Here is a 144,179-nt window from a genome sequence, read left to right on the forward strand (position 1 = left end):
ACCTTTGTCTGATTTTGGTATCCGGGTGATGGTGGCCTCATAGAATTAATTTGGGAGTGTTCCTTCCTCTGCTATTTTTTTGGAAGGGTTTGAGAAGGATAAGTGTTAGCTCTTCTCTAGATGTTTGATAGAATTCACCTGTGAAGCCATCTGGTCCTGGACTTTTGTTTGTTGGAAGATTTTTAATTGCAGTTTCAATTTCATTACTTGTGATAGGTCTGTTTATATTGTCTAATTCTTCCTGGTTCAGTCTTGAAAAATTGTACCTTTCCAAGAATTTGTCCATTTCTTCGTGGTTGTCCATTTTATTGACATATAGTTGTTTGTAGTAATCTCTTATAATCCTTTGTATTTCTGCAGTGTCAGTTGTGATTCCTCCTTTTTCATTTCTAATTTTATTGATTTGCGTCCTCTCGCTTTTTTTCTTGATGAGTCTGGCTAAAGATTTATCAATTTTATTTTCTCCAAGAGCCAGCTTTTAGTTTTATTGATCTTTGCTATTGTTTTCTTCATTTCTATTTCATTTATTTCTGCTCTGATCTTTTTGATTTCTTTCCTTCTACTAACTTTGGGTTTTCTTTGTTCTTCCTTCTCTAGTTCCTTTAGGTGTAAGGTTAGATTGTTTATTTGAGATTTTTCTTGTTTCTTGAGGTGAGATTGAATTGCTATAAACTTCCCTCTTAGAACTGCTTTTTCTGCATCCCATAGGTTTTGGGTTGTCATGTTTTCCTTGTCATTTGTTTGTATGTATTTTTTGATTTCTTCAGTGATCTCTTGGTTATTTAGTAGTGCAGTGTTTAGCCTCCATGTGTTTGTGTTTTTTGCATGTTTTGTGTTTTTTCTGTAATTGATTTCTAATCTCATAGCATTGTGGTCAGAAAAGATGCTTGGTACGATTTCAATTTTCTTAAATTCTGAGGCTTGATTTTTGACCCAAGATGTGATCTATCCTGGAGAATGTTCCATGTGCACTTGAGAAGAAAGAGTATTCTTCCACTTTCGGGTGCAATGTCCTATAAATGTCAACTAAGTCTGTGTGGCCTATTGTGTCATTTAAAGCTTATGTTTCCATATTTATTTTCTGTTTGGATGATCTGCTCATTGGGGAAAGTGGGGTGTTAAAGTCCCCTACTATTATTGTGTTACTTTCGATTTCCCCTTTTATAGTTGTTAGCATTTGCCTTATGTATTGAGGTGCTCCTATGTTGGATGCATATATATTTATAATTGTTGTATCTTCTTTTTGGATTGATCCCTTGATCATTATGTAGTGACCTTCCTTATCTGTTGTAACAGTCTTTATTTTAAAGTCTATTTTATCTGATACAAGTATTGCTACTCCAGCTTTCTTTTGATTTCCATTTTCGTGGAATATCTTTTTCCATCCCCTCACTTTCAGTCTGTATGTGTCCCTAGGTCTGAAGTGGGTCTCTCATAGACAGCATTTATATGGGTCTTGTTTTTGTATCCATTCAGCCAGTCTATGTCTTTTGGTTGGAGCATTTAATCCTTTTACATTCAAGCTTATTATTGATATTTATGTTCCTATTACCATTTTCTGAATTGTTTTTGGTTTGTTTTTGAGGGTCTTTTTCTTCTTTTGTGTTTCCCACTTAGAGCAGATCCTTTAGCAGTTGTGGTAAAGGTGGTTTGGTGGTACTGAATTCTCTTATCTTTTGCTTGTCTGTAAAGCTTTTGATTTCTCTGTCAAATCTGAATGAGATCCTTGCTGGGTAGAGTAATCTTGGTTGTAGGTTTTTCTCTTTCATCACTTTAAGTATATCCTGCCACTCCCTTCTGGCTTGCAGAGTTTCCAGTGAAAAATCAGCTGATAACCTTATGGGGATTCCTTTGTATGTTATTTATTGCTTTTCCCTTGCTGCTTTTAATATTTTTTCTTTGAAGTTAATTTTTGTTCGTTTAATTAATATGTGTCTTGGTATGTTTTTCCTCAGGTTTATCCTGTATGGGACTCTCTGTCCTTCCTGGACTTGGGTGACTCTTTCCTTTCCCATGTTAGTGAGGTTTTCCACTATAATCTCTTCGACTATTTTCTCAGACCCTTTCTTTTTCTCTTCTTCTTCTGGGACCCCTATAATTCGAATGTTGGTGCATTTAGTGTTGTCCCAGAGGAATCTTCAATTCTTTTCATTCTTCTTTCTTTATTCTGCTCCTTGGCAGTTATTTCTACCTTTCTGTCTTCCAGCTCACTTATTCATTCTTCTGCCTCAGTTATTCTGTTATTGATTCCTTCTAGTTATTTTTCATTTCAGTTATTGTGTTGTTCATCTCTGTTTGTTCTTTAGTTCTTTTAGATCTTTGTTAAACATTTCTTGTATTTTTCTCTGTGTGCCTCCATTCTATTTCTGAGATTCTGGATCATCCTTACTCTCATTACTCTGAATTCTTTTTCAGGTAGGTTGCCTATTTCCTCTTCATTTATGTGGTCTTATAGGTTTTTACCTTGCTCCTTCATCTGTGACATATTTTTTGGTTGTCTCGTTTTTTTTTTTTGGATGGGTGGGATTGTGTTCCTGTATTACTGGTTGTTTGGCCGGAGGCTTCCAGCACTGGAGTTGGTAGGCTCTTGGCTAGAGCTGGGTCTTGGTGCTGAGATGAGGACCTCCGGGGCACCTCACTCTGATGAATATTCCCTGGGGTCTGAGGTTCTCTGTTAGTCCAGTGATTCGGGCTCAGAGCTCCCACTGCAGGAGCTCAGGCCCGACCCCCAGCTTGTGACCCAAGATCCTGCAAGCTGAGCAGGGCGGGGGAAAAAAAAAGAAAAAAAAAAAAAGGAAAAAAAGGAGCAGAACAATAACAAAGAGTAAAAAATAAAATAAGATTAGAAGACTAACAGATACGTTAGAAAAAATAAAAATGTAGAGGAAACAACAACCAGAAGGTAAAACAGAACCACAATAGCAAAAAAGAGGAAAAAAAGAAAAAGCCGGAAAAGGCCCTGGCTGTGGGTGGCGGGGCTTAGGCAGGGACGGGGTTAGGTGGTTGGCAGGGCCTTTGTTTAGGACCCACAGGGCCGGAAAAGGCCGTGGGGGGTGGGACTTAGGCTCACTGCAGCAGGAGGGTCCCAGGAGTGCCTCTGGCCTTGGAGGGTCGAGGACCAGGTCTGGGGCCCTAGCAGGCTCCCTAGACTTGAGTGGGCCAGGGAAATGCTAGGTGCCTTCACCCTGATCCTCTGATCCTGCAGGGCCCCCCCCCAGTCTGCCTCTCTTCTTCTCCCCTTGCTTCCCTCCTATGCCCCTAGGAGCCATACGTCCTGGAGGGGGCCTCAGTGGGTAGAGGACCCAGTCTGGGAACCCAGCAGGCTTCCTGGGGCCCGATTGGGCAGGGGAAATGCTGGGCATGCTCCCCCCGATCCTCCGAGCCCCTGAGGGTCCCCCCAGGTGAGGGAACCCCTCCCCTCTCCCAGCCATCACTCAGGGACGCTGGTCTTGTCCACCCTCCATTTCTCCTCCCCCCTCACTCCCCACCACATCCTACCCAGTTGCTCGGGGGTTCCACCTGTCTCATTGGGCGTCAGGGTCCCCCACCAGCATCTGACAGGTGCCCTAGTTGTCGCTACCATTTATTGAGAAATATTTACCAGATTCTGTCCCAGGTACTTTAGTCATCTCAATGTTTAAAAAAAATAATAATGGAATATAGGTAGTAATAGCTCAATTTTATGGGTGAGACCACTAAGGAGTACACTGCCTATGTCATGTGGAAAATGACAGAGTTAGGAGTGGTATCACTGGACACATATTGGACAGTTGTACTTTATATTTTAGTCAGTGTGGACATTTGTTCTTTCACGGACCCTTCTGCTTGTTGTACATGCAGAACCCAGAACTCTGTGACTCTTAATGCTACCCTCTCAACAAACATTCTTCTCTCCCTCCTTCCCACCCTACCTTCCTTCCTTCCTTCCTTCCTTTTTCAACATTTATTATTAAGTGTCTGTTATGGGCCAGGCTCTGTGCCAGGTACTGGAAATACCGTGGTGATGCAGGTTAAATTCTTGTTCTTTAAATTCTTGTTTTCACTGTGTATAAGGTACTATGCAGTGAGTGCATGGAGAATACAAGTATAAATAAGCAAGTTCTGTTTCCAAGGAAATCACAGTCAAGTGGGGAGACAACACGTAAACCCTATAAAACATGATAGCAAGTGAAATGGTGGAGCTATTTGGAGAGTGTCATAAAATCACTTGCGAATCATTTTGGGGTAGTGTGGGTGCACCTTGGAAGAGAAGACAACATGAACAAAGGTGATGGAGGGAGAACCAGCAAGAAGAGCACACTGCAAGCAGTTTATTGAAAACCGGTTAATGATGTAATGGACAAGGATGGAGTGGAACTCAGAGATCTAGTGTAGAAGACTTGGGATGCCATGGCAAAGAGTCTTGGACACATTTCAGCAGGGAAGTGATGTGGTTAGAAAGATCATCCTTGGAGGATATGTAGAGGGGAGATTTGAAGACTATGAGACGGAGGTAGGGAGACAAGTTTGGAGGCTGTGGCAGTACTCCAGGTGAAAGACTAAAAACTTGAACCAGAGTAGTAAGAGCAGAGAAGGAAGTAGAAAGGGGAGACTGGAGAACCATTTTAAAGGTAGAATCACAGACCTTGGTAAATGATTAGATGTGGAAATGACTGAGACAAAGGCAGCTTTCAGAGAAGACTAATTCCTCATTAGAGCATCTTGTAGAGAAGAGAGTGTTTTTTACATGATCATCTGTGTTGAGGACCTTTTGCCAATCTCTACTGTTAGCTCTCACCTTCCTGAGAGTCTGAAGCAGCCCAGCCTATTAACAAAAACAGAACAAGTTCCTCCAAATACACAAATCCACCTCCAAAGCCACTGATGAATAAGGGAGACTTTATCTTTCCTTTTGCTTGTTTATTGTTGTTTCTTTTATATCTCTTACATTTATTCAGTGCTCATGATTTCTCCAGTGATGGTTTTCAGAAATTTACATGAATTAACTGATTTCTTCTGAGCATAACCCTGTGAAGTAGGTGATGGTGTATTTCCATTTTTACAGCTGAAGCAACCGAGGCACAAAGTGATTAGGTGATTTGCATGAGACCCCCTGGTTAGTAGTGGCAGTTGGGCCTTGAACTCAGGCTTTCCACTTTCAGAACTAATCATTACGGTCATTTATAAATGGAATCATTTTCTTAATTTCTTCTTCAGATTGTTCATTGCTGGTGTATAGAAACACAGCTGATTTTTGTTTGTTGATCTTGTACCCTGAAACCTTGCTGAATTTGTTGATTAGCTCTAGCAATTTTTTCATGGATTCTTGTGGGCTGCTGCTCTAGAATTTTGTTAAGATATTTTTTCTTTCCAAATTCCACTGCTGTTGACTTAATCTAGAATATGCAAGACCGTAAAAAACTATCTTTTGCCTTTAAAAAATGCTGCATAAAATTTACCTTTAATTATTTTACTTCTTATGTTGTCTGGCTTAGAGCTTTTGTATATTAAAAGAGAAAAAACTCAAAAATGAAGAAAATCTTTAGTAACATTTTTCAAGTGCTTAAGGAAATAATGTTAAAAGCAAATGATAAGATCATCAATTAAGACCACCAAAAGCTTCTGTGGATTGATTTGTTTTGGTTGGAGAATTAAATGTAGTTAAAGCAATCTCAGTTACTATGATCAAATGACCCTCATCCAGTTAAGTAATTTAGGTAGCCCCATCATCCTGGCAAATTGTGGCTGCTCAAGTCTGTTCCTGATTTGATAGAAATGTGGCTGTTTAACTTCCTTTCATATTAAAAAATAAAAGAAGAAGAAACTTGTTCCTCTCTCCTTTGCTAATTTATGGTGCCTTGAAAGTTAGAGTTGACTCCGTTTCCCAAACAGGTCTTCTGCCCTGTCCCAATTCTGTTTTGAGTTTTACAGTTAATTTTCTTTCATTTTTATCATTCGCTCTTAAGATATGTTGAATTTCACTGGCTGTTAATGTAAGATGCTGAAAGCACATTCTTTTCCCACCATTTTAGTGTCTGAGCTAGACCAGGGCTTCTTGCTATTGCATCCTTGACCTTGGCCCCTTGGTTATGATGAATGGACACCAAACGGAGCCTATCATAGCATCTCAGGACACAAAGAGACCTTGGAGGTCATTTTCTGGTGAGAAATTGTAATCCTCACTCCATACTCCTAGTTTCAGGATTTCAATGCATCTTGTAAATGTTGACTCATGGTGCAGTTCTTATTATCAGTGTCAAAATAGAAAAATGGAGACATTCACATCCAAGTTAACAGAGAGGAATAAATAACAACTAATTACTTATCTTCAGAGACAGTGTTCTGGCTCCTAGATTCTCAAAGACAGAGGGAAGAAAAAAGCATAAAGCACAAATCACAGTTAGGGAGAAGGCTTAGGAATCTGGCATCATATCTTTTCTAAAGATATATCACTGAATTCACGACCATTTGATCTCATGTCCAGTGCACTAAGTTCCCTCTGATAACATCTTGGTTTAGCCCTTTATCCATGAACTCGTACATAGAAGAAGCCAAGTTGCAATGTCCTAACATCCCTTACAGATTTGTACTGACACTGTGGCCTGTGACTCCTCCAGTATTTCACATGTATTTTGTATTAGCTTATGATTACCTCTGCAGTTTCATTTCTTTATACTTAATAAACTTTAATATTTAAAAAAAATATTTTATTGAAGTATAGTTCATCTACAATGTTGTTAATCTTTGCTGTACAGCAAAGTGACTCTGTTATATATATATTTTTTCATAGTCTTTTCCATTATGGTTTATCATAGGATATCGAATATAGTTCCTTATGCTGTACAGTAGGACGTTGTTGTTTATCCATTCTGTATATAATAGTTTGCATCTGCTAATCCCTAACTCCCAATCCCTCCCTCCCCCACCCCTCCACCCGCTTGGCAACCACAAGTCTGTTCTCTATGTGGGTCTGTTTCTGTTTCGTAGATAAGTTCATTTGTGTCATATTTTAAATTCCACGTATAAGTGATATCATATGGTATTTATCTTTCTCTTTCTGAGTTACTTCACTTAGTATGATAATCTCTAGGTCCACCTGCAAATGGCATTATTTCATTCTTTTTATGGCTGAGTAATATTCCATTGTGTATATGTGCCACATCTTCTTTATCCATTCATCTGTCGATGGACATTTAGGTTGTTTCCATGTCTTGGCTATTGTGAATAGTGCTGCTATGAACATAGGGGTGCATGTATCTTGTTGAATTATAGTTTTGTCTGGGTATATGCCCGGGAGTGGGATTGCTGAATCATATGATAACTCTATTTTTAGTTTTTTAAGAAACCTCCGTACCGTTTTCCATAGTGGCTGCACCAATTTGCATTCCCACCGACAATATAGGAGGGTTCCCTTTTCTCCACATCCCCTCTAGCATTTGTTATTTGTAGACGTTTTAGTGATGGCCATTCTGATCGGTGTGAGGTGGTACCTCATTGTAGTTTTGATTTTCATTTCTCTGATAATTAGTGATGTTGAGCATCTTTTCGTGAATTCACACCAATTTTAAGGAGCTGCCTCTTGGGTGTGGTTCTCCATAGTATGACTGTATGTGGAAACATGCACTTTGGAAGCTAATGACACTGCACTCAGAGAATTTGGGGCTGAAAGTTTTATTTTTTCAAGAAAAAGGAGAAATAAAACAAAATTTGTAGTTGAAATAGTCTTTGTTACTTTAGAAAGAGAGAGACAGAGACATAATGCTAGTCTAACTAGTATCTGGTTGGTTAAAATGGAAGCATTTCCTTGGGATTTGGGAAAGAAAAAGACTAATTGGTAATTGTGATGGTTAATTTTGTGTGTCAACTTGGCCAGGCTACGGTACCCAGATATTTGGTCAACCAGTGGTCTGGATGTTGCTGTGAATATATGTTTTAGATGAGATTAGTATTTAAATCAGTAGACTTTGAGTAAAGCAGATTACCCTCCATAATGTGGGCAGACCTCACCCAATCAGCTGAAGGTCTTTAGAGAAAAATGACTGACCTTCCCCAAGGAAGAGGGACTTCTGCCAGCAGACTACCTTTGAACTTGAGCTGCCACATTAACTCTTCTTTGGGTTTCTGGCCTGCCTGCTCTGCAGTGTTTGGACTTGCCAGCCCGCACGTTCATGTGAGCCAATTCTTGAAGTCTCTGTCTATATCTGTATCTATATCTCCATATACATATATACATGTATAAATATTCATACACACATATCCTATTGGTTCTGTTTCCCTTAAGACCCCTAATACAGTAACTAGGTCTAAAATGACATCTCTCATCACCTTGTGTGATTTTCTTTTCGTAACTCTTGTTTTAAAACATTTGACATGTTCAGCAGGCCCTCACACCATTTCGAGCTAGGAGAGCAGGGTGATCACCACACCATATAGGAAAATTTTTTCCCTGCTGGATTATAGAGGAACTATGAGCTGCATCGCTGAAAGTTTCCCCTTCCTGCCAGAAGTCAGCATGGAGAAGCAGGGGAAAAAAATGAAGATGAGAATTCTACTTGCAGTCCAACTACAGGAGCTTCCAGTTTGAGAGGGGCTATGGCAGAGCAATGACTGGCCCCAAGTCAGTAGCTGAGCCCTCTGTTATTCAACGTTTCTGAATGAACACCAGCTCCTGCTAAAGCAAGGATGCCTCCAGAGGCCAGGTGTAGCGTCTCTGTTTTCCTTCTCCGTTAGCTGTCTTGCCAGCCTCTCTCGTACATGGGGTCTGCCCCATGCTCTTTGTCTCCCCGCCCTGAACTTCCCTTTATTCTGTTATGGTCCTGCTAAAAGACTGGAGATAATGTAATCAAAACATTTATCAAACACTTACTGTATGTCAGCTTCTGTTCTAAGTGCTTTATATGTCTTAGGCCATTAAATCCTTATATGACCCCCTATGAGAAAGGTACTATTATTGTCCCAATTTTACAGAACTTTAGAAACTTTAGGAATTTGAATAAGTTCCCTGAGGTCATGTATGTAATGGCAGAACATACGTTTGAACCAAAGTAGTCTGAGTCTAGAGCTTAGGTGGTTCAGGTCTACATATGACAATTAATGTTGAGGTATGAATAAAAGATACTAGCTTATGAGTTGTCCCCTGAAATCTTATCCAGATTTTATGATGATGTGCAGGGGATAAGTTACATGGGATTTCCAGATAGAATGAGACCAGGGAATGTATCCAAGAGGGACTCAGGTCTTTCACAATAACCCTCCAAAGTATCTTCCTTTACTCTTTCCACTATTTTTTTTTTTGAAATAAGTGATTTCTTTCATCTGCTGCATAACAACTCTTTCTAGCTTCCGAATTGCTTACAGCAAATCTAGGATTTCAGAATTAGGAATGCCAACAAAAAATCGGCACTTGACATCTGCCTCTACAAGGACTAAGTCACTAGCCACTGCAGCCATTGACCTGCAGCACACCCTGAATGGAGTTCAGGGTGGAGATTAGGAATGAGGCACTCTGTGCTGTGGGAAAAAAAATGGCAGAACAAGCCTTCAGATAGTTAGATATTTTCAGGAGAAGATTTTATGAGCCCAATTCTTAACATCTCTTCATATCTGGAAAAGCACTGAAATCATTAATGGTGACATCTGTGCCTCATGACTAACAGCAAGCCTCTGCTAAAATGTGCGCTTGACTGCACATACCCCCTTTACTAAAATCATATACTGACCTCTCCCCTACATCTGCGGAGCAGTTTCTCAGGGCTGTCTGAAATGCTGTCTCCCGGGCTACAGTCCTCATTTTGCCCCCAAATAAAACTTAACTCACAACACTCACATGGTACCTTTTTTTTTTTTTTTTTTTTTTTTTTTCCAGTAGACAGGAAGCATTTTATTGCTAGATAGATAACAGTTTGCTAGCAGTCATCTAGAGTGTTTCTGTGGTTTCTGTCGGCCCTCTTGGACTCACAGAAGAAAGCAGAGACTTAACTTGTCAGTTACCCGGGAAGCACACTGAGGTTGGAAGAGATTTATCCTGAATTTAATAATGCCCAGCCCTCATATTGCAAAGGAGACCTCTGAAGCTAGAGAGGTGAGGTAATGTGCTTAGCAGCACGTTACTGCTGATATTTAAACGTAATCCTAAAGGTTGAATGGGAATTAATAAAGTGGAGAAAAGTAGAGAGAAGGTTCCAGGGAGGAGCAAGGAGATGGGGTGTGAAAGCACCTGGAGCTGGAGGTACGGTGAGTTTTGGGGATGGCACAGAAGGCAGGGGCAAGAAGATGATACACTGGTACGTGATGACACGATACTTTACTCTGAAAATTCAAGGCAGCTGCTGAAGGATTTTGAGCGATACCTTTGGGGAAGACTAGTCTAGCGACAATTTGGAAAATGGATTAATGGCAGGACAAGGTGAGATAAGAGAACATAGTTGATGTCAATTTGTCTGTTTGATATCCCTTCCCCACTGTTTTGGTATATTGTCTTTTTGTCTGAGATTTTCTCCTTTCATAATGCTTTTTGGTGAAACTTGCATTTACCATCCTTTGCCCCTTCTCTTGAGTCAGAAAGATGCATGCATTTCCTAGGCACGTGCAGTGCTGGCATTACATCCTTCCTTGGGTGCTTTGATCTGTCGAAGAATAGACATCTGATTCAAGTAAGGCCAATCAGATTCTGGGGTTAGATTTTTAAATATGCTATGGAAGACAGAAGTATGTTTTTCTTTTGGGGTTCCTAAACAGAAGTGATATTTGGGTATGCTATTGGCCATTATATTAGTTTCCTAGAGTTGCCATAAGAAAGTCCCACAAACTGGGTGTCTTTTTAAAAAAAATTTTTATTGGACTATAGTTGATTAACAATGTTGCATTAATTTCAGGTGTACAGCAAAGTGATTCAGTTATATATATATATATATTATGTGTATATATATATATATTCTTTTTGAGATTCTTTTCCATTATAGGTTATTACAAGATATTGAGTAGAGTTCCCTGTGCTGTAAGTAGGTCCTTGTTGATTATCTATCTAACCTGGGTGTCTTGTAACAAAAGAAATGTATTTCCTCACAGATCTGGAAGGTAGAAGTCTAAAATCAAGCTGTCGGCGGGTCTGTGTTGTCTCTGAAGGCTCTAGGGGAGGATCAGGCAGTCCTAGCTTTCCTCAGTGTGTAGGTGCAGCTTTCCATCTCAGCCTCCGCTGTCCCACAGCCGTCTTACTGTGTGTCTCTGGGCCCAAATGTCCCTCTTTTTATAAGGACATCAGTCACTGACTTAAGGCCCACCCTAATCTAGTATGACCTCACCTAACTTGACGACATTGTCAGTGATCCTATTTCCAGCTAAGGTCACGTTCAGAGGTTCCAGGTGGATATGAGTTTTGTGTAGTGGTAGGTGGAGGCAGGGCACTGTTCAGCTCAGTGCAGCCGTACTCCCTGCTGCCTGGGCAGACCTGCTGCCGTAGGACAGAGAAGTCCACAGCCCTCGGTGAAACAGAGATGACAGGTGGAGTGAATATTAGCAGGAAAGGAGCCCTAGTTTCTGGTCTCTAAGTGCCCTGTAGTTGTACTGGGTCCCACGGTTACTCTTGATTTTAGGGGCCACCTGACCTTTCCTTCCTTCCAGAAAATTTCCTCACTCCACCTTTTTTTTTTTTAAAGGTAAAGCTATTTTAATTTTATTTATTTATTTATGGCTGTGTTGGGTCTTCATTTCTGTGCAAGGGCTTTCTCTAGTTGCGGCAAGTGGGGGCCACTCTTCATCGCGGTGCGCGGGCCTCTCACTATCGCGGCCTCTCCTGTTGCGGAGCACAGGCTCCAGACGCGCAGGCTCAGTAGTTGTGGCTCACGGGCTTAGCTGCTCCGCGGCATGTGGGATCTTCCCAGACCAGGGCTCGAACCCGTGTCCCCTGCATTGGCAGGCAGATTCTCAACCACTGCGCCACCAGGGAAGCCCCTCACTCCACCTTTTGTTTGTTTGTTTGTTTGTTTTTGCACTTGGGCCAGATTGAATTAGGTTTCTATACCTTCCTACTAAAACGTTGCTGATAAATACAGAAATTATTGCAGCATTCCAGGCAGAGAGAGAAGCAGATCCGAGCCTTGGCAGTGAAGGAGGAATTCAGAAGGTGGGGCTTGCATTCTGTTTAAATGTTAGGATTAAAGGAGAGGAGTTAGTCTGTAACGATCCTTGAGATGATCGGGTAGGCCACTCTCTGAAAAAGAGAAGAAGTACGAAAATGCATGAAATTTGCCCTTTGCAAGCTTTTCTAGACTACTATTATTTATAAGCCTTCTGCTGACTTTGCTTTCTTTTTTTTTTTAAACATCTTTATTGAAGTATAATTGCTTTACAACGGTGTGTTAGTTTCTGCTTTATAACAGAGTGAATGACTTTGCTTTCTTGAAGGCAAGGAACATATTCATTTTTGTATCTGCATTGCTTAATATAATATACTGGGCACGTGGTGGGTGTGCCCTAATGTTTATTCCATTAAGTATAAAGATTGAGAGCTTGAAAGGCAAAATCTCTCTCTCCAGCCAGTAGAACATATGACGCATGTTCTCCGGCCTGAACATGTTTGTATCAAATCTCAGTGCCCTGTAGTGGCCCCATTGTGTGTAGAGGTTTGCGGGCCAGAGGTCACTGGAATCGTATTCATATGACAGTCACCAAACCATTGGAAGGAGAAAGAAAAAAATAAATTCATAGTGTCATCAGTGGGGAGGCTGAACATATTTTAAATGTGGTAACATAAAGTGAAAGATATGTTCTTCTCAGCCGCATAGCACAGGGAGATCAGCTCGGTGCTTTGTGACCACCCAGAGGGGTGGGATAGGGAGGGTGGGAGGGAGACACAAGAGGGAAGGGATATAAGGATATATGTATATGTATAGCTGATTCACTTTGTTATAAAGCAGAAACTAGCACACCATTGTAAAGCAATTATACTCCAATAAAGATGTTAAAAAAAAAAAAAAAAGATTTTGGGACAAACAGTTTAAGTATTTTGATTCCCCCTGCCCTCATTTCTTTCTTTAAGGTGTACAATGATACAAACTCCTTGAGGCAAAAATCAAGTTTTACAGCTGCTGATAGCAACTCGTATCCCCATTACATATGATAGGGGCTCAAGAAATGCTTGCTGAAAATACCTGTTTGGAAGTTATGGTAATATGGGGAAGAGGCTGAGGTATCTCTTTAGTGAGGAATCAATAATATATGAGTATAGGGCTTAAATGTTTACATTTCAGTCTGAACATCTCAGAAAGTACATTTGGAACTCATAAAACCCTGAGAGACAGTTTGGAACAAATGCATGTAATGATAAACAAATATATTTGTGGTGACTTGATCAGCAAATTGAAATGTTGTGGTTTTATTTGTATTTCTTGAGGGTGGTGGTAGAATTGCAGATGGACACTACGACCTTTTTATTGACTCGTGAAGTCAGTGACTGCATTTGGCAGTCTGAAGAACAGATTTTTGGATTTAAACCTCCACTCACAGTGCAAGGAAGTGTGCTTGCTATTTGTTTTTGCACAACATGCATGTAAAGGATTAAAAACAAAGTATCAGTAGGCCAACAGATGAATTACTATTTCCATTTGATTTGGCCATAAAGAAAATAAAATAGCTGTAGGACATAAAATCCAGCAGTTGTTTCACTGAATCTGACAACCATTTATACTTTGTGAAAAATCATGTGAGGTGAAATTTAAACTCGTGCCTGTATCATATTGCCTTCTTTGAACGCATCATCTTGCAATTACTTGTCCCTTCTTTAAGCCAGAAAGCATGTTTATGAAAGCCAAATATATGTGTGTGTGTGTGTGTATATATATATATATGTGTATATATATATATATATATATATATATATATATATATATATATATATATATATATATATATATATATAAAATATATATTTAAGTACACTTTTTTGGAATATCATGCATCTAACAGGATTTGAGAGCCTAAATATTTCATGTGGTTAATTCCATAAGCTTGCTTTGAGTAATACCCCACTCTCACCCTACCTTTTCAACATCTTTCACAGGCCTTAGCTTTTTTTCCTTCTCATTTTTTCTAGCATATGAGAGTTTAAACTTTTTGTTGAGTTTTTTTAATCATTTCCTTAATGTTACAAATAATGAGCTAAGTAAGATAAGGAATTCTGTGTGCAGCACTTTTGAAGACAAAGTGACTTCTTGCAACAAAATCACTCAAGTGCTGCCAGTTACATAAGTGACTCTCAGGGAGTCTGGCATTTAATGAGAGACATTAGCTTTCCAGGCCAATAAGTACCATTTAAAGAAAGCACTGTAGTGATTTGCCATGCAATAAAGGAGAGTAATGCCTTGTAGTTATACAGTTCCTTTCTTCCAAAGAACTTATAAATGCTTTTACATAGATCATTTCCTTTGTCCTAAAAACAGTTCCTGGATAGTGTTCTGTATTAATATTGTTCCCTAGGTGCCCCAAGTAATTCATTCAGTGAGTGATTATTTGAACTCCTACTATGTGCCAGGCTGTTACTGGGTTTACAGAGCAGTATAAAGCTTCATGCATATCTCTGGGTAGCAATCTTTTGAGCAGAGAGATCTGAGCAATTATTAGAACAGAGAATGTGGCTAAGAGCTATAATAGGGGTAGATGCAAATGCCATGGTATCTCAGAGAACAGAGTAATGAACTCTGGAGAAGAGGCTCTAAAGCTTTTAGAGAAGAGCAAGGTTGAACAAGGTTTCAACAATACAACAAAATAAGCATGGAAATCTCTCCTCTCCAACTTATTTTCCAGGTGGAGACATTCTGTATGCTCAGGTTACTGCCAGAGCTGTGAAAAATGGCTTAGTGGGTGGGGGAAATTTGGGGAGGAAGACCGGAGAGTATCAGAAAAACTTGAGGACCTTTGAGGAAAAAATTAAACACATGTCCCAGAGATTCTGCTGTCCTCTACACTCCCTTTTGTGAGCCGTTGTTAATGATGGGACTGTGCGCCAGTTAGTTCATTCATGCTGTGCAGGAACATATCGATAGCTTCCGCGCTCGGGAGCTATTTCGTCAATTGGAAGAATGAGCTTTATATGAAGTATATTATTTATGAAATCCTATTCCTAAATTATTTGCTCTGTCAAGCATATCTATTATGAATGGCAAATCCAAGGAAAACCCAAATCCGAAGAAAAGATATTATGTAAGTGAAAAAGAGGCTATTTGTTCTTTCTTAGCTGAGCAGTAAATATTGCTAAGTGGAGTGGACCTGCTTCCTCCGCCATGGCGAGGGAGCTAGCTGCTGGTTTTACTTATCTTCCCTGAAGACAGAACCGGTTGGCTGTGCAATTGATTGGACCCAGTCAGTAAGCATTTAAGAACTATGAGAGAAGCTGTTGAGGGAAGTTATGGATTTTCTGTCGTTTCTGTGACAGCTCCGGCCTGGGAGAAATCTTTCTTAGAGATGAGGGATGATATAGTGGGAAGGTCCCTGGGTGAGCAGTCAGAAAACCTAGATGCTGAAACCCGGCTCTGAAGCTAGATGCCCCTGTCATTTAACCATTCAGTGGTTCATTTTCTTCACCTATAAAATGGTTTGGATTAAATGATACCTCAGTTCCTTCCAGCTGTGATATTTTATAATTATGCAGTTATATTTATGAATGATATGAACCTTTTCACAAGCCTTTTGCGTTGGAATATTCCTTTGCTAGTGGAGTTCCCTCTGTTTGTTAACATGTTTCCCCCTCCCGACTTCCTCTGCCTGGGAAATTACTGTACATCCTTCAAGGCTCAGGGACAAATTAAAGAACTGATATATTTTTAGTGCCATCTGTGTGTCAGGTATGGCAATAAATAGGGTGACCAGATGTTCAGGTTTTTGTCTCTTGCCCTGGTATAATTTTTAATAGTACCTTCTCATACTTTCAGAAGTGTCCTGGTTTACATACTGATTTATGTGAGGATAAAGTTTTTACAGTGTTGCTTAATTTACTCCTCACAGCAGTTCTGTAGGGTGGAGATTATCACCCCCTCTTTCCACATGAGAAGAACTATAATTTAGAGAACGTTAAGGAATGTATGCAAAGCCTCACTGCTTATAAGTGGTAGAGTAATTCTGTCCTGGTGTTCTGACTTTGGATGTTTTTACTGCACCTTGATACCCAGATCATGTCATTTTTTTTAGAAAACCATTGCAGACTCTGCTTTCGCCTGGAGAGCTCTAAGTTTGTTTTTACTGCTGAAAAATCACATGGTATACATAAACATGTATATGTCGGATCACATGGTATACATAAACATGGTATACATAAACATGTACATGTCGGATGCTTCTCTCAATTGACTCTGTCCTGTCCTGAAAACAAAGGCCCTGTCTTATTTATTACTGAGACAGGCTGGGACCTGGGACCTGGAACCCTTTGCTGCAGTGCTTGCACCTAGGTGCAAGACAAACGTCTCCTCGAACAACAAAATACAAAGAAACTATGAGGGACTAAAAGTAACTGTGTGCATGCACAGTTGGGGCAAATTATGGGCAACAAGATACAAAAAAGACCAAAAACCCAGCTGCCACTTCTGAAGAGCTGGGAGCGAAACTAGGGTACTATGCATGATCCCTTCACATAGCACCACCAAGGGGGTGGGCAGACCACCTAAGCTACCCCTCCGGCCTGACCCCTGGACATACCCCTGCCCTCACCCCAGATAAGGAACCCGCTTGTTCCCCCGCCTCAGGAAGTGAGCAGGGGAAACTGTTACTTGTTTTCGCTCCCCACTGCTGCAGCAGGGGCCACAATTAAGCCTTGCCTGAATTTCTTGTCTGGCTTCTTATCTATTTCTATTGATTAAGGAAGGCCGAGAACCCTGGTCAGCGACATTAGCACATCAGCAGTGTTTAGCCCACTTTGCCTGCATCCGTGTTTGTATGCACCCGTGCTGTATTTATTAGAGCTCTTGCTGACAGGGGATCAGAGGACCCCCCTTTCCAGTTTGGGCTCCCCAGTGTGTTAGCTTCTGTGACTTTGAGCAAGTTTTGCTTTTTCTGAGCCAGACCCTACTAACTTTCAGCGGTTGCGAGGACCAAGGCGGGTAATGTCTGATAATAAAAAAGAACTAACATTTTACAGAGTGCTCCTCTTTGTGCAGCACCACACTAAATCCTTTAGAAGATGATCTCATCTCGTCTTCAAGAGAGCGTCTGTGTCAGAGACTCTGTTAGATCTAAAAATGCTAATTACCCTACCTGTAGTTACAAAACTAGGAAGAAGCAGATGAAGGCAGGCTTAAAACCCGCATATCTGCAGATGCCTTTTCATCTGGGAATTCAGGGTCCAAAGACAAGGTAGTAGAAATAGCTGAAGGAATCTTGGGGATTCTCAGCTCAAGGGTCTGAATGTTAAGTGTTAGGGCTGTATTTTACATTCTGCTGGAATCCAGCAGCTGTTTCAGTCCCTCCATTTAGGGGCACTGCTCTCTGAAACTGCCTGCATTGCAGCAGTGGAAGGCTGGTGTCTAAGTGGGGCTCAGGAGGCCTCTTCCTGACTATGCCCTTGGGTCCTGTTGCATAGCTGGGGACAGTATTGTATATGGTTAGAGCCTATGCTTTGGAATAGTAACCAATAATAATGCTCTCTTTAGGAAGTTTTTGCAGACACTTACCCCAAATTGCATAAATATAAGTTAACGTATTTCCTGGGCTTGCATCAATCTTCCTCTTAGAAGTAAATATAAAAAGTTAAACTTGAGCAGAACAACAATAAAGAAGAAAAATCTTTGGTTGGAATAATAGTATTATTATAAAGAGAAATGCTGCTTTATCCAAACCTACTTGAATGGCGAGGTTCTGCTGAGATCACTCAGGGGCATACAGCATTTGCACAGTGCTTTGTGTGAGGGTAGGTACTGAAAAAGAATTTATTAAAAGAAAATAAATCAATGAGTGCCAGTGATTGAGATAGTTTTAGGTTACTTCGTTCAGTAACATTTGCGTCTTCTGGGGGAAAATGCCTTTATTCTGGGATTCTTAATATGAGGTCCATAAATCATCACAATTTTGTAGATGAGTTTTATAAAGCTCAGAAACTTTCTGCACATTTGCCAAATTGTGCATATAATCCTTTTTGCAGGAAACGAGTTCATAATTTTTATCTGATTCTCAAAGGCATTCTGCCCTCATATTAACTTTACCTGCTTTCTAATATCACTCTAAAGATACTATTTGGGCGTTAGAGGCAGACAAGCAAAGGTCTTTCTTACACCTCTTAAGTCCTACTTGAGTTGGCATCTGTCTGCTTACCTACATCTAAGAGAGTTTCTTTGTTCTGCAATGAATGCTGTGACTACAGTCCTCAATGAAAACAATACAGTAATCTGATTTCTGTAGGCTGGCCTGTGCCGTTCTCTTGATACTTGGCTTCACCTCAAAGATACTCTAAAATCATTTGAAATGTCATTGCTACAGCCCTAAAAAGTTTTTCTAGGTATTTTCTCTTTTAACCATGTACTAAACTTTAGCTCTGTGGTCAGTCTCACCGTAGATAAAATGGGATGTGTAGGTTGGTTGCTCATGAATAAATTGTCTCCTCACAGCTAGAATTAGTCCCCTTAGCAAGAGGTATGCTGGGCTTAGTTGAGTAAAATTTGAAAGCTGCTGGATTTTAGATAATAGAGTTTTTCATCTCTACCATTGAGCACTTTCAACAGCAATACCATTCTGATGGTGAGTCTTACAAAAATATAAGCAGTTCTCATAAAGAAAGAGAAAAATTAATGTCTGATTATTTCATCTATGTTAACGTAAAAAAAGAGTCTATTTTTCTGTTCACTTTGGAGTTAAATAGAAAGTATTAAGAAAAAGACTTGGTAGCATATTTTTATCCTGTTTCAATCATTAATTTTTTAGTCTAAATATTTCTCTCGATGTGATCAGAGGATTGTTTATAATTTTTAAGCCACTTCAGAATGGTATCAGGATTAATTAATATGGTTTATATATCAAATTGCTTTTGAAATATTCAAGCTTTGTCTCAGCTTTTCCCCCCGCTGCGTGCATGAGAAATTGTAAGAGTGTCAGAACAGTTGGCATTGATTTGTTCTTTCTTGAATTCAGTTAAGCTTATCACAAACTGTGTCATGGCCAGAGCTTAACATGTTGTTCCTCTTCCAGAAAACCATTTGCCAAAGACAACACAGTTTGGATGGTGGGAAAACTCTGGAGCATTCACATTTAACCTAGACTTCTCCCCCTAATACCCAAGTTTGGAGCCGAAGGAAACACGTTGCTAAATCAGCATCCCTGACTTCAGCCTTTCCCTCTTCTGAAAACCACAAAAGCAGAAGCAGCCATTATTGGATCCTTGACCTGGAGTTTTCTGCTCTGAGCCCATTTGCAGCTGTCAGTTAATAATTCGAAACAACACATGAGGGTGAAGGGTGCCTGGATGGATAACTACGAATGCTATAAAAAAAAAAAAAAAAAAAAAAAAAGAAAGAAAACCTATAATGTTGCCTGAGAGGTGTAGCCTAGATCTTTGGCCTCTTTCATCTTCATCTCGTTGGGTAATTAGCACACTGACCCTGTGCAGACTGGAAGCATAGGAAAACATTTTGAAAAGTGCAGAGGAAGAAGTAGGATTAAGACAAACATTTATATAACCAGGAAAAATGACCCAGGAAAGACGGGAAATCTGGTGACACTCTGTTTACCCACAGCAATGTTAAAATAGTTTGCAAGTGAAACAAAGCAGAGCCCCTTGAATAAATCACTAAGAAAGTAGAAGGATAGACCAACAGCCAAGAGCACGTCACGAGCTATCCGTGTGATATGATTCTCTCCTATTAGCCGGGCAGACGGCTTTCCTTTGAATATTGCTTTCTCCTTTCCCCAGTTAATCCTGTCATGGAATCACGTGAAGCTGTGGGCTGCTGTGAATGGGGACTGGAAGTGGGTGAAAATAGCTTAGGTTATTAGGAAAGGGGAGAGTATCAGGATGTTTGGGTACCGGGTCCTAATCAACACCCGGACATCAGTCTAAATCAGAGACAGTTTTATAAACCTTGAATATGTGAAAACAAACAAACAAACAAACCCAGAAAAACCCTAAAAACCTGCATAGCTATTTCATGAGGGGCAAAAATCTCACTCGTTTTTTTCCGGATCACGTGCCCTATGAGAAGATTTGCTCTTTCAAGGTTAGCATGCTTGGGCCTGGTCTCCATCAAAAGCTGGAAGTGTAGAAGCTATCAGCAAGTCAACTGAACTTTCTTAACTTGTATGTGAGTGGCTTTGGTTTAGCGCCAGGTAGTTTATCTACAGGGAAAGATAAGCTTTTTTTTGCAAACAGGTCTCAAGTTTGCTGGTCTGACTGCTGGCCAGCCAGATGCTGAGAGCCCTAACCTGGCATCATGAGGGATGCCTGCTGATACAGAACTGCCCACGCCTGCTCTCAGAGTCCTGTGACAAGTCTCTGGAATGATTTATGTGGGCCTTGCACTCATGCATCCATTTATGAATAGAATTGCTCCAGGTGTGGGTGAGTGAGACAGAGAAGCACCCAAGAGTTCCTTGCCCTCAAGAAGCCTATCTTCTATTTGAGAAGTCAAAAGTTCGAATCATATGAATCGAGGAAGTGCAAAGTAAAAAAGGCTATGTCAAAGGACAAGTAAGCATTTTAAAAACAAGTGCTCTGAATTCAGGGCTGACAGAGATCAGACAGGCTCAAATAATCAGGAAAGTTTTTGTGAAAAACGGGCCCACCAGACTACCTCTCACTTATGTAGCGCTTTATGGCAACAGGTGGATTTTACATACATCATCTCTTATTTGAGTGTCATGTTGTTATTGCCATTTTAAAGCTGAGGACACTGAGGCCTAGGGAAATGAAATGCTGGTTAATTTGTACACAGGTAGAGAAGAGCCCTCACACCTTGGTTTTCCACGTCCAGTCCAGGACCATCTGCTACTCTGTGGCTTCCTTGACCAATAAGTACTATAGTTAATCCTAATTTTTCTCAGATTCTAATATCTGAGAATTTGCCTACTTGCTAAAATTTATCTGGTATCCCCAAATCAGTACTTGCGGCACTTTTGCAGTCACTTACGGGCATGGGCAGAGCAGTGAAAGATCTGACCCGCCCTACGCATGCACATTCCCAGCTGAGGCCAAACAAGGCCAAGCTCTGCCTTTCTTGCTTCAGCTCTCAGACTGTAAACAAGCATCCTTTTCACGGTCTACTTAGTGCCATGTTTTTCACATTTTCGTTGGTGATTTTTCTCTTTAAAATGGCCCTCAAGCACAACGTCGAGGTGCTGTCCAGTGCTCCTGGACACAAGAAGGCCGTGATGTACCTTATGGAGAAAGCATGTGTGTTTTCTCGCTTCATTCAGGCAGGGGTTACCTAGTGTTGTTGGCCGTGAGTTCCATGCTGATGAATCAGCGATATAGATTCAATAAGGTATCTTTCAGCAGAGACACACAGCACACAAGGTTAAGTATTGATGAGTTGACAAAAGTGGTGTGACCTGAGGCTCACAGGAACCTAAATCCTGTATTTCTTCTCAGAGCAATGGTTCAGGATTTGCTAGTTCAGTATTCATGGTGATTTTGGAGAACGTAACTACTGCAAATAATGAGAACGAACTGTGCTTCGATAGAGTAAAGAGAGGGTGGGAGGATGTTGCCGGCAAGGAGAAGAGCACGGACAGAAGAACAGAGTTGGGGGAATTCGTGGTTGTATAACAGAGACTAGAGAATTCTAATTGGCATCAAGACTGAAGAGCAATTGCAGTAGGTAAGGTCTAGATGTCAGATTTGGGGGGAGGGCGGGCAGGATGTCCAGCTGATGAATTTGGACTTAATCTTAGAAATGGATTTGGAGCAGGGATGTTATCAATGCCTCTTTGGGAGAAGAGTATCTGGCTGGGTTGTGCGGGAGGAACTGGGCTGGGAAAAATGGCAGCAAGGAGAGTTCTCCCCAGGCACTTGTGTCAGTGGCCAGGGGTTCATTGGTGGGACAGGAAACCAGTCCTCTCCAGGTCTTGATGGTTGATGTTGAAGGCACCGAGTGAAGAGGAAGCTTAGAAGGGTGAAGGCATTTCACAGAGCTGGAGGAGGTTCAGGGAGAAAATTCAGAACAACTGGGAAAGCAGTTTCAGAAAGATCCTTCGCTGAGTGAGGAGCCAGTGTGAATTTTGGAGTCTCTGTGTGGTGTGGTTGTGCTCCTTGGTGTGTGTGAAAACAGGCTTCTGAGAAGAGCAGGCAACCCCAGGAGTCGTCATGGAGACTGCTCAAAACAATTCCAAATACGTGTATTCAGTTTCAGGAGCTGGCTCATCTGGATCCTGGTGTAATTTAACAGTTAGAGTGTATTTCTAAGGCAAGAAGAATGGGACTATTCTTTGTTAGGCTTGTTGCCTTTTCTTAGGACTATTATTTGAAGTTCATTGTTTTCCCTTTGGATTCAGATCTTGTATCGGCACACACACACACTCACACACATGCACACGTAGACAGTGTCCTATGGCACTCAGTGAACCATGAGAGTACAGTACATCACTGGTACAAAACAGATCTGTGGTTGCTTTGGAACAACCGTGGGCAATGCCTGACGTATCAAGAGTGGCAGCTTCAGATTTCCGAGGCGTGCTACCCTGAAATAATCTCTTAATATTTATCTTGTCATATTTCCGTTAAGATTGACTCTCAAAAATAAGTGGGATGAAACTATTAGTGAGTCACCGAGGCTTTATTTTTTAATAGACCTGGATGTGTGTGCTTTTCTGAGTTTTTAACTTCAGAAGAATTAGGCATCAAGATAAGTTAACGTGACGCTCATGCTTTTCCTCTGCAACTGATGGTTTTTCAGCCTCGTCAAGGAACCTCAAACTGCTGATATAAAAATAGGCCTCTCATGGAGAATTGAGTTTTGACCTATCAAGTAGGATTCTCAAACTTGTATTCAGTTTCCTCTGGGAAGCCTCTTCTTCGGCCATTTAGAATCAATCTATTCCTGCCTTAAACTTTCTCAGCACTTGCCTGCATTTGACATGTGTTTGAAAGTTTGATCCTCGGTCTAGGCATACAGTTGCTATGGTGACTCCCTGGGCTGACTGGGTGTGTCATAGGTAAGTAAATTAAGGATGTCTTTGTGTGGACCTAAAGTTATGTGAATGTTTTTGGCGGAATTGAGAACTGTAAACTAATCGCTGAAGAACCTCTCCATTTCCATTTCCCTCCCCTTCCCCTGTTCTTCCCTTTCAAAGAGTGAACTTCCATTCCTGTCATCCTGGGAGACTTAAGAGTCTGCACATTCCTTTATAATCTTTGGAACTTCCCTCTCATATATTTAGGTCTTTGGACTGTAATGACTCCCAACCATGATGCTTTGCCTAGGCTGAAAGAACTCCCTGCAAAAGTTTATCAGTTGATATGATTTCCTATTATTTCAAAGAAGTAGACATTATTTGACAAAGTATATCTTTGTTACAAAGAAGAAAACAGGAAACATTCATTCTCACCTACCTGTGGCCTCAAATGATGGTTCTGATAGTGAGTTACTTCTAAGGGGGCAAGTTCTTGGTGGGTTCATGGAAGAGAAAAGTTTTGACCTGTGCCTTGAAAAATTTAGTAGAAATTGAATAAATTGAGGAGAGGAGGAGGGTGTTATAGAAAGTTGAGAGTGTGAGAATATGAAGAGGGGAATATATGTGGTGTATTCTTAGCCAGTAGAGTTGACCAGTCTGGCTGGAGTTTTACAGGGAATAGTTGAAACAATCTGACCCATAGCAGATCTCAGTGGGCGTTATTGAATGAGTGAATGGTCATTTAGACAGGCAACATTGGTTCAAATTGTGAAGACTGTTGAATTTCAGTCTAGGGAATATGGACCTAATTCTGTGATGAATGGGGTGTACTTATTTCCTGAAATACTGAAAATGAGGTGAGCTATGTCCTCCTGTGCCCTCTTGTATTCTGTATTTTGTTCTGCCTGTGTAGTTGGTGAGAGAGAGAGAGACAGACAGAAACAGTAAACTAAAAAGAGATAAATACTTATTTTAGTGAAAATTAGAATTTATTAGTGATATTACAAAAACTTCTTATTTGCATTTAGTCCATGTTACTGTAATTGCTAAACTGGGGGTGGGAGGGATAAGACAGCTCAATAAACAAAAGCCCCCAAGCTTCCAAATTGTTATTCTTATAGAAATAGGTTGACTTTTTAAAATTTATTTTACTTTATTTTATTATTTATTTTTTTAACATCTTTATTGGAGTATAATTGCTTTACAATGGTGTGTTATTTTCTGCTTTATAACAAAGTGAATCAGCTATACATATACACATATCCCCATATCTCCTCCCTGATTTTTTTTTTTTAACAGCTCACATATATAGAATAAAATAATGGACCTGGGAGTGAGCCATATAGAAAAGGTTGAATGAAAAAAAGGTAAAGAATAAAATAATTAGCATTATATACCTAAATATACTTCTGAGCAGAGGTTTCCGATATTGTGTAGATGAAACAAAATTTCACATAGACTCAGGAGCAAGAAAATGTAATGTTAGAGTTCTGTAACCAAATTTATTTGAGTGCTATCCTTCCTGATGCTGAAAAACATCTAGCAACTTGGAAGTAAATTCAGTCAGATTTATGTATTGATATTTCTCGGTCTAACCAGGCTTGTATTTCATTTATCTTCCTGGCTTAGTCTCTCTTTATCTTTCTTCCCTGGGTTAATTCTGTCATCCTCAATCCCTGTTGGAACCATTGGAATGTCTCCAATCCTGCCTTAATTAGAACCAAGGTCATCTTTTGCCTAATCTCTTGCAGAACCATACTCTTTCCCTACCAACATCTCATAAAATCCAGGCCTAGTCACTCTTCTCTCTTCCTTCACAGAATGAAGTTGATACTCTCTGGCACTGCATTCACTGCAATCCTCATCCGATGGAGGAAAGAGCCGTGTCTCCCCCATCGCTCCTTCATAGCTTGGAAGTCAAGATGCTTATTTCTTTTGTCTCTTGCCTTGACCTGGCAGCCTCTTTTCTCCTGTAGTCCTGACGTTTCTCCTTGTTGTCTGTTTTATACCAGGTCTCTGTGTTGTCAACTCCAATCTACTCTCAGGGCCTTGCTTTTGGATTACTAAGCAATCTTGCAACCTCCGGCTAGAAAGTCCAAGATCACAGTGATGGCAGGGGTGTTTTCTTCTGAGGCCTTTCTCCTTGGCTTGCAGACGACCACCTTGTTTCTGTGTCTTCACATGGTCTTCCCTCCATGAGTATTCCTGGTGTCTCTTGGTGTGTCTAAAAATTTCCTCTTCTTGTAAGAAAACGAGTCAGCTTATATTAGAATCTACCCTGATGGCCTCATCTTTATCACCTCTTTAAAGGTCTATCAAATACAAATACAGTCACATTCTAAGGTATTGGGGTTAGGGCTTCAACATGTGAATTTTGAGGGAATGTAATTTCAGTCCATAAGTTTGTTTTCAGGCTGCTTGACCCAAGATGGTAACCTATCTTTAATTAACCTGTTCTTAGCAGCTTAGTAAGAAAGGCTATATTCCTTCCATTGAAAATAATTTTCAGTGGGTATCTTTATAAAGGGTCCACGCACTAAGTTAGATAACTTCCAGTTGCATTAAAGGATTATATTTCAATTAGTTGATGCTGTTATCACACACCAAAGATTAACCTAGGATGTATGATTATAGAAGATTTTCCCTTTCTTCCAAAGAAACTGATTATTGTTAAAAAAAAAAAAAAAAATCACCAGATTTACTTAATTCTGTGATATAGTACAGCAAATCCTTTTTTCCAAAAAACAAATAAAATTAACGAGAAACCAGTTGGAACAATATTTATGCTTTAAAATGTTCACATGAGTCACCTGATATAAAGTAAGAAGTAATTTTATAGATGATTTTTAAAAGTTAGGTTGAAATTGGAAAAAATCCAGAAGTCACTGTGGGAGGGGGCAGTATTTTTATATGTGTTTACATTTTCCATAAAACAAACCCTGAGATTCTGGATCAAAGGGGCCTTTATATGATGACTCTTACTTAGGCCAGCGAAGGACAGAGCTGCCGTTTGACTTTGAAAACAGCCTGAAATCCAACTTTTCCTTTCTGGGTTCGATAAAGGGCCTCAGAAGGGGAGGGGACCCACCAGAAGTCACTAATGGTAGGAAACATTCTAACGAGAGCCACACGGACCAAGGAACATTTTCATTAGACAGCGCGTGACTTGAAAGCAGCAACCATTTCATAGCTCTTTTTCGTTCTCCCCAGCTACCATCCTCTCCTCTCTCCCCACAAAATGCACATTTTGAAGTTTATTCACTGTCCCGATTTTACCTTTATATTAAAAAAAAAATCATGACTGTTTTAAATTGTATTTTTGCGAAGACGTTATTTGACGTAGTACAGGTTTTCCCATTGCCGAGTTCAGGAAATAGAACCTAAATGGCGAAAGCCGTGGGTCATTTTTCTCCAACAGAGCTCTCACTGTTCCCACTTGCCTTCTGGGCGAAAGGCAACGTCCTGTAGGACCGAGGCCTGGGGAATGGGTGTTCGATTCAGTGCAGCCACGTCTTCCTCCCTCGACGCAGAAAAAAGAGGAACTTAGTATGATTTTGCCTTTTATATCGTAAATGTTAACTGGAGACCTAAAATAACAGAAGCTGCTGAGGTTATATTGTTATATTATTTGCAGTTAGAACAGACAAGGCCATTAAGCAACATTTGTATGAAACCATCTTCCAAGCCCTGTCACAGAAAATCCACACTCTTCCCTCCTGACCCTCTTGTTTCCTGTTTGCGCTTCTAGGGACCAGCAGATGAAACTCACCACGGAACAGAAAGGACCATTCCTGTCATCCGTTTCAGAATCCAATAGGAAAGAGTGCTTTTCTTGCTTTCCATTTTTTTTTTTTTTCTTTTTCCCTCTCTTGTGGTTTTGGCTTTTCAAAAAACAAAACAAAACAAAAAAAACTCAGTTTTCAACAGATCCAAGAGGTTCAGATGAGATGTTCTTTTCTGTCAAGCAGGATCCTGAAACCTTTTGAGGTTTCTCAAGGACTTGTCTCTCTAAGCTGAAAAGTCTGTTCTCTTTCTTCGCTGTTGCCAGAAAAGTAATTAGGCCATTTTTCTAATTATAGTAATCTTCCCCAAATGGCATATAACTTCAAATCCAAATACCATGTAAGTTGGCCAACAACATTCGACCATGAAGCACTTCACCAAGACAGTTGGAACGTAGGAGCTGCACTTCGTGGTGAGGAAGAATGTGTACTTTGTCCCAGTTACAGCTGGGTTTTCTTTCTCAGTGTCTCGCCCAAGAGGTTCCACTACATTAAAGAACACGGGTGGCAATTGCTCCTGTCAATGGCATTTGGTGAAGAGTTGTGTCTGTGGCAGGTAAATAAATGTTTATTTGCGGTAAAAACTGAACAAGATTTAATTGTCCTTATGCTGTTATGTTGATGAATAATCTCTACAGATAGGAAGGGTGAGGTTCCCTGTGTCACATGATGCAGAACTAGATTTTTCTTGCCCTAAGAAGAATCCTCTTTTCTATGATGCTGACCAAGGGGAAGTTAGGTCCTGCCGGTAAATTTTGTGGTCCAAAATATGCTTACAGCTACCTTCTCTTGTTTCATTTGTCAAAACAAACAAACAAAACAAAAAACTTTTTCAAATGATATAGACTTTATTTTATTTATTGATTGGAGTATAATTGCTTTACAATGTTTGTTAGTTTCTGCTGTACAATGAAGTGAATCAGCTATATGTACACCTATATCCCCTCCCTCTCGGACCTCCCTCTCCTCCCCCATCCCACCCATCTAGGTCATCACAGAGCATTGAGCTGAGCTCCCTGTGCTATACAACAGGTTCCCACTAGCTCTCTGTTTTACACATGGTAGTGTATTTATGTCAAACCTAATCTCCCGATTCATCTCACCCTCCCCTTCCCCGCCTGTGTCCACACATCCGTTCTCTACATCTGCGTTTCTATTCCTGCCCTGCAGATAGGTTCATCTACACCATTTTTCTAGATTCCACATAGATATTTGGTTTCACTGCTTACCCACTCCCTGGCCTTAATGGAAGGGGTTTCTGGATTGGGATAAGGGTACTAGGGAGAAGTCTCTAAAAAATGGAACTGGGCATTAAAATAAAGAAGAGTAACTGAGGGTGGATTCCTCCAGGAAATGATGGAGTTACAGTGATTGAAAATGGAAGGATAAAATTGCATAGGGATTTAAAACCAAAAATGGGGTCAGCATTCAAGAGCACAGTAGGGGTGTGTCATAGTTACTGAATGGTGTGTGAATGACGCTTAACTTCGGGGTGCAAACCAAGACCACTTTATTTCTGTAAAACTGTGCCGTCAAACCATCATACCCCGGGTGTTTGTGGGGAGGAGAAAATGCATGAAGTGGGAATTTCCAAGGGTCAGGCCTTTCGAATCATTGCATTCCAATTTCCTAGTGGCTATATTTCATTTGCAAAAAAATGCAAATTCTGAGTTATTTTCCTGGAAATTTAGTAGGTCTGAGGTGGGGCCCTGGAATCTGCATTTTTGCAAGCTTCTTAGGCGGTTCTGATGAGGTGGCTCTTGAACAATGCTATAATTAGTTATTACCTAACACTACTAGTTGTTGCATATTTTTAGTTGGTTATTAGCCAACACTGTTGCTCTGGGAATTTTACGGGACCTAGGCTGGCAGATTAGCTCAGAACACTGACAGCACAATTTGGAGCCAGTGCAACTGAGGGGATTCAAACAAGTGAATAATACCTTGTAGGCAAGAAGTGTGGTCATACTCCAGGGGCATGAATTAGAAAAAAAATTTTTTTCCCTAAAAGCTATTCAGGGTGGAGTGATGACCTGCTAAAGTGAAAATTAGGTTGTTGAAAGCCAAGCCACGGATTATTTTAAAGGGGGTGGTTATTTAGATTTTGAGTAGGTAATAGTAAAGGGAAGTGGAGCTATAAATGTTTTTTAGGGGATGGATATAAAAATGTACATTTGAGAAAAGGATAACATTTCAGTTAGGGAAGGCCTTAAGCCTCGTTGTGCAGGGATGTTAGGAAAATATTAGAATGAGTACTTGCCATTTCTGAAAGAAAGAGGACATGTTTTGAACACAAAATCTCTATTACTTATTAATTCTGTGGCGCGTCACCACACTATACACATTTCTTAGGCCATTGTTTGGATTCTGGTGTGTGCTCCTTGTGACTTCAGGGTAATTTCTCTTCTGGATTCTTTACCTGAAGTACCTTAAAAAGCCAAACAGGATAAGAATGCTCTTGTTAGTGAACCATGGAGTCTCTAAATTTCTTGCTTGTGTAGCGTAAAAATACAGGCAAAGGAAATCTTGGATTTATTTAAATTTGAAATAGCTTTTGCATAAAAAATAACTCCCTAACCAACATTTCTTGTAATCTATTTGTGCGGTGAGATGTAGTAAGTTCCTCTGTGATAGAAACTTTTCATGAAGATTCCTTCGTTGGCAATACTTTTATGTTCAGAAACACCCGTGTGAGAAGCAAATTTTTAAAAGGGGCATATAACCTCATAATAAAAATACTACTGAATCCTGGGGACCTACTTCTTCCAGTAGTCTCCCAATTCCCTGCTTATCAAAGCCTCATTAATCATCAGAATACTCCAGCGAGGCTGGTGGTTTTTTTTTTTTTTTAAATAGCATAACTGTATTTTGTAAAGGGTCAAAAGAATATTTGAATCTAAAAATATTTCAGTCTTGTATTTTTGGAAAATCTACTTCAGCTCTACTGTCTTCATCCCTAAATTACCACCAAGGGCACTAAGGCAGTATTGCAGGCTGAGTAATGGCCACCCAGAGATATCAGGTCCCAATTCCCAGACCCTGTGAGTGTTACTTTATAAGAAAAAGAGATTTTGGCAGAGGTGATTACAGATCTTGAGATGGAATGATTGTTCTGGATTATCCAGGTGGGTCCTAATTCCAGTCACCAGTGTCTTTATAAGAGAGGCAGAGGGAGATTTGATCCACGCAGAAGAGGAGGCAATGTGACCACTGAGGCAGAGATTGGAGTGATATGACCACAAGTCAAGGAATGCTAGCAGCCACGAGAAACTGAAAGAGGCAAGGAACAGATTCTCTCTTAGGGCTTCCTGTGGGAGTGCAGCCCTGTGGACACTTAGATTTTGGCTTAGTGAAATTGATTTTGGACTTCTGATCTTCCAAACTGTGAAAGAATACATTTCTGTCATTTTAGGATTTCAAGTTTGTGGTAATTCGGTACGGCAGCCCTAGGAATCTAATTCGGGCAGTGAATTTTCTTCTTCTGACTTATACTCTGGTTTGTAACACAACAATCATACAAGAAGCTTCTTAAGAAATTTAGATGTCTGCGCCTTAACACAGATCCAGGGACACAGAATTTCTAGGCATGGGATCCAAGGATATATGTCTTTAACAAACTGCCTAGGTGATTCTGATGTGATTCTGATGGTTTGATAAACATTTCACTAGGATGTTGTATTAGTTTCCTTTTGGGGCTGTAAAAACTTACCACAGATTTTATTGCCTAAAGCAACACAAATTTATTCTCTTGTGATTCTGGAGGTCATTTTCACTGTGCTAAGGTCAAGGTTTCAGCAGGGCTGGTTCCTTCTGGACGTTCTAGGGAAGGAAAGCGTTGCCTTGCTTTTTTCAGCTTCTAATGGCTATCTGTATTCTCCATCCTCAAAGTGCATCACTCCAGCCTCTGCTTGTGTCGTCACAATACCTTCTCAGACTCTCACTTTTGTGTCTCTCCTATAAGGACCACTTCGATTGCATTGGTCCCACCCAGATAATCCTGGATAATCTTCATTTTAAGATCCTTATATTGATTGCATCTGCAAAGGCCCTTTTGCCACATAAAATAACATTCATGGGTGCCTGGGATTAGGATGTAGATATATTTGGGGGGCCATCATTCAATTTAACGAAGACCCCATGATAACATCTCATGTAGAAACCATGGATGTAAATGAGGTTGAACAACAGATTGTCATACTTAATTCATTATGTATTCACTTCCCTTTTTTGTGCTTATTTTTTCAAATAAAGCCATTTGGAGTCAAAACATTTACATATGGCCACTATTAAATTCTTTGACACTTGGGTGGCAGATAACAAAGCATTGAAAGCATTCAAAGCTGCTGATTTCACAAGGGAATCATATCATTAAAATGTTACAAATTAGTTTAAATGCCCAGGCAAGGGGGTAGTCAGATGGAGAGATTTTGATTTCTGTCAAATTTTCATCATCCCCTTCCCCAACCACTCCCAAATAAACATACCTTCTAAGTAAAACCACGATTTTTGCTCTGCAAATGCAGGTTTGAGCCATTCTCAATAAAAATTCACATAAATAAAATTCCTATGCAAACCTGCATTGCTATGCAGGTGTGATTGTAAGACAAGCTCTCCTGGGCCCTTTCCAGTCAGCGTATTGACAATGCATTCTCTAAGCCCTCCTTTGTAGAACTCAGAGCTGCATCTTTTGTACCTTGTATATAGTGATAATATAGAATTCCAGATTCGAAGTGAGTGTTAATTAAAGCTAAAGAATAAGAGTATATTCTTAAAAATATGACAAATAGGGACTTCCCTGGGTGGCACAGTGGTTAAGAATCCGCCTGCCAATGCAGGGGACACTGGTTCGAGCCCTGGTCCGGGAAGATCCCACATGATGCAGAGCAACTAAGCCCGTGCGCCACAACTACTGAGCCTGTGCTCTAGAGCCTGCGAGCCACAACTACTGAAGCCCACGCACCTAGAGCCCGTGCTCCACAGCAAGAGAAGGCACCGCAATGAGAAGCCCATGCACCGCAATGAAGAGCAGCCCCTGCTCGCCGCAACTAGAGAAAGCCGGCGCACAGCAACGAAGACCCAACACAGCCAAAAATAAATAAATAAAAATAAATAAATAAATAAAAATATGACAAGTATATTTATCTAAGATGAGTGATTTATTGACAAATCCACACATTTTTTTAAACCTGTTTAATTATCTCATTCTTTTTTAAATTCGATTGAAGTATAGTTGATTTACAATGTTGTGTTAGTGTACAGCAAAGTGATTCAGTTATGTATATACATACTTATATATATATTCTTTTTCAGATTCTTTTCCCTTATAGTTTATTACAAAATATCAAATATAGTTCTCTGTGCTATACAGTAGGTCCTTGTTGTTAATCTGTTTTATACATAGTCGTGTGTATATGCTAATCCAAAACTCCTAATTTATCCCTCCCCCTCTGCTTTCCCCTTTGGTAACCATAAATTTGTTTTCTATGTCTGTGAGTCTGTTTCTGTTTTGTAAATAAGTTCATTTGTATCATTTTTTTAGATTCCACGTACGTGGTATCATATGATATTTGTCTTTCTCTGACTTACTTCACTTGTTTGATAATCTCTAGGTCCATCCATGTTGCTGCAAATGCATTATTTCATTCTTTTTTATGGCTGAGTAATATTCCGTGTGTGTGTGTGTGTGTGTGTGTGTGTGTGTGTATATGTATACCACATCTTCTTTATCCATTCATCTGTCGATGGACAATTAGGTTGTTTCCATGTCTTGGCTATTGTAAATAGTGCTGCTATGAACATTGGTGTGCATGTGTCTTTTTGAATTAGAGTATTCTTCGGATATATGCCATAATTGTCGCATTCTTATTGTTGCTGCTTTGCTTAAGCCCTTCCCACTGCATTTCAGGATGACTGCATCACTGACTGATCCCCAACACACATTTTTCTCTGTTCTTTTCCTTTGTGCCTCTCTTCCTCCATCCAGTTACTCCCCGCTTCTACTGCCAGTACTGTTTTTTAATAAATTTATTTTATTTATTTAGTTTTGGTTGCACTGGGTCTTCATTGCTGTGCGTGGACTTTCTCTAGTTGTGGCGAGTGGGGGCTACTCTTCATTGCGGTGCGTGGGCTTCGCATTGCAGTGGCCTCTCTTGCTGCGGAGCACGGGCTCTAGACGCGCAGGTTTCAGTAGCTGTGGCACACAGGCTCAGTAGCTGTGGCTCGTGGCTATAGAGTACAGGCTCGGTAGTTGTGGCGCACGGGCTTAGTTGCTCCGCGGCATGTGGGATCTTCCCAGACCAGGGCTCAAACCTGTGTCCCCTGCATTGGCAGGCGGATTCTTAACCACTGTGCCACCAGGGAAGCCCGCCAGTACTGTCTTGTAAGCCCAAAGATCTGATCCTGTCCCTCTCCTACTTAAAATCCTTTTAAGAGTTGTCTACAAGATAAAAGTTAAAACTAGATACGCTATTTGAGGATATGGCATTGAAGCATTCAATATTCTTAGCCTATTATTTCATTTTTATTCTCTCCTATACACTTTTATACACCTTGTGTTCTGGTCCATTTTTTTTCTTTTTCTTAAGGAGTTACATTAGTTTTGAGAGGTGTTCTGGGAGAAAGTGTTCTGTGATGAAATAAATTTGGAAAAATACTGTATTTTTCACATTTTACTGGGAACTTCAAAATGCACATTAGTGTATTAAGTGATCTTAGAAGTCACAGAGTAAAGACAATTGTTACGTTTTTTGTAAATTTTTATTGAACTAAGCATAAATATTCTAAAGTGCATAGACCTTACGTGTACAGGTCTGTGAATTTTTGCAAAGTGATCACAATTTGGGTAGTATAGACTCTATCCAAATAAAAATAGAGACGATTTCCTGAACTCCAGAGTCCTTTTCATGCCCATCACAATATTCAGGCTTCTGTCACCATGGATGAGTTCTGCTTGTTTTCAAACTTTGTATAACTGGTATCGTAGAGTATGTTTTCTTCTGTGTCTGTTGTCTTTTGCTCAAAGGTATAGTTATGACCTTCATTCATGTTCTCACATAATTTGTTGTATTGCTCTAGGCCAGGGGCTGGCAAAGTACTGCCTGCAGACCTAATCATGTCCACCATCTGTTTTGTACAGCCTGTGAACTAAGAATGATTTTGATGTTTTTTAAGGGCTGTGTGTGTGTGTGTGTGTGTGTGTGTGTGTGTATGAATATGCAATGGAAAGCATATATGGCCTGCAAAGACAAAAACACTTGTTTTCTGGCCCTTTACAGAAAAAACTTTGCCAATTCCTGCTCTGTGATATTCCACTGTACGAAAATATAATTTACTTATCTGTTCTACTATTTATGGGCATTTGAATTATTTCCTGGTTTTGGACATGACAAATAGTGTTGCTATGAACATTCTTGTACACGTCTTTTGGTGAACACGTGTCCATATTTTGGTTAGGTGTGGAACTGCTGGAACATAAAGTGCGTGGGTTTTTTTTGGTTTTGTTTTTTTTGAGATAACTGCTAAAAAGTTTTTCACAGTGATCATACCAATTAAAATTCCCTCATCAGTGTATGAGAATTCCAGTTGCCTCACAGTCTCAACACTTGATATTGATGGATTTTAAAAATTTTAGTTCTTTTACTGTATGTGTAGTGGTGTCTCGTGAGTTTAATTTGCTTTTCCCTGATGAGGTATAACAACTTTCATGTGCTGATTGAACAGTTGGATAGCCTTTCTGTGAAGAATCCTATTGCTTTGCTTATTTTTTAAAAATAAAAATAGTTTTTTCTTTTATTGATTTATATAACTTCTTTATATATTCTGCATACAAATCCTCTGTCAGATGTATACATTGTAGATACCTTCTAGGCTCTTTGGTTTGCATTTTTACTTATTTATGGTGTCTTATGATGGATAGAAGTTCGTAACTTTAATGAAGTCCAATTTTTCAAATCTACTTTATAGTTAATGCTTATTGTTTACTGTTTAGAAACATCTTTGTCTACCCTCCAAAACATTGAAAAGTGTTCTTCTGTGTTATCTTCCACAGTCCCTATTGTTTAATGTTTTGCACTTAGTTTACAATCCATCTGAAAATTATTTTTATGTTTGGTGTGAGATAGGGCTAAAGGTTTATTTTTTCCATGTGAATATCCAGTTGGTATTCTTGGTAATCCTAAGGCTGCAGAACCCTGGTTACTACAGGATCTGTGTTCTAGCAACAATCTTGGGGAAGCCAAATCCCCATCCCAGGGTTTAGAGCCTCAGGAGACTGTTGCTGGGGGATACACACACTAGCAACGTGGCCTGGCTGCCTTAGAACAACAGACTGTACTCTAGCTCCCTTCCCAAAGCGTGTGGCTTTGGAAACAAGGCCAAGTTAATCCAAGTGAGACGTAGGCTGGGCCCAACTTCAGGAGAGAATCTCAGAGACCCTGGTTCCAATGCTATTGGCTAAGGACAGCAGTTAAAGTTCGAAGTCCAGAGGACCTGCCTTACCTTCTGCTATCCTGGTTGTTCAATAAAAAAAAAAACTACCTTCATTTGTTGAAATATTTATCTTTTCTCCCACTGCATTGCAGTGGTATCTTTAACACAGATCTACTGACCATATATGTATGTATGGGTCTGTTTCTGAATTTTCTTTTTTTTCTTATTGGAGTATTGCTTTTCAATGTTTTGTTAGTTTCTGCTGTACAATGAAGTGAATCAGCTATATGTATATATATATATCCCCTCCCTCTTGGACCTCCTTCTCCCCCACCCCCGATCCTGCCCATCTAGGTCATCACAGAGCACTGAGCTGAGCTCCCTGGTCTACACAGCAGGTTCCCACTAGCTATCTATTTTACACATGGTAGTGTATATGTGTGAATCCTAATCTCCCAATTCATCCCACGCTCCTTTTCCCCCCTGTGTCCACATGTCCATTCTCTACGACTGCATCTCTATTCTTGCCCTGCAGATAGGTTCATCTGTACCATTTTTCTAGATTCCACATATATGCATTATTATACGATATTTGCTTTTCTCTTTCTGACTTACTTCACTCTGTATGGCACTCTCTAGGTCCATCCACGTCTCTACAAATTACTCAATTTCGTTCCTTTTTACGGATGAGTAATATTCCATTGTATATATGTACCACATCTTCTTTATCCATTCATCTGTCGATGGACATTTAGGGTGCTTCCATGTCCTGGCTATTGTAAATAGTGCTGCAGTAAACATTGGTGTACATGTGTCCTTTTGAATTATGGCTTTCTCAGGGTATATGCCCAGTAGGGGGATTGCTGGGTCATATGGTAGTTCTATTTTTAGTTTTTTTAAAAAACCTCCATACTGATCTCCATAGTAGCTGTATAAATTTACATTCCCACCAACAGTGCAAGAGGGTTCCCTTTTCTCCACACCCTCTCCAGCATTTATTGTTTGTAGATTTTTTGATAGCAATTCTGACCTGTGTGAGGTGATACCTCATTGTAGTTTTGATTTGCATTTCTCTGATAATTAGTGATGTTGAGCATCTTTTCATGTGCCTCTTGGCCATCTGTATGTCTTCTTTGGAGAAATGTCTATTTAGGTCTTCCCATTTTTGGATTCGGTTGTTTTTTTTTTTTGATATTGAGCTCCATGAGCTGTTTGTATATTTTGGAGATGAATCCTTTGTCAGTTGCTTCATTTGCAAATATTTTATCCCATTCTGAAGGTTGTCTTTTTGTCTTGTTTATGGTTTCCTTTGCTGTGCAGAAGCTTTTAAGTTAGATTCCATTTCTTTATTTTTGTTTTTATTTTATTACTCTAGGAGATGGGTCAGAAAAGATCTTGCTGTGATTTATGTCAAAGAGTGTTCTTCCTATGTTTTCCTCTAAGAGTTTTATAGTGTCTGGTCTTACATTTAGGTCTTAAATCCATTTTGAGTTTATTTTTGTGTATGGTGTTAGGGAGTGTTCTAATTTCATTCTTCTACATGTAGCTGTCCAGTTTTTCCAGCACCACTTATTTCTCCATTGTGTCTTTTCTCCATTGTGTATTCTTGCCTCCTTTCTCATAGGTTAGGTGACCATAGGTGCATGGGTTTATCTCTGGGCTTTCTATCCTGTTCCATTGATCTATATTTCTGTTTTTTGTGCCAGTACCATAGTGTCTTGATTACTGTAGCTTCATAGTATAGTCTGAAGTCAGGGAGCCAGATTCCTCTAGCTCCACTTTTCTTTCTTAAGATTGCTTTGGCTATTCGGAGTCTTTTGTGTTTCCATACAAATTGTAAACTTTTTTATTCTAAATCTGTGAAAAATGCCATTGGTAATTTGATAGGGATTGCATTGAATCTGTAGATTGCTTTGGGTAGTATAATTATTTTCACAGTATTGATTCTTCCAATCCAAGAACATGGTATATCTCTCCATCTGTTTGTGTCATCTTTGATTTTTTCCTCTGTGTTATAGTTTTCTGAGTACAGGTCTTTTGCCTCCTTAGGTAGGTTTATTCCTAGGTATTTTATTCTTTTTGTTGCAATGGTAAATGGGACTGTTTCCTTAATTTCTCTTTCTCTTTCTCTTTCGTTGTTAGTGTATAGGAATGCAAGAGATTTCTGTGCATTAATTTTGTATCCTGCAACTTTACCAGATTCATAGATCAGCTCTAGTAGTTTTCTGGTGCCATCTTTAGGATTTTCCATGTGTAGTATCATGTCATCTGCAAACAGTGACAGTTTTACTTCTTCTTTTCCAATTTGGATTCCTTTTATTTCTTTTTCTCTCTGACTGCTGTGGTTAGGACTTCCAAAACTATATTGGCTAATAGTGGCGAGAGTGGACATTCTTGTCTTGTTCCTGATCTTAGAGGAAATGCTTTTGGTTTTACACCAGTGAGAATGATGTCTGCTGTGGGTTTGTCGTATCTGGCCTTTATTATGTTGAGGTAGGTTCCCTCCATGCCCACTTTCTGGAGAGTTTTTATCATAAATGGGTGTTGAATTTTGTCAAAAGCTTTTTCTGCATCGATTGAGGTGATCATAAGGTATTTATTCTTTAATTTGTTAATATGGTGTATCACATTGATTTTGCATGTATTGGTGAATCTTGGCATCCCTGGGATAAATCCCACTTGATCATGCTGTATGATCCTTTTAATGTGTTGTTGGATTCTGTTTGCTAGTATTTTGTTGAGGATTTTTGTGTCCACGTTCATCAGTGATATTGGCCTGTAATTTTCTTTTTTTGTGAAATTGTTGTCTGGTTTTGGTATCAGGCTGGTGGTGGCTTTGTAGAACGAGTTTGGGAGTGTTTCTCCCTCTGAGATTTTTTTGAAGAGCTTGAGAAGAATAGGTGTAAGCTGTTCTCTAAATGTTTGATGGAATTCGCCTGTGAAGCCATCCAGTCCTGGACTTTCATTTGTTGGAAGATTTTTAATTACAGTTTCAACATCATTACTTGTGATAGGTCTGTTTATATTTTCTGTTTCTTCCTGGTTTAGTCTTGGAAGGTTGTATCTTTCTATGAATTTTTCCATTTCTTCCAGGTTGTCCATTTTATTGGCATATAGTTGCTTGTAGTAGTCTCTCATGATCCTTTGTATTTCTGCAGTGTCAGTTGTAATTTCTCCTCTTTCACTTCTTTTATTTTTAAAAATATTTATTTATTTGGTTGTGTGAGGTGTTAGTTGCGGTAGGTGGGCTCCTTAGTTGCTGCTTACTGGCTCCTTAGTTGCGGCAGACGGCTCCTTAGTTGTGTCATGCGAACTCTTAGTTGCAGCATGCATGTGGGATCTAATTCCCTGACCAGGGGTCAAACCCGTGCTCCCAGCATTGGGAGCATGGAGTCTTAACCACTGTGCCACCAGGGAGTCCCTTCATTTCTAATTTTACTGATTTGAATCCTCTCCCTTTTTTTCTTGATGAGTCTGACTAAAGGTTTATCAATTTTATCTTCTCAGAGAACCAATTTTTAGTTTTATTGATCTTTGCTATTTTTTTCTTCATTTCTATTTCATTTATTTCTGCTCTGATCTTTTTGATTTCTTTCCTTCTACTAACTTTGGGTTTTTTGTTGTTGTTGTTGTTGTTGTTCTTCTATCTCTAGTTGCTTTAGGTGTAAGTTTAGATTGTTCATTTGAGATTTTTCTTGTTTCTTGAGGTGAGATTGAATTGCTATAAACTTCTTTCTTAGACCTGCTTTTGCTGCATCCCATAGGTTTTTGGTCATCGTGTTTTCATTGTCATTTTTTTCTATGTACTTTTTGATTTCCTCTTTGATTTCTTCAGTGATCTCTTGGTTATTTAGTAGCGTATTGTTTAGCCTCCATGTGTTTGTGTTTTTTACAGTTTTCTTCCTGTAAATGATTTCTAATCTCAGCGTTTTGGTCGGAGGAGATGCTTGATTTGATTTCAATTTTCTTAAATTTACCAAGGCTTGGCTTGTGACCCAAGATGTAATCTATCACGGAGAATGTTCCATGTGCACATGAGAAGAAAGTGTATTCTGCCACTTAAGGGTGGAATATCCTATAAATGTCAACTAAGTCTATGTGGTCTATTGTGTCATTTAAAGATTGTGTTTCCTTATTTATTTTCTGTCTGGATGATCTGTCCATTGGTGTAAGTGGGGTGTTAAAGTTCCCCACTATTATTATTATTTTTAAAATTTATTTATTTTTGGCTGTGTTGGGTCTTCGTTGCTGCGCAGGCTTTCTCTAGTTGCGGCAGGAGGGGGCTACTCATTCTTGCAGTGTGTGGGCTTCTCATTGCAGTGGCTTCTCTTGTTGCGGAGCATGGGCTCTAGGCATGCAGGCTCGGTAGTTGTGACACGTGGGCTTAGTTGCTCCATGGCATGTGGGATCTTCCCAGACCAGAGCTTGAACCTGTGTCCCCTGCATTGGCAGGCGGATTCTTAACCACTCTACTGCCAGGGAAGTTCCCCCCACTATTATTGTGTTACTGTCGATTTCCTCATTTATGGCTGTTAGCGTTTGCCTTATGTATTGAGGTGCTCCTGTGTTTGGTGCATAAATATTTACAATTGTTATATCTTCTTCTTGGATTGATCACTTGATCATTGTAGTGTGACCTTCCTTGTCTCTTGTAACAGTCTTTATTTTAAAGTCTATTTTTTCTGGTATGAATATTGCTACTGCAGCTTTCTTTTGATTTTCATTTGCATGGAATATCTTTTTCCATCCCCTCGCTTTCAGTCTGTATGTATCTCTAGGTCTGAAGTGGGTCTCTTGTAGACAGCATATATACGGGTCTTGTTTTTGTATCCATTTAGCCAGTCTTTCTCTTTCGGTTGGAGCTTTTAATCCATTTACATTTAAGGTAGTTATTGATATGTATGTTCCTATTACCATTTTCTTAATATTTTGGGGTTTGTTTTTGAGGATCTTTTTCTTCTCTTGTGTTTCCTGCCTAGAGAATTTCTTTTATTTAGCATTTCTTTTAAAGCTGGTTTGGTGGTGCTGAATTTTCTTAGTTTTTCCTTGTTTATAAAGCTTTTGATTTCTCCATCAAATCTGAATGATATCCTTGCTGGGTAGAGTGATCTTGGTTGTAGGTTTTTCCCTTTCATCACTTTAAATATGTCCTGCCACTCCCTTCTGGCTAGCAGAATTTCTGCTGTAAAAGCAGCTGATAACCTTATGGGGATTCCCTTGTATGTTATTTGTTGCTTTTCCCTTGCTGCTTTTAACATTTTTTTCTTTGAATTTAATTTTTGTTAGTTTAATTAATATGTGTCTTGGCGTGTTTCTCCTAGGGTTTATCCTGTATGGGTCTCTCTGTGCTTCCTGGACTTGGGTGGCAATTTCCTTTCCCATGTTAGGGAAGTTTTTGACTATAATCTCTTCAAATATTTTCTCAGACCCTTTCTCTTTCTCTTCTTCTTCTGGGACCCCTATAATTCGAATGTTGGTGTGTTTAGTGTTATCCCAGAGGTCTCTGATACTGTCCTCTTTTCTTTTCATTCTTTTTTCTGTATTCTGCTCCTCAGCAGTTATTTCCACTGTTCTGTCTTCCAGATCACTTATTCATTCTTCTGCTTCAGTTATTCTGCTGTTGATTCCTTCTAGCGTATTTTTCATTTTAGTTATTGTGTTGTTCATCATCGTTTGTTTGTTCTTTAGTTCTTCTAGGTCCTTGTTAAACATTTCTTATATTTTCTCGATCCATGCCTCCATTCTATTTCCAAGATTTTGGATCATCTTTACTGTTATTACTCTGAATTGTTTTTCAGGTAGGTTGTGTATTTCCTCGTCATTTATTTGGTCTTGTAGGTTTTTACCTTGCTTCTTCGTCTGTACCATATTTTTTTCTCACTTCATTTTTTTTTTTTTTTTTTTTTGATGTGTGGGGCTTTGTTCCTGTCTTGCTGGTTGCTTGGCCTGAGGCATCCAGCACTAAAGTTTACAGGCAGTTGGGTGGAGTCAGGTCTTAGTGCTGAGATGAGAACCTCTGGGAAAGTTCACACCAATTAATATTTGCTGGGGTCTGAGGTTCTCTGTCAATCCAGGAGTTTGGACTTGGTGCTCCCATCACAGAAGCTCAGGCCCAACCCCTTGGCGAGAGCAGAACAAGGCGTGCCTAGAGGTTCATCTTATGTGAAATAGAGCAGGTAGTCTACCTAAGGCAGGAGAAGAGAAATGTCTTTTCATTCAGTTCACCGCACTCCTGGATAAAAGTCCCTGGGTGGCCAGCTGTGTCCACGTGCCATCTATCCAGGCCCAGCTGCTGGGAGCGATGCGAGGACCTCTGAAGCATCACGGGCTGGAGAGTTGCCTGTGAGTGGCTGGCAAAGGGGTGGAGCTGGAGGCTGTTTCTGAATTTTGAATGTTATTCCTTAGGATTTTTACATCAATGTTTATCAGGGAGACTGGTCTGTAATTTTCCTTTCTTAAATGTTATGCCATTATGTTTTGGTGTCAAGGTTATGCTGCCTTCATAAAATAAGTTTCTGTTCTCTGGGAAAATTTGTGTAAGCTTTGTGTTATTTTGGTTAAATGTTTGGAAGAATTTCTTGGTGAATTCATGTGAACCTGGAGTTTTCCTTGTGGGACTATGTAAATTATAGATTCAATTTATTTAATATATTTAGGAATATTCAGAATTTCTACTTTGATATCAGTTTTGGTAAATTCTGTTGTTCAAGAAATTAGCCCATTTCATCTAAATTGTCAAATTTATTGCATAATTCATAATGTTCCCTTATCATTTATTGTTATAATATGTCAGATCTGTAGTGATGTCTCCTTTTTCATTCCTCCTATTGAGAATTTGGGCTTTTATTTTTTTCTTAAACAGTCTTACCAAGGCTGTTTTCTGGGAACTGCTTTAGCTGCATGCCACAAATTTTGATATGTGTTATTTTTATTATCGTTTACTTAAAAATATTTTCTTTTTTATACTGCTTTTTCATCGACCCATAGGTTATTAAAATTATATTGTTTATTTTCAAACTCTAGTTTATCATATGTACCTTTAATTTTTAGAGGCTTTGAGTTAGTACATTTCGTCTAAAACAGTCCTGGAATTATAGCACACTTCATTCTATTTACCACCACTTCATTCCATGTACTACTACTTTATTTTTTGCTATAATTGTCATGTAGTTTAATTAAAATTTTTTTTTTCCTGAGTGTAGGATAATAGCTTGGTGGTAGTTTTCTTTTAGCACTTTGCAAACATCATTCATTGCCTTCTGATCATTTTTACTGAAAATGCATTCGTCAGTCTTGGTGCTGTGTCCTTAAAAGAAATGTGCCTCTTCCTTTGGCTGTTTTAAATAATTTTCTTTGTTGGATGTGCCTAGATATGCTTTTCTTTGCATTTGAACTGCTTGGAGTTCATAATACTTTTTTAATTTATAGACTGATGATTTTCATCAGTTTTTGAAAATTGTCACCGAGACCTCTTTAAATACTGCTTTGGCCTATTCTAACCTTCTCCTTCTGAGACTCCAGTTATACCCATTTTAGGTCTTTTCACTTTGTTTTATATGTTCATTATGCTCTCATCTGTACTTGTCATTCTCTTTTCTCTATGTACTTTAATCTTAATATTTTTTAACTCACTATCTTCACTATTCTTATTTTCTGCTATGTCTCATCTGCCAATTTTTAGTTTTGGTTATGGTTCACTTCTAGAATTAAAGTTTTATTCCTTTTTATGAGTTCATAAAATGTCAGATTCTCCATGCTTTCCCCTTATCTTTTTGAACGTATTAATCATGGATATTTTTAAGTCTTTTGCCAATAATTCCCCTACCTGGGCCACCCATGGGTCTTTTTCTATTATTTTTTTCCTCCCAATATTTATTCACATGGTCCTCTTCCTTGGCTTCTTGTTAATATTTGAATGAATGCCAGACATTCGAATGAAAAATTATAGAAGCTCTGGATTTTGTTATCTTCTACTGGAGAGAATTTAATTTTCATCTATAAGGCAATAGAAATAAAAGAAGATTACCTTGATTCAGTTGAGTCCCAGTTTCAGTTTTGCCCTTATCTAGTAACTGGAGGTTGCTTTTTTGGGCTATGATGAAATAGCTATACCAGACTAACCTACTTCAAAAGTAGAAGCAGGGCTTCCCTGGTGGTGCAGTGGTTAGGAATCCACCTGCCAGTGCAGGGGACATGGGTTCGAGCCCTGGTCCGGGAAGATCCCACATGCCATGGAGCAACTAAGCCTGTGCACCACAGCTACTGAGCCTGTGCTCTAGATCCCAAGACCCACAACTACTGAAGCCCACGCACCTAGAGCCCATGCTCCTCAACAAGAGAAGCCACCCCAATGAGAAGCATGTGCACCGCAATGAAGAGTAGCCCCTGCTCGCCGCAAATAGACAAAGCCCGTGCACAGAAACGAAGACCCAAGCAGCCAAAAATAAATTAATTAATTAAATTAAAAAATAAAAAAGTAAAAGCAAAACAAAATGCAAACATAATGCATATAAAGCTCCTTGAAGGTACTGGAAAGCAACCTAAGCAACCAGTACCTAAGGGGCAAACCTCCTAAGTGAAAATAAGTAAATAGAGGTGAGCCCTACCTAAGCCTGCTGCTTTGTCCTTCTGGGGTATTTGCCAATTCACAGTTCAAAGCATAGAATGCAAACATAAAGCAGTGGCTTAGAACTTGTGTCTTTGTCACTAGACTGGAGAAACAAAAACAACAGTTCAGGTATAGTTCTCGTGGCTCTCAACAACAGTTCTCGTGGCTCTCTCCACGAGAGCCAGGACTTGAGAGGCCAAGATCCTGAAGAATAGGGCACCATGCAGTAGTGACCCCCAAATTCTTGGTGCAGTTTCTACCTCAAGTGATTTGCTGACTCTTCAGTGTACTGGGTAAGTTGCTGAACAAACAATCAGAAATAAGCTGCTGAGATATTAAAAAGGCAGGTAGTAACTTTGTTATAAAGCAGAAACTAACACACTTTAAAAAGTAAATAAATAAAAAGGCAAGTAGAAATTTAGACCATATGAAGAAAAATAAAGTTAAGTTAGTGTGTCTTATTAAGAGAATTTGAGTAAATTTGAGTTACAGGGTCTGTCTATAAAGAAAGGTCCTGATAAATATTCCACGATTTCTGTTGAGACCTCTAGCGACAAAGACACAGGTTCTAAGCCACTGCTTTTTGTTTGCATTCTATGCTTTGAACTGTGAATTGGCAAATGCCCCAGAAGGACAAAGCAGTAGGCTTAGGTAGGACTCACCTCTATTTACTTATTTTCACTTAGGAGATTTGCCCCTTAGGTACTGGTTGCTTAGGTTGCTTTCCAGTACCTTCAAGGAGCTTTATATGCATTATGTTTGCTTTTTGTTTTGCTTTCACTTTTTTATTTTTTAATTTAATTAATTTATTTTTGGCTGCTTGGGTCTTTGTTTCTGTGCACGGGCTTTGTCTGTTTGCGGCGAGCAGGGGCTACTCTTCATTGCGGTGCATGGGCTTCTCATTGGGGTGGCTTCTCTTGTTGAGGAGCACGGGCTCTAGGTGTGTGGGCTTCAGTAGTTGTAGCTCTTGGGCTCCAGAGCGCAGGCTCAGTAGTTGTGGCGCACAGACTTAGTTGCTCCGCGGCATGTGGGATCTTCCCGGACCAGAGCTCGAACCCGTGTCTCCTGCACTGGCAGGCGGATTCCTAACCAGGGCTCGAACTCGTGTCTCCTAAACTGGCAGGTGGATTCCTAACCACTGCACCACCAGGGAAGCCCTGCTTTTACTTTTGAAGTAGGTTAGTCTGGTACAGCTATTTCATCATAGCCTCAAAAAGCAACCTTCAGTTATTAGCTTTTTAACCCAGCATTTCTTCAACTTAGTTTTACAGTGGAAACCAATTTTTTTTTTTTTTTGTCATTGGTGAGCATTCCGCGGAAGACGCTTTAGGAGATGCTACTGCAAACGTGTCAGTGTATTCACCATTTCTCAAACACAAAAAAGTATTTCATGCTTTCATGCTATTGTACTTCTTTCACTCTGCCTAAAACAGTCTTGCCCATACTTCTTTTGCCTTCTGAAATCCTACCAAACTCTACTTCTTTCATTAAGGATTCTGTAATTTTCTGAAGCAGAATAAAAAACATCCCAAATTACATAAAATTACTTGAGTTGTAGGAGCCTGTGGAAATCGTGACCTTTTTTTTTTTTTTTAAATTTATTTATTTATTTTTGGCTGTGTTGGGTCTTCGTTTCTGTGCGAGGGCTTTCTCTAGTGGCGGCAAGCGGGGGCCACTCTTCATCGCGGTGCACGGGCCTCTCACTATCGTGGCCTCTCTTGTTGCGGAGCACAGGCTCCAGACGCACAGGCTCAGTAGTTGTGGCTCACGGGCCCAGTTACTCCGCGGCATGTGGGATCTTCCCAGACCAGGGCTCGAACCCGTGTCCCCTGCATTGGCAGGCAGATTCTCAACCACTGCGCCACGAGGGAAGCCCCTTGACCTTTTTTTTTGAAGGTGGTATGTTTTCTCTTTATGGATAGTGGGAGTCATGTAAGTGGTAATTTTTCTTTTTTTGACTACCAGCAGGAATTTCATTTGTCATAAACTTAAAAAACATGCAAAGTATCATATGGTTTGTGTTATTTGTGTCTTTCTTAAGCTTCTACTTTGGTATTTTCTCTAATTTTTGTTATGTAATTATTTACATAAATGTTCTTATAAGCTTTTTCAAATACTTTATAAAACATTACAAAATGGTATACAGCATATATAACCTTATCTAACAGTAAACAACAGCAATCAAATGGACAGTTTTCTTTTCAAGGGCATTTTAATTATGTTGAGCCCCATTTTGAATCACTCATGACTTATATTTTTTCCCCCAACTAAATTGTAACTTTATTGATGACATAAATATTCTCTTACTTAGCATATACATTTGGCAAACAAAACTTTGTTTTGGTTAATTTTGTGAGGTAGATCACAGTGGTTATGAGTAGGGCTTCTGGAGCCAGACTACCTGGATATGAATTTTCCTTCTGCCTTTTACTGCTTGAGATCTGACTTACTGAAACTCTCTTTGCCGTATTTTACTCATATTTAGAACGTCATTTGTTTGCTGTGAGGAAGAAATAAGCTAATACATGTAAAATGCTTAGAACAGTAACTGGCACATAGGAACTCTTCAATAAATATTTTTAAATTGAAGTATAGTTAATTAACAATGTTGTGTTAGTTTCAAGTGTACAGCAAAGTGATTCAGATATATATATGTGTGTATAAATATATACTTTTCCCATTATAGGTTATTACAAGATATTGAATATAGTTCCCTGTGATATCAATAAATATTACTTAGGCAATCTGAGAAAAGTGTGTCCAGTTTTTATACTCTGATGTTTGGAATGGTGACTTTTGCAAAAGCTTTTAAAGTTCTAGAAGCTGTCAAATGGCCCTATAGTAATGTTCAAATTTGTCAGCATTAAGAGATAAGTGGCAGTTTCCATAAGAAGTGAATAAAGATATATTTGTACTAAAAAATACCCCAAAAATTTTTTTTCTAAGCTTTGTGTTTTAGCTTCCTCATCCTAGTGATAACACTTTCAGAACAAGGTATGGGATTAGAAGATTACTTTGTTAATACACTATTCATCAATAGTCTATTTTCCATGATCTTGAACAGTATTATTATCTGACAGTGACAGGATTAGAAACTGATAGGGTAATACTAACTTAAGTACAGGTCATAACATATGATCTCTGTATTATTGTTGGTCATGATCACTGAGATTGTTTCAAGAAATAATATCAATACAGCGTTATGATCATGATGGGCCAGGGGAACATTCCATAGCTTACCATTTTTGTATGAGTTCCTGAGGAAAATTTGTTCCCAAAAAAGGCAAGGCAAGTAACTATCGATATTATCAACTTGGTCGTTGGGCAGCATTGTAGGATTCTGCCAGGCTAGACTGGAGGCTTCTGGAGAGTTCTGTTTTCTGTACCAGGTAAGCCTAAAGAATATTGTAGCAAAGCCAGACACTATTTTCCTTTACGCTCAGAACTGAATTTTTGGAATTTATCATCCTTACGGAAAAAAAGGACACACCTGCATCCCCATAGGAATCAAAGGCATAGTAACTGAAAGCATTTGACCATGTGCTTGGAGTGTGGCTTGTCTAGGCTGCTGGCCTGGGGTCGCCCTGAGACAGGGTGGCCTTAGCCAGTGAGAGAGAACATCAGAATCTGAAGGGAAGTGAGATGGCCTAGACACAAGAGCAGGAGGGTATCGCTTTTAGTGCTTGAATATGTACATAGATTCACCACCAGCTTTTTGAAGCTTGTTCCCACCTTTTACAGTTCTATCTTCATGTAACAACCAGCTGTCTATATGATACTTGCCAGTGATAGAAAAGACAAAAAAAAAAAAACAACAAAACAAAGCTATAGGGTTTTTAGATGATTTTTAATGCAATCCGAAGTTAAAAACAGAACCGTAGTAATACATAGCACAATAGAAAGCTTTTCTCAATGAACAAGAATTTTTGACTGTGTCATGTATTCACTTTCTCAGCAGCTCTATGAGTCTAAAGCCTGTGTGGGTTGGAGCTTCCAGGGAATAAAGAATATATAGGATCATTTGGAAGCAGAGATAGTAAAGGCAGCTAAAACCTTGTGTCCTTTTGATTTTTCTTCTGTTTCAACTTAGCCCTTAGGATAATGGTACTGCAAAAGTGGTAACAACAAATTTAGACATACCGGATAAAAAACAGAAAATAATTAGAGTAAGTTTCTCTAGGAGAGTTTTTAAACCATTGTGATTAAAAACAGAGGGATCGAGAGAGAGAGAGAGAGAGAGAGAGAGAGAGAGAGAGAGAGAGAGAGGGAGAGAGTAAGCTGTGTTTTAATAACTGAGAATTGAGTGTGAAAGAATAGCAGTGTTTATATGGGAATTGAGTTGCTTGGATTGCTTGTGTGAAGTATTAAATTGCATCCGCCCTAATTTTCCTGTATTTAATAATTTGCACTCACGTCATTCATTCATTCACTGAGTAAATAGGTGAGCACTTTCTTTCTGTGATATTACACTCTCCCAAGTCATTTAAAATCTGGTTAAACAGCTGAGAGGGAGAGGTAATGGCGGCAGGATGTGAGCGTGATCTAAGCAAATATCACACAAGGGAAGAAGTGAATTTACACTAGATAGTCAATATTTCTTTTTGGCTTAATGCAACCTAGTATTATAGGGAGGGAGCAATGATGGTAAAAAAAGTAATCCTTTTATCAGTGTGCCTTGGAGTTTAAGTTTTTACTTTTCCATCAGGAACTGAAGAAAGCTGAATTTATATAGTATAGCTTACAACTTTTAGAAAAATTCTCCTCAAGCACAAGTAACCACATCTTACATTTTTTTCTAGGGCTAGAGTTATGTGTCTGGCCTCTTGTTGGAGTTATGTGCCATATTACTAGATGCAATTTAGAAGTAACAGAAACTAGCTCTGAATCAGCTTACACAACTGGAGGAAAGGCGATTAGTCATGACAGCAATAATTAGAATTTATCAAATTATATTCATATCCTGTCCTATAACTTCTTTATCCTGATAGTCTACAAAGCACATTAAGAGAAAATTAGAGAAGAATGGTTCAATCCAACTGACATTTAGTTACTTATAAGCCATTGAACTGCTACATGCTGAACTATGTTATCTTCTCTGGTAGTTTGTAATGAATATGTTATAATGCACACAAACATTGTGTATGTGTCTTTAAATGTACACAGAAGTTTGTTCTATATGTTTCAGCATGCATGGGAATTTTCTACATTAACTTACCTTATTTCCACTGATATTAAGCAAGGAAAAAATGCAGGAAATAAGAATGCAAATCGGTCTCCCCATCTTTCCCTGCAAATTTTGAAGTATTTAATCTTTACCAATTGCCAGATACAAGGGTAGAGCTGATTTTTATTTTTCCCTCAAAGCTTTATTCAGAATCAGCTCAGAGGCAACTTACGACTTTTATTTTTTGGATGAGAAGTTCCCACAACAGTGAATTAAGTGAAGTCTGAAGGTCTTGGGTACTGAAGCCGGGTGTCCTGCTATGGGGTTGAGTTTGGTTGGTGTTTCAGAGGAAAGTCAAGCCAGTGTAACAAATCAGTTGCACCATGTTAGACTAAAAAGGGCTGTACAAATCAAGGCACACACATGAAAAGATTCAAGGAGACCAATGATGTGACTCGATTTCAATGATCAAGATAATAATTATAGAAGATGTTAGGAGAGTAACACAAAATTGACACATGATGAGGAGGGAGGTGGTAGGGTGGGAAGATGGCTGGATTCTTAAGAGGCAAACGGATGAAGAGAGACAAGACCTTCGAAAGGCTGGAATCTACTTGAAATCTTACACATAAAAACACATTTGTGGGAACAGTCTGCTGCTTGTGAATACATTTGTCAGTGAACCAAAAATGCCCTGTGGGTTAAAGCATTTCCTCACCCATCAGCAACTGAGGATAGCAAAGTACATGTTTAAAAAGGAAATTAAGTTCAGTAGCTTTTGGTATGTTTGAATGGGAACATACGTCATTTTTGCAAAGCTGCAGTGATATTCTTTAAGCTGACAGCAGATCTGACCACATTTCCTTCAGTTTCCCATAATGAATGAGCTCGTGAACTCCTTAGCCCCTGCCTGGCTTCAGACATTTCAGTGGTGTTGGCTTCTTTCAAACCTTCAGCTTGGAGGAATTCTCATTACTTTTATTTGTTTTTATTGTGAAATTTTTGATTATTTTATCCAGTGGCTCATTTTGCGGAGAGAGCAGTGAAAAAGGTTACCATTTAAACAGTTGGCCTTTTTGGATTGAATGATGCCGATCTTTAAGTCACCCAGTATTGATTGGGGTGGGAGGGAGTGTTGTAGTGAATACTCTGAGTCTTACGTGAGCTATAAGATGAATGGCTTGCAAGTCTGGCTGTGAAAAGCTCCAAAATGAAATTAAAATTTATTTATTGTCAAAAGAGGGATTGTGTCTCGAGGATGCTTTGGAATGTGCTTTTTACCTTCAGTGTAACAGTCTTCAAAGCTAATATCCATCAAGAACATACTAGTTTCTGGAAAATTCTGTTTACTTTTCTTTGGAGCTAGCTCTTGGCTTTGCAAATGGCTTTCTGTTCCTTTCATTGCACACCTGTATTCTATATTAGAATTTAATGAGTAGATGTATAGTCATTTCAAAAATTTAACAAAAATATTTCAGATCACTATTTACTATGTATGGAAGTTTTTTTTTCATTATACAACTTGAAAATATACATTTATATGGCCTTTGATAATTTTCAGCGTTTTTTGATACGTACTGTTATCATTTGTTATACAGTTTTACCACACAAATAATCATATATTAGGAAGTTATTAAAAACAAGGCATCCTATAAACACCTACTGTATACTTAGGCCTTTATATGGACTATCTTATTTAATATACATAAAAACCCAAAGAGGTGGATATTATTATTTTTACTTTATAAATGACTACATGGCATAAGGTGATTTGTTCAATGTTTTCAATACAGTAAGTTTTTGAACCAGGAGGTGAATAAAGTCCTCTCTTTCTTTGATGCCTATAAATAAAGGTTCCAATAAATAACTCATAATCTCACTACCCAATGATAAATACTGGCAGCACTTTCTTGTATATTCTATCAGATGTTTTCTAAGCTAAAATATATCTCCCACCCCACTCCCCATCCCTCACAGTTAGGGTCTCTGTTGGCAGCAGAATTCTACTCACATGGTTCTATGGAAGAGACCACAAGGAAGGGATGATTTATGTAAGTGTGGGTATGGGTACAAGGGAGGTTGAGCCACTTGGAAACTAACACTGGTGACCTATTACCACCCTAGTCTGAGAGCCTCTGGGGAGAAAAGAATGTTGTTGGAGCCCAGTGAAAGCTAGTGTCCTGGAGGACGGACTTCTCACCAGCAGCTGTAATCCAGAAGGGATGCAACCATTGCCACAAGTGCAGAGCGATAATGGAAAAAAGAAATAACCTCACCTGCATCTCTTCTTTATCTCCTTCCGTTCTAGTCTTCTGTTAGTACATCTTGTTGGCAGAACACAGCTGGAATCCAGCCTCGTAGCGGGCCCAGGTGACACAGTTCATAGGGTTAACCTCTCAGGACACAGGTGTAGGGGCTGGGAAATGCCAGCACAGGGTCTTACTGTGCATAATAATTTTCCATTTTATTAAGATTAACTTTTAAAAATGGTGTTACAGCAATTTGCCACATGGATATGCCATAATCTTTACAATGGAATATGTAGTTCATTGGTGATTTTTTTAGTTTTAAAAATGCTGTAATCCCTGTAGACACATTTTTGTACATATATTTTTTCATTTATTTAGAATAAATTCCTAGAAGAGACATTTGAGCTTGAAGGTCTACACATTTTGAGATGCAATGTAATGCAATCTAAGGTAGCTATTAAGCTCATGGACTCTTTTTTCTTTTTTAACAAAACAAGGAATTTATAAAGAACTCTTTCAACTTGATAATACCAAGAGAAATAACCCAATTAAAAATTGGGCAAAGGATTTATTTTTTTGTTGTTTTGTTTTTGTTTTTTCTGTCTTGACTTTCTTTTTTATTTTTTAAATTGGGGTATAGTCGTTTTACAATGTTGTGTTAGTTTCTACTGTACAGAGAAGTGGAGTTCCCTGTGCTATACAGCAGGTTCTCACTAGTTATCTGTTTTATACATATTAGTGTATATGTGTCAATCCCAATCTCCCAATTCATCCCACCCCCACTTTGCCCCCTTGGTGTCCGTACGTTTATTCTCTACATCTGTGTCTCTATTTCTGCCTTGCAAACTGGTTCATCTGTACCATTTTTCTAGATTCCACATATATGTGTTAATATATGATATTTGTTTTTCTCTTTCTGACTTAGTATGACAGTCTCTAGGTCCATCCACGTCTCTACAAATGAGGCAGTTTTGTTCCTTTTTATGGCTGAGTAATATTCCATTGTATATATGTACCACATCTTCTTTATCCATTCGTCTGTCGATGGACATTTAGGTTGCTTCCATGACCTGGCTATTGTAAATAGTGCTGCAATGAACATTGGGGTGCATGTGTCTTTTTGAATTATGGTTTTCTCTGGGTATATGCCCAGTAGTGGGATTGCTGGGTCATCTGGTAATTCTATTTTTAATTTTTTAAGGAACCTCCATACTGATCTCCATAGTGGCTGTATCAATTTACATTCCCACCAACAGTGCAAGAGGGTTCCCTTTTCTCCACACCCTCTCCAGCATTTGTTGTTTGTAGATTTTCTGATGATGCCCATTCTAACTGGTGTGAGGTGACACCTCATTGTAGTTTTGATTTGCATTTCTCTAATAATTAGTGATGTTGAGCAGCTTTTCATGTGCCTCTTGGCTATCTGTATGTCTTCTTTGGAGAAATGTCTGTTTAGGTCTTCCACCCATGTTTTGATTGGGTTGTTTATTTTTTTTGGTATTGAGCTGCATGAACTGTTTGTATATTTTGGAGATTAATCCCTTGTCAGTTGCTTTGTTTACAAATAAGCTCATGGACTCTTAAAGACTGATTTCCTGTGTTCAAATTCCTGTTCTGCCATTTACCAGCTGTGTGACCTTGGACAGGGAAAGTAGTCTCTCTGAGACTTAGTGTTTTCATCTTTAAAATGGGGCTAATAATCACTATTTTATAGGGTTATTTTTAGGATTAATTCGTTAACAAATGCAGAACACTTGGAATAGTGTATGACTTATAATTATAAGCACCATATAAGTATTAGCTATTATTATTTGTAAGGGTTTTAATGCATCTTGACAAACTGTTCTCTCTAAAAGTTTGTACTAGTTTACATTCCCTTAAGTGGTATCTAGGGGACCCATTTCCCCATACCGTCATCATTCCTTTTAATCTTTGCCAGTTTAATAGCCCAGACATGGCATCTCATTACCATTTAAATTTTCAGTTGAGATTTAATTTGGAGATGAATTTATTTCCTTTGATACAGAAGGGTCTTCGAAAATCATGTGAGACTTTAGGGTCATTATGAACATCAATTGTCTTGGTACTGTGATTGAACATGAGTGATGGTTAATACTGAGTTCCGGTTTAGAATATTGGCTGCAGTGTCTAATAGCTTAGTATCTATGTAAATAAGGAACACTAATGAATATTCATGAAATACTTAGCCGAGATAAATGAATGCACCACCAAAGGGGTTAAATGAATGCAAAGATTTTCCATAATGAAAGGCTGGATGCATAACAGATGTACAGTTCTAGTGTGGGATGAGCCCAGTACTGTTTCCAAACAGCCATTGTACAGCTCATGAAATCATCCTTGCACCTGCTCAAGTGGTGTGCATCTGTGCTTTGTTGGCAGTGCCACTGGCGTCAATGAAGGAGATGGAGCTAAATGTGATTGCTTTCTATCTGTAGCTGTCAGTGCATGGTGAGATACTTCTGGTGGTAATTTTATTTACAGTTTCCTCTTTAGTGACCTCATATCTCCTCTCTCATGTTACTTATGCACATGCATCACTATCACCATGTAGCAGGCTAAGCAGTTCATCTACTCTTGAAAACAGTCTGCCCGAAACTGGAAGTAGAGATTCTGGTCTAAGGTTTTATGATGAAATTTCAATGACTTTAAATGTCAGGGGGTAAGAGCTTCTGATCTGCATCAGTTACGATGTGCCAGCCTATGGTGAGGTGGTGACGGTGGAGAAGAATGGTGTTTTTCTCTGGCTGGCAATTTTGTAAAAGTTGCTGGCACAACGAGGTCACCTGATTATGATTGTGTTGATTTGCACAGTTGTGTCATACGATGTCTGAGGGAAAGGAAGCCTCTGGATGCACATTTTCATAGAAAAGACAAATTAGATAATTCTTTTATGGTTAGTTTTTTTGTGTGTTTTCTTTAAAACATCGGCCCAGCCCAAGGTCATAAAGATCTTCGCCTTTTCTCCTAGAAGTTTATAGTTCCAGCTTCAGTATTTAGGTTTATGGTCTACATCAAATTAATTATTTGTGTATGGGATGAGGTAGGGTCAAGGGTCATTTTTTCCCACATGTTTATCTAGTTATTCCAGTTTTATTTGTTGAAAAGCTTTTTTTCCCCTCCATTGACTGCCTTGCTGCCTATTGAAAACCAATTTAATCTATATGTGTGGGTATATTTCTTAAATTTCTTTTCTGTTCCATTGATCTATTTGCCCATCAAAGTGGTTTTCACAATATGGTCTACAGACCCATGGGGGTCCCCGAGAACATTTCAGAGGGTCTGTGTAGGCAAAACTATTTTCATAATATTATACTACATGATGATACTAAGATACTGTTTGCTATTTACACTGATGGTGTAAAAGCAATTGTGAGTAAAATTGCTTGTACCTTAGTATGAAAGTGGGCAGTGGTGCCAACTGTACTCATCGTCATTGTATTCCTCACTGCCACACACTTAAGAAGTCCAGAATGAAGCAAGAAAAGCTAATAAGTTTATTCAAGCTGACTCCTATGTGTCTTTTATTTATTTTTTTAATTAAAATTTTTAAAAATTTTATGTTGGAGTATAGTTGATTAACAATGTTGTGTTAGTTTCAGGTGTACAGCAAAGTGATTCAGTTATAGATGTACATGTATCTATTATTTTTCAAATTCTTTTCCCATTTAGGTTATTACAGAATATTGAGGAGAGTTCCCTGTGCTATAGTTATACAGTAGGTCCTTGTTGGTTATCTATTTTAAATATAGCAGTGTGTACATGTCAATCCCAAACTCTTAATCTGTAGATTGGGAGTCTGAGTATGTGTCTTTTTAAAATTTTCTATTTGATGAGATCGGAGGTATGCATAACACACTTCAGTTACATACCAAATGTAATTGTAATCTGATGGTTATCTAGAGCAAGGATTGGCCAACTTTTTCTGTAAAGGGCCAGAGAGTAATAGTTTCAGCTTTGCACACCAAATTCTGCAACTATTCAACTCTGGCACGATAGCGTGAAAGCAGTCATAGACAATATGGAGACAGATGAGTGTGGCAGTGTTCCTTCCAGTAAGTCTTTATATACTACAACAGATGTAAAGCTCGATTTGGCCGCTTCTGGTCATAATTTGGGGACTTCTGGTCTAGGAGAAAAACACTTGTGCAATTGTTTGATTTCCAAACTGAACTAAATTCTTTTTTTTTTCTTCCATGAAACACCATCATTACTGGAAAGAATGACTGACAAACTATGATTATTCAGATTTGAATATTTGGCAGATATTTTCTCAAAAATGAACAAAGCAAGCCTGTCATTCCAAGGAGATAAACTGACCATCTTTGTTGCCAATGATAACATTATAATTTTGCAGAATATGTATCTGACACCAGAAGCTCAATCACTTCCCAATACTTAAAGACTTTGTTGATGAGATTGATGGTGATATTAATAAACCTGATTTTTTGGATATTTTCTAATAAAATGTGTCATTGTTAGGAAAATGTGCTGAACTTGATGAATCAATATTTTCCAAATGACCTAAGCATGATATTACAAAAACATGGGTGGGTAGAAGATCCATTCAAAGTGCAAGACAGACCAATGGAGCACGAAAACTTCATTGATAATGTTTTCAGGTTCTACGTTGCAACTAACTTTAAAAAGCTACCAGTTGAGTTTTAATGTAGTTTCAAAAAAGAATATATGTAAAAATCTGAGAAGTCTGTGAAAATACTCCTCACTATTCCAGTACGTGTCAGTGTGTTGCCTGATTTTCATCTCCTTCAACCCAAGCAACATAGCAGAGTTAAATACAGAATCAGATATGAAAATCCAGCTGTGTTCAACTAAGTCAGCTATTAAAAGAGATTCTTAAAAATGTAAAACAATGCTGATTTTCTCACTGATTTTTCTTTGTTTTGGAGAATACTTGTTTTCCATAAAACTAATTTTTTAAACATGAAATTGGTTTATAATTAATGTTTTTAAATGAATTAAAAATAAAGTTTGAAAATTTCCCAGTTTTGTTGGGAATATGGTCAATATTGATAAATATGACCCATATAAACAAAAGCTCATTTGGATCCCCAATAATTTGCCAGAGCATATAGGAGTCCTAAGACCAAAATTCTTTAGAACTGCTGGTCTGGTTTTACATCAATATCCCACTGTCTTAATAACTGTAGCTCTAGAATAAGTCTTGAAGTCAGGTAGTGAGTTCTTTAATGTGATTGTTTTCAAGATTTTTTGGTCATTTTAGATCCTTTAAGTTTTCATATAATTTTAAAAATCAGCTTATCAATATCTTTTTGTTTTACTTATTTTTCCCGCTTTATTGTGATATAATTGACATACAGAACTGTAATGTACTTAAAGTGTAAAATGTGATATTTTGTTGTATTATATATTGTGAAATGATACTCACATGGAGTTAACTTCCATTGCCTCACGTAGTTACTTTTTGTTGTTGTTGAGAATGCTTAAGTTCTACTTTCTCAGTGAAGTTCAATCATATAATGTAGTATTATTAACAGTAGTAATACATTAGCTCCTCAGACCTTATTCGTCTTATAACGGAAGGTTTGTACCCTGTTACCAACCTCTCCCTATTTCCACCCCCTACTGCCCTTGGCAACCACCATTCTACTCTGTTTCTATGAGTCTGAATTTTTTTTTTTTTCCAGATTACACATATAAGTAATATGGTGCACTTATATTGTCTTTCTTTGTCTGGTTTATTTCACTTAGCATAATGTCCTTCAGGTTCATCCATGCTGTTGCAGTGACAGGATTTCCTTTTTTTTTTTTTTTTTTTCTTAAGGCGGGATAATATTTCATTGTATGTGGTTGACCCTTGAATAATGCGAGTTTGAACTGCATAGGTCCATTTATACGTGAATATTTTTCAGTAGTGAATACTACACAGGGGTAGTCACAACCCCTGTACTACACAGTCTGTGGTTGGTTGAATCTGCGAATGTGGAGGAACCGAAGATATGGAGGCCCTACTATAAATCATACACAGATTAACTCCCGTGTTGTTCAAGGGTCAACTGTATATATACCACATTTTCTTATCCATCCATCCATCACAGGACTTGTAGGTTTTTTCCATATCCTGGCTATTGTGAATAATGCTGCAGTGAACATGGGCATACAGACATCATCTGAGATAATGATTTCATTTCTTTTGGATACATACCCAGAAGTGGGATTGTTGGATCATATCGTAGTTCTGTATTTAATTTCTTGGGGAACCTCCATACTGTTTTCCATGGTGGCTATACCATTGATAGTGTACAAGTGTTTCCTTTTCTCTACATCCTTACCAACAGTTGTTATCGCCTGTCTTTTTGATAACAGACATGTGAGGTGCTATCTCATTGTTGGTTTGACTTGCATATCCCTGATGATTAGTGATGTTGAGCTCCTTTTCATGTACCTATTGGCCATTTATATGTCTTCTCTGTGAAAATGCCTATTCAAGTCCTTTGCCCATTTTAAAATCAGATTATTTGCTTTTTGGCTGTTGAGTTCTATGCATTCCTTATACATTTTGGATATTAACCCCTTTTCAGATATATTTTCAGTATTTTCTCTCATTATGTAGTTGCATTTTCATTTTATTGGTTGTTTCTTTTACTATGCAGAAGCTTTTTAGTTTGATGTAGTCCTGGGTTTTTTTTTTGTTTGTTTGTTTGTTTTGCTTTTGTTGCCTTTGCTTTTGGTGTCAAATCCAAAAAAAAATCATTGCCAAAACCAATGTCAAGGATCTTATCCTCTATGCCTTCTTCTATGAGTTTTATGATTTCAGGTCTCATGTTTAAGTCTTTGATCCATTTTGAGTTGATTTTTTATGTTTTGTGAAAATAGGGTCCAGTTTCATTCGTTCGCTTCTGTATATCTAGTTTTCCCAGCACCATTTATTGAAGAGACTATTCTTCCCCCTTGTGTATTCTTAGTGCCTTTGTAAAAGATTAATTGGAAGGGACTTCCCTGGTGGCGCATTGGTTAAGAATCTGCCTGCCAATGCAGGGGACATGGGTTTGATCCCTGGCCCGGGAAGATCCCACATGCCGCGGAGCAACTAAGCCCATGAGCCACAACTACTGAGCCTGCATGCCACAACTACTGAAGCCTGTGCGCCTAGAGCCCATGCTCCACAACAAGAGAAGCCATTGCAGTGAGAAGCCCGTGCACTGCAATGAAGAGTAGCCCCTGCTCTCCGCAACTAGAGAAAGTCCATGAGCAGCAACAAAGACCTAACACAGCCATAAATGAATGAATGAATGAATGAATGAATGTATTAAAAAAAGATTAATTGGCAGGACATACGTGGGCTTATTTCTGGGCTCTCTATTCTGTTCCATTGACCTATGTGTCTGTTTTTGTGCCAGTACCATACTGTTTGGATTACTATAGCTTTGTAATATAGTTTGAAATCAGGATACATGCTGCCTCCAGCTTTGTTCTTCTTTCTCAAGATTGCTTGGGCTATTTGAGGTCTTTTGTGGTTTTGTTCAAATTTTAGGATTTTTTTTTCTACTTATGTGAAAAATGTTATTGGAGTTTTGATAGGGATTGCAATGAATCTGTAGATTGCTTCAGGCATTGTCCACATTTTATTACTTCTTCCAATTCATGAGCATGGAATATCTTTCCATTTATTTGTGTCTTCAGTTTCTTTCATCAGTGTTTTATGGTTTTCATTGTACAGATCTTTTACCTCTTTGGTTAAATTTATTCCTAAGTATTTTATTGTTTTTGATACTATTGTGAATTGAATTGTTTTTTAAAATTTCTCTTTTTTAGTTTTTTGTCAGTGTATAGAAATGTAACTGATTTTTCCCCAAATATTTATTGAATTGTTCCAGGTGAAAGGCACTCTGCTTAGGCATGTACATGTATGTGTGCATGCTTTTTAGACCATTTTAGGTGGAAGTATTGAGGAAAATGCAAACACAAAATATTAAACATTTTTGGAGTTGACTTTCATGTTATTACTCTTCAATTCTATGTGAGCAAATAAAATCCAGATATAGGTCAGGCTCAACTAGTAGATGAAGGTGAGACTTTTTGTGTGTTAAAATATCTGGTCTAAAGGCATGCCACTTTGGCCATTTTCAGCTGGTGGTTTTCTCCTTCTTTCATATGAATAATTTTTCACTAAAGAAAATGTTTATATATGAAGGTAAAGAGCCAATGGTTAATCATAGAATTTTTTTTTTAATTTTAAGAAAAACAAGGAACCTTCACACAGTAATGACTATACTTCTTGAATAAGTACGTTATTCACTGGAGTCATGCTCTCTTTTACAATGTTCATTTTTTCAGAATTTAAAAAATAAAATTTGTATAAATTCCTAATAAAAAGATGAGCAGAAATTAATATCTACTAATAGGAAGTAGGCGAAATAATTTTGATTGGAATCCTGTATGGGCATTAACAATTATGGTGTAGTTGTAGGTTCAATGATATAGAAACACCTCTAAGCCACATTATTGAATAAAAATGTAAGTTACAGCTAGGACTGTGTGATTTCATCTATGTGAAGAGTGTGTTTATATGTACATGTATGTAGAAAAATGACTAAAATAATGTTTACCAAAATACTAATGTCTGGGTAGAGGATTTAAGGTTTTCTTTTAAAATCTTATTCTTTACACTTTTATATGGTCTTGGGATTTTCAAGGTCAGCTGTCAAATTTATAAATCTTCATTCTGAAGAAAAAATGGATAGATTTGTCAGTTTTGTCTAGTTATATCACTTGTTTTAGTTATTCATATACTGCATTACATATCACTTTGTGTTATATAATTCATATTATTTTATTCTTTATATATTTCAATTCGACATTTTTTTGTGCACCTGCTAAATGGTATAGTGGAAAGTGCATGTGTGTCGAATATTTTCTGTCTGGGTTAAAATTCAAATACGCCACTTAAAAGTGGTGTGATACTAGCCAAGTTACATATCCTCTTTCTGCCTGTTCCCTCATCTGTGAAATGTATTTCAATAAAGTCTACTTAACAGGATTATTGTCATTATCAGAGATACTATTTAGAAAGTTGCAAGCGCAGTGCCTAGTTCTTGTTGGGTATTTCAAAAGTAATATTACTTTTATTACTACTAGGATCATGCACGCAATCAGATGCCCAGTGCAGTAGTGTGCTAGGCAACAGGAATTCAAAGATAAACACTCTCTGACTCCTGCACTCTGCCCTCAAGAACTCATCAGCTAAGTGGGGAGATAGAAACATAAGCAAAGCAGATCTTACGTCATATGATTTACAGCGTGCTTGTGAGAAAAGGAATGCAAATACAACGTGTGGGCAAAAGGAAGGGGATTTCAGGCAGAGAGAAGAAGCAGTCTAAAGTTGTTTTACATGTATACTATACCTCTGTTCTCTCTCTCTCTGTCTCCTCTCTGTCATTCTTAGATTAAATGGAGTGAACTTGGTAGGAAATATTTTGGGTTTGTATAATATACTAGTGCTATTCTTCTGTGTCCTAAGTAAATGCTTCAGATTTATGGATTGTCAAGCTCTTCCCGTTATAGAGAGCTTGGGGATTTTGCATCTTGTGAAAAATTGGATAAAGTAGCTTTTAAGTTCTCCTCCAACTTTGGTGATTAATTTCTATGATTTGTTAGTAATATGGGTTTCATATCTTTATTATGCATATAATTAAGCTATAACATTCAAACAACCGAACAGTGATAAGTTTACACAAAGAAAAGGTACTGTTGCAGAGAACCAACCTTCCCCTGCCTTTGGGATGCAGTGCACGTGCTCTGTTGTCGAATGCTGTATTTTGAGTAGATTTGATAACAACCACTCTTCTTTTTCATTATCTTTTTTTTTTTACCTTGTTATTCATTTTTTAAAAAAATTTTATTGGAGTATAGTTGCTTTACAATATTGTGTTAGTTTCTACAGTATAACAAAGTGAATCAGCTACATATACACATATCCCTTCTTTTTTGTATTTCCTTCCGATAACAACCACTCTTAAGGGATCCATTGCAGTGAAGTTCAGGAGCTCATTTAAGACCATTTTACTTTCTGGCCTGTTTTTTGATTTACAAGCCAAGTGTGTCTTGTTTTCTCAACCTAATGTGGCCCTTTTCTGCCTTGTTATTTTGGATCTTGATTCAGGAAGAGTTAATGATCAGAAAAGGTGTTGAAGAAGGACTTTTTCCTGTGTCAGCACTTTTGGAGTTGACTTGATGAGCTTCCATCTAAAGTAGCACGTGGCTTCATACCAAGCCATGGGGCAGCTTATTCAAAAAGTTGTCACATGGGCTAGAAATTGTTGAGAGACTGAACATGATATTTGAAAGATTTGGATTCACGAAGTTTCTATATGAATTGGTATCTCCTGGGTGATATTGTTTCTTTGGTCTTTTGTCTCTTATTTCCCTTGTACTTACGATCTGCTGTATCCAATGATAGTACAGTGGGCTTTAATTAGACTAAGTGAGGAGAAATTTGGTTATTTTTGCTGGAGCAAGGACATGGTTAACTTCTTCTTTGTTCCCATAGTTATTACTTTTGGCTTATTTTTACCATAGGCTCACTCTGGTCCCCATATAATATAGCTAAATGGAGAAGAGGTCCTTTTCAAGTAAATTTTAAAACATGTTGAGTTATGGGATAAAGCAAAATTGGTGATGGTTGGGAAAAGGGAAAGATTTTCCCTATGGAAAATCTAACTAGATCTGCGACAAAATTCTGACCTGATAAAAAGAAGGAGGGAGAAATATTTAAAGGGAAAATGAGCCAAAACAGGAACCTTATAATTAACAAACATGAAACATAGCCTCTTGCAAGTTTTCTTTTAAGTTAAAAATTTTTTTCCTTAAATATCATTTATTTAGCATGGTGCAAGTTACCATGAGCTTTACATACTGTAACAAGTAATGGATTGTGTTTAGCTGTTAGTACAGAGCCCTCACTACAGTTGGTTATATAAACTGCAGAGTTTTTTTCTTAAAAAGAAAAAGTCTAAAGGTAGCCCAGGGACATCCACACATTCATCACTGACTTCCTCCTTTCTGCTCCACCATCCTTGGCATATAGCTTCCTTCCTTAAGACTACCTCATGGCCAAAGATGGCTGCTGTAGCCCTTGCAATCTTGCTTGTGTTCCCAGTAGAAGGAAGGAGGATGTAGCTGCACGTTTTAAAATAACAATTTTCACCATTTTATCTTCAATTTCTTCATTTTTAGGTAACACAACAAACAGAACACTTGCAGAAGGAAAGACTAATTAGCTCATAAGAGAATGTTATTTCCAGGTTTTTTGATACTCAGGGATTTCAGATTCTAATGCCTCATTCAGAGTGGATTCTTCCTCTAACAACACCCTCCAAATGACTCAGTTGTTGTTTCTAATAGTAAAGGAAAAGAAAGAAAGAATTGGAGAGGACGAGGAGGAGAAGAAAGAAAAAACAAGAATTTCCAAAATAAAATAAGCCTTAGATGTGCCTTTTTACTAAGGCATTGCTGGCAATTGAAGGTTAGGGGAAATGATTAAGTGACTGTGTCCTTCATCAGACACCCCAGGGGAGCTGATAGCTGAATAGCTATGTCTTACTTCCACCTACTTGAAACAGTGTCTTTTTGAAACAAAAAATATTGATTAGATTAATGAAATTCTGTTGTATTATGGCCAAATAGGGGATTCCTTTACCAGATGCAAAAGAAAGTGGTTTTGCTTTAATTGGCAAACTCTCCTGGCATTGTATATGCATCCCCTCCCCTGAAAATCCTGAGATTATAATTGATTAACCAATAAGACAGTTAGTAAAATATTCTCATCCTGTATGTATCTGATGTTGATTCTGATTGCCTTACGTTGATGAACCTAATGGTAGTGATTGGTCATTTTAAGTTGTTGACATAAAACGACATCGTTTTACTACATGGGGGAAATGAAATTAAAAAAGCAAAATAACTTTTAAGCTGAACTTGACTCTTCGTCTCTGGTTTACACAACCTAGTGTCCTGGGCGCTTGTGAAAAATACAAATACCCCATCTCCAGGCCAGTTTCTCTACATCAGAAATTCTGGGGGTGGACTCAGCCTCCTCATCCTCCCTAAGTGCCCCAGGTGAGGCCGCCCATCAGGCCCTACGCAGCTGGAAATTGTTAAGGGCGCTGCAATGGCCTCTCAGTTGATTGTATTCTCTGAGAAGTGGTTCCTTCAGCTTAATTTGCAGCCATCTAGCCAAGGCTTCCTATTTCTTGTCTTTCTATCCTGGTTCCTCTTCTGCTACCCAGAGAAGTCTCTGCTCCTCAAAACATATGGTGTTATTGGGAGTCTTTTATAAAACCTACTCTGCTTATCAAGTCAGTGCAAGCAGCATTTAGATGAACTGGGAAGATTAGATGGTGATGGCAAAAAAGGCCCCTCAGCTACTTCTTTCTTGATCTTCCTTCAGCAATAATGCAACGAATGATTTCTTCACATTTCAAGACATGATCCCAGGGGGGAAGTTCTCACTGGTAGCTGCTGCCAGATGAGAAGGCACTTGCACCAGGGCATTTAATAGTTCTCCTTGGCTCTCTGACCACTCTAGAGATGGGGCCAACATTTCCCTCTATTTTGACTTTGACTGTAATGATCGTTTCCTCACCAATAATTAAAACATTATATTTAGTTGTAAATATCTTTGGCTCTGGTAATGCTAGTGAGGTATTGGTCTAGGTATTTCATAATAAAAAGTATGAATTAAATATGCAAGTTGCCCATAAGGTGTTTATAGCCTAGGAAGAGAAATAAATCACACATTAGTAATTAAAACCGAAAGGAGAAGTTCAGTGATTGCAGTCAGGGGAGTACAAGCTCATAGCTATGGGGAGTTTGGGGAGGGATAAAGTTGCACTTCTAACTCGCAGCGAGGGATTGTGGAGCAGGCGATTTGCAGATCCAACCTTGAAAGTCGTCTAGATAAGGACCTCTGGAGATGGGCTTGTTGACAGAGCAAAATGACAAAGGCACAGAAGTGGCAAAGTGTGAGGGACTTTGTAGGAGGGTGGTGAGTTGTTCAGATTGGTTCCTAGAGAGTGAGGTCGGACCAAAGAGAACCTTGTCAGGTTAGGGCATTCAGACTTGCCCATTGGTTAATGGGGAGGCAGGAAAAGTGTTTATATTGGGAAGACATTCTTCAGTAAGATTATTCTGGCAGCAGGAAGTAAAACTGGCCAAAAGAGGAAGACGCTAGAAAGAACCAAGACTTATTTGAGCTGAAGATGGTCCAACTTTAGTCTTGTTTTAAAATTAAACTCACCCTGTATGTCTCCAAGATGTTTAAAATTCATGGAGCAGTCAAGGCATTAACTCTCCTGTGGAAAAATTCCATTAATGACAGAATCTGACAAGGAAACATGATTAATGATAGAGTATTTGAATTTGAAGGGTATATTCACATGATGTTTCTGCTCCTACTTTATTTTTCTATGATGCAAATAATTCTTTAAAGCTTTTTACACTCGTATGGCACTGCATTCTTGCTCTGTTTTAACAGCATACAGTTAAGATAGTCATAGCTCTCCGTAAGTCATTCGAGCCTAGGCAGGGGGGTACCAAAGGTACACAGAGAATTAACGGCTTACCTGGAAGCATCACTCAGATCTTGCAGCTCTTATAGTCTTTTTGTCTTCCCATTGTCTTCCCTTTGCCTATGCTACTGAAGTTAATACAGAGTGCTGGCTTACATCAGAAGCAGTCATTAGCTTGTATATAAATCCTTTTTCTATTCATTTAAGGAAGAGGTTTTTTCCTTGTCTATACAACCACAAGTTCTATATTTTCTTTCAGGAATCAGACTCTTCAGCTATCTTAAAATGGTAAAAGATGGTCTCAGAGGGGATGAAGGCATAGTTATCTTTGGGAATAAAAGTGTACGTTAAATTCCAATTAAAATATTGGTCAGTCATTGCATGAAAAGCGGCCGTTCTTCTGCTCCTGTGTTTCTTCCTACATTTATAAGCTCTGTGGGGTTAAACATGTCTCAAACAGTGTCTAGCATTGGCGGATTTAAATGCTGATGAGATGGTATTTGAACTGATCTTTTTCTTCCTTGCTGCGCCTAATGGATTACTAAATTTAAGTGCTCAGGGCATGGTTTTGCCCTCTTTTGTGGGTACGTGGCTCTCATTGACGTCATTGGGAGCCTTGCGTCTCTGCAGGGCAGAATTTGGCACGTCCATGTAGAATATTTTTAAACTGTAAAATTGAATTACAAAGGTATTGCATCTGCTTTTTATATAGACATTGTTTGCTTTATTAAAGAATGTTTCATAAAGCTAGCCAGTTCTGCAGGACCTACATATTTAGCTAGGCAAACTATTTTTAGAAATTACATAAAAAGGAGACTGAACTTTTAATTTAAAATCAGGGTTGTTTAGGCCTGGATTTATAGAAATCAGAATGATACGCTTATTATTAAACCATGCTTTTATTTTTAGCAGGTGTGCTGGGCAGCAAAATTTAGTTTTGTGAAAACACAAATGAAAATGGTAAGCAGAATATTAAAAAGACGCTGCTACCAACTGAAATATATTTTTTAATCTTTTCTTTTTTCTTTGAAATATAGCTGATGTACAATATTATATTAGTGTCATGTGTGCAACATAGTAATTTGACATTTATACGTATTATGAACTGATCACCACAGTCTAGTAACCATTTGTCACCATACAAAGATACTGCAATATTACAGACTGTAGTCCCTGTGCTGTATGTTACTCTTCCCCATGACTTATTTAGTTTATAACTGGAAGTTTTTACTTCTTAATCCCTTTCACCTATTTTACCCAACCTCCCATCCCCCTCCCCTCTGGCAACCACCAGTTTGTTCTCTGTATCTTTGAATCTCTCTGTGTTTTGTTTTTTAGATTCCACATATAAGTGAAATCATATAGTGTTTTTCTTTCTCTGTCTGACTTTATCACTTAGCATAGTACCCTCTAGGTCCATCCATGTCATCACAAATGGCAAGATTTCATTCTTTTTTACAGCCAAGTAATATTCCTGTCTGTGTGTTTGTATGTGTGCTTGCGTGTGTACATATGTACACACCACATCTTCTTTATTCATTCGTCTATCAGTGGACACTTAGGTTGCTTCCATATCTTGGCTATTGTAAATAATGGTGGAATGAACACAGAGGTACATTTATCTTTTCGAATTAGTGTTTTTGCTTTCTTTGGATACTCAAAAATGGAATTGCTGAATTATATAGTAGTTCTACGGGTCACCCGTGAACAAAGTGGGGGTTAGGGGCACTGACCCTCTTTGTGTAGTACTGTAATACATACTTATTGAAAAAAAATTGTGTATAAATGGACCTGCACTGGTCAAACCTGTCCTTTTCAAGGATCAACTGTATATTTAATTTTTTGAGGAACCTCCATACTCTCTTCCATAGCGTCTGCACCAGTTTACATTCCCACCAACAGTGCACAAGGGTTTCCTTTTCTCCACATCCTCTCCAACCCTTATTTGCTGTCTTTTTGACAATAGCCATTCTGACAGGAGTGAGGTGATAACTCATTATGGTTTTGAATTGCACTTCCCTGATGGTTAGAGATGCTGAGCATCTTTTCTTTGTCCGTTGGCCATCTGTATGTCTTCTTTGGAAAAATATCTATTCAGGTCCTCTACCCATTGTTTAATCAGATGGTTTGATTTTTGGATATTGAGTTGTATTAAGTTATTCATATATTTTGGATATTAACCCCTGTTGGACATATCCTTGGCAAATATCTTCTCCCATTCACTAGGCTGCCTTTTCATTTTGTTGGTAATTTCTTTTGCTATGTAAAATCTTGTTACTTTGATGCAGTCTTATTTGTACATTTTTGCTGTTGTTTCCCTTGCCTGAGGCGACAGATCCAAAAAAATATTGCTAAGATCAACGTCAAAGAGATTATTGCCTATGTTTTCTTCTAAGAGTTTTATGGTTTCAGGTCTTACATTTAAGTCTTTAATCCACTTTTAGTTTATTTTTGTATATGGTTTAAAAAGTGGTCCAGTTTCATTCTTTTGATAATAGCTGTCCAGTTTTCTCAATATTATTTATTGAAGAGATGGTCTTTTCCCCACTGTATATTTCTATAATTGACTATACATGCGTGGGTTGATTTCTGGGCTCTCTATTCTGTTCCATCCTAATTTTATGCCAGTACCACACAGTTTTGATTAGTATAGCTTAGTAGTATAGTATGAAATCAGAGAGCATGATACATCCAGCTTTGTTTGTCTTTCTTAACATTGCTTTGGCTATTCATGGTCTTTTGTGGTTCCATACAAAATTTAGGATCATTTGTTCCAGTTCTGTGAAAGATACGATTGGTATTTTAAAAGGAATTGCATAAAGCTGTAGACTGCTTTGGGTAGTATGGACATTTTAACAATATTAATTCTTTCAATACATGAGCATGGTACACGCATGCCTTGTTTTATTACACTTTGCTTTAATGCACTTCACAGTTATTGCATCTTTTGCAAATTGAAGATTTGTGACAACCAGGCACGAAGCAAGTCTATCAGCACCATTTCTCCAACAGCATTTGCTCACTTTGTGTCTCTGTGTCACTCGTAGTTCTCACAATATTTCAAACCTTTCACCAGCAAAAAAAAAGTACAACTTGCTGAAGTCTCAGATGATGGTTAGCCTTTTTCAGCAATAAAGTATTTTTTAATTAAGGTATATACATTGGTTTTATTTTGTTGTTTTTTTGTTTTTTTTACGTAACGCTGTTCCATCCTTAATAGACGACATTATAGTGTAAACGTAACTTTTACATGACCTGGGAAACCAAAAAATTATTGTGGCTTGCTTTATTACATTATTCACTTTATTGTGGTGGTGTGGAACTGAATACTCAACGTCTCTGAGGTATGCTTGTATGTATTTTTTTTTCTTCCATCTGTCTTTTTTTTTTTTAACATCTTTATTGGAGTATAATTGCTTTACAATGTTGTGTTAATTTCTGCTGTATAACAAAGTGAATCAGCTATATGTATACATATATCCCCATATCCCCTCTCTCTTGGGTCTCCCTCCCTCCCACCCTCCCCATCCCACCCCTCTAGGTGGTCACAGAGCACCGAGCTGGTCTCCCTGTGCTATGCGGCTGCTTCCCACTAGCTATCTATTTTTTTTTTTTTTAAAGAAATTCACGTTCTTTTATTTATTTATTTATGACTGTGTTGAGTCTTCGTTTCTGTGCGAGGGCTTTCTCTAGTTGCGGCAAGTGGGGACCACTCTTCATCGCGGTGCGCGGGCCTCTCACCGTCGCGGCCTCTCTTGTTGCGGAGCACAGGCTCCAGACGCGCAGGCTCAGTAATTGTGGCTCACGGGCCCAGTTGCTCCGTGGCATGTGGGATCTTCCCAGACCAGGGCTCGAACCCGTGTCCCCTGCATTGGCAGGCAGATTCTCAACCACTGCGCCACCAGGGAAGCCCTCCACTAGCTATCTATTTTACATTTGGTAGTGTATATATGTCAATGCCACTCTCTCACTTGGTCCCAGCTTACCCTTCCCCCTCCCCGTGTCCTCAAGTCCATTCTCTACGTCTGTGTCTTTATTACTGTCCTGCCCCTAGGTTCTTCAAAACCACTTTTTTTTTTTTTTTTTAGATTCCATATACATGTGTTAGCATACGGTGTTTGTTTTTCTGACTTACTTCACTCTGTATGACAGACTCTAGGTCCATCCACCTCACCACAAATAACTCAATTTCGTTTCTTTTTATGGCTGAGTAATATTCCATTGTATATATGTGCCACATCTTCTTTATCCATATCCATCTGTTGATGGACACTTAGGTTGCTTCCATGTCTGGGCTATTGTAAATAGTGCTGCAGTGAACATTGTGGTACATGTCTCTTTTTGAATTATGATTTTCTCAGGGTATATGCACAGTAGTGAGATTGCTGGGTCATATGGTAGTTCTATTTTTAGTTGTTTAAGGAACCTCCATACTATTCTCCATGGTGGCTATATCAATTTACATTCCTACCAGCAGTGCAGGAGGGTTCCCTTTTCTCCACACCCTCTCCAGCATTTATTGTTTGTACATTTTTTGATGATGGCCATTCGGACCACTGTGAGGTGATACCTCATTGTGGTTTTGATTTGCATTTCGCTAATGATTAGTGATGTTGAGCATCCTTTCATGTGTTTGTGGGCAATCTGTATATCTTCTTTGGAGAAATGTCTATTTAGGTCTTCTGCCCATTTTTGGATTGGGTTGTTTGTTTTTTGGATATTGAGCTGCATGAGCTGCTTGTATATTTAAGAGATTAATCCTTTGTCAGTTGCTGCATTTACAAATATTTTCTCCCATTCTAAGGGTTGTCGTTTCATCTTTTTTATGGTTTCCTTTGCTGTGCAAAAGCTTTTAAGTTTCATTAGGTCCCATTTGTTTTTATTTCCATTGCTCTAGGAGGTGGGTCAAAAAGGATCTTGCTGTGATATATGTCAAAGAGTGTTCTTCCTCTGTTTTCCTCTAAGAGTTTTATGGTGTCTGGACTTACATTTAGGTCTTTAATCCACTTTATTTTTATATATGGTGTTAGGGAGTGTTCTAATTTCATTCTTTTGCATGTAGCTGTCCAGTTTTCCCAGCACCATTTTTGAAGAGGCTGTCTTTTCTCCGTTGTATGTTCTTGCCTCCTTTATCAAAGATAAGGTGATCATATGTGCATGGGTTTATCTCTGGGCTTTCTATCCTGTTCCATTGTTCTATATTTCCGTTTTTGTGCCAGTGCCATACTGTCTTGATTACTGTAGCTTTGTAGTATAGTCTGAAGTCAGGGAGCCTGATTCCTCCAGCTCCCTTTTTCTTTCTCAAGATTGCTTTGGCTATTTGGGGTCTTTTGTGTTTCCATACAAATTGTGAAATTTTTTGTTCTAGTTCTGTGAAAATTGCCATTGGTAGTTTGATAGGGATTGCATTGAGTCTGTAGATTGCTTTGGGTAGTAGACTCATTTTCACAATGTTGATTCTTCCAATCCAAGAACATGGTATATCTCTCCATCTGTTTGTATCCTCTTTAATTTCTTTCATTAGTGTCTTTGAGTTTTCTGCATACAGGTCTTTTGTCTCCTTAAGTAGGTTTATTCCTTGCTATTTTATTCTTTTTGTTGCAATAGTAAATGGGAGGGTTTCCTTAATTTCTCTTTCAGATTTTTCATCATTAGTGTATAGGAATGCAAGAGACTTCTGTGCATTAATTTTGTATCCTGCTACTTTCCCATATTCATTGATTAGCTCTAGTAGTTTTCTGGTAGATCTTTAGGCTTCTCTATGTATAGTATCATCTCATCTGCAAACAATGACAATTTTACTTCTTCTTTTCTGATTTAGATTCCTTTTATTTCTTTTTCTTCTCTGATTGCCGTGGCTAAAACTTCCAAAACTATGTTAAGTAAGAGTGGTGAGAGTGGGCAACCTTGTCTTGTTCCTGATCTTAGAGGAAATGGTTTCAGTTTTTCACCATTGAGACTGATGTTGGCTGTGGGTTTGTCATATATGGCCGTAATTATGTTGAGGTAGGTTCCCTCTATGCCCACTTTCTGTAGAGTTTTTATCATAAATGGGTGTTGAATTTTGTTGAAAGCTTTTTCTGCATCTGTTGAGATGATCCTATGGTTTTTATTCTTCAGTTTGTTAATATGGTGTATCACGTTGCTTTATTTGTGTACACTGAAGAATCCTTGCATTCCTGGCATAAACCCCACTTGTTCATGGTTTATGATCCTTTTAATGTGCTGTTGGATTCTGTTTGCTAGTATTTTGTTGAGGATTTTTGCATTTATGTTCATCAGTGATATTGGCCTGTAGTTTTCTTTTTTTGTGTGACATCTTTGTCTGGGTTTGGTATCAGGGTGATGGTGGCCTCACAGAATGAGTTTGGGAGTGTTCCTCCCTTTGCTATATTTTGGAAGAGTTTGAGAAGGATAGGTGTTAGCTCTTCTCTAAATGTTTGATAGAATTCACCCACGAAGCCATCTGCTCCTGGACTTTTGTTTGTTGGAAGATTTTAAATCAATTTCAGTGCTTGTGATTGGTCTGTTCATATTATCTATTTCTTCCTGGTTCAGTCTCAGAAATTGTGCTTTTCTAAGAATTTGTCCATTTCGTCCAGGTTGTCCATTTTATTGGCATATAGTTGCTTGTAGTAATCTCTCATGATCCTTCGTATTTCTGCAGTGTCAGTTGTTACTTCTCCTTTTTCATTTCTAATTCTGTTGCTTTGAGTCTTCTCCCTTTTTTTCTTGATGAGTCTCGCTAATGGTTTATCAATTTTGTTTATCTTCTCAAAGAACCAGCTTTTAGTTTTATTGATCTTTGCTCTTGTTTCCTTCATTTCTTTTTCATTTATTTCTGATCTGATCTTTGTGATTTCTTTCCTTCTGCTAACTTTGGGTTTTTTTTTTTTTAATTGTTCTTCTTTCTCTAATTGCTTTAGGTGTAAGGTTAGGTTGTTTATTTGATATTTTTCTTGTTTCTTGAGGTAGGATTGTATTGCTATAGACTTCCCTCTTAGAACTGCTTTTGTTGCATCCCATAGGTTTTGGGTTGTCATGTTTTCATTGACATTTGTTTCTAGCTATTTTTTAATTTCCTCTTTGATTTCTTCAGTGATCTCTTCGTTATTTAGTTGCATTGTGTAGCCTCCATGTGTTTGTATTTTTTACAGATTTTTTCCTATAATTGGTATCCAGTCTCATAGCGTTGTGGTCCTAAAATATACTTGATTCGATTTCAGTTTTCTTAAATTTTCCGAGGCTTGATTTGTGACCCAAGATGTGATCTCTCCTAGAGAATGTTCCATGTGCACTTGAGAAGAAAGTGTATTCTGCCACTTTTGGGTGGAAGATTCTATAAATATCGATTAGATCTATATGGTCTTTTGTGTCATTTAAAGCTTGTGTTTCCTTATTCATTTTCATTTTGGATGATCTGTCTATTGGTGAAAGGGGGTGTTGAAGTCCCCTACTATGATTGTGTTACTGTCAGTTTCCCCTTTTATGGCTGTTAGCATTTGCCTTATGTACTGAGGTGCTCCTATGTTGGGTGCATAAATATTTACAATTGTTATATCTTCTTCTTGGATTGATCCCTTGATCATTATGTAGTGTCCTTCTTTGTCTCTTGTAATAGTCTTTATTTTGAAGTCTATTTTTTCTGATATGAGAATTGCTACTGCAGCTTTCTTTTGTTTTCCATTTGCATGGAATATCTTTTTCCATTCCCTCACTTTCAGTCTCTATGTGTCCCTAGGTCTGAAGTGGGTCTCTCGTAGACAGCATATGTATGGGTCTTGTTTTTGTATGCATTCAGCCAGTCTATGTCTTTTGGTTGGAGCATTTAATCCATTTACCTTTAAGGTAATTATTGATGTGTATATTCCTATTAGCATTTCCTTAATTGTTTTGGGTTTGTTATTGGAGGTCTCTTCCTTCTCTTGTGTTTCCTGCCTATAGATGTTCCTTTAGCAATTGTTGTAAAGCTGGTTTGGTGGTGCTGAATTCTCTTAACTTTTGCTTCTCTGTAAAGGTTTTAATTTCTCTTTCTAATCTGAATGAGATCCTTGCTGGGTAGAGTAATTTTGGTTGTAGGTTTTCCCCTCTCATCCCTTTTAATATGTCCTGCCACTCACTCCCTTCTGGCTTGCAGAGTTTCTGCTGAAAGATCAGCTGTTAACCTTATGGGGATTCCCTTGTATGTTATTTGTTGCTTTTCCCTTGCTGCTTTTGATATTTTTTCTTTGTATTTAATTTTTGATAGTTTGATTAATATGTGTCTTGGTGTGTTTCTCCTTCGATTTATCCTGTGTGGGATTCTCTGCACTTCCTGGACTTGACTATTTCCTTTCCCATATTAGGGAAGTTTTCAACTGTAATCTCTTCAAATATTTTCTCAGACCCTTTCTTTTTCTCTTCTTCTTCTGGGACCCCTATAATTCGAATGTTGTCCCAGAGGTCTCTGAGACTGTCCTCAATTCTTTTCATTCTTTTTTCTTTATTCTGCTCTGTGATAGTTATTTCCACTGTTTTATCTTCCTGGTCATTTATCCATTCTTCTGCCTCAGTTATTCTGCTATTGATTCCTTCTAGAGACTTTTTAATTTCATTTATTGTGTTGTTCATCATTGTTTGTTTGCTCTTTAGTTCTTCTAGGACCTTGTGAAACGTTTCTTGTATTTTCTCCATTCTACTTCCAAGATTTTGGATCATCTTTACTATCTTTATTCTGAATTCTTTTCAGGTAGACTGCCTGTTTCCTCTCCATTTGTTTGGTCCGGTGGTTTTTTACCTTGCTCCTTCATCTGCTGCATGTTTCTCTGTCTTCTCATTTCGCTTAACTTACTGTGTTTGGGGTCTCCTTTTCACAGGCTGCATGTTTGTAGTTCCTTTTGTTTTTGGTGTCTGTCCCTAGTGGGTTAGGTTGGTTCAGTGGCTTGTGTAGGCTTCCTCGTGTAGGGTACTGGTGCCTGTGTTCTGGTGGGTGGTGCTGGATCTTGTCTTTCTGGTGGGCAGGGCCATGTCCGGTGGTGTGTTTTGGGGTGTCTGTGAACTTAGTATGATTTTAGGCAGCCTCTCTGCTAATGGGCAGTGTTGTGTTCCTGTCTTACTAGTTGTTTGACATGGGGCATCCAGCACTGGAGCTTGCTGGCCGTTGGGTGGAGCTGGGTCTTAGTGTTGAGACGCAGATCTCTGCGAGAGCTCTCGCTGATTGATATTATGTGGGGCCGGGAGGTCTCTGGTGGTTAGTGTCCTGGAGTCGGCTCTTCCACCTCAGAGACTCAGGCCTGATACCCGGCCATAGCACCAAGGCTCTGCCCGCCACATGGCTCAGAAGAAAAGGAAGAAAAAAAAATAATAAAATAAAAAATAATAAAATAAAATAAATAAAAATAAATTAAAAAAATGGAGAAACCAAACCAATAAACAAAGGTACCAGTGATAACAACCACTGAAAGCTAAACTAAAATAAACATAAAAATCAGAAACAAATCAGTCACAGAAAGCAAACCCCAAGTCTACAGTTGCTCCCAAAGTTCACCGCATCAATTTTGGGAACATTCGTTGTCTGTTCAGGTATTCAACAATTGTAGGGTTCCTCAAGTTCATTGTGGGGTTTTAATCCACTGCTCCTGAGGCTGCACAGAGAAATTTCCCTTTCTCTTCTTTGTTCGCACAGCTCCTGGGGTTCAGCTTTGGTTTTGGCCCCCGCCTCTGCATGTAGGTCACCCTCAGGCACCTGTTCCCCACCCAGACAAGAGGGGGTTAAACAGTGGCCGATTAGGGCTCTCTTGCTCACTTAGGTCAGGGAGAGGGAGGGGTACGGTAGTCATAATTGGTATGTGGGAGGAGCCTGTGGAGGCAGAGACCAGCGTGACATTGCAACAGCCTGAGGCGCGACGTGTGTTTTCCCAGGGAAATTGTCCCTGGATCACGGGACCCTGACAGTGGCAGGCTGCACAGGCTCCCAGGAGGGGAGGTGTGGAGAGTGACCTGTGCTCGCACACAGGCTTCTTGTTGGCAGTGGCAGCAGCGTTAGCGTTTCATGCCTGTCTCTGGGATCTGAGCATCATAGCCGTGGCTTGTGCCCATCTCTGGAGCTCACTCACGCAGGTGGTACTCTGCCTTCTGTGGGTACACGGGGAAGGAATCGCCTCTCCTCGTGCACCCTGAAACAGTGGTCTCTTGCCTCTTTGTCAGGTCCAGACTTTTTCTCTGACTCCCTCCCGGCTAGCTGTGGTGCACTGGCCCCCTTCAGGCTGTGTTCACGCAGCCAACCCCAGTCCTCTCCCTAGGGTCTGACCTCTGAAGCCCGAGCCTCAGCTCCCAGCCCCCACCCACCCTGGTGGGTGAGCAGACAAGGTTGGTCTCAGGTTGGTGAGTGCTGGTCGGCACCGATCCTCTGTGCGGGAATCTCTCCACTTTGCCCTGTGCACCCCTGTTGCTGCGCTCTCCTCCGTGGCTCCAAAGCTTCCCCCACACCCACTCCCCGTCTCCGCCAGTGAAGGGGCTTCGTAGTGTGTGGAAACTTTTCCTCCTTTACAGCTCCCTCCCAGAGGTGCAGGTCCTGTCCCTATTATTTTGTCTCTGTTTTTTCTTTTTTCTTTTGCCCTACCCAGGTATGGGGGGATTTTCTTGCCTTTTGGGAAGTCTGAGGTCTTCTGCCAGCATTCAGTAGGTGTTCTGTAGGAGTTGTTCCACATGCAGATGTATATTTGATGTATTTGTGGGGAGGAAGGTGATCTCCACGTCTTACTCCTCCACCATCTTGAAGGTCTCCCCTGCTTGTTTATATTTCTATTTATTTATGTTATCCTCAGTTTCTTTCATCAGTGTCTTATAGTTTTCAGAGAACAGGGCTTTCACCTCCTTAGTTAAATTTCGTCCTAGATATTTTATTCTTTTTGATGCAGTTGTAAATGGGATTGTTTTCTTTATTTCTTTGATAGTTTATTATTAGTGTACAGAAATGCAACAGAGTTCTGTATCCTGATTTTGTATCCTACAACTTTATTGAATGCATTCATTAGTGCTAATAGGTTTTTTTTGGTGGAGTCTTTAGGGTTTCCTATATGTAATATCAGGTCATCAGCAAATAATGACAGTTTTACTTCTTCCTTTCCAGTTTGGATTCCTTTTCGCTCTCTCTCTCTCTCTCTCTCTCTCTTTTTTTTTTAATTGTCTGATTGTCCTGGCTAGGACTTCTAATACTATGTTGAATAAAAGTGTCCATAGTGGGCACCCTTCTAAGATTGTTGTAGATCTTGGAGGAGAAACTTTCAGGTTTTCACCTGAGTATTATGTTAACTGTGAATTTGTTATATTTGGCCTGTATTATGCTGAGGTATATTACTTCTATACCAACTTTGTTGAGTTTTCATCAGAAATGGGTGTTGAATTTTGTCAAATGTTTTTTCTGCATCTATTGAGATGATCATATGATTTTTATCCTTTAAACAAAGGATAACATGCTGTATCACACTGATTAATTGTGGATATTGAAACATACTTGTATTCCTGGGATAAATCCCACTTGATCATGGCGTATGATCCTTTTTATATATTGTTGAATTCAGTTTGCTAAAATTTTGTTGAAGGTTTTTGCATCTGTGTTCATCAGGGATATTGGCCTGTAATTTTCTTTTTTTGTAGTGTCTTTATCTGGTTTTGGTATTGGAATAATGCTGGCCTTGAAGAATGAGTTTGGAAGCTTACCTTCCTCTTCACTTTCCTTGGACTTGATGGAGAGGATAGGTATTAACTCTTTAAGTGTTTTGAGAGTTCACCTGTGAAGCTATCTTGTCCTGAACTTTTGTTTGTTGGAATTTTTTTGATTACTGGTTCAATTTCTTTACTAGTGATCAGTCTGTTCAAATTTTCTATTTTTTTCTGTTTCAGTCTTAGAAGATTGTATATTTATAAAAATATATCCATTTGTCCTAGGTTGCCCATTTTATTGGCATATAATTGTAGTAATCTCTTATGATCCTTTGTATTTCTGTGGTATGGGTTATAACTTCTCTTTCATTTTTTTTTTTTTTTAGTGTTTTTTTTTTTTGTTTTTTGTTTTTTTAAAATTATTTATTTATTCTTTGTTTCTGTGCGAGGGCTTTCTCTAGTTGTGGCAAGCGGGGGCCACTCTTCATCATGGTGCGCGGGCCTCTCATTATCGCGACCTCTCTTGTTGCGGAGCACAGACTCCAGACGCGCAGGCTCAGTAGTTGTGGCTCACGGGCCTAGTTGCTCCGTGGCATGTGGGATCTTCCCAGACCAGGGCTCGAACCCGTGTCCCCTGCATTGGCAGGCAGATTCTCAACCACTGCGCCACCAGGGAAGCCCCCTCTTTCATTTTTGATTCTATTTGTTTGCTCCATCTCTTTTGTTCTTGATGAATCTGGGTAAAGGTTTATCAATTTTGTTTATCTTTTCAAAGAATCAGCACTTAGTTTCAATGATCTTTTTCTGTTGTTGTTGTTTTCTTTCTTTCTGTCTCCATTTCATTTATATCCACTCTAATAGTTATTATTTCCTTCCTTCTACTAACTTTGGGCTTTTTAATAGTCCTTTTAAAAGATGTAAGATTATATTTTTTGAGATCTTTATTATTTCTTGAGGTATGCCTCTCTTGTTATGAACTTCCCTCTTAGAAGTGCTTTTGCCATGTCCTATAGATTTTGGAAATTTGTGTTTACATTTTCATTTGTCTCTAATTATTTTTTAAAAATTTCCTCTCTGATTTAGTCATTGACCTGTTGATTGTTTATAGTAGCATGTTGTTTAGCTTATACACATGTGTGTTTTTTCCAGTTTTCTTCTTGTAATTGATTTCTAATTTTGTACTGTTGTGGTTTGAATATGCTTGATGTGATTTCAGTTTTAACTATTTTGAGACTTGTTTTATGGCCTACGTGTGATCTATACTGGAGAATGTTTCATGTCTACTTGAAGAGAGTGAGTAGTATTCTGCTATTTTGGGGTCAAAAGTACTGTATATATCTATTTATTTAGTGCATCTGGTCTAATGTGTCATTTAAGGCCAATGGTTCCTTGTTGATTTTCTGTTTGGATGATCTGTCCATTGATATAAGTGGAGTGTTAAGGTCCTGTACTAATAGCATATTACTGTCAATATCTCCCTTTGCGTCTGTCGATATTTGTTTTGTGTATTTAGGTGCTCCTATGTCGGGTGCATAGATATTTACAAGTGTTATATCCTCTTGTTGGATTGGTCCCCTTATTATTACATAATTCCCTTCTTTGTCTCTTGTTACAGTCTTTGATTTAAAGTCTATTTTGTCTGAGATAAGTATTGCTACTTCAGTTTTCTTTTTGTTTGCATTTGCATGGTATATCTTTTTCCATTCCTTCATTTTGTTTGTGTGTGTCTTTAGATCTGAAGTGTCTCTTGTAGGCAGCATATGTATGCGTCTTTTTTTAAAATCTATTCAGGCACCTTACGTCTTTTGACTGGTGCATTTAGTCCATTTACATTTAAAGTAATTGTTGATAGGTATATACTTATTGCCATTTTGTTAATTGTTTTCTGGTTGTTTTTGTAGTTCTTCTCCATTCCTTTCGTTTTCTCTTGTTCTCTTCCCTTGAGATTTGATGACATTCTTTAGCGTTATGTTTATATTTCTTTCTCTTTATTTTTTGTGTATCTGTTATATGTTTTTGGTCTGTGGTTGCCATGAAATTCGTATATAAATATACCTATGTATATAGCATTCTATTTTAAGTTGATGGTTGCTTATGTTTGAGCACATTCTAAAAGCACTACATTTTTACTCCCCCCACCTAAGTTTCATGTTTTTGATGTCATATTTTACATCTTTTTATTTTGTGTATTACTTAACTAAATATTTTAGATATGGATGATTTTAATACTTTTGTCTTTTAACCTTCATACTAGCTTTTGTAGGTGGTTGGTCCACTATCTTTATTATATGTTTGCCTTTACCAGTGAAAATTTTTTTTCATAGTTTTCTTGTTTCTAGTTAAGGACTTTCTTTTCCATTTAATGAAGTCCCTTTACTATTTCTTTTAAGGCTGGTTTAGTGGTGATGAAGGCCTTTAGCTTTTGCTTTTCTGGGATCTCTTTATCTCTCCTTCAGTTCTGAATGATAACCTTAATAGTTAGAGTACTCTTGGTTGTAAGTTTTTTCCTTTCAGTACTTTGACTATACCATTCCAATTACTTCTGGCCTGTAAAGTTTCTGCTGAAAAATCAGCTGATAGCCTTATGAGGGTACTTTTTGTGCACAACTAGTTGTTTTTCTGTTGCTGCTTTTAAGATTCTCTCTTTAACTTTTGACGTTTTAATTATCATTTGTCCTGGTTCACATTGTTTGGAACTCTCTGTGCTTCTTGGACTTGGATGTCTGTTTCCTTTCTCAGGTTAGGGAAGTTTTCAGACATTATTTCTTCAAATAGGGTTTCTTTCCCTTTATCTCTTCTCCTTCTGGGACCTCTATAATGGAATGTTAGTATGCTAGATATCCCAGATACCCTTAAACTATCTTCATTTTTATGTATTCTCTTTTTTTTCTTTTGCTGTTCCAGGTGAGTTATTTCCACTGCTCTGTCTACCAAATCACTGATCTCTTCTTCTGCATCCTCTGATATGCTATTGATCCCTGCTAGTGTCTTTTTTAAAATTTCAGTTATTGTATTCTTCATTTCTGATTGGTTTCTTTTTAAAAGGTTTTGTCTCTCTGTTGAAGTTGTCACTGAGTTCATCCATTCTTCCCCCCAAGTTTGGTGAGCATTTTTATGACTATTATTTTGACTTTTTTATCTGGTCAACTGCTTATCTCCATTTCACTTAGTTTTTTTCCTGAGGTTTTGTCTAGTTTTTTCCCTGAGGTTTTGTCTTGCTCTTTCATTGGGAAGGTATTCTTTTGTATCGTCACTTTGCTTAACTCTCTGTCTTTGTTTATATATATTAGGTATATCAGCTATATTTCCTGGTCTTGAAAGAGTGGCCTTATGTAGAAGTTGTCCTATGGGGTCCAGTTGCTCAATCCCCCTGGTCACCACAGCCAGGTGCTCTAAGAGTACTTCATCTGTGAGTTGTGTGCACCCTCCAATTGTGATTGGGTCGTGACTACTGCCCTGATGGGTGGGGCTATTCCCTGGCCTACAGCATGCCTACTACAGGCGTGCTGGTAGTTAGGACCAGCCCCTTGGAGTGGGAGCTGCTTTGGAGGGGTGCCGGTGCCAGCAGAGGCTGCCCAGTGGGTGGGCTGAGGCAGAGCTACTTTGGAGCTTCTGGCCAGCTTGGGTGGTTTGGGCAGGGCTGGTCCTTAGGGGAACACTGGGGCCGGGCACACAGTGTTAGGTAGGTTGATGGAGATTGGCAGAAATGGTGCCCTCCAGCACTGGGCCAGCTAGGTGTAAGGAGAGTTAAAAAAAATAAAATAAAAGTCTCCCACTAGTGCTTCTATACCTAGAGGAAGTTCCACCAGATCCCTGCCCCTCTGGCACATACCCTAAAATTAGCCAATGATCCTTCTCCTATGACCCAGGTACTTTTCAAGCTGCTGTATCTGGAGTGGGACTCAGAGTGAGTGAGTTTATGGACAAGCCCTTTTAGAGTGGAGCCTGTTTCCCACAGCCCTCTGGCTCTCCTGGACATAACCCTGTTAGTTTTCAAAGCAAAATGTGATGGGGACTTGTCTTCCTAGTGCAGGTCCCCTGGGCTAAGGAGGTTTGGACCTCTCACTCTCCATGGGCTAACTTCACGATTGTGACATCCTTCCTGCTTGTAGGTCACCGTACTGTGGGTGTGGGTTCTGCCTGGATCACATCTCTACCCCTCCTACCCCTCTTGATGTGGCCTTTTCTTTACATCCTTAGTTGTAGAAAGTCTGTTCTTCTAGTCATCAGGTCGTTCTCAGAAACAGCTGTTCTGTATGTAGTTGCAGTTTTGGTGTGTCCATGGGAGGAGGTGAGCTCAGGATCTTCCTACTCTGCCATCTTGATCCAGATCCCTCTTTACCTCTTTTTCTTTTTCTGGTAGAATTTCATGGAGCATACTTATGACAGCAGGGTCAGGATGAAGGTACCTGAGAGAATTTTTCTCTCTGGATCCTACATCCGCAGCCACAATTTTTATTTTAAACCTCCTCTCCTATATCCCTTCTCTCCCACCTCTCTCCACTCCAGTCCAGGGGTTGGACAGATGTTTGTGGGGGCAACAGTAGATGGATAGTGAGCCCTCCCAGAGGTAGTAGTTGCCAAATGAATTAGACCCATAATACTTAATCTGTCCATGATTCGATGGTTGTCACAGTCCCTAAGGTCCTGACCGTGTCTTGGAAACTTGTTTTCTGAGCGGGAACAATGCTGACTGAGTTTTCTTGAGTTATCTGAGTTATCTTGATAGTGCAAGATCCTTGATAATGTGTCAGGACTTTCACATCCATGGGTCTGCAACACTGCATCCTGTAAGTCATTGGATGTCATCATCATTGACAGACTCATTGATGTCGTTCTAATGTTGCAAACCACAGTTCAACCCATTAGAGATGGCTTTTTTGAGGTATTGCTTTGAAATGTCCAGAAAAGAACTCACATTTAAAATCTTTGGGCTTTTGCTAGCTGTGCAGCTTTAGCTCTGTCAGCAGGTTTTCCCCCCCTGAAATAGAATAATGTTCATAATTTTAACTTTTAAGAGTATACACCTTCAGTGAAATCCAGTGACTGTCTCCTGGGGACAATTACCTACGAATTCCAACACAAAAGCCTGGGGGGGAAATTGGTACTATGAGCAAAAATACTAACAGAGGCCAAACTCAAATGCTGATAGTGATGCATTATCTTAGGCTAGATGTAGGAATTCCCCATGATTTTGTACTTTATTGTGTCAAGTCTGCTTTTTTGGAAAGCATGCCAGCAAGAGGACACTGCAGTGAGAGCCAGACATTTCTGTGATCCTGGCATGTTTGAATGTTGCTACGGTAGACATGAAAATAAACAATGACAACCTCCTGCTCCAAGTGGAAACATTTCTCCTTCCTAGCTGAAAAATTATAGAACCCAACAGGATACAGTAGGAGACATTATAATTCAGCAAGACTGGAGCACTTGGAATCACTGGGCTTATACATCATCTTGTTTTACCTCTTCCTTTTACAGATGAAGAAACGGTGAATGGGAGAAATTGAGTGATAACTACACAGCTACATAGTGACAGATTTGGGACTGAAACCAAGTTTCCCCGTTTATTATTCCAGTGTGGTTTCTTCTGCATTAGGGCTGATTAATTTTTGGAAGGTAGTTTTTGTCCCCTTTCCCCCTGCCTTTCTGCATGCTTCCCACACTCAGATTTCCAGCATCTGTCTCCGGTGGTGAGGAGATGGGGTGGTGGCACTGTTAATACTTGAACAGTCTCTCCAGTTGAGAGATCTCTCCCTCTCATGCCACCAGTTTCCCCATTCCTGCCATCAGACAACATCCTGATATGATATTTGGGTCTATCCTTCCTGGGTAGTAGCCATACTCTGGGTTTTTGAAACACACCAAATAAACACTTGCTCTGTGTTCCATCCCTTCAAAGCCTTTTTTAGGTGACATTAGAAAACCTGAAAAAAATTATGTTTTTGTTAAATACTTCAATCCATTTACTCAAAAGGTTTGATTGAGTGGACATTCCTAGGATTCTGTCAGATTGATGAAAAGAACTTTTGGGCACAGAAATCTTTTGATATAATACAAGTTACAAGTTTTCTGCTCCCTTGTAAATCAAATGTTAGCCCTGGTTCTCCTACCTTTGATTAAACAGGGAGGGACATGTCTGCTCAAGAGTGTTACAGGGTCTTAACATGAATGTCATTGGTGCATAAAAGCTGTGGAGGGACCCACAGAGGACTCCTGACCATTATAATAACTGAAGGACTTAACTCCAAAGCAGAAGTGGATTTTAGAGCCACTGAGACAAGATCAACTTATAGGTGCATTTTTTCCCTTCCTTATTGAGATGTAACTTACATAGAGTGAAGTGCACCAAATGTAAGATACAGCTTGATAAATTTCCCACGTGTAGACCTCCGTGCAACCCCTTCTCCAAGTGGAAACATTTCTCCTTCCTAACTGAAAAATTATAGAACCCAACAGGATACAGTAGGAGACATTATAATTCAGCAAGACTGGAGCACTTGGAATCACTGGGCTTATACATCATCTTGTTTTACTTCTTCCTTTTACAGATGAAGAACCCCTTTATAGGTCAAACTATAAAATATTTTCAGCCTCCCCAGTAGGCTTGCTCATGAAGATATGTGTTATAATTTTCTCATAGTCCTTTGCGACACCTCTGAAGGTTTATTTGGCCATTGGTATTGATTATCTTGGTGGCCATGTGTCTCCTCTTCCACTTCACCCTCTAAACGTAAGAATGTTTACTCATTATCAGTAATTATTAGGACAGCAGACAATGTCACCTACTCAGCAAATGAAACACTTAGCTCGGAAATTTTATAACTCACTAAACTTGGTTGGCAGTAAGAAATGGGCCTAATTCTCCTCTAAATACTGTCTTATTCACTGTGGACTTTACCTCAACATGTTTCTAATAAATCTCTTGTCTTAATCCTTTCAGGCTGTTATAACAAAATACTGTAAGTAGGTGTCTTATAAAAAACAAAGTTATCTTGACAGTTTTGGAGGCTGGAAGTCTGAGTTCAGGATTCCAGCAAGGTCAGATGAGGGCCCTTTTCTACGTCACAGACCTCTCATTGTATCCACACATGGTGGGAGAGGACTGGGGATCTCTCTAGAGTCTCTTTTATAAGGGCATCAATCCCATTCATGAGGGCCCTGTCCTTAAGACCTAATCACCTCCCAAATGCCCCACCTCCTAATACTATCACATTGGGCATTAGGATTTAACATTTGAATTTTGAGGGGAGACATGGATATTCAAACCATAACATCTCTATTCACAAATTCCTTTACAGGAATTATTTAAAATATATAGCAAATATAAGGACAATAGTAGTATTCTGATTTCAAATTTTACTTGCCTCTAAGGAACTAAAGAACTCTGTATCATATTTATTCTCAGAGTGTTTTGGATACCTAGACGGTTTGAATGGAGAGAATTTAGTTGTGGACAATTAAGGGATTTATTTAAGACCGTAAAGAAAGGACAGCCTAAACCATATGAGGTTTTTTTTTTTTTTTTTTTTTTTTTGAGAAATGAAAATATTTAAAATGTTAGAGACTGGAGGCTCATTCTTCCAGACTTTACTTGATTCTTCCAGGCTTTCTGCCTGACAATCTTCCTTTGACTTTTAAAATCTTGACCATTTCATAAGCAATGAGAGAAACACGGTTTGGCGGTTGACTACATTTAAGATCTGTGCAAGAGCCTTTAACACCTCACTACTTCTGCTCTAGATAATGACTCATCTCTTCTAGGAATTTAGCAAATATGACTTCCATTTTAATGGTTTCCTAATAAGGAAGAACTTAAACAAAAAAAGAAATAGTTATGTTTTCTGTTGAACATTTTTTCTCCTTGAAATATTGCAAAATAGCACATCAAGGTATAAACATTTGTCTGGACTTAACACGTTGCTTTGCTTTCTATCCGTGGGGATAACCCTTGCTTTCTGTCTTCTTTGCTTGAACTTTTCCCACAAAAAGGAGAACACTATCTAATCTCATATTATGCTCATTAGCTTCTGCGAGTGTTAAATAAATGAGTGGACTGTGTAAATAATGAAATGTTTTTGCTTCAGACTATTTAGATTATAAAAATTGAGCTGACTTTCTTAAAGCAATAGGCTTTTTTATAGCATAATTTAAGATTTTGAATTCTGGGCAGGATTGGTAATTCTAATAGTAAATGTCCTAATTGTATTTAAAATTTCTGCTTTTTTTTGGTAAGATGGACACTTTAGAGTATTAAATACATTTATATATACATATATAAATGGAAGGCAAAGGTGCAGTGAAGTTAGGCCATTTTCTTAAATTATTTTTACTCATGGAACACTCATATTGAAGGGTAGCAGAATATGCCACCCCAAAATATGACTCTTTGACGTAAGCATTATTTTGAGTTTTTTTATTTTGAGAAATGCAGACACAGGCGAAGCTCTGAAACAGAGTAGAAGTTACTCTTTTGTTAAGGAAATTTACCTTAGAAAGAGGGCCTGAGCCAGGAAGAAAGATACTGACATTACCAGAGATAACTCCACCTGGGAGACTTATCCTCCATGGTAGCGCAAACTTTATTTACCAAACATTTTCTCTTCTCCCTTTCCCATGAGTTACCCTCCCACCCCTTTGAAGCCCCAAACCCCTACCCCTTTTCTTAGCTCAGGATGATGTATAAGCCTCAATCATCTGGTGGCCTTTGGTGTCTCATATCGTTGAGAGGTTCTTGTACATACATACATAATTAAAATTGTTTTTTTTTTTTTCTTCTGTTAATCTGTATTATGTCAGTTTAGTTCTTAGACCACACACACAGAACCTAGAAGGGTAGAAGGGAAAATTTTCTTCCCCTACAATATTATTTGGCCTGTTGACCCCACTGTCACATCCTCACTGACTATGTCATCCAAAAGAGGGATGGTGAGTTTCCTGCTGTATTCTCAGCTGGTAGGTGTGACATGATAGAGTTGTATTCTTTTGGAGAGTCATACTTGAAAAAGCTGTTAATAGGTAAGAGAGAGACCAAGAAGGTGGGAAAGTTAAAATTCATGGCATGTGAAATAATGTGGAAGGAACTGGACATATTCAGCTCATAAAAGAAGAAAATGTAAAGATGTAAAGTTATTTTAAAATATTTAAAGGGAAAAGGGTGGTGATAACATATTAAATTATTTATGACCCCAAAGGGTAGTGGTAGAATTGCTGGATGGAGCTAAAATGTGACAGAGTTTTGACTTCATTTAGGAAGTTTGTTTCTTGTATTCAGAGCTTTCGTCTGACAGAATGGACTAATTTGAGAAACCAAGGGTTTCTAATCATAAGAAGTACTTGAACATCTGCTAGGAAGTCTGTTTGAAAGGAATGTTAGAGAAGTGAGATAATTAATCATTGGTTGGATGTTTGGCTTGAATGACTTTTCCAACCTACTGTTCTATGTTTTTATTTATAAATCTAATTCAAAAATCGACAAAAACCTGATTGCTAAGACGTGACACTTTGGCCAACTTTTCTCAACTCTCTGATAAGAGTCATTTCTTTCATATATCAGATTTCTTCCACTACTGTGACTTTGAAGTATCAGTCTTCTTTATTTCCATTAAGATATTGGATCTAGCCAGTATGAATTTAAATTTTCTTTTATTTAAAGTTTATTAATTTGAGAGAGAAGTGTACTTTTGGAGTAAAAATTTTAATTACTAATAATATTAATAAAGATCATACTTTAAAACATTACTAATGTAAGTTGAGTTTTTTTGGTGTTTTTTCTTTAAAGCCTAGTTTAGTTACTCTGTTTTAAAAGTAGAGTATATGAAGCCATGCCTTATTGCTAATAAGGAATATGACAGTGGGAATATCAGGGGTTTTGTCCTTAATTGTTGATTGCTTTGAATTTATGGTTTGGGAGAAGGGGAAAGAATGCCTCAATCCCATAGAAGAAAATCCTTTCCCAAGGTTTTCCAAAAATTAATAGTAATTTCCTAGAGAACTAGATGATGCTTTAATTTTTTTAGACTTCATGGTACAATAGAAGATTTGAGTATGAATATATGCATCTAAAAGATAATATAGGGAATAAAATTCTGTCCCTTTATATTTAAGAGTGAAAACTTTGACTACATGGAGAAGGGAAGTTCCTTTGAAAAAGAAGAGAATTAGTAAGATCAACCTTATATAACCCAGTAAATGGAAATGGAATTGTGTTAATTTATTACATTAAATACACTGGGAATCAAGATAAAATAAAATATTGTGTGTAGGAATAACAGAGAAGACTTCACATAGAAGTAGAGTTTGAAGGGGGCTAGACATTAGGTGGGAGGAGTTTTAGGCCTGTGTTATGAGTGGGGGGATGGTATAAGCAGAGATGGGAATGAATCTAGCTGTGTTGGTCCATGTTGGGGAATAATCTCAAGAAAGTGCAGATGGCATGTTGGAATCAGTGAGAAATAATATTTACCAAAAGATTAGGTTAAAAGAGAGACCAGTCTCTTAATGACAGACTTAATCATTGGGGAACAGAAGTAGGCCTTGATATATTTGGAAATAGGTATACATTATACTTCTTGAGTAGGGAATGCAGACGTTGACAGTTCTATTTAAGATTCTTTCTGAATCTTGTACATTGCCCCAGGCTGTAAAAGTTTCTGAAGTGCCACAGAAGGGACAATTTGAAATACTGGTGTATAATTGGACCCTAATAACTGGGTAACTTCCGTTGCAGATCAGATAATATCAAATTCTTTGCTTTCAACAAAATTAAAGGCGATCTAGTTGGGTAGTAAGAGGAACAAGAAGGTACAAATCCAGCACCCCTTTTAAAGGAAAAAATGGACGATTTTCATATCACGTTGAACATAAGAAGGGAAACCCAAACTAGTGAATTGGATCTGCAAGAAGATCTCAAAGTCTTCCAGAGGTACTCTCGCCCCTTCGATTCTATCCGGCTTACAATCCTGATGATTTCCTCTAGCTTTTAGGAGACAGCCTGAAGACCTGTGCCAATATTCTCTCATAGCACCTAAATAATTTTACGGAACTGTCTTCCTATATCCCATCATTTTATGTTTGCCTTCTCAGTAGCCATATATCAAGAACTGAAATATTTATTCACTGAATGAAAAAACGAGAGAAGGAAATGATACGTTTATTTCCCACATCAAATTTTAGTTACTAAACCATTTTCGTTCTTATTCTATAATGTCTTTCACTCTTTTCAAAGCTAATATTCTAGTCCATATCCTCTTTAATACTTCCTGATCTATAGGAAGGTCTCTGTTTGCCTCCTTACTTTGAACAGTTTCTTCTCCCAATCCAATCTGTATATTGTTTCCAGCTTAATATTTCTAAAGCACACTTATAATTGTATTACTTCCTTGATCAAAAACTGTCTGTTGGGACTTCCCTGGTGGTCCAGTGGTTGAGAATCCACCTTCCAATGCAGGGGATGTGGGTTTGATCCCTGGTCGAGGAACTAAGATCCCACATGCCGCGGGGCAACTAAGCCCGAGTGCAGCAACTACTGAGCCCACGCACCTCAACTAGAGAGCCCGCATGCCGCAGCTAAGACCCGACACAGCCAAAAATAAATAAAAACAAAACAAAACAACTGTCTGTTGTCCCCTGTTGCTAACGGTCTTATAACTGGGTGCATGTGCCCCAGGAGATATACAAGCACTTCCCAAGAAGTTTCCAGGCATGGATAGTTTTATGAGCATCAGTTTGTAGATTCTCAATTTTTTCAAATTGATCTGCCATCTTTGGGGGTGGGATGCAAACTGTGGATTTTCTTTTCCTATAACTTCTTTTACAACTGCCCCTTTCTCATCTGAAAAAAGAAATGCCTGCCTTACAGGTCATCCTGAATCTTACACGTTAGCTCAAGTCATGAAATTTTTGAAGTGTCGAAATAGGGGCAACTTAAAATATTGGTGATAATTGGACTCTAATAATGTCTTTTCCTTAATTAGATAATATGTAATTCCTTGCTTTAAAAAATTAAGGTGGATCCAGTAGAATTGTCAGATTATAGCTAAAAATAATTTTTGATGCTAGAGCATTGTGATTTTGGTGTATAACTCAAGAGTTCAAAGAATTGAGTGATATTTTTATAACAGAACTCCTTTTACTCTCATACTTATTTATATAATATCTTGAAGTATCTATAAAAGCAAAAAAATAGAAATAGAATTGATGCTAAATCTGCTTTTGTAATATGTGATATTCATCCATTGATGCATGAAATAAGCTTTTTTTTTTTAAAGGCCTCACCTTATTAAGGGATACATTTCAATAATATTTTTACCTTTATATTTAATCATCATTTATTAAAATTTGTAAAATATTTGTTTTGATCAATTGGGTACTGATAATCATGGTAATGATAACTTAATCTGAAATATTACTGTAAAATCACAGCCTTATAACAGGGAACAAATTAAATTCTATTTGTATATTAAATATATTTTTTCCCAGAGAAATATGGAAGCTTTATCGATAAGACTTTTGAGAATTTTAGGATAAAATTCAGTGGGAGAAAGGAATGGAAGCAGGAGTTCAAGAAAGAAAAAGAAGGCTTCCCTCGTTGCTCAATGGTTAAGAATCCGCCTGCCAATGGAGGGGATATGGGTTCGAGCCCTGGTTCGGGAAGATCCCACATGCCGCGGAGAAACTAAGCCCATGCGCCACAACTACTGAGCCTGCACTCTAGAGCCCGCGAGCCACAACTACTGAAGCCCGCACGCCTAGAGCCCGTGCTCCGCAACAAGAGAAGCCACTGCAATGAGAAGCCCACGCACCGCAATGAAGAGTAGCCCCCGCTCACCGCAACTAGAGGAAGCCTGCGCACAGCAACGAAGACCCAATCCAGCCAAAAATAAATAAGTTTTAAAAAAAGAAAGAAAAAGAAACAATGTAGAATTTCTGATTATTTAAGAAGAGTGTATGCAGATATTTTTAAGAGGATGATTGTGAATTACAGTAGACACATTAAAAGCATGATGTAACAGGGTTTTTTTTTTTAATGTCAATATTTATGATATTGCTGGAGATTACATCCTTGCCACGACGTAAACTTAAGACAAAATACTGTAAAGAAAAAATTATGCAAGGAACTATACAGTTTTTAAAAATTCCTTTGGGGGTACCTGAGCAAAGATATTTAAAGACCCTGGAATAGAACCCAAAATCTTTAGCGTGGCGGTGGCATTTCTGTCTACCTTTTCAATTTTCAGCTTTCTACTATTTTTCATCTACCTTAAATATTTCCAAACTCTCCTATTTTCTATACTTTCTATTCCTGGAAAATGTTCTACATTTTTCATTGTTTCTACATTGTCTCCATGTTGAATGGTCTTCTCTTCCCATTTTCCACTCTAAAAATCCTACCCACCTTTCAAAGTGCAGATCGAGAGCTTCTCTTCCCTAAGCTGTTCTTGGTTCTAGTCTCTGACGTTTTTTCCTTTTATCTTTTTTTAAAAAATTAATTAATTTATTTTTGGCTGCATTGGGTCTTCATTGTTGGGTCTTCGTTGCTATGTGTGGGCTTTCTCTAGTTGTGGCGAGTGGGAGCTACTCTTTGTTGTGGTGCAGGGGCTTCTCATTGCGGTGGCTTCTCATTGCAGAGCTCGGGCTCTAGGCGCACGGGCTTCAGTAGTTGTGGCACGTGGGCTCAGTAGTTGTGGCTCGTGAGCTCTAGAGCACAGGCTCAGTAGTTGTGGCGCATGGACTTCGTTGCTCCGTGGCATGTGGGATCTTCCCAGACCAGGGCTCGAACCCACGTCCCCTGCATTGGCAGGCGGATTCTCAACCACTGCACCACCAGGGAAGTCCCTCCTTTTACCTTTCCTGTGGCATTTTGACACTGCTTCTGATATTATGGCTGTTTGTCTTCACATCTTAGAGTGCTACATTTTAAGCTGTTTAAAGGTACAGCCATTCTTTTTTGGATCCCTGATGTTTCCTTTCACATAATGATTGTTCACAAGATATTTGTTACATGAATTAATGTTTTATCCATAAAAAGTTTGTTTTTTTAAAATTTATTCTAAGTGTCTGTTCAGCCCAAGTTTGGCTATTGTTACTTTACACAGCTGACCCTTGAACAGCACAGGTTCGGACTGAGTGGGTTCACTTATACATGGAGTCCTTTTTTTTTTCAGTAAATGTATTGGAAAACTTTTTTGAAATTTGCAACACTTCGAAAAAACTCACAGATTAACCGCGTAGCCTAGAAATATTTTAAAAAATTAAGAAAAAGTTAAATGTCTTAATGCCTAAAAGATATGTCGATATTAATCTATTTTATTGTTTACTTCCATAAAACGTATACAAATCTAATATAAAAAGTTAAAATTTATCAAAACTTAGGCACACAAACACTAACACAAACACTAGGCACAATTTTCAGTCGAGAGAAATGTAAACAAACATAAAAACAATATTAAATCATGACTGCATAAAATTAACTGTAGCACACACTGTACTACTGTACTAATTTCTTAGCCACTTCTAGTCGCTACTGCAATGAGCTCAAGAGTTGCAAGTATCTGCTTAAAATGTCATGTGAGGCTAATCATGTCCATGTGAGCAGTTCATCTCTTCATTGGATTGTGTATCACAGTAAAAAGTGATCTCTCGAGGTTCTAGAGTATTTTTCATCATGTTTAGTGCAATAGCGTAAACCTTGAATAACACCATGGGACCCATACAAAGTACCACTAGTTATGCTGGAGGTGTTCCCAAGAAGCAGAGAAAAGTCATGATGTTACAAGAAAAAGTTAAATTGCTTGATATGTACCGTAGATTGAGGTCTGCAGCTGTGCTTGCCCACCATTTCAAGATAAATGAATCCAGTATAAGAACCATTGTAAAAAAAAAAAAAAAAAAAAAAAAAAGGAAATTCATGAAACTGTCACTGCAGCTACACCAGCAGACATGAAAACCTAGACTTTTTGTGAAATACAATTTTGTCTCATATTGAAAATGCAGCTTTTATGTGGGTGCAGGATTGCTTTAAGAAAGGCATACCTATAGACTAATATTATTTGAGAAAAAGCAAAATCATTATATGACAATTTAAAGCAAAAGGAAGGTGAAGGATCTAAAGGTGGAGAGTTTAATGATAGCAAAGGATGGCTTGAAAATTTTAGAATGATGTTCAGCTTTAAAAATGTCAAGATAACAGGAGAAACAACTTCTGCCAACCAAGAGGCAGCAAATGAGTTCTCAGACGCCATGAAGAAAATAATTGAGGAGAAAAGATACCTGCCTGAACAGGTTGTTAATGTAGACAAAAGCGCCCTATTCTGGAAAAAAAAATACTGCAAAGGACCACTTATTAGTAAGGAAGAGAAACGAGCACTGGGAGTTAAGGCAGGAAGGGACAGGCTAACTCTACTGTTTTGTGCAGATGCATTGGGTTTATGACCAGGACTGCCCCTATCTGTAAAGCTGCTAATGCCCAAGCCTTGAACGGAAAAAATAAACACGAGGAGCTAGTCTTTTGATTGTACAAGAAGACCTGGACAACAAGACCCTTCTTCTAAATTGATTCCATCAATGCTTTGTTTCTGAAGTCAGGAAGAACCTTGCCAAGTTAAGGGACTGCCATTTAAAGATATTTTTTAGCTACTGGACAGTGCCCCCGGCCATCTAGAGCCCCATGAGTTCAATACCAAAGATGTCCAAGTGGTTACTTGCCCCCAGCACAACATCTCTAATTTAGCCTCTAGTTCAGAGGGTCATAAGGACCTTTAAGTCTAATTACACATGATATTCTATGCAAAGGATTGCCAATGGTATGGAATCCCATAGAGAGAACATTGTGAAAATCTGGAATGATTATACAATTGAAGACGCCATTGTGGTGTTATGAAAAAAACCTGAGTAAGCCATCAAGCCAGAAACAATAAATTCCTGGTGGAGAAAACTGTGTCCAGATGTTGTGCATGACTTCATAGGATTACAACAGAGCCAATCAAGGAAATCATGAAAGAGATTGTGGATATGGTAGAAAAGGTGGGAAGAGGGTGAAGGGCTTCAACATAGAGATCTTGGAGAAATTCAGTAGCTAATAAACACGACACTAGAGGAATTAACAGAAGATGATTTGATGGAAATGAGTTCTTTCAAACCAATGCCAGACGATGTGGAAGAAGATGTAGAAGAATCAGTGCCAGAAAATAAATTAACATTAGACAATCTGGCGGAAGGGCTCTGATGATTCAAGACTGCTTTTGACTTCTTTTACGACATGGATCCTTCTATGATAAGGTTACTGAAATTAAATCATAAGGTGCAATGAAGGATTGGTACCATAGAGAAACATTTTTTAGAGAAATTATAAAGCAAAAAAAAAAAAATCATCCAGAAATTATGATGTATTTCTGTAAAGTTACACTGAATGTGCCTGCCTCCCCTTGCCCTTCCTCCACCTCTGAGACAGCAGGACCAAGCCTTCCTCCTCCTCCACCTCCTCGGACTACTCAACATGTAGATGATGAGGATGAAGACCTTCGTGATGATCCACTTCCACTTAATGAATGGTAAATAATCACCTTGCCATTCAGTTAATAAACTTGCCTGTTGTGTGTATGTGAGTGTCTTCCTGTGAAAATCTAATGACTGTAAGGCAAGAACTGTATGAGATGTTCTTGGGTCGTCATTATCATTATCATCATCTTCATCACCTAAGTATTCATCCTGTAGACCATTGTGTGCTAGACCTGTATTGAAGTGAATAGCCTATCCTTGCATAGGCATAAGGTGAGTGGTATTTAATACAGAATTAGTAATGTGTTAGTTTTCTTACTGTTTTATAAGTGCTTTCAAAGAATTATATTACTGTACGGTATGCCTCTCTTGTAATTGGAGAAACTGTGTATCAGCCTATCGTCACTGGTGTTTTTTAAAAAAATGGTAACAATATTTCCAATACTGTATTATGAATATGACTGTAATACTGTATGCCATAAAATTTTTTATAACAATTTATTCATTAGTGTATAGGCTAAGCTACTGTGAAGCATTATATCTATTATACTAGGATATCATAAAACAATCATATTGCTGTCTTTTCATTATTAATGCATGAATTGAACTGTTATGCCTGTAAATAAATATAAATTTCCTTTTCACATGATCTTTTCATTTTAAAAAATAAATTATATATGATTTATAATATTAGTCTCAGGTGTACAATGTAATCAATATATTTATAGATTATATTCCATTTAAAGTTATTACAAAATAATGGCTGTATTTCCCTGTGCTGTATGATATGTCCTTGTTTCATATTTATTTTATGCATAGAAGTTTGTATCTCTTAATTATTAGTAAGGCTTCCAGTCAATGGTTATTAGTAGTTGGTAGTGGTTATTAGGCTATTAGTAGTTATGTTTTTGGTGAGTCAAGTTATATGTGATTTATCAACTCAGTGGGAGTTGGCTCCCAATCCCCAAGTTGTTCAAGGATCAACTGCGCGTTCCTTGAAATGCTAATAAAAAGTACAAACTGGTCTTTGAAATAGTGTCTATTTCGGCAATTAAAAGTATTTTTATCCTTGTATCGGTTGCAAAGGAAGCTCCAGAGGTTTAGTTTTGCACTGGGTAGTAGGGTACAGAAAATTGGAAGTCAGTATATAATCATGCCTTAACTGACAAGGTGTTGGTTAAGAATAATATATTAATAAATGACAGTTAATCAGTTGCATTGTGGTTTATATGTGATGAATCAAAAGCATCATCCACTGTTTCTCTCAAAGAACCTTGAAAGCCAAATGGGGTTATTTACCAAGGTCAGATTACCACAAGTGAATTTCTCTTTAGCACAGTTCTTCCTCATTACCTTCCAGGGATTGGTTCCAGACCCCCTCCTCCCAATACCAAAATCCACAGATGCTCAAATCCCTTATATAAAATGGCATAGTACTGTGGGGCTTCCATATCCATGGGTTTTCCATCTGTGGACATGGAGCGCCAACTGTATGTCTCACAACTGTTCACCTGTTCACACCTATTGCTCCTTCTAAGAGGTTTTCTTAAAAGTGGCATCTGCCTCAAGTTAGGTTGGTTAATTTTTTCTCTTTATCTTGCCCCTCTTCTCCTTAATCCTCCTCAAATCTGTGTCTCTTGTGTGTCTTTCTACAAAGGTCACGTGCAGGTGATTTTGAAGCTCATTTCTATAATTGTGTTTATTACTGATAATGTACTGTGCTTTTGGGTGTAGGTAACACATGCTCATTTTTATTCCTGTTTCAGTGCCTGACTATAAAGGAGGACTGTAATGCTGGGACTGTTTGGAACTGTAATAGCACATGAGGAAAGAAAGACTTCTTTTGAGTTGGGTGCAGTTTTTGAAGGACTTACTCCCACCTACCCAGAATGTAGAAATATTCTTAGGTTATCTTACAGATTACGTGAAAGTTATAAAGTAAGAAATGATTTGTATATAGGACTTAAAGAAGTAAGAATATAATTTCTTCTCTGTCCTCATCTAAGATGATGGCATGTTGAGCATTAGCTGAAATGTAGGGAAATGAAATCGTAAGTTAGTTCCTTATGACAGCAAATATGGCAACCGTTAGCTCCTCCCATCCCTGGAGGAACCGGTAGCTCCTCCCAGCCGTGCCACTCCTCTCGTCCAAGGTGGGATCGTTTTGCCCTCCCCCTGGGTCGTGGCTGACTTTGTAACTTGCTTTTACCGACAGAAGGGGGCAGAACTGAAAGTGTGCCTGTTCTGGGCTTGGGCTTAAGAATCCTGGCTCTCTCTGCTATTCTTTTGAAGCCCTCAGCCACTAGGTGAAAAATTGCAGCTAGCGTGCTGGAGAGAGTGAGATGAGGTCAGCCTCCAGCTTTTTCGGCATCTCAGCTGTGGTCGCAGGCATGTGAGTGAAGCCATCTTGGAGTCTTGAGTCCTAGGAGAGATCCAGTTGACATCACATGAAGCAGAGAAGAGGCTTTCCTTGCTGAGCCCTGCCCAAGTTACAGAACCATGAGCAAGTAAATGGTCGTTACTCTTTTAAGCTACTGAATGCTGAGGCAGTTGGTTATAACTGAATAGACAACTGAATAGATATCCGAGTATCTATAGAGATAACTGAAATAGATTGCTAGAAACTGAAACTGATGTTGAGATAGCAGCCAGAGGAACATTTTCTGCATCTAAGGAAAAATAGACACTGTATAGGGCTCAGAGTATAGAAAGTACTAGTGGAGAGATTGGGTCTCTGGACAAATGGAGAAACTGAGACTTTCATCTTTGGAGAAGGTTCTAAAACTGAGACCAGTTATCTTAACATATGGCTAATCAGTGTCTCATGTAAGTGGTACACTGAATTGAGTGGGAAAATATTTTGAGTAGGCTACTCTATGTTTGGGCATCTCTACAGATAACTTCTCTTGAGGCTCAAATGGAGAACGGCACAGATGTATTTGGCTGTCTCAAGAGTCTTCTCATCAGCACTTCATGGCCATGTGTAGCACCCTTCTTTCCTATTTTTTTTTTTTTTTTTGAGGTTAAGGGGTTGGGAAGACAAAAGAGGAGTTGATATCTAGCTGTATAGGGAGTTTTAGCTATTGTCTCTTTTTGTGAACTTTGTGTTCTGCTTTGAGTGGCCTTAGGTGAAACGATTCACTACAGTGGAAACTTACAAGGGAATCTAGTTATTTGAAATCATTCAAAACTACAGTAGGCCTTTAGGGGTTTCGGAAACCATGTTATATAGGCAACTATCTATGTACAGAGTCACTCTTGAATATATATAAAATGTGTGTCTCTCTTAAGTGGTTAAATTCCAGACATTTTCTAACATAGTTGAGTTCCTACTAATTTATTTGAAATATTATGGCCCTAAGTGCATTAAAATTGGTTCAGTTTTTGTTAATTTATTCATAAATCATTCAAAATTTATTGGTAATTGATTTTCTCCTACTTTGTCCATGTACTAGGATATTTGTGGTATAAAGATGAAGAAGTATTCCAAATTGTTTCATACACTGATATTGAGGTCTTGCTTTCTTAATTTCTTAACCAAAATAATTTTCTTCTAATTTTGTGAATCCAAACCTCATACCAAGTGGCTTAACTACATTCTTTCCATCTATTACACACTTACTGCTAACAAAGATCATATAATCTGGAAAAAATGGATTTGCACCAGATAATTCACCAGCTGTGTCTTCTGTTTTATTGATGACGCATTACTCTGTAACAAGGTCCTACTTATTCATGAAAACATTTAGACACATCTAGTGATGGGAAAAATCTAAAATAATTTAAGAGAATGCCAATTCTTTTTGTGCAGAGAGAAGGTAATACTTCACCTGGAAAGGTCTGAAAGGGAAGAAATGCCTTTAGAACTTGATGCAGTGGAATGAATCTGGATCACGGTAATGTTTAAAAAACAAAACAAGGTGCAAATGAAAATAAGATGCTATGCAGTTAGGTTGCCTCAGACATCAAAAAGCCTGTATTTCTATGTTGCGCCTGCTGATATAGAGGAGCATTCACTTGTTTGGACAAAAGTTCTAATTGATTGAGACAAGCAGTGAGGTGGATGAGGGAAGACAGTGGTTACTAGACAGTGAAGTCCCTGAGGGCAGGAGCTGTGCCATCATTGTCATCCTTTTTCCTGTTGACAGAAAGCAACTATTATATATTTTACCTTATTTGTTTCCAACACTTACAACCATCCTGCAAGACAGATGTGATTGTTCTCATTTTACCAATGATGAAACTGAGTCTCGGAGATGTAAAGTAACTTGCCCGAAGTGACATCTTAGGAATGGTGGACTTGGGATTCAAACTCAGATCTCTGTTTATGGCCTTACTTCTCAAATACCTTATGTGATTATGGAATAAAAAATGGTGAACATTCTTTAAAAGTTTATCCAGTAGAAAAAAAAGCTTTGTGACGGGAAAATTTGCAGGTTCTCCTAGGCTTTGATGAGGGGAAGAGGGAGTGCTAGAGAAATAGTAGCAATGATCATAACTGTCAAGAGTTTTCAGATTGGATGGGACCTAGCTTTGGGAACCGTGATTGGAAGAATTCCTAATCCTCGCTTATTGACGTTTTCCTGACCATTAGGTACATGTAAAGACCATTAGGTGGCATTTCAGGGAAGCAATTGAGAAAGAGGCATTTCCTTTGCTAAGAGAACAATGGTTTGGCTTATTATTTCTCATAAATGGAATTCAAGAATCACAGTATTTGGACTAGAGATAATTTGTGTGTTACAGTACATAAACTGGGTAGCTGCCTGACGCAAATGATTCTTCCTTGGTTTCAAATTCCTTCGGAATTTGCTTTTCTTCCTGATATTTTAGACACTTGTTCTGAATGGAACTAGCCATTTTTAAAACAAGTTTGCTTCCCTGTCAAGCAGTAATTGGTGCAAGTGGTCCAGTCATACATAGGATGACCATATAATTACACATAGGGTCATTTTTCCCCTGACTTTTTATTTTGAAAAATTTTAGAATTTTTCAAAAAGAATAATACAGTGAATATAATCTGTTGAATTATCTAGATTCAGTAATTTGTTAACATTTTGTGACATTTGCTCTGTATCTCTTTTTTTTTCCTTTTTAAAAAAATTATTTATTTATTTATTTATTTATTTATTTATTTATGGCTGCGTTGGATCTTCGTTTCTGTGCGAGGGCTTTCTCTAGTTGCGGCAAGTGGGGGCCACTCTTCGTCGTGGTGTGCGGGCCTCTCACTATCGCGGCCTCTCTTGTTGCGGAGCACAGGCTCCAGACGCGCAGGCTCAGTAGTTGTGGCTCACGGGCCCAGTTGCTCCGTGGCATGTGGGATCTTCTCAGACCAGGGCTCGAACCCGTGTCCCCTGCATTGGCAGGCAGACTCTCAACCACTGCGCCACCAGGGAAGCCCTGTATCTCTCTTTGATGTAGGCCTTTTTTTTTTTTCTTTCCGAATCATTTGAAAGCAAGATGTAGACATTATGACATTTTCCCATTAAATCCTTTGGTGTGTATATCACAGAGCAAAGGATATTATTCTTCTACATAAGCACGGTATTGCCATCATATCCAGTTGTTCCCACAAATGTTCTTTATAGGTGTTCCCCCACTTTCTATGATCATACATTTCATTGGGTTTTCTAGTTTCAATCTTATTTTAAAAAAATCTTTTACAACACTGACATTTTTGAAGCATCTATTATGATTGTAATAGAATGTCCCACAGTCTAGATAGTTCTAATGTTTCTTTATAATTAGCTTCAGATAAAACATTTTGGCAACAATACTGCATAAATAATGTTATGGAAATTGGGATAGTTTAGAGAGTGGAATGTGCACTATTGGTCATTATGCTGAGACAGGTATAAACTGGGCTACTTGGCCACACTAATCATAGAACCCCACCTGCAGTCAAAGTGGCTAGTCCAGATACTGGCACATCATCTAAACTGGGCCAATCGGAGTCCTCCTCTGAAATAGTTTATATTGATTGGAGGAAAGAAGGCTCTTTCAGACTGGTTGCTAAGCTCTTTGTCTGAAGTTGGGAAATATTGAAATGTAGAAAGAAAGAAAAGAGAATAAGTGAATCCCGATGGCATTCATCCTCTGGTTCCAGTTGTCTCTAAAATTATGTTCATTTCTGCTCTTAAAAAAAATTATTGAACGTTTATCATGTGCCAAGCAATTTTCTAAGGCTTTACACGTATTAAATGATGCCATTTTCCTTAAAGTTCCAGGAGATAGTTTTTATTTCTGTCCCCATTTTATAGGAGCCAAGGAAGGAAAAGCTTAATTGGCTCACCAGAGATGGCACAACTAAAAAAGGGAGGAGCCAAAATAAGAATCCATGGTACACGATCTCAATTACAGTGGTAAGATGCCATCCACTGTTTACTCTTGTACATAAACTGGTTAGCTTGGATTTCTATCATTTGCAGTCCTAGAGTCCAGGTTAATACCCATATGACCTCCAATGCTCTAGGAATTGAAGAATCAAGTCAAGTCTGAAAAGATGAGATGTGAATGGGAAAAGCCCCCTTCTTAGGCCCTGTTTTCATTTGTCTTCAGGTATGCTCTTGATTTAGCGTTTTCCAACAATTTGTTTGTAGGGACCTGCAGAGTGTTACTGTAATGAGTACATTAATAATGAAAGAATTTTGTCAAAGACAAGGTTGAAGCTTTGATAATTAGTGTTTAGTCAAACCAATTAAAATGTTTAGGACATAAATTAAGAGGACATAATCTTTCACATATTGAATCTTTCACTGTATTACCACTCTCAGAGCCAATTGTTTTAAGAGGCTTTCTTCTTAATGTGTTCGATGACTGTGTAGTCAGTTTTAAAACATAAAACAAGTTCGTATGAAGGAAGTCTTCTTGGTGACAATGACAGATGACAGGGTATTGTGAAATTTTAATGTGTAGCATGATTGGTTGCAAATTGTTTCCATGTTTGCTGAGGTAATTTGCAAATAAGAGATGAGTCAGGAGAGACCTTCAAGATGGCAGAGGAGTAAGACATGGAGATCACCTTCCTCCCCACAGATACATCAGAAATACATCTACACGTGGAACAACTCCTACAGAACACCTACTGAACGCTGGCAGAAGACCTCAGACTTCCCCAAAGGCAAGAAACTCCCCACATACCTGGGTAGGGCAAAAGAAAAAAGGAAAAACAGAGACAAAAGGGAGCTGTGAAGGAGGAAAAGTTTCCACACACTAGGAAACCCCTTCACGGGTGGAGACAGGGGGTTGGGGTGGGGGAAGCTTCGGAGCCACAGAGGAGAGCGCAGCAACAGGGGTGCGGAGGGCAAAGTGGAGAGATTCCCGCACAGAGGATCAGCGCCGACCAGCACTCACCAGCCTGAGAGGCTTCTCTGCTCACCCGCCAGGGCAGGTGGAGTCTGGGAGGTGAGGCTCGGGCTTTGGAAGTCAGATCCCAGGGAGAGGACTGGGGTTGGCTGCGTGAACACAGGCTGAAGGGGGCTAGTGTGCCACAGCTAGCTGGGAGGGAGTCTGGGAAAAAGTCTGGACCTGCTTAAGAGGCAGGAGGCCATTGTTTCGGGGTGTGCGAGGAGAGGGGATTCAGAGCATCACATAAACGAGATCCAGAGACGGGCGCGAGCCGCGGCTATCAGCGCGGACCCCAGAGACGGGCATGAGATGCTAAGGCCGCTGCTGCAACCACCAAGAATCCTGTGTGCAAGCACAGGTCACTCTCCACACCTCCCCTCCCGGGAGCCTGTGCAGCCCACCACTGCCAGGGTCCCGCGATCCAGGGACAACTTCCCCGGGAGAACACACGGCACGCCTCAGGCTGCTGCAACGTCACGCCAGCCTCTGCCGCCGCAGGTTCGCCCTGCATTCCGTACCCCTCCCTCCCCCCGGCCTGAGTGAGCCAGAGCCCCCTAATCAGCTGCTATTTTAACCCCGTCCTGTCTGGGCAGGGAACAGATGTCCTCTGGCAACCTACATGGAGAGGTGGGGCCAAATCCAAAGCTGAACCCCAGGAGCTGTGTGAACAAAGAAGAGAAAGGGAAATCTCTCCCAGCTGCCTCAGGAGCAGGGGATTAAATCTCCACAATCAACTTTATGTACCTGCATCTCTGGAATACCTGAATAGACAACGAATCAACCCAAAATTGAGGTGGTGGATTTTGGGAACAACTGTAGACTTGGGGTTTGCTTTCTGCATCTAATTTGTTTCTGGTCTTATGTTTATCTTAGCTTTGTATTTAGAGTTTATTATCATTGGTAGATTTGTTTATTGATTTGGTTGCTCTCTTCCTTTTTTTTTAATATATAGATATATGTATGTATTTTTCCTTTATCTCTTTTTGTGTGTATGTGTATGCTTCTTTGTGTCATTTTGTCTGTATAGCTTTGCTTTTACGATTTTTCCTAGGGTTCTGTCCATTTTATTGTTTTTTTTTTTTTTTTAGTATAGTTTTTAGTGCTTGTTACCATTGGTGGATTTGTTTTTTGCTTTGGTTGCTCTGTTCTTTCTTTTCTTTTTTTTTATTTTTAATTTTTGATTTTAATTATTTTATTTTTTTCTTTCTTTCTTTCTGTCTTTTTATCTTCCTTTTCTTCTGAGCTGTGTGGCTGACAGGGTCTTGGTGCTCCGGCTGGTGTCAGGCCTGTGCCACTGAGGTGGGAGAGCCGAGATCAGGACATTGGTCCACCAGAGACCTCCCGGCTCCACATAATATCAAACAGCATAAGCTCTCCCAGACATCTCCATCTCAACACTAAGACTCAGCTCCACTCAAAGACCAGCAAGCTACAGTGCTGGACACCCTATGCCAAACAACTAGTAAGACAGGAACACAACCCCACCCATTAGCAGAGAGGCTGCGCAATATCATAATAAGGTCACAGACACCCCAAAACACCCGATCAGACGTGGTCCTGCCCACGAGAAAGACAAAATCCAGCCTCATCCACCAGAACACAGGCACTAGTGCCCTCCACCAAAAAGCCTACACAACCCACTGAAGCAAACTTAGCCACTGGGGACAGACACCAAAAACAACGGGAACTACGAACGTGTAGCCTGCAAAAAGGAGACCCCAAACACAGTAAGTTAAGCAAAATGAGAAGACAGAGAAACACACAGCAGGTGAAGGAGCAAGGTAAAACCCCACCAGACCAAACAAATGAAGAGGAAGTAGGCAGTATACCTGAAAAAAAAATTCAGAGTAGTGATAGTAAAGATGATCCAAAATCTTGGAAATAGAATGGAGAAAATACAAGAAACGTTTAACAAGGACCTAGAAGAGCTAAAGAGCAAACCAACAATGATGAACAACACCATAAATGAAATTAAAAATTCTCTAGAAGGAATCAATAGCAGAATAAGTAAGGCAGAAAAACGGATAAGTGATCTGGAACATAAAATAGTGGAAATAACTATCGCAGAGCAGAATAAAGAAAAAAGACTGGAAAGAATTGAGGACAGTCTCAGAGACCTCTGGGACAACATTAAATGCACCAACATTTGAATTATAGGGGTCCCAGGAGAAGAAGAGAAAAAGAAAGGGACTGAGAAAATATTTGAAAGGATTATAGTTGAAAACTTCCTTAATATGGGAAAGGGAATAATCAAGTCCAGAAAGCACAGAGAGTTTCATAGAGGTTAAATCCAAGGAGAAACACACCAAGACACATATTAATCAAACTATCAAAAATTAAATACAAAGAAAAAATATTATAAGCAGCAAGGGAAAAACAACAAATTACATATAAGGGACTCCCCATAAGGTTAACAGCTGATGTCTCAGCAGAAACTCTGCAAGCCAGAAGGGAGTGGCAGGTCACATATAAAGTGATGAAAGGGAAAAACCTGCAACCAATGTTACTCTACACAGCAAGGATCTCATTCAGATTTGATGGAGAAATTAAAACCTTTAAAGACAAGCAAAAGTTGAGAGAATTCACAACACCAAACCAGATTTACAACAAATGCTAAAGGAACTTCTTGAGGCAGGAAACACAAGAGAAGGAAAAGACCTACGACAACAAACCCAAAACAATTAAGAAAATGGTAATAGGAACATACATATTGATAACTACCTTAAATGTAAATGGATTAAATGCTCCAACCAAAAGACGCAGACTGGCTGAATGGATACAAAAACAAGACCTGTATATATGCTGTCTAGAAGAGACCCACTTCAGACCTAGGGAGACATGCAGACTGAAAATGAGGGGGTGGAAAAAGATATTCCATGCAAATGGAAATCAAAAGAAAGGTGGAGTAGCAATTGTCATATCAGAAAAAATAGACTTTAAAATAAAGACTATTACAAGAGACAAGGACATTACATAATGATCAAGGGATCATTCCAAGAGGAAGATATAGCAATTGTAAATATTTATGCACCCAACATAGGAGCACCTCAATACGTAAGGCAAATGCTAACAGCCACAAAAGGGAAAGTGACAGTAACACAGTCATAGTAGGGAACTCTAACACCCCACTTTCACCAATGGACAGATCATCCAAAATGAAAGTAAGTAAGAAAACACAAGCTTTAAATGATACATTAAACAAGATGGACTTAATTGATATTTATAGGACATTCCATCCAAAAACAACAGAATGCACTTTCTTCTCAAGTGCTCGTGGAACATTCTCCAGGATAGATAATATCTTGGGTTCAAAATCAAGCCTTGATAGATTTAAGAAAACTGAAATTGTATCAAGTATCTTTTCCAACCACAATGCTATGAGACTAGATATCGATTACAGGAAAAAAATCTGTAAAAAATACAAACACATGGAGGCTAAACAATACACGACTAAATAACCAAGATATCACTGAAGAAATCAAACAGGAAATCAAAAATTACCTAGAAACAAATGACAATGAAAACACAATGACCCAAAACCTATGGGATGCAGCAAAAGCAGTTCTAAGAGGGAAGTTTATAGCAATACAATCCTACCTCAGAAAACAAGAAACATCTCAAACAGCCTAACCTTACACCTAAAGCAATTAGAGAAAGAAGAACAAAAAAACCCCCAAGGTTAGCAGAAGGAAAGAAATCATAAAGATCAGATCAGAAATAAATGAAAAAGAAATGAAGGAAACGATAGCAAAGATTAATAACACTAAAAGCTGGTTCTTTGAGAAGATAAACAAAATTGATAAACCATTAACCAGACTCATCAAGAAGAAAAGGGAGAACACTCAAATCAATAGAATTAGAAATGAAAAAGGAGAAGTAACAACTGACACTGCAGAAATACAAGGGATCATGAGAGACTACTACAAGCAACTATATGCCAATAAAATGGACAACCTGGAAGAAATGGACAAATTCTTAGAAAAGCACAACCTTCCAAGACTAAACCAGGAAGAAATAGAAAATATAAACAGACCCATCACAAGCACTGAAATTGAAGCTGTGATTAAAAACCTTCCAACAAACAAAAGCCCAGGACCAGATGGCTTCACAGGCGAATTCTATCAAACATTTAGAGAAGAGCTAACACCTATCCTTCTCAAACTCTTCCAAAATATAGCAGAGGGAAGAACTCTCCCAAACTCATTCTACAAGGCCACCATCACCCTGATACCAAAACCAGACAAAGACGTCATAAGGAAAGAAGACTACAGGCCAGTATCACTGATGAACATAGATGCAAAATCCTCAACAAAATACTAGCAGGCAGAATCCAACAGCACATTAAAAGGATCATACGTCATGATCAAGTGGGGTTTATCCCAGGAATTCTTCAATATACACAAATCAGTCAATGTGATACACCATATTAACAAGTTGAAGGAGAAAAACCATAGGATCATCTCAGTAGATGCAGAAAAGGCTTTTGACAAAATTCAACACCCATTTCTGATAAAAACCCTCCAGAAAGTAGACATAGGGGGAACTTAACATAATAAAGGCCATATATGACAAACCCACAGCCAGCATTGGTCTCAATGGTGAAAAACTGAAACCATTTCCACTAAGATCAGGAACAAGACAAGGTTGCCCACTCTCACCACTATTATTCAACACAGTTTTGGAAGTGTTAGCCACAGCAATCAGAGAAGAAAAAGAAAGGGAGTCCAAATTGGAAAAGAAGAAGTAAAGCTGTCACTGTTTGCAGATGACATGATACTATGCGTAGAGAATCCTAAAGATGCTACCAGAAAACTACTAGAGCTAATCAATGAATTTGGTAAAGTAGCAGGATGCAAAATTAATGCACAGAAATCTCTTGCATTCCTGTACACTTACGATGAACAATCTGACAGAGAAATTAAGGAAACACTGCCATTTACCATTGCAACAAAAAGAATAAAATACCTAGGAATAAACCTACCTAAGGAGACAAAAGACCTGTATGCATAAAACAATAAGGCACTAATGAAAGAAAGATGATACAAATAGATGGAGAGATATACCATGTTCTTGGATTGGAGGAATCAACATTGTGAAAATGACTATACTATCCAAAGCAATCTACAGATTCAGTGCAATCCTTGTGAAATTGCCAATGGCGTTTTTCACAGAACTAGAATAAAAACTTTCACGATTTGTATGGAAACACAAAAGACCCCGAATAGCCAAAGCAATCTTGAGAAAGAAAAACGGAGCTGGAGGCATCAGGCTCCCTGACTTCACACTATCCTGCAAAGTTACAGTAATCAAGACAGTATGGTATGGGTACAAAAACAGAAGTATAGATCAGTGGAACAGGATAGAAAGCCCAGAGATAAACCCACGCACCTATGGTCACCTTATTTTTGATAAAGGAGGCAAGAATATACAATGGAGAAAAGACAGCCTCTTCAATAAGTGGTGCTGGGAAAACTGGACAGCTATATGTAGAAGAATGAAATTAGAACACTCCCTAACACCATACACAAAAATAAACTCAAAATGGATTAAAGCCCTAAATGTAAGGCCAGACACTATAAAACTCTTAGAGGAAAACATTGGGAGAACACTCTATGACATAAATCACCGCAAGATCCTTTTTGACCCACCTCCTAGAGAAATGGAGATAAAAATAAACAAATGGGACCTAATGAAACGTAAAAGCTTTTGCACAGCAAAGGAAACCATAAACAAGATGAAAAGACAACCCCCAGAATGGGAGAAAATATTTGTAAACATGACAACTGACAAAGGATTAATCTCCAGAATATGCAAGCAGCTCGTGCAGCTCAATGTCCAAAACCAAACAACGCAATCCACAAATGAGCAGAAGACCTAAATAGACATTTCTCCAAAGAAGATATACAGATTGCCAAGAAACAGATGAAAGGATGCTCAACATCACTAATCATTATAGACATGCCAATCAAAACTACAATGAGGTATTACCTCACACCAGTCAGAATGGCCATCATCAAAAAATGTACAAACAATAAATGCTGGAGAGGGTGTGGAGAAAAGGGAACCCTCTCGCACTGTTGGTGGGACTGTAAATTGATACAGCCACTATGGAGAACAGTATGGAGGTTCCTTAAAAAGCTAAAAATAGAACTACCATACGCCCCAGCAGTCCCACTACCTGGCAAATACCCTGAGAAAAGCATAATTCAAAAAGAGTCACGTACCACAATGTTCATTGCAGCTCTATTTACAATAGCCAGGACACGGAAGCATCCTAAGTGTCCATCGACAGATGAATGGATAAAGAAGATGTGGCACATATATACAATGGAATATTAGCCATAAAAAGAAACGAAATTGAGTTATTTGTAGTGAGGTGGATGGACCTAGAGTCTGTCATACAGAGTGAAGTAAGTCAGAAGGGGAAAAACAAATACTGTATGCTGACACGTATATATGGAATCTAAAAAAAATGGTTTTGAAGAACCAGGGGCAAGACAGTAATAAAGACGCAGACGTAGAAAATGGACTTGAGGACACGGGGTGGGGGAAGTGTAAGCTGGGATGAAGTGAGAGAGTGGCACTGACATATATACACTACCAAATGTAAAATAGATAGCTAGTAGGAAGCAGCCGCATAGCACGGGGAGATCAGCTCTGTGCTTTGTGACCACCTAGAGGGGTGGAGTAGGGAGGGTGGGAGGGAGACGCAAGAGGCAGGAGATATAGAGATGTATGTATATGTATAGCTGATTCACTTTGTTATAAAGCAGAAATTAACACACCATTGTAAAGCAATTATACTCCCATACAGATGTTAAAAAAAAAAAAAAAAAGATGAGTCAGATCTTCCATTGGGATCATAGCAGATTAGAGTGAAAAAATCTAAAAGTTAACAGAGATGTGGTTTAACTTTGATTTGCATTGTTAACTCTTAAATATCAAATAGAATCAATTGAATTCCATTCTTGAGACCCCAGGCATAATTTTTAGATATTTATTTATTTATTTTTATTAATTAATTTGTTTATTTATTTTTGGCTGTGTTGGGTCTTCGTTTCTGTGCGAGGGCTTTCTCCAGTTGCGGCGAGCGGGGGCCACTCTTCATCGCGGTGCGCGGGCCTCTCACTATCGCGGCCTCTCCTGTTGCGGAGCACAGGCTCCAGACGCGCAGGCTCAGTAGTTGTGGCTCACGGACCCAGTTGCTCCGCGGCATGTGGGATCTTCCAGACCAGGGCTCGAACCCGTGTCCCCTGCATTGGCAGGCAGATTCTCAACCACTGCGCCACCAGGGAAGCCCGATATTTATGTTTTTTAAGATGAAACATAAAATAAGATATTATTCACAAGTATAAGTTATTATGACCATTTTTATACCAAACCATAAGTTTTGCCTGTGTAGTGAGTGACATTATGTGTCAGTTATTGTTCTGAGTTTTTTTCACACATGAATCTGAAATCAGAGTTGGAATAAGAAGATTAACGAACAGTGAGAAGGATGGGCTAAAGGAAACCATGTCTCTCTATTGATAAGCCAGCTTTCTTAAATCTTCACGAAGGGGCTGTTGTCACTGTTATTTTGCAGGAGGAAAAGCTGAGCTCTTAAGTTACTTGTTTAAGGTCAGTTAGTAGATGGTGGTCTGAGATTGGAACTCAGGTCTTTCTTGCAGCAAAGAACAAGTTCTTTCCATTATCACATGCTGGCGTTCAGGAGAGAATGAATGATGTTGAATGAATAAAAGAAAATAATCATGAGTATGTAGGCTGGGATTTGAGGTGAGCCTTGATCTACAATATTTGTCCAATGTAATAAATATGTGCTGTTTGTTTAAACATACATAAATACGTATGTTCAAGGGCTAAACAGTGTGATTTTTCCCAATTATTTAGATTCAGTGTATAATTCATTTCCTTTATAAGTAAAGACAACCGACCTTAATGCTAATGGTGATATATAAAGGTGACCTGTATTTCAGCAAATATAGATTAGACTTTAGTATATTGGTAACACCGTATTGCTGTAAAATGCTAGAGCTTAGAATGTTTTTGCACACATTTTATTCCAGATTCTCTCATTTCTAGGGGCATAGAGGAATGAAGTATTATGGTACCAGGTTATATTTTCAATTTGTAGTGGCTTTCCCCCTGATTGTAGGCTAAAATATTTCAGTCAGACTTCATTTCTTTTAGGGCTTATTTTATGGGGCCTACACTAATGTTCAAGAGTAAATTGAGTCATTTTTTATACTCATGGCACATATATATTTCTCTTACCTGTTTTTCTCTTGTAGAAACAATTTGTTGTCTTTTAATTCCATGAGAAATATACATTTATTAACCTCCACTCTCTCCCTATTATGTATATATGCAAACAGGGATTTCATCTTAAGTTAATCCCTTAAATGCTGCTATCAGAAAAGACATTTTAAACTGTCATGATAGGACCTGGTGGATGACAGGTGACTTGGAGCGAGGGTAGAGTGTGGTTCAACCATTGTTAAAAGTCTGTGTCCCTATCATTGCATTCCTGTTTCTAACTTCCATAAGCAGTTAGCAACAATAGATAAACATATGATCTATTTCTTTGCGTTGGCAAAATCACAATTCAAGAAGACATAGTTTCCTTAGTTACTTTTAAAGAACACTCTTTACGGTGCTTGATATAGTTAGATGAAACAAAATTCTCTCAAACATGTTTTTGAACTGAAATGAAAAGGCTTAAATGTTTAGTTACATAACCCTAATGAAATATTTTCTTCTGTCTGCATGGATACAGGTTATTCTGATGGGATGCAGAACCAAATGACATGTAAACGTCAAATACATTAAACATTCTGCAAGACTGTATATTTAAAAAGTCTGGATTCTCTTCCTAGTTAGTTGTGTGTGTGTATATATACATATATATACTCATACATGGTATTTTGCTTACGACTTAAGTTGTTTGTGAACCTTCTGATGCTCATTCAGGGATCCAGATCAGACACCCATGGTCCATTTATAATTGATGTAGTTCCTGTGTAATTGCTGGGTAGTATATTTTTAAGTCACTAGATTGACCCCTAAAGTTAAACACCTGTTGGATTTTGCCTCAACCCTGATTGGAGTTGGGGGGATACCTGTGTCTGTTCTGTACCTGTAGCAAGGCTCTGTGCTCCCTCTACATTGCTTCATTAGCACGAAACACAGGGCAAATTCTCAAAGTGATTCCCCATGATAGTTGTCTTTTTTGGAAAATATCTTATTAATGGCAATACGTCAAAACATGGCATTTCACGTACTGATTGACGTGCTACACCTAAGAACATGTTTGTGTTTGCTTGGGTTTTCAGGGAGGGTTCCTGTTGCTCCATAAACCTCCCTCTCCCCAACCCTGATCTCTTTCCCCTGCCAGCAAAATTGGGAGTGTTCATCTCTATTTACAGCTTTTCTGTCCCTTTATTACCTTTCTTAGAAAAACCGTTGTTATATCAGTGAATGGAAGAAATGGAATTTGCTGTTGCCGAAAAGTCATGAGGTACAGGGCTGCATTATTTCTCTCTTTCTTTAGAGTGGAAGTGCTTTTTGGTGAATCAACTGTAGCATAAATTAACTGGGCAACAACAAGAAGAATAACAACAACAAAAGCTTTAGAAATTAATTTAAAAATTATTCACAGTTCCTTTGAAAATTACCTAAATTCGTCCATACATTCATATCATAGGCTTATGTTTCATAGGAAATAACATATGAAACAGTAACTGATACATTTGTAAAGATCACAGGAAGATCTCAGACATTTTTATTCCCACAAAGGCCCATATTATCAAAAACACCAAAATCAGTTTTCTGTATAATACTGACTACCAAAAGGAGAAAAACCACATACAGCCATTGGCTATGAGTTCTCTTTACCTTTGCAAGGCAATGTATTAAAAGTTTGGAAATATGAAAGAGAACTGATATAATTACAAACTTCAGAGTGTGTTGTGTATGGTGGATTATTGGCAAACAAAGCTTGGAACCAATCTTGGACATACAAATTAATGGTACAGGGAAGCTTTGCAGACATACAACTGAAATTCCTGATGGAGCATTTCAATTTAAACTCTAGTGAATCTGGGTACTCCCACAACAAAATCTTCAGTTTTGCTTCAGTTGGAATGAATTATTAAGGAAATTTCCAATTAAAGTTGAAATGATTATGACAAGCCTGTCTCATAACTATGTGGTGAATGTCTAGACTTAGCTTTAATTGGTCTTATTTTAATGCATTTACTGTTTAATTGCTGGTGAGAATGATTTACTCTTTCTTAGAACTGAGATTAATGACAACTGGTGGCTTTACTGGCATTGCTATCAGAGAAATGACCAAAAGTCTCAAAATAGAATTGAGAAGACAGATTCTAGGCACAGAGGAATGTCAGACTAATAAAGCTTCATGAAGATTTGTTTTAAAAGTATTACTACTTCAGTGATTTTGTAATGTGCCCATTAAAACTGTTTTTAATTCTTATTTTTAAATGTATGGGGTTGAGCCCATACTATGGCATTGAATATAATTACGTTTTATAGGGTGTAGGACTGACATTTTAAAAATGGATAAAAATCCAGCATCTAGAGCTATTAATTTGAAATCATAAGCTTTCTTACAGACCCTGGCTAATAATATTTTTGGTAGAATTTTGGAAACCTATGTGAAAGAATAATATTTTGAGTATTCACTCTTGTTCAATTGCTCTAGGCCTTTAGTATACCTTTGCAGTCTATCTAATATCTGTACAAATCATGTGTGACATTGTCATTTACATATTTTCCTGTATTGGTAGATAGAAAAAAAACCTAGTATCTCTTTTGTATATTCAAGTTATTGTTCTGGTCCATGTCAGGTCAGATTTTTGTCTTAATTAGCTTTGGAAGGTAGGGGTGGTGAAGACTGCCAATCTGTTTATTGTATATTTTTCTTGGTATGTATAAGTTTATTGTTACAGTATAAATAAACATGATGAGAAGTCTCATATTTTCCAGAGAATGAAGTCCAGTAATACAGGGGAACACATTTAAGTGGGAAAAATAGAATTTATAAAATATAAGAAATTGTATCACAGCTATTTGGTATAACAGAATGAAAACTCAAGATTTCAGTGAGCAAGAACATAGGATATTACCAAAAAAAAAAAATAGTGATCTTGGTTTCTTTTGTTGTTGCTTTGTTTCTATATAGTATGTATATAGAAAAAACTATAAAACAAATATTTGTCATGTGAACAAATAGTTCTGGGGTTAGCACTGTGTACCGCTGAGGTGAAGAAATAGAAGCTAGCCAGCTCCCTGGGACTCCCAACCCCTTTATCCCTCTCCAGTCACAGACATATCTCTCTTTGACTTGACATATCCATTCTGTGGTCTTTTGTCATAAATCTAGAAGAAAGGGTATTTTAACACCTTCAGTGCATCTCTTAAGAACTACATTTTAGTTTAGCCATTTTTTTGAAAAACTCTATTTGAATGGAATTGTATACTTCTTTTTGCCTAGCTTCTGTATCTTAATATTATGTTTGCTGTAGTACATTCATTTTCATTAATGTATAGTATTTAATTATATGGATATACCACAATTTTTATGTATCCTAGTGTTGGGATACACTAGGTGTATTTCCAGCTATGAACATTTTGTACTTGTTTTCTAGGGCACATAGGTACCAGTTCCTCTAGATGTGAAATTGTTGAGTCAAAGGGAATATAAATCTTCAATTATATAATGTCAGAGAGTTTTCCAGCAGTACATGAGAGTTCCCATTGCCACATCCTTATCAATACTAGTATAATTAAACTTTAAAAATTTCTATTAGTCTGATATATATATAATGGTTGTAGAAATTTGTGTGACCCTGATTACTAATAAAATTGAGAATCATATTTTATGTTAATTTTCCATTTGAACTTTTTTTTTTTTTTTTGGTCACTTTGGCAGTTAAAACTTTTGCCCAATTTTCTACTGTATTGTTTTTAAAAATCTATGAGTTTTTATATTCTAGATAACAGTTTCTTTTTGTGTTTATATATTGCAAATATCTTTCTGTATGATTGCAGTTTTCTTTATAGTTCTTTAGATAAGCAGCTGTTCCTAATGTTATGTGGAAGAATTTGTCAATCACTTTCTTCATGGGCAATTTTGTTTGTATTTTATTTAAGAGATCTTTTGCCATTCTAAGGTCATATGGATATGTTTATTATTTTCCAAAAATTTATACTTTTACTATTTTCATTTTGGTCTTTTCCAGTTGATTTTAGTAGATTGTATGAATGAGTCTGATTTTATTTTACTCACATGGATATCCATTTTTCCCAGCACCACTTACTTAAAAAGCTGCCATGTCTTTACTGATAGTGCCACTTCTGTCATATGACTGCCCATACCAATGTGGCTTGTTTCCTAGCTGTCACTGGACTAATACCATGCTGTTTTATTTACTTGAGCCTTATAATGAGTCTTGATATCCGTTAGAGCAAGTTTTCCTAACTTGTTCTTCAAAAATGTTTTTGTTATTTCAGACCTCTTGAAATTTTGTGTGTGTGTATTTTACTTATTTATTTTAAATTTTAATTTTATTGGAATATAGTTGATTTACAATATTGTGTTAGTTTCAGGTGTACAGCAGTGATTCAGTTATATATATACATATATCCACTCTTTTTTAGATACTTTTCTCATACAGGTTATCACAGAATATTGAGTAGAGTTCCCTGTGCTATACAGTAGGTCCTTGTTGGTTATCTATCTTATACATAGTAGTGTGTGTATGTTCATCCCAAGCTCCTGATTTATCCCTCCCCCCCATATTTCCCCTTTAGTAACCATAAGTTTGTTGAGAATATCTGTAAGTCTGTTTCTGTTTTGTAAATAAGTTCATTTGCATCATTTTAAAAAACTAGATTCTCCATATGAGTGATATCATATGATATTTATCTTTCTCTGTCTGACTTACCTCACTTAGTATGATAATCTTTAGGTCCATTCATGTTGCTGCAGATGGCATTATTTCACTCTTTTTTTATGACTGAGTACTATTCCATTGTATATATGTACCACATCTTCTTTATCCATTCCTCTGTCAGTGGACATTTAGGTTGCTTCCATGTCTTGGCTATTGTAGATAGTGCTGCAGTGAACATTGGGGTGCATGCATCTTTTCAGGTTATGGTTTTCTCTGGATATATGCCCAGGAATGGGATTGCTGGATCATATGGTAGCTCTGTTTTTAGTTTCTTGAGGAACCTCCATACTGTTCTCCATAGTGGTTGTACCAATTTACATTCCCACCAACAGTGCAGGAGGGTCCCCTTTTCTCCACACCCTCTCCAACATTTATTGTTTGAGGACTTTTAGATGATGGCCATTCTGACTGGTGTGAGATGATATCTCATTGTAGTGCTGATTTGCGTTTCTCTGATAATTAGTGATGTTGAGCATCTTTTCATGTGCTTTTTGGCCATCTGTTTGTCTTCTTTGGAGAAATGTCTATTTAAATCTTCTGCCCATTGTTTGATTGGGTTGTTTGTTTTTTTGACATAGAGCTGTATGAGCTGTTTGTATATTTTGGAAATTAATCCCTTGTTGGTCACTTCATTTGCAAATATTTTCTCCCATTCTGAGGGTTGTCTTTTTGTTTTGTTTATGGTTCCCTTTGCTGTGCAGAAGTTTTTAAGTTTAATTAGGTACCATTTGTTTATTTCTGTTTTTATTTTCATTACTCTAGGAGGTGGATCAAAAAGGTGTTGCTGAGATTAATGTCAAAGAGTGTTCTGCCTATGTTTTCCTCTAAAAATTTTATAGTGTCCAGCCTTACATTAGGTCTTTGATCCATTTTGAGTTTTTTTGTGTGTATGGTGTTAGAGAATGTTCTAATTTCATCATTTTACATGTAGCTGTCCAGTCTTCCCAGCACCAGTTATTGAAGAGGCTGTCTTTTCTCCATTGTATATTCTTGTCTCTTTTGTCATAGATTAATTGATCATAGGTGTGTGGGTTTATTTCTGGGCTTTCTATCCTGTTCCATTTATCTATATTTCTGTTTTTGTGCCAGTACGAAAAATTTTGTATATGTTTTAGAATTATCTTGTCAAACTCTACAAAATGACTGTTGAGATTTTGTGTGCAATTGTATTGAATCTATACAGCAGGGGAGAATTTCTTATCTAAAATATAGAAATTTCAACCTATGAAAATATTTTCTATTTCCATGTGTTTTGTCCTTTCTAATATTTCTCAGTTTCATAAATTTCTTTGTAGAAGTCTTATGTATATTTTCATAAATTTATTGTTAGGTATTTTATATGTTTGATCACTATTGTAAATGTGTCACACTTTAAATTTTGTTTCTTCTTGGGAATACATTTTTATATTGATTTTTATGGCCAGGAACCATACCAAATTCTCATTAAAAAATTATCAGTAAGTTCTTTTGGATTTTATACATACACAATTATTTCTTTTGCAAATGTTGATGGTTCTTTTTCTTCCTTTTCAATCCTTGTACTTCTGGTTATTTTTCTTACCTTATTGCACTGACTAGAACCTCAAATGCAAAGTGAAGCACAGTTGTAACACTGGGAAATTTTGTCTTGTTGCTATCTCAAAGAAAATGGTTTCATCATTAATTGTGATAAGTACCAGTGGGTTATGTTTTCTAGATAGATACCCTTTAACTCAGGAGTTGGAAGCCTATGGCTCATTGGCCCAATCTGGCCTGCCACCTGATTTTGTAAGTACAGTTTTATTGGAATACAGCCATGTCATTCATGTAAATACTATTGTCTACAGCTACTTTTGCACCACAATGGCAAAGGTGAGTATTGTGGCAGAGACTATATGGCCTGCAAAGCTGAAAATATTTGTCTGGCTCTTTAACAAGAAAAAGTTTGCCAACCTCTACAGTACCAGATTTAACAGCATTTATTCTCTTATAATCTTTATAAGATTCTCTTTATTCCTTTATTTCTTTTTTGCTAAATATTTTGATACCAAGAATAAATATTGGATATTATTAAATCCTTTTCCTGCATTGAGGTAATATGATAATGTGAATTAAATTGTCTTTTTCATGTCAAACTAAACACATTCTTGGAATAAATCCTCTTTTGTTAAAATATACTATTCTTTTTATATATTTCTGGATTTAGTTTGCCACTACTGTCTTTACTGAGAATTTTGCATTTTTGTTTATAGTTAGGTTGACCTGTAACTCTTCTTTTCCCTTACTCTTGGTATCAAATTATGCTAGCCTCTTAGGATAAGCATGAGTATATTTGGTTAACTGGCCAGTGAAACCATTTTTGCCTGGAGTTTAGTTGTGGGAATACTTTTAATTATTGACTCAGTTTCTTTCATGGCTGTAGGATTATTCGTATTTCCTCTTTCTCCTTGAGTCATAGTTATATTTTTCTGGGAATTTATCCATTTGTCCTAAATTTATATTTATTGTCATAAGCTGTTCATAATATCTTCCTAATCTCTTTAATGTCTGCAAGATGTTCCTTTTGTCATTTCTAATAAGGGTGTGTCTTCTCTCTTCTTACTTGTTCACTAGTATGTTATCAGTTTTATTTGTCTTTTCAGAGAGTCAACTTTTGTCATTGGTCCTCTCTATTGTGTATATGCTTTCTAGTTCATTAATTTCTCTTTGAATATTTAGTCTTGCTTCTACTTTTTTTAGACTTTAATTTGATGTTCCTTAATTTATGGAAATGAATGTTTAGCTCAAGTTTTTCTGTCATTTTTAAAAAACAAATATGCCTTTAAAGAATAAAATTTCTTTAAAATAAACAGATGTTCTTAATTTTGGTATCTTCTATTTTAATTTTTTTAAATTTATACTCTTTTCTGATTTCTAACATGGTCCTAACCCATGGACATTTTCTGATATTTGAGAAATACTGTTTTATAGATTAATTGTGTTGTGCTTATAACACCTTCATATGATTTTCTTAGAAATTTGTTGATAGTTGGTTTATGACTCAATATATGGTCAATAAATGTTCCATGTCAATTTGTAAAGAAACTGTGACGCAGTGTTATGTATGTCCATTGGGTCAAGTATATATATCTCCTTGTTCTCTTGTTCTATATCATTAAATTTGTGTCCGCTTGTCCTATCAATTATTGAGAAAAGCATACTAAAATTTTCTAGTATAATTGTGGATGTGTCTACATTTCTTTGTTCAGTTAATTTTTGCTTTAATTATTTGAGGCCATATTATTATAGGAAAACTAGAGAAGAAAAGAAACAGGGTTGGTCAGCAGAACCCCCTGGAAAACCTTAAAGCAGGCATTGAGGATTTAAGATGATAATCATAACCCTTTATATTTGCTCAAAATGCTTTCACATATATTCTCTCCTTTTATAATTGTCAGATCTGTGAATTAAGATAGATATTATTAATCAAACCTGATGATATTAGGGCAGTAATATTACCCCAAATCACAGACTACTTAATGACTGGGTCAGGTCTAAGAAAATGAATTTTTTTTTAACATCTTTATTGGAGTATAATTGCTCCACAATGTTCTGTTAGTTTCTGCTGTACAACAAAGTGAATCAGCCATATATACACATATATCCCCATATCCCCCTCCCTCTTGAGCCTCCCTCCCACCCTCCCTATCCCACCCCTCTAGGTTGTCACAAAGCACTGAGCTGAATCATTTCCCAAGCCTGTTCTACCCCACTTTGCTTAGCATGTTCTGATCCAGGCTTTCTGGCTTTCTTGCTGTGTCCTTAACTCACCACAGGCATGTTACTCTCAGTTCTTTGTACTTAGTGCTCACTTTACTTGGGCAGGTAGACCTCTCTTCATATGTTAGCTCTTTAGAGAGGCCTTCCCTGATCATTCTGATCACCCTCTATTCCTTGAGCCTGTTTTATTCTTCAGAGCACTTAACACTGTCTGATATTATATTATCGGGGTATTTCATTATCACCTCTCTCCCTTATAGTATATAAGTTCCAAGATACGAAGGTCTGTATTAAATTCACAGCTATATTTCCAGTATAATGGCTGACACAGAGTAGGTACTGAATAATTTTTGATTCAATGAATGAATGAGTGAACTTACCTTTTCTTAAAATAAGTATGTTGATCAATCAAAAATGGTTTCATCAGGAAATAATTATTGAGAATTTCTAGGTGCAAGGAATTCTTTTTTGGTGTGATAAAACAAGATTGCTGACTTCAGTTTGTAATCCAGTTAAGGGTATAAGATGTACAAAAGATAGAACCTGAAAGTGATATATTAAAAAAATGGTGATTCATGAGACATTATAGGACCATGAACAATTAATAGCCAAATATATTATTTAAACAACAAATGCTGTTAATTCAATTGAAATAAATGTCACTGGATTCTTAGTATTACATAAAACAATAGAAATATAAGAGATTATGATCTGGGCACATTATTGGTTGTTCAAGGATTTCTTTTTGTGTTAAAGGAAGCAGAAAAAGGGAAAGGAGAAGCTTATAGTCATCAGAAGAGAGATTGGTAAGACCTAATTTGTTCCCTCCACCAGACTATGAGTATCTGTAGGGGAAAAAACAAACAAAACAAAACAAACTATATGTTCCTGGGGATAAGATATGAATATGATAAGAAATATATTGTATTCATATCTTATCCACAGGCACATAGGAATCTCTTAAATTTCAATTTAAGAATATTAATTTAACTTCTCTTAAATTTCTATTTTCTGTAATACTAAGAATCTAGTGACATTTCCTTCCACTGAATTAACTTTCAGTGCCTGAATTTGAGAAATAGATTCAAGATAAAAGAAGAAGAGCTAATGAGAGTTGATAGCAGAATAAAAGGACAGAAATAAATTAGAGTATATCAATACATTTCTATGTATATATTCTTTCTTTCTTTCTATCTGTCTCTCTGGTGATTGGCAATCGTACACCATGATGTAAGCATAATACTTTGTAAAATGTATTGGTAAATTTAAGAGTATGCTGGTAGATTTATGTACCATTTTACCCTAAACTATCATTTTGCTTTTTCTGCTCCATCTTTTCTCTGCCTGAGAGACAGAGACCCTGGATTAGGGATCATGCTTAAGAGATCACTTTGGTCCCTGACAAACCAAGAATGGCATTCTTTTCATTAGAATTTAGTCTTCTTCCCTTGTTTATCCTGGACATGTCTATCTCCTAGTTTTCCAAACATTTTAAGAGAATTTCTGTACTTGGAATTCAAAGTCAGATCATGTAGAAAAAAAAATCTCCTAATGAAAAAACATAGTAGATTCTAAGTGGCATGGTAGGTAGAAAGAGGATTTATTTTGTTTATTATTATTTAGTCTTCATAGTGTTTTACTAGAAGATTGATTGTCCACAGAAAAATAATTATTATACATTTTACATCTAAAAATAAAATTCTACCCACCAATTTTTCATTCTTAAATAAATCTATAATAATTACATCATCAGTTTCAGCAAACTCTACAACTTGAAATATTTTTGTTGGTTGAACTCTAAATTATATATTGGCATTAAGGTAAAGTTTTCTTTAAAAACGGTTAGCAACTAAAATAGTGCACTTATTCTGCAAAATTGACGATAAAACCCTCTCAGTTTTTATTTTTCATCTGACCTAAAAGCATATCTGGAACTGTGAGGTCTGCTGGTTCTTTAGGGAAGAAACAGATGCCGGCTGAATCCCAATAATCTCCTTTCCTATTGATGTTATTAATCAAGGTAGCTTTCCTGTTAAAGTTCTTCATGGTTTTTATTTACATTTATATGTCAATGCCTTGCAATTTTATATCTTTGTCCCCAACATCTCTCTTGAGATATAAACTATTTTTCCGAATCACTGCTTACTGTACCCAGTTGGATATTCCACAGGTGCTTCAAATATCTGAAATGGAATCTGTCACTTCCCAACAGACCTGCTGATTTCTTACCCATTGTTTTTCTATCTCATTTAAGGCCATAGTCAAACACCCCAAGGCACAGTTGGAAATGTAGGTTTTTTCTTAACTTTTCCTACTCATAAAATGTTACCAATTTTCCTTAAATATTCCTTGAAATACTTTTTCCCTTAAGTACTTCTTGAATTCCTTCCAATTATCCTGACTCCCAGCTTTACACCTTACTTCATTACTGCATTGCTCTATTACTTTCAGGCGAGTTACTTAATATCTTCTACCTCATTCATAAAGTGGGGATAATAATAGGTCTTACCTTATAGGATTTTTATGAACATTTAATGAATTAAAATCTGTTAATTGCTTAAAAGAGTGCCTAGAGCAGAGCAAGTACCACAATATGTTAAAATTATTATTATTATTGTTACCACCAACACGTGCTGATCAACTGCTGTCTGGATTATTTCATCTGCCTCCTGTACTTCCTTCTGCAGCTATTCTTGTGAAATTTGATTTTGATGATGCCTTCAGGTTACTCTGTCTAAATCATAAACTGGACTGTTTGGTCCTGCTGCTTTAAATCCTGTGATACCTTATTAAAAGAATCAAGTCTGTATTTCTTATCCCGGCGTATACAAAGCCTTCCATGAATTGTCCTGGTCTGCTCTACCTCAGACCTCACCGTGCTGTGTCTTAACTGTTTTTCTCCACTAATTCTGACCTGCTAGCATTCCCCTGCCCACATATGCCATGTCCTGCCACAGCACCTTTGCTTATGCTGCTTTTGTGCTCATAGGATGCTCTCTGTTTCCTCTTTTTCCTACTCTCTTTGGCCAAATCAGCTTTGAAGGCTCATCAGATAACTTAGTTCCTCCCCTAGGTGTTCCCATAATCCTCCCACATAGGTGGGGCTAAGACTGCACCTCTGAGTTCCCCTGTCCCTCCTGGAGAAGGATAAGTCTTCTAAAAATGTTTGTTTCTCCCACAACAAATCAGATCGTATCTCTCTCTTGCTTAAAACCCCCCTATGGCTTCTCTTTGTAAATAGAATGCAATCTAAATGTAATATCACATTTCTCAAAGGCCCCCAGTCTTTGCTTCTTAATCCATTGCCTGTGATTCTCCACCAAAGTCACCACCACTTACCTTGAGCTAGTCCTCATCATCCAGTCAAACTTGCCTCCTTTTGTCCCTTAAACCTATGGGGCTTTTTGTCAAAACCTCAGGGGTTTTGTCATTGCTGTTCCCTCTGCTTGGATCCTCATTCCCCATATATTCACACGGCTGCCTTCTTCTCATTTGTTTCTCAGTTTAAATGTTTAATCATTTAAGTGGCCTTCACTGACTGTTGCTGTTACCAAATGCAAGTTCGTGTGCCTGATGCACCATGAGACCAAACAATACTGAAATGTTTAGAGCAGAGAAAGGTTTATTGCAGGGCCATGCAAGGAGATGGGTGGCTCATGCCCAAAAAACCCCAACTCCCCAAAGGGTTTCAACAAAGCATCTTTAAAGGGTAAGGTGAGAGAGAGGCCTGGTTAGTTGTTGCAGACTTCTTGGTGTCGGAATCCTTTGTTCTTGCTGCTGTCCATGTAGGTCAGGTCACGATGTTCCTATAAACCTCCAACAAGACAAATGTTATTCTCTGTTCTGCAACATTTTATCTCTAAATGAATGGAAAAGTGTTATACCTTTAAAGGTCAGAGCCATGAGAATGGGCTATCCTGTATATTTCAGGCTATAGGCAACATTTTTTTACAACAGGTGGATGACTTAGCCAGCATGACTAAGCACAGGAAAAGGAACAGATCTGATACAGAGTCAGATTTGTTCTTCCCTATTACATTGCTACAATACTCTTCCTGTCCTCTGTTCGTTTACCGAGTTACACTCCATCCCATTACCACTTTAAAAAATTTAGTACTATTTGAAATTCTTACATATTCATTTGATGACATGTTTATTGTCTGTCCCTCCTACCAGAATGTAAACTCCAATGAGGGCAGGGACTTTATCAGTCATGCTCATTTCTGAATCCATAGTTCCTCGAAGTAGTAGATTCTTAAACAGTTGCTGAAAAGATTCAGTGAATGAGCAAACGAGTAAAACTGTCTCAGGTATCTCTGTAGCAGAGCTTCAATAAATGGTATTTGAATTATGAATAAATGAATGAAATAATTCAAATTCACAGTATGATTGCTTGTAAGTTTTCAGGTTTGTCACTATATTTTCCTAATTATTTTTACTGTGTAATCTTTTTGTTTACATAAAGTCGAGTCAAAATCTAACTTAATTAATCTTGTACTGATTTTTCTTGGGGCTCTGTCCTTGGTGATCTTCTCTCAGCTTCCAGTTATTATTATTTTTTTTTTACTTTGAAAAGGCTTTGCTTTTAATTGCTCCAAACACCTTCTTTTTCTAAATTTCTGTGTGGATGTGCTTTTCCAGCATAATTAGTTTCACTCTTGATCTTTCTTTCCATCCATGGGAAAAAGAACATCACACAGTAGCTTTAGTCATGTTTGCAAGCATAGCGTGGCTACCTCTCTGTCGTTACTCTATTCTAATCTATTCTAGATGTACCTTTCATATTCGGGTCCACTAATTATACACCTGAATATGCATATGTGCAAATCCCAAGAAAATAACATTCTAATCAGTAAGTGACATCCAAAGCTGGTCATCTGCCGAACTCTGAAAAAGCCAAAGTTGGAAACTTCCACTTCCCCTTTCAGTGTCCTTCATCTTTTTCTTGTGATATAACCCAGGTAAAGACTTCCTCCCAGTTACCTCCTAAAATATTTCTTTCTAAGGTAAATGAATGATACATGGTGCTAACCTTGCCTAGGATATTTGCATTTTGATTGGAAAATTCTGAGAGATGGAATGCTGTCCAGGGCCAAATGAATATTCTATTGGTAGAATTTAAGGCACAGATACTGAGACATATCTTGGCACAAGAGGCCCTTCCTGGAAATCTCAAGTCATAACAAAAATGTATTTATAGAGATGGCTCCCATTTTATCCATTATGAAGTCCTAAAGCTTGCGAACTTGAAGAGCATAGCCAGGTTTGTTATCGTGCTTCTTTCTACAGAGTACCAGAAGCATGAAAGATGACCAGAGAACGAAGAAAATACTAAGGTGAGATTGAGAGAGAAAACTTGGGGCAAAAGCCTGAAAGTATCCTTCCCACTAACATTCTCCTCATCCAGTTTATCACAATGATCTATATATATTCAACCCCCAAATATGTCATGAATTGATTGATCTTCTCCCATGTCTTCACTACCTTCTTAAGTCTAATCCATTATCATCTTTCCACTGTACCACTGGAAACACTTCCTAATTGGTCTCCGCCCTTCTACTCTTATCCCGCTACGGTCCATCTCCACACTGGTATTCATGGTGATTTATTTAAAATGCAAATAAGATCATGTCATCTCCTTGCTTATCATCTTTCAAGAGTCCCCCATTGCAATGAGGATAAAATACAGACCCTTAACATTGCCTTTGAGGTTCTGCAGGCTCCAGCCCCTGCCTCTCCCACCAGCCTCATGCTGCACCATCTCTTGTTGTTTGCGATCAGCAGGTACAGCTGGCCTCCTTTCAGTCCCAAGCACGGTAGCACTGAGCCCTTTTCCGAATCAGGACTTTCACTCATGCTCTTCTTCTGCCTGGATCACTTTTTACTCAACTCATTCTTCAAATTTCAGTGGCCTCAGACTACTTCATCAGATATGCCTAATAAGCCTCCTCCTGTTACCTTTTCTCATCAGTGACAGCACCCCGATCTTTCCCTTCACAACAGTAATTTCATTGGTAATTATGTATATTAGTTTATTCATTATTTACATGTCTGCCAACCAGACTGGGGGAGATGGTCTTTTGTTCTACATTTGACACTTGACTGAGGCTCTGTTGAGGGATACTTTTGTATGTTTTTCTCCATTCTAATAATTAAAAAATTTCTCTCTCTTTTTTTTTTTTTTAAATAAATTTATTTATTTATTTTTGGCTATGTTGGGTCTTCGTTTCTGTGCGAGGGCTTTCTCTAGTTGCGGCAAGCGGGGGCCACTCTTCATCGCGGTGCGCGGGCCTCTCACTATCGCGGCCTCTCTTGTTGCGGAGCACAGGCTCCAGACGCGCAGGCTCAGTAGTTGTGGCTCACGGGCCCAGTTGCTCCGCGGCATGTGGGATCTTCCCAGACCAGGGCTCGAACCCGTGTCCCCTGTATTGGCAGGCAGATTCTCAACCACTGCGCCACCAGGGAAGCCCAAAAGATTTGTCTATTTTTAGTTTTCTGTTTACCCCACTCAGCTGTAAGCTCTACTGCTGGGGTTTTGTTGTTATTGCATGATATACCACCAAATTCTCTGCAGATAGTAGTGAGTCAGTAAATGATGACAAGTAATAAAATTATGCTGATGTACATACCTTGGTGGCTGAGTGTCTGGTGGCCAGATGATTGGAAGAGCACAGCGTGGAAACCAGTAAGACTGTAGAGACTTGAATATGCATGTCGTTTTAATTGTCTGTGGTGTGTACCTGTACATGTGGGATGGCATACATTGGAATTTTAGAACAGTCCCAATTTCATGTAACTTCATTCTTTTAAAGAGATAATTCTCTAAATGCAAAATTACCTCTGATTCACCTTTTATGCTTTCTTGTTCAGTATAGAAGAAACAATTCACATGTCACTTTTTTAAAAAGGTAAAAATCTCTTACCCTACCATGGGTTTCCATTTTTGTTTCAGAACTATGGGCCATGTTATTTATGCCAGCAAAAGGGAATGAAAGCAACCAGACCTGAAAGATCATTCAAGGCAGACTTGAGCAAGATACACAGTTGCCAACCCTTCACTGGAGTGAGGGGAGGGTGTGGGGCAGGGAGGAAGAGAGACAGAGAAGGAGGGAGGGGGATGGGGAGGCAAAGAGGGAGGGCAGAGGGAGGGCAAAAAAGGAGGAGCCAGGAATAATGGCGAAGTGCAGTATCAGAAATAATGCGCTTCGGAGGAGTAGGAGCTTTTGAATGTCTATTAAGAAGATTAACATTTATTAGCTGTTTGACCCCCGACATGTCAATCTCTCTGGTTCTTAGTTCCTTTTCCTTGTAGGTGAAAGGGCTAAACCCCGTTAGATATACTTTCCTGCCTTAAGATTCTTCCATTCTTGTTTTCTCTGTAATGGTGGGATGGGACAAAGATGATTAGTTGTTGCAGAATAGAGATGCAGAAGAGAGACATGGATGGTGGTTATGAAAGGGAAAGTACCTGAGAAAGTTAGGATTCAGTTCTTCTGCCCCCCACCCCCCAGCTTATTTATTTTACAAATATTTATTAGTACTGATAAATACTTACATAGCATTACTATGTGCCAGCTCTTGTTCTAAGGCTTTACAAAGATGAACTCATTCATTACTCAGGAGATGAGTACTACTATTACCTCTGTTTTATAGCTGAAGAAACTGAGGCACAAAGAGGTGAAACAACTTAGCCCAAGTCAGATAATTAGTCAGGGCTGGGGCTGGATTTCAAACCCCAGCAGGGTGGCTCCAGAGTCATGCTCTTAGAATGCATATTTTACAGTTAGAATTTACCATACATTTTCCTCAATGAAAATGTCCACATCAAAGACAAAAAATGTATTGAACTGTAACAAAAATAATAAATCACTCCAGACATATTTAGGCTAACACATACCCTATTTGTTTCTGTGTAATTAGACTTTCTCAAGAGCCAGCCACATTGGGTATCCCTGTTTTCTTATGAACTCTTCAAGCAAGACTAATGCAAAATGGAGAGGATTGTTCTTTGTTCATCTGTAAACCAGGTGGCACAAAGCACAGAGAAGAAAGCTGAGCTCCAGAGAACATGTGAAGGAAACAGACAAAGGCAAGCTCAGGCAAGGCTGGCATTTAGGAAGAAGTTTCATTCAAAAGCTTGCAAACTTTAACAAGTTTGAAGTGTATATCCTATTTTCTTTCCACCACCCTAATTAAAAAAAAAAGTTCAAAAAGCAAGACGACTAAAATAAAAGAAAATAGTTTGGTTTTGCTATTAGGAGATATTTCAAGTTTAAGCACTATGTTTGTCATGTACCGTAGGAGACAGCATCTCATTAATAAAACAATGACCACATGGGTCCCTTCCCCCCAACTTTTTTCTTTTTTTTAAAGCATTGCAACTATGATGGTAATTGTCCCGTTTGCTAATACAGCTTGGTTTCTAATCAGAAAGTGAAGAACTTATAGGTTCTGTAAAAGGGTGGCTCCAAGGATTCATTGTTGCCTGTTTATGTAAAATTAAATCCTCCTCTTTCCCTATTCTTTCAATCTATTGTTAAATTTAATTTTTTGAACTCATAATATTTAAGAGTTTAGCACCTTAGAGTTGGAAGGAACTAGGAGATCCTTCTCTTGACTGAATGCTCTTATTTTACATATATGGAAGTAAGACCAGAGTGGTTAAATGGCTTGCCCAGGACAGCTAGTGGCTTAACCAGGCTGGCTTCCAGGCTTTTCACTGCTGGTTCTGTGCCCTGCACATGAGAAGAAGCTTAATTGTTTGCTTAGTCTGGGGTTCAAGCCCCTGGAACACGCTCTCTTTTCTCCGCAACCAAAACCACACATCTTTCACCACATTCCCCTTTACTTTCTTTCTTCCAGTTCAGTTTGTTTCAGAAGAAGATTAATGTGAGTATCTGGGGAGTTCATGTTGATGTCTAGGGCGCTGTTCAGGTTTGCTAATCTTCAAGCAGTGAGGTGTCTAGAGAGTGTGGCTCATAGTTGCTTTGGGGCTGTGCTTGCAGAGAGAGAGAGAGAGAGAGAGAGACGTCCTGACTGCTAGGGGCTGGGGCTTCCCTTACCCCAGGGTACTGCAGTCGTGCTGTCAGTGTGTGTTAGAACTCAGCTTTGTTCCCCTGGTCCAGCTGCCCTGCTGTCCCCTCCCCACTCCTCTTCTTTTTATATTTTACTTAAATATACATGTAATTTTTACGAACATTCTTTTTCCTGTATCTCCACTCTTAAGACTTAGACTTGGTATTCAAGGATAGACCTTGAACTCTTCCTCTCTCCAGAACCCATTTTATAAATTCCTGCAGTTGCTTCTTTCCTCAAAAAAAAAAAAAAAAAAAAAAAAAAGGATACATTTCACTCATCAAAGTTCATTCAGAAGGCCCCAGTCCTGGTAATCTTGTGTTCCTTTAACCTACAACATCTGTATCAATTGATAGCTCTCTGTTACTATGTCATGTTCAAAGTCTGGCCTTTCCAACTAGATTGTGACCTTCTCCAGGACTTACTCACATCAGTCTTGCTCCTGAGCATAGGCATCTATGTAGGGGATTCGCCAACTCAAACCCCTGCCCCTTGTCCTAACCCTTCTTCCTGACCTCGTTGTGTTGCTAAATCACCATATTGTGGTTAATTTGATTGATCAGATTTCAGGATGCTGTTTAAGCCACATTTGTATAAGAGTTAATATTTGCTTAAAAGGTCACCCATGAATGTGGCACTTACTTCCAGGTGGCAAACTGACCCAAAGGACAGGTTTGGCTTCCTTACTCTCTTCATTTACAAGAGCTGGGGTATCTGCCTGATAATGAAATTTAGATTTGGGCTTAGGTGGAAGGAGAAGTTTCCCCTTAGGCCTTAAACCCAATGTACCAGAGAGTTCTGTGCTGGGGCTTCAGGCATGAGCTGAGCCAAAAATAACAGTGTCCTTTGATTTTGCCCTTGAGCCTTTGCTTCCAGGAGATTTTTGGAGAAAAAAATCTCCATGAGATTTTTATGGGAGATAGTGTGACTGATGCAAGGCAGGATTTGGGCATTTTTAAGACTCCTTTTTTTTAAGAGACTACATAAAGATTTCTCTCTCTCTCTCTCTTTTTTTTAAACATTCCTATGAACTATTTATAACTTATTTTATAATTTATTTCTGTACCTTTTGACCCCCGTCATCCATTCCCTCCCTCCCGCCCAAAACGCCTCTCTTACTATGGCAATTACCAGTCTGTACTCTGTATCTATGAGCTTGGTTAGGTTTTGTTATTATTGTTTTATTGATTACACACATAATTGAGAGAGCATAGTATTTTTCTTTCTTTGTCTTTGTTTCACTTAACATGGGTGGATCTTGAGGGCTTTATGTTATCACACATGGCAAGATCTCATTCTTTTTTTTCTTTTTTTAGGGCTGAATAATATTCCTCTGTGTGTGTGTGTGTGTGTGTGTGTGTGCGTGTGCCCATTCTGCATTTTCTTTATCCATTCATCCATTGATGGACACTTAGGTTGTTTCCATATCTTGGCTATTATTACTTTTTAATGGAAGAGCCAGGAGTAAGGTAAATCTGGTTCAAAGGAGTAGAGGAAAACGTTTTTAGTCACTTGAAGAATGAATACTGAATAAATGATTGCTAAGTTAGGTGCAATCCCAGTGAATGTCTACGAGCAATTAAAGTATAATACTTGGGGTTATCTTTTTTTTTTTCCACCAGGTAGGAGTCATTTGTGTCTTTACTAGATAAAGTCTCTACTAGACAAAATTTATTTTTCCTGTTATTGGACAAGAATCATTTGCATCATTTTAAGTTCTCTACAAGTTCACATCTGTCCACAGAGCTGTAAGATACTCTAACCAATAGTAAATAGTAAATCAAAGGTATATAGCCTAGAGAATTAAATAAACCTTAGATATGTTTGTTAGACAAGTTCCAGCAAGACATTGAAAAAAAATGTGGCTTTCTTTAATAGTCATCCATTTGCCTGTTTCCACGTTTTGGATATTTTTTCCTTAATAGCCCCAACTTAAAATCACAATAATCACAAATAATCTCCAAAATTAATTCTTGATCACAAAACTCATTCTGATGTCATTGTGTTTTGGTCTGATTCATTTCCAAAGGCATGGCAAAGTATTGATTAACATATATAAGCCACCTTGTACTATGGTCAGCAAATGTAGAGACTAGAGTGCTAGGCAGCTACTAAGCCAGAAAATTAACTTCTCTCTACAGGTTTCATAAGGAATTAAGATTGTATTTTTAATAGGAGAGATTTTTGAAATATTTTTTTAAGTAAAATTTCAAGCATATGCAAAAGTAACAATATTAGCGTAATGAATTCCCCTGGACTTATCCCCTAACTTCAATAATTACCAGCCCAGGCTAATCTTCATTTTTTTTTTAAATGTTTGTTTGTTTGTTTATTTATTTATTTATTTATTTATTTATTTATTTATTTATTTATTCTTGGCTGTGTTGGGGCTTCGTTTCTGTACGAGGGCTCCCTCTAGCTGCGGCAAGCGGGGGCCACTCTTCATCGCAGTGCGCGGGCCTCTCACCATCGCGGCCTCTCCAGTTGCGGAGCACAGGCTCCAGACGCGCAGGCTCAGCAGTTGTGGCTCACGCAGCCCAAGCTAATCTTATTTTTTCTATAGTCAAACCACTCTGTCCCAATTCTGGATTATTTAAAAAATTTCTTATGTCTTTATTGAGTACAATAAAATTAGTACAATGAGTACAATAAAATATTCATGTCTAAAATGTGCATTTTATCAGTTTGGACATACATATACAGCCATGAACTCATCACTAAAATCCAGATACAAAACATTTTCAGCATCTTCAAAAGTCTCCTCTGCCCCTTTGTAATTTATCCCTCATCTGTCCCCCTGCAACCACTAATCTACTTTCTGTTATAGATCGATTTGCATTTCCCAGAAATCTGTATAAATTCAGTCATACAGTATATATTCTTTGCTTGACATCTTTCACTAAGCGTAATACTTTTGATGTCCGTCCATGTAATTCTGTATATAAACAGTTTAGTGTTCCATTGTATGGATATACCACAATTTGTTTATCCATGCATCTGGCTCCAATAGTTAGGGCATTGATGTTGTAGAACACACTGCATTCAACTGGTTCCTTGAGGTCTTTTTTCTTGTTTATGAGTCTAAAAAGTCATTAGAATATTTATTCTGAATGCATTTCTGCTAAGCAAACACATAAGAAGCCACAGACACACGGCCTCTTGATTTTTCTTGAATTGAGGGTGTAGGATGTCACCATGCCAAGAAAAGGGTGAGGTCTGAGGTAAAAATTATTTGGATTAAAATTGCAAAGAGTATAAATGTTTAGATCGAGGGGAATTGATAAATTAATTGGTTTATTATTGGTGGTGGAGGAAGACCTATGTTCTAGTGAGAGAGGAGCCCTGGGTTTTGGACAAGTCACTTGTCTACTCCATTCCCCAGCTGCCTCATCTGTAAAACGAATGGTTTGGACTAAAGCATAGCTTTCAAATGATGTTACAGCAGGACTCTTCTTTGAATGAAATAGGAAAAGGAAGCTAGACATGACAGGTAGGAAAGAAGAGAATATGCTGTGGTTGAAGAAGGCTGGGTGTTGTCTGCTAGGCTCCCCCCGGTGTTTTTAGGTTGGCTCCTAAGGAGTCCTCAGAAAGAGGATTTTCCCCATCCCATTCTGGTGTTACTGGTTTGTGAACCACCACTTGAGAACCATTGCTCTGAGATCTCTTCAAGCTCCAAAACTCAACAAATCTTTTGTTTCTGAGTTGAAAGTTGAAAGTTTATAAGGGTGGATGGAAATTCCACCATTTATTTCTGTTCACTAATTGACAGTTAAATTCTTGAGGAAGAGGTATCTCTACTTCTGTCTGAGTCTGATTCCTTAATCTGCGTGCCGCCTCCTCCAGTATTTACTTTATTATCTCCTGCCTATCCTATAATCTCTGGATTTTCACTGGTTTCTTTCATATGCTCAAACTTCTTTCACTTCACTTCCCCCCCCCCCATGCCACGCATACACACACACCAAAGCAAATAAAATTGCCCTCTCCGCTGACACTTCATTCTCTTTTAGATACCACCCTAGAGAAAAAATTAATACCTGTTTTCTGTCTTTATTTCCTCACTTATTCATATCTTGATCCATGCAATTTGGCTTTCGTTATTACCCTTACATTGAACGTTTTTTCACTAAGTTTACCTTTTAGTTGTCAAATCTAGTGAAAAATTTCAGGTTTTCTTTTACTTAACACTCCAGGTTATTTAACACTCTCTCCTCACCTTTTAAAACCATAAATCTAATGTCTTGTGATCTGTTTGCTAGTTTCTCTTGTGGGCTCTCTTGCCTCTGCTTCCTTTTCACATGTGCTGTTTTCCTTTGTCCTTGGCATCTTTTCTTTTCAAATAACTAATTTTCTCTGGACAATTACATCCATGCCCTAGGCTTTGTCACGTATCTGTTGACATTTCTAAAACTCTGTACCTTCAGCTCAAACCCCTCTCCAGATCAAGACCCATTATCCAAGAGGAGACCCCAAAGGCACCTCAAACTCAAAATTTCCTCTCTCTGCACATACTGTGCCAGTTCTTAATTGATTGCTTCTCAGCTCCAAATCCATTCTTCATTGTCTTCTCTGTGGTAGTAGAGCTGGACCCTGTAAACCTTTCTCCTTTACCAGCTGGCTGGATGTCAGAAGAGAGTGTTGAAGGCCACCCCACTGGGGGAAGGGCTGCCTCTTCCATAGCTCCTTCCCCTTGACAGGCTCACCATGGCCAGCAGCCTGCAGCTCTTCCCATGGGTGCTTCCTCGGTGCCCCAAGGGTAGCTTTCTGATGAATCCTACAGCATGGCACTTCCCCATGGATGGCTTCCTCCAGCATCCCAGAGATTGGAATCCTAGTGTGTTCGGCTGGAGTGACAGCTCTGCCAAATACTTGGCCATCAGTGGGCCGTGCTGCCCCTTTCCATCAAATTCTGGAATCCAGCCTTGGTAGGGATAGGGGCCTCTTCCAGACTTGCTGCTTCCTTGGATATTTTGCCTGAGCCCTGAAGGTAGTGACTGCGCCGTACATCTGCCATTTCTGTAGTCTTTACAGTTCTTTTTTCCTTTTAGTAGGTCACCCCCTATTTTGTTAATAGTTAACTTTTTCTGTTCAAATTACTGCGTGATTTCTGTCTCCTCATTAGACCCAGACTCACGTATAGAACTCCTCTTTGCATTCCTCATCACAGAGACCATCACAACCAGCACTCCTTCTCATTCCTAACGTCTGTCAGTCAACAGGTCCACTTGCTCCCTTAAATACCTTTCTTATGCCGCTTCTCCTCTGCCCCTGCTGTCTCTGTCTATATCATCTATTACTTGTGCTCTTACATAGCACCCTTCTTGATATTCCTGCATCTTCAATCACGATGTCATTAAAATTCGCTTTCTAACACATACATCTGATGTCCGTCCTCCCTCTACTCCTTTATATGATATGAAATGCCCTTTGTGATTGGATTCCTACTTGTCTGTTTGGGCCCTGATTCCATCTCTCCTCCAGCATACTCTTTTACTCCAATAGTGCTTATAGATCTTAACAGCATTTTATAGTTTCAGCCTCTGTGCCGTGAGTATTCTTGTTCTTCTCCTTAAAATTCTCCTGACTGTCTAGAAAACCCTTACTCCTGTGAGCTTTCTTTAATTTTTCCAGACAGACATGGGTGATTCTTTGTCTGGGATCCCACCAGACTTGGAAAAATCCTCCAATGAAACAGTTATTTTTGGGTATTATAATTGTTCCCGGGTCTGTCTCTTCAGTCATTTTTGAGTATCTTCAGGAGAAAGACTTCTGTTTTTTTCTGGATTTGTGTCCTAACAGTGCCTGGAGCCTTTTAGGCCTTATTTATTTATTTGCCAACACACTAAATGAATTAAAATGACATTTTTGTAAAGGCAATTTCAAAACACTAATTAAAGTTTCTTAACTTTCCTTGTAGTAGACTGTTTTGACCCAAAGTTCTGTAAGGACTAAGTGAGAACAAAAGCAGTGGTATCTTTTAAAAATGGCATTTATTATTTTTCTCTTCCCCTTACCTTTCTGTACTCGGAGAATACAAAGGAGATTGAAAGGAAAGAAAAAGGGTATATATATAACCTCTCCTTTACCTCTTGGCTTACTTCTGCAGATTAAAGAAAGGACAGCCCACACATGGTAATAAAATTTCAGCTCTTTGGGCTCAGAGTTATAGTTAAGAGATAACAGTTTTTGAAATCTTACCATGTATCACATACTATGTCTGTGGCCTATACAAGCGTTATCTCTCTCACCACCATCCTGTAAGGTAGGCAGTTTTATGCTTTCCATTTTACAGATGAGGAAAGTAAGGCAACACTCGGAATTTAATGACTTAATCACTGACAGTAAATGGGGAACTGGGATTTAGAACCAGACATTCTAAAATCAGAGTCTGTCCTTTTAACTATTAAGTTATGAAACCTAAAAAAGAAAAAAAGTTATGAAGCCTAATAGTAATGTAGAGAGATGCTTCAAAAGTAGGAATATGCCTAAGGACTTTTGCAGTAGAAGCTTTCTGTGAAGACCTTTCACTTTGGAAAAACTTGTTCAAAGTTTTACATGCTGAATTGGGATGTAGTTGTGACATTAACCACAGGACTAGGATTGTTGGTTCCAACTCTGGAGCTATCCACCCAGATGTCGGTCCTGTCTTTCTTATTTATCCATGGTGACCCCCAGCACCTCTTCTCTATTCTGGTCTCCCTGTTTGACAGATAATGCTTACTTAGTATAATTCATATGTTTACTTTTTTCCCCCTGGAGCTTTATTTTACCCTCCAACATATATTTAACATTTTTAGTTGACAACCTTTTCTGTCATCATCTTGAACAATACTGTAGAGACTAATTTAAGGGTGTGTGAGTGTGTGTGTAAAACTTTAAAAATAATATATTTTTTCCTAATTTAAAACTATATATTTTTCCTACCTTAAAAAATTCTATTCACGCTAATATATACGCTCAAATTATTGCCTCAGTACTTTGGAAAAAGTAGTAGAATAGTTACAGTGTATTGTGGACAAAAGAAGGCTTACATCCCCAAGTGTAAGGTCAGTCCCTGGGTCTCCGAAATCTATTAACTGCATTAGAGCTTATTCTAATATAATACTCGTTTAGTATTTCCCTTATATTAGTTTTTTTAAATTAATTTTTATTGGAATATAGTTGATTTAAAATGTTGTGTTAGTTTCTGCTGTACAGCAAAGTGAATCAGTTATACATTCTTATATTTGTAAGACGAATATAACTGATTCTTATATTAGTTTTATAAATCATACTTACTTAGTTCTCCTGGGCATCTTTTATGTTAGATAAAAATGATTCCACTTTAATTTTATGAAGACCTCAGGGTATGCATCTAAATTGTTAGGCAAAATTTACCTGTGAGTGGTGAGCTAGGTTGTTTAGAGCTCTGATAATGAAGTCTTGAGTCCATACCTACATCAACCAATTTATTTTGCTTGAGAGTATCATAATACAGTGGTGAAGGGTGTGTGCTCTGAAGCTAGCCTGTCTGCTTTGAATCCTGGCTCTGCTCCTTACTAGCTATATGACTTGGGGCAAAATATGTAACTTCTTTGTGCTTCAGTTTTCCTCTTTAAAGTGGAGATAATGATATCACTTAACTCGTGAAGTTGTAATGAGGATTAAATGACTATCAATATTTTTTAAAGTCTTAGAACATTTTCTGGCACTCAAGAAATGGCTATCCATTATTGTTGTTGTTATTGCAATTATTGAATAACCAGAAACTTTATTTTTCAACAATATATTTAATACTTGGCTACTTGTCTTTCCATATTCGATGATGATGATATGGATTGTGACCAGTCATTGTTTTAGGCTCAGACTCACTTCCATTATCTTGGCAATGGCCCATAAAACCCTGTACCAACAGCAATGGGAAACAAGTGAGAGAGAGTGGATAAATTAGTATGAACTGATCATAATTACTGGAAAACCAGCTCAAAGAGCACAATGCGACAAACGTGTACTGTTTTTGAATACAAAGGGCTTTTTTTTTTTTTTCCTTAGAAGAAGTTGATTGAATAGCCTGCTGATTTCTCTCTGGCCCCAAGTCTCTGGGTAATATACTTCTTTTTAATGTACTAGATGTTTTCTCTTCTCTAATTTAGAGGGTACTTGTTAAAGCATTCTACATTTCATCATTAAGCACTTTTCTCTCAGCAAAAGATTTCATGTTAGAAAGCACTTTGGGGCAGTTAAGAAAGAAGACTGCCCGAGTTCATCCCCTTGACAGGGGCTTTATGAATTTTTTTACATTTAGCTAGAGCTGTAGTCATTTAATTACTTGACATTTGTAAAAAAAAAATGGCTGATTAGCTTTCTAGCAATTCCAGATACTTTAATGACTGAAAGCAAAGCAAGCAGAAACCCAGCAGAACATCTGGCCACGTGAAAATTACTTATTTTATATAGGCTTTTTCAACCAGCTTTCACAAGGATCATTCCAGCACTGGAAAGAAAGTCCGTATAAGAAAATCAGCTAGTGGTTCTCAGGGGGAAGGGGGGAGGGGCAAGATAGGGGTAGGGGATTAAGAGGTACAAGCTACTATGTATAAAATAGATAAGCAACAAGGATACATTGTACAGCACAGGGAAATATAGTCATTATTTTGTAATAACTTTAAATGGAGTATCCTCTATAAAAATATTGATTCGCTATGCTGTATACCTGAAACTAACAGCATATTTGAAACCCACTAAACTTCAGTTTTTAAAACAAAGAAAGTCTGTATAGAAAGGCTATGAAAAAGCCAGAATCAAGGACAACTGGACTGGAGAAATTTCTTCATGATGTAAAGAGAGTTGGAAATGTCTGTCCTTTTTTTTTTTTTTTTTTTTTTAAATAGAGAGAAAGTCTTTTTTTTATTATTTATTTATTTATTCATGGCTGTGTTGGGTCTTCGTCTCTGTGCGAGGGCTTTCTCCAGTTGCGGCGAGCGGGGGCCACTCTTCATCGCGGCGCGCGGGCCTCTCACCATCGCGGCCCCTCCCGCTGCGGAGCACAGGCTCCAGACGCGCAGGCTCAGTAGTCGTGGCTCACGGGACCGAGTTGCTCCGCGGCATGTGTGATCTTCCCAGACCAGGGCTCGAACCCGTGTCCCCTGCCCCGGCAGGCAGACTCTCAACCACTGCGCCACCAGGGAAGCCCCAAGTCTGTCCTTTAATATACTGAATGCATGTATTTAGTTAAAATGCGATCTTTAGTACTTTATTAATTTCCAGTTTTAAAATACGTGACATGATAGAATTTTCTTCATTGTGTATTTTCAGTCATCTCCAACTGGTAGGCTTCTTGGAGACTGAGGAACTCATGTGGCTCAGGTATGTTATATTTCCAGATGGGAATGTGGGAGGATTACAGAGAACGTGATGGGTCCTGATTCCTGTGACACACTTGCCAATGAATGGCAAATGCAAAGCAGATTTTTAAAAAGTTGTTATCCTTTTCCATTATTTACCTAATTAATAGGTCTCCCCCCTCCGCCAGGTGAATAATCATTTCTTTTAGTAACGGATACAAAAGACTGACAGAAAAAAACTACTTTCTGATAATCTGCTTAACATATTTTTCTCTCAGTAAGAAATATGTCTGTTATGCGATATGTGTATGTGTATGAATGGGCCTCAAAATCTCATGTGAATGAAAATTATTCAGGAAGCTTGTTGAAAATTTACAGTTATAGATCCCATCTTAAGAAACTGACACAGTAGCTTTGGTCTAGAGTCTGCTGATAATTCTGGTGGAGGAGCTCAGTAGACTACTTTTTCAGAAAAACTGGTTTATAGGCTAGAGAGAGGGAAACTGAATAATGTCAAATAAAAAAGAGAGGTGATCTTCTGACTGTTTTTTGGCAACAGTGCTAGGTGCTAAGGATACAAAGATTAATAAAATGCCTTCACGGAAGGGGTGAAGTTTGAGTCGTGCTCGCTTTTGGTAGCCATAGTGGGAAAATAGAGCTCCAGCCAATTTCCCTGAGAGTTATTTAATAAAAGTAGAGTAACTCCAGGGCACCTCTTGTAGGATTATTAAGCAGTGCTTTTCAGCAATATTCTTACCTCTTCTTGATTGAGGTTGTGATTAATTTTAAATCTGTAGGCGTTTTATGTGGATAATACCACCCCTGTTGAACTTGAATACAATGACTGTAGGCTAATGAATTTACTTGATTTTGTTTTCTGTATTTTGAACTAATTCCTCATTATGCAAATAAATGCAAAATAAAATAATCTTTTGAGCCAGGGACACTTGGCTCTCTTTTTAAAAAAGAACAGTAAATGAAATCAAGTTCAAGAAAGTGAACATCAGGGAAACATATGACTGTCACATCTGCTCTCCTCGTGGGGAAGCTTCTCTCAGGACTCTGGAGCCACCACAGGAACCCTTGGTGTAGAAACACAACCTGAAAATTCAAAGCAGGGCTCCACGCCTTCATCAGAGCTAAGCAAGCATGCAGCGTCCAGGAATGATTTTCCTGTTGGCTGAGGACCAACATCCTGATGTTTTAAACTTACTTTAAAAATTAAAGACAGGAAGAAAAAGAATTAACGAGCAAGTTTTCGAAGACTGGTGAGCAACTTTCCAGGAAAGTTTACAGTTTTATTCCTGTCTTTTGGGAAAAGAGGTCTGAGAAGGAAAGTTCTTCTCCATTTTCTCTGCCATTTACTCTGAATATTCCGTACTTATACTTTTTATTGGAGAAAAAAATCCTTTGATTTTTAGTCTCTTCATTTCAAGAAATATGAGTTTGCAATTTAATCTCATTTCTCCTAAACCAATTAAGATATAAGTCAGCTCAACTCAAAAATAGCCCTCAGTAGATGAACTTATTCCCTAGTATGACTCAGGTAACGTACCATTTTACATACAGTATGGTATACATGTCTGCTTGTTGGTCAGTCAGTAATAATTTTTTGGATATTTGCTATAACCTCAATTCTGTGACTGACACAGAGGATATAAGCGTTTGCCTTAAAACCAAATGAATGATGCAGATGATAAGAGACCGCACTTGCTGAAAAGGGAAAGCCAAGGAAGCTCTGGGGATATCTGAGAATACGCAGGAGAGCAGCAGAAAGCTTGAACCACACCTTGAAGGGTGAATTGGAATTATATGTGTAGAAAGAAATTTGTGGGCCAGGCAGGGTATGGAAGAAGATATTCCAGGTGGATGAAAAAATATGAGAATGAGTCTGTTATTTTAATAAGTTGAGTCCAAAAAATTAGAGAGGAAAAGTAAAGTTGGAGAGACTAAAGTATGGGCAGACTGAAGATAACTTTGGATACTATGTAGTGAGTGTGGAATTTATTCTATAATTATAAAACATGTCTAAAGATTTTTGAATAGTGGAGTGATATGAGAATACTGATGTTTCAGGAACGTCAATCTAGAGACCACGTCGGGTTGCATTTGACTATAGCTATTGGAGTTAATTGCTTCTCACTTCTGTTTCCATAGCTCTATAAATATATATCTTTTGGTATACTATAAAACAGTTACTTTATCCTATGCAGTAAATATTTATTAAGTGCTTACTATATTCCAGGCATTTTTCTAGGTACTGTGATTTCAGTGGTGAAAAAGATAATGTCCTTGCCCTCATTAAGCTCATGTTCTAATGGGAGAGACAGACTAGCATAAAGTAAAATCACTATACAAGATAGAGCAGAGACTCTTATAGTACTAAGTGTTTTAAAGAAAATAGGAAATTAGGAATTAGAGAGTGACAGAGCTGGAAGGTGACATTTAGATGGAAGTAGTCATGAAAGGGCTTTCTGAGGATGGGGTATCAAGTATAGTATATCTGAATGGGGAGTAGGGGAAGCCATGAGAAGAACTGGAGGTTGGTATTCTAGGCTTCTGATTTTATTCCGTGTGTGAAAGGAAGCAGTTATATGGCTTTGTTTTTTTTTTTTTCTGTATTTCTGAATTTATATCTGTATTTATTTATTTATTTGGCAGAATGACATAAACCAATTTATACTTTAAGAAGATCACTGTGACAGTTTTTTTTTTTTTTTTTTTTGAGAATAGGTGCATGTTGGGGACCCAGGGTTGGGGCAGGGGGAAGAAGAATGGAAGCAGGGAGCACAGTTTGGATGCTGTTATAAAGGACCATTGAAAGATGGTGGGCAGTGGTCAAAATAAGGAATGTTTTAATAGATGGGGCTAATAAGACTCACTGATGGTATAATTGGAAAGACCTGTGATTTTATCATCCAGAGGGGGATCCTTTTGAGCGTGGAAGGGGACACTTTTAATGATTATGCCAGGACTGGTACAAACTGGGACTGTCTCAGGCAAAGTAGCACATCTGGTATGAGGGGGAAAAAGGAGAGGAACCAAGAATGACATGTAGGTAAGCAGTAACAGGGCCACATTTAGGGTGTGCAGGGCCCTGGACAAATATTTTTGTGAGGTCCCTGTCCATAGAAACAATTTTGTTAAAAAATGTATTATAAAATTCATGGGTCCATAAGAGGTATAAAGATTTATTGATGAAGATGTAGATTAACGAGTGGAGAAGAGGTAGTTACTTCTTTGTTCATTGTCCACTAAGTGTATGTGTAGATGCTTCTATCATGTTAAAGTACCATCTCTTCCTGTTCACATTCAGGAACTGTCTCCTTGTGTTCTTTATTATCCAATGTGCCATCTCTGGCTGATTTTCTATCTCCTGTTGTATTAATTTCCTAGGGTTGCCATAACAAATTACCACAAGCTGGGTGGCTTAATACAAAAGACTCATTCTCTCACAGTTCTGGAGGCTAGAAGTCTGAAATCAAGGTGTTGGCAGGGCCATGCTCCCTCCAAAGGCTCTAGGGAAGACTCTTTTCTTGCCTCCTCTTAGCTTCTGGTGGCTCCTGGAAATCTTCGATGTTCCTGAGCTTGTAGCTGCATCACTTCAGTCTCTGCCTCTGTGTTCACGTGGCCTTTTTTCCTGTGTGTATTTCTGTGTGTCCTTTCCTGTTCTTAAAAGGACACCAATCATTGGATATAGGACCCACCCTAATGTAGTGTGGCCTTACCTTGTCTTAACTAATTACAAGTCCAAAGTCTCTATTTCCAAATAACTTTGCTTTCTGAGTGGACATGAGTTTTGAGGTACACTATTCAGCCTACTACACCTACCATGAGAAAAAGGGTAGCATAATTGTTGTTACTCAAACTGCCATGGCTCTTAAGATCCTGCTTGTATTGAAACAAAATGTATCTTCTTGTCTTCACCTACAGTTCCCTCCTATCATTAGTTTAATGCTGGTTACATCATTGCTTATGTTCCTGCATCATCCCCTGCAGTCCTCATGGATACTGGGTTCCAGCAACTCTATTAAAGTTATTACTGTGCTTTGTTGATCATAACTACAAATGCAAGTCATACCCAGAGGATGCAGGAACATGTCAGCAATCATTCATTTCCTAGTCAGGTAAAATTTACTTTTCAGAATTTTATAATGTAAATGTAAAATACCATATCTTGCACCTATATCTTTTCCTGAACTTTTTAGGCTGTAATGATTGCATTCCTTGAATGTGATGTCTGTCTCTCTCTTTCTCTTCCTCTAAAGGTTTTATTTTTTTCCAGCTTTATTGGTGTATGATTGACAAATACAAATTGTATATATTTAAGTTTTTTAACATGATGTTTTGATATACATCGAACTCATAGTAACAGAGAATAGCATGGTGGTTACCAGGGCCTGGGAGGTGGAGGAAGTAGGGAGATGTTGGTCAAAGCATTACAAACTTCCAGTTATAAGATGAATAGGTTCTGAAGACATAATTTTTTTTAACAGCTTTATTGGAGTATAATCGCTTTACAATGGTGTGTTAGTTTCTGCTTTATAACAAAGTGAATCAGCTATACATATACATATATCCCCATATCTCCTCCTTCTTGCGTCTCCCTCCCACCCTCCCTACCCCACCCCTCTAGGTGGTCATAAAACACCGAGCTGATCTCCCTGTGTTATGTGGCTCCTTCCCACTAGCTATCTATTTTACATTTATTCTCATTTACCATTGCAACAAAAAGAATAAAATACCTAGGAATAAACCTACCTAAAGAGACAAAAGACCTGTGTGCAGAAAACTATAAGACACTGATGAAAGAAATTAAAGATGTTACAAACAAATGGAGAGATATACCATGTTCTTGGGTTGGGAGAATCAACATTGTGAAAATGGCTATACTACCCAAAGCAATCTACAGATTCAATGCAATCCCTATGACACTACCAATGGCATTTTTCACAGAACTAGAACAAAAAATTTCACAATTTGTATGGAAACACAAAAGACCCTGAATAGCCAAAGCAATCTTGAGAAAGAAACACAGAGCTGGAGGAATCAGGCTCCCGGACTTCTGACTATACTACAAAGCTACAGTAATTAAGACAGTATGGTACTGGCACAAAACCAGAAATAAAGATCAATGGAACAGGATAGAAAGCCCAGAGATAAACCCATGCACATATGGTCACCTTATCTTTGATAAAGGAGGCAAGAATATACAATGGAGAAAAGACAGTCTCTTCAATAAGTGGTGCTGGGAAAACTGGACAGCTACATGGAAAAGAATGAAATTAGAACACTCCCTAACACCATACACAAAAATAAACTCAAAATGGATTAAAGACCTAAATGTAAGGCCAGACACTATCAAACTCTTAGAGAAAAACATAGGCAGAACACTCTATGACATAAATCACAGCAAGATCCTTTTTGACCCACCTCCTAGAGAAATGGAAATAGAGACCTAATAATATTTAATCAGCTTTATTATTTATAAACAGTTTGTCCCTATTTGAAGTAGGGACAAGCGTTGGATCCTTTGGCAAGATCCATGGTCGCCTTTGTTGTATCCAGAGGAGAAAGAAACTTCTCAATGACAGCTACTTTATTCTTTGTGGACAGGTAGGTGAGTCAGAGCATGTGTGATAATTACAAGGTTACAGGCTAAACTTCATGAGAAGTTTATTGATGTCACTCTATTATTTCATATTTATCCATCCAAAATTCCATCCCCATTTGTTTGTAATGGTGAGGAACTATGAATGATTACTGTAACTCTGCCAGCTTTTCTAGAAAAATCCCTCATTGGCCAAGGTCTGGTAACTTGGATTTCTCTTGTGAAGGACAGCCATTTGCATTATTTGGTAACAGTTAAAAAGTCTTTTTTTTTTTTAAATTTTACTGGAGTATAGTTGATTTACAATGTTGTGTTAGTTTCTGCTGTACAGCAAAGTGAATCAGTTATACATATACATATATCCACTCTTTTTAAGATTTTTTTCCCATATAGGTCACTACAGAGTATTGAGTAGAGTTCCCTGTGCTTTACAGTAGGTCCTTATTAGTTATCTATTTTATATATAGTAGTATGTGTATGTAAAACACAGGTAAAGAGGGTCTCCTAATTACCCTGAAAATTTCTTTTCAAAATGTTTTGAACATGAAGTAGAAGGAAGCCTGAGAGTATCTTTTTAAAATCAGTTTTAAGTTATTGAACACAAAGCAGTTACAGAGATAATGAGAGTGCATTCACTTAGCAACTCTGATTAATTAAGAGTGAGTTAAGAGTAGCCTCTAAAGATGGAAATAGTAAACTGAGCCAGAGAAGTTATCAGCCAAAAGTTTTGTGGGCCAAAGAGGGAAAACAAGAGATAAGTAATTAAATGTAACCCATAACCATGTTTGTAATGAATATATAGGTCAAAGCTCACTGGAGCAAATATTATTATGATCATTTCTGCCCAGAGGGAAAAAAAATTTCTAAGTCCTAGCTTAGGATCCGTTTTTTTCAGTACTGTTACAATGCCAAACAAAATTACAGTGCATCCAATTAATTTCAACCATTCCATAGGGTGTATTATCATAGGGTTTCTAGTAAAATAAAAACATGGAATTGTAATAGGTACTATTATTATTTTGTCATTTAATGACATGAGTGAAATTAGCCTAAAACTAAACAAAGAGCATGAAATTCAGAAATACTATTTGATATTATTTCTAATTGACCTTGCTGTCACAGACATGAAAAGAAGGACAATGTTAATGGTGATGATAAGAACGTTATGTGTTAGAATACAGATATTCTTCTATGGAATCGACATTGTATTTCATTCCTTATAAGGACAGAGCAGAGATCTTCCTCTTTTTCCTCCACTTCCTCCTCCTCTTCTGATGATGATGACTGAAATGAAGGAGGTGTGAGATTTTTCTTGAAATGCAAATGCATCAATTAAATATTAAAGTTGATAACATTTTGATAAAAATAGAGAATGTCTTTGTAATACATACATGAAGATGTGCTTGAGTAGATCCAATTTTTAATTTCCAGGTGGGTATACTAAAATTCCTCTTACACGGCACAGGCATGAAATTTCAAATATGAAATGGTTAAAAACATTGATGGTTAGAATTAAAGTATATTTTGTTTCCTAGAATTCTCATGAGTAGTTTAGGAATGCTATCACAGCACATTAAATGTTATCATACTGATTATTTGTCACACAGTTAATTATGCCTAATGCAAAGTGAGAGTTTACTGCAACTGATTATAATTGGATGTATTTGGCTGTAGCTAGAATTTGTAATGGTGCAAGGTTTATATTTTAGCTTGGTGTAGGAAAGGGAAAAGCTTTAGTAATGAATTTATAGCAATAATTAGGTCATGGATTTATTGCTAATAGCATTGCAGTTAAGCAATTCTATATATATCTTTCAAGACTGAATGCATACACACATATTTGTCTGCAAAACATATTACCAAAGCATATTAAAATGCTCAGTAAAATTGGTTTTCTTTTGCTTCATGATTTTTGTATCATTGTTTTGAAGGGTCTTTGAGATCACTTTGAGAGGTGTGACTGGAAGTCTTTGTATATATTCAAAATTTCAAACCAAATTAATATTGTTAGTAGACTAATATCAAACTTAGTTACATATTTTTCATTAGTCTGGGCATCTATGTAAGCGAAAGTCTAAGTAAGCCTATTAGATGAAAAAAGTTAAAGAATAGTGCATCTTAAATTTCCTTGCACAGCACAAAAGATGCTTTCCATAAGGATGTCAGCATACCCCTTGTCCTTCAGCTTTTCTGTAGTCAATAATAGTAAGTTTTTGAGAGGCAAGAAGAACTACAGTCCTGCAGCCTGTGGAACAAAAACCACATTCACAGAAAGATAGACAAGATGAAAAGGCAGAGGGCTATGTACCAGATGAAAGAACAAGATAAAACCCCAGGGAAACAACTAAATGAAGTGGAGATAGGCAACCTTCCAGAAAAAGAATTCAGAATAATGATAGTGAAGATGATCCAGGACCTCAGAACAAGAATGGAGGCAAAGATCAAGAAGATGCAAGAAATGTTTAACAAAGACCTAGAAGAATTAAAGAACAAACAAACAGAGATGAACAATACAATAACTGAAATGAAAAATACACTAGAAGGAATCAATAGCAGAAAAACTGAGGCAGAAGAATGGATAAGTGACCTGGAAGACAGAATGGTGAAATTCACTGCCGCAGAACAGAATAAAGAAAAAAGAATCAAAAGAAATGAAGACAGCCTCAGAGACCTCTGGGACAACATTAAACGCAAAAACATTCGCATTATAGGGGTCCCAGAAGGAGAAGAGAGAGAGAAGGGACCCGAGAAAATATTTGAAGAGATTATAGTCTAAAACTTCCCTAACGTGGGAAAGGAAACAGCCACCCAAGTCCAGGAAGCACAGAGAGTCCCAGGCAGGATAAACCCAAGGAGAAACATGCTGAGACACATAGTAATCAAATTGACAAAAATTAAAGACAAAGAAAAATTATTAAAAGCAACAAGGGAAAAATGACAAATAACATACAAGGGAACTCCCATAAGGTTAACAGCTGATTTCTCAGCAGAAGTTCTACAAGCCAGAAGGGAGTGGCATGATATATTTAAAGTGATGAAAGGGAAGAACCTACAACCAAGATTACTCTCCCCGGCAAGTATCTCATTCAGATTTGATGGAGAAATCAAAAGCTTT

The sequence above is a fragment of the Eschrichtius robustus genome, chromosome 13, assembly GCF_028021215.1.
Source record: "Eschrichtius robustus isolate mEscRob2 chromosome 13, mEscRob2.pri, whole genome shotgun sequence".
NCBI classification, from domain to species: domain Eukaryota; kingdom Metazoa; phylum Chordata; class Mammalia; order Artiodactyla; family Eschrichtiidae; genus Eschrichtius; species Eschrichtius robustus.